Source organism: Myodes glareolus, chromosome 7 (genome assembly GCF_982192425.1).
Source record: "Myodes glareolus chromosome 7, mMyoGla1.1, whole genome shotgun sequence".
NCBI classification, from domain to species: Eukaryota; Metazoa; Chordata; class Mammalia; order Rodentia; family Cricetidae; genus Myodes; species Myodes glareolus.
In genome coordinates this window covers 98,138,437-98,272,747 of record NC_142032.1, presented here as the reverse complement: position 1 = coordinate 98,272,747, position 134,311 = coordinate 98,138,437, and the positions used below count along the sequence as shown (strand labels likewise).

General features: G+C 38.7%; 2 protein-coding genes and 1 non-coding gene across 4 annotated transcripts; 2 read left to right on the top strand and 1 right to left on the bottom strand.

The window, feature by feature from the left end:
• The first annotated feature begins 28,765 nt into the window (after nucleotides 1-28,765).
• LOC148121531 (uncharacterized) lies at nucleotides 28,766-90,290 on the top strand. Of its 2 annotated transcripts, none has more exons than XM_087908590.1 (17): nucleotides 28,766-28,849; nucleotides 31,246-31,360; nucleotides 31,512-31,685; nucleotides 37,668-37,774; nucleotides 38,222-38,359; nucleotides 40,298-40,359; nucleotides 48,934-48,964; nucleotides 51,393-51,465; nucleotides 58,403-58,493; nucleotides 61,165-61,193; nucleotides 61,284-61,344; nucleotides 62,611-62,639; nucleotides 62,730-62,790; nucleotides 64,541-64,635; nucleotides 75,763-76,030; nucleotides 81,440-81,569; nucleotides 82,353-90,290. In XM_087908590.1, the coding sequence occupies exons 1-16, from the start codon at nucleotides 28,845-28,847 to the stop codon at nucleotides 81,442-81,444; spliced, it is 1,344 nt and encodes a 447-aa protein (XP_087764716.1). In that variant the 5' UTR covers nucleotides 28,766-28,844; the 3' UTR covers nucleotides 81,445-81,569; nucleotides 82,353-90,290. The 2 variants fall into 2 exon arrangements, with proteins under 2 accessions (XP_087764716.1, XP_087764715.1); XM_087908589.1 differs by having other exon boundaries at nucleotides 28,804-29,164.
• A 32,086-nt stretch (nucleotides 90,291-122,376) lies between these two features.
• On the bottom strand, nucleotides 122,377-122,483 carry LOC125395277 (U6 spliceosomal RNA). Its single transcript, XR_007230514.2, has one exon. It is a non-coding gene; the product is annotated as a U6 spliceosomal RNA (small nuclear RNA).
• Nucleotides 122,484-124,332: 1,849 nt separating this feature from the next.
• Nucleotides 124,333-131,783, top strand: LOC148121530 (uncharacterized). Its single transcript, XM_087908706.1, is given in 6 exon segments — nucleotides 124,333-124,401; nucleotides 126,106-126,321; nucleotides 126,430-128,317; nucleotides 128,320-128,667; nucleotides 128,670-131,293; nucleotides 131,598-131,783. Coding segments are annotated over 6 exon segments (5,331 nt in total).
• Nucleotides 131,784-134,311: the final 2,528 nt, after the last annotated feature.

Below are 134,311 nucleotides of genomic sequence, written 5' to 3'. Positions count from 1 at the left end.
TTGAAGAGGTATGCAGAGAGTGGACAGCCTTGTCGTGTTCCTGATTTTAGTGGAATGGCTTTGAGTTTCTCTCCGTTCAATTTGATGTTAGCTGTCGGCTTGCTATATATTGCTTTTATTATATTTAGGTATGATACTTGTATACCCAATCTCTCCAACACCTTTATCATAAAGAGGTGTTGACTTTTGTCAAATGCTTTTTCAGCATCCAATGAAATGATCATATGGTTTTTTGCTTTCAGTTTATTTATATGATGGATTACATTGATGGATTTGTGTATGTTGAACCAGCCCTGCATCTCTGGGATGAAGCCAACTTGATCATAATGGATAATTTTTCTAATATATTCTTGGATTCGGTTTGCCAGTATTTTATTGAGTATTTTTGCATCAATGTTCATGAGTGAGACTGGTCTGTAATTCTGTTTCTTGGTTGTGTCTTTGTGTGGTTTTGGTATTAGGGTAACTGTACCTTCATAAAAAGAGTTTAGCAATGATTCTTCTGTTTCTATATTGTGAAATACATTAAGAAGTATAGGTATTAGCTCTTCCTGGAAGTTCTGGTAGAATTCTGCATTGAAACCATCTGGTCCTGGACTTTTTTGGTAGAGAGATTTTTGATAACAGCTTCTAATTATTCATGACAGACAGGTCTAATTAGATTGTTCACCTGGTCTTGGTTCAACTTTGGTATATGGTACTTATCTAAAAAATGTCCATTTCTTTTACATTTTCCAACTTTGTGGCATATAAATTTTCGTAGTAAGATCTAATGATTCTCTGAATTTCCTGTGTCTGTGGTTATATCCCCCTTTTCATTTCTGATCTTATTGAGTGTTCTCTCTCTGCCGTTTGATTAATTTGGATAGGGGTTTGTCAATCTTGTTGATTTTCTCCAAGAACCAGCTTTTTGATACATTGATTCTTTGGATTGTTTTCTGTGTTTCTATTTTGTTGATTTCAGCCCTCAGTTTGATTATTTCCAGTCTTCTAGACCTCCTGGGTGAATCAGCTTCTTTTTTTCCAGAGCTTTCAAGTGTGCTGTTAAGTCTCCAATGTGTGCTTTCTCTGTTTTCTTTAACTGGGCACTTAGTGCTATGAACTTTCCTCTTAGCACTGCTTTCATAGTGTCCCATAGGTTTGAGTATGTTGTGTCTTTATTTTCATTAAATTCAAGGAAGACTTTAATTTCTTTCTTTATTTCTTCCTTGATCCAGGGGTGATTCAGTAGTTGACTGTTCAACTTCCATGAGTTTGTTGGCTTCCTGGGGGTAGCACTGTTGTTGAATTCTAACTTTAATCCATGGTGGCCTGACAAGACACAGGTGGTTACTAATGCTTTTTGGATCTGTGGAAGTTTGCTTTGTTACTGAGTATGTGGTCAATTTTTGAGAAGGTTACATGAGCTGCAGAGAAGAAGGTATATTCTTTCCTTCTTGGGTGGAATGTTCTATAGATGTCTGTTATATCTATTTGATTCAATACCTCCAATAATTCTCTTATTTCTCTGCTAGGTTTCTGTCTGATTGACCTGTCCAATGATGAGAGAGGTGTGTTGAAGTCTCCTACTCTATTAGTGTCTGTGGATTGATGACTGCCTTGAGTTCTAGAAGTGTTTCTTTTACATAAGTGAGTGCTTTTATATTAGGGGCATAGATATTCAGGATTGAGACTTCCTCCTGATGAATTGTTCCTGTTATGAGTATAAAATGTCCGTCTCCATCTCTTCTGATTGATTTTAGTTTGAAGTCAATTTCGTTGGAAATTAGAATGGCCACACCTGCTTGTTTCTTAGGTCCGTTTGCATGAAAAACCCTTTCCCAACCCTTTACTCTGAGTAGATGTCTCTCTTTGTGGTTGAGGTGTGTTTCTTGTAAACAGCAGAATGTTGGATGCTGTTTTCGTATCCAGTCTCTTAGTCTGTGCCTTTTTATAGGTGAATTGAGTCCATTAATATTGAGTGATATTAATGACCAGTGGTTGTTGACTCCTGTTATTATTATTTTTTGTTTGTTTGTTTAAAAGAGTTTGTATGTGTCTCTTCTTTGAGTTAAGCTCGTGAAGGGTCGCTAGATGTCTGAGTTATTGTAGGCAGTGTTGGCAATGTTGGATTCCTTGGGTTGCGATTTTCCTTCTATTACTTTCTGTACGGCTGGGTTTGTGGCTACGAATTGTTTAAATTTGTTCTTACCCTGGAATATTTTGTTTTCTCCATTGATAGTGAATGATATCTTGCCTGGGTATAGTAGTCTGGGTTTGCATCCATGGTCTCTTAGTTTCTGCAGTACCTCTATCCAGGACCTTCTGACTTTCATGGTTTCCATAGAGAAGTCCGGTGTAAGCCTGATAGGTTTACCTTTATAAGTTACTTGCCCTTTTTCCTTTGCAGCTCTTAATATTCTTTCTTTAATCTGTATGTTTTAAGTTTTGATTATTATATGGCGAGGGGATGTTTTCTTTTGATCAAGCCTATTCGGTGTTCTGTGTGCTTTTTGAACCTTCGTAGGAATATCATTCTTTAGGTTGGGAAAGTTTTCTTCTATAATTTTGTTGAATATATTTTCTGGGCCTTTGATCTGCAGTTCTTCTCCTTCTTCAATCCCTATTATTCTTAGATTTGGTTTTTTTTATTTTGTCCCAGATTTCTTGAAGGTTTTGTGATGAGAATTTGTTGGATTTGCTGTTTTCTTTGAAAAGAGCATTTATTTTCTCTATGGTATCTTCAGACTCTGAAATTCATTCTTCCATCTCTTGTATCCTATTGGTTATGCTTGATTCTGTAGTCTCCATTTGTTTACCTAGATTTTCCATATCCAGCCGGCCCTTGTTTTGTGTTTTCTTCATTGCCTCCATTTCAGTTTTCAATTCTTGAACTGTTTCCATTACTTTTTTGATTGTTTATTCTTGGTTTCCCAGTGTATCATTCACGGATTTACTCATTTCTTTGAACTTTTTGTTATACTTCTCATCCATTTCTTTATTTATTTCTTCAATCTTTTTGTTGTACTTCTCATTCAGTTCTTTAAGTTAGTTATTCATATCTTGTTTAAGGGACTCTATTGCTTTCATAATGGCACTTTTTTCCACTTCTTCTGAATTAAGAGTTTCAAGTCCTTCTATTGTAGGGTCGTTGGGATCTGGTGATTTCATGTTGTTTTTTAGATTGTTGGAGGAGTTCTTGCTTGGCGTCTGCCCATCTCTTCCTTCAAATGCTCTATATTCGATCTTCTGGTTCCAGGTCAGGTTCCCTTGTTGGGCAGGGACTTCACTGACAGAAGGTCTACCTTTCCTCAGGTAGTCTATTGTAACACAGGCCCTCTCTCCTCCCGGGTTGCTCTCTCAGCCCCGGCCCAGCACGCAAGGGAGCTGCTCTGGGGAGATCTTGTGGCCCCAGGGAGAAGGGGGGAAGAGAGGAAGGTGTACCTGGATGAAGGCTGGGATGGGATTAGGGAGAGCTCCGCAGGGTGGAGCCACCTCTGCAGGGTGACCAGAAAGTCGAGGGGGCAGGGAAAGTCTGAATTCCTCCTAGCCAAAGCCCTCGGGCCAGGAGCAAACTCACCCCTCCTCCAATGGATGTCTGCTAGAAGTTCACTATCTCTTGCTGGCCAGGAATGTGGCTGAGCTGACACAGGGCTTGCCTGTCCTCAGGCAGGCTATCAAAGCACAGGAACTGCCCCTGCCGGACTGAGCCCACAGCCCAAGCCCAGCGTGCAAGGGAGCAGCTCTGGGGAGATCTTGTGGCCACAGGGGGAAGGAGGGAAGAGAGGAAGGTGTACCTGGATGAAGGCTGGGATGGGATTCGGGGGAGCTCCACAGGGTGGAGCCACCACTGCAGTGTGACCAGAAAGTCGAGGGGGGGCGGAGAAAGTCTGAATTCCTCCTAGTCAAAGCCTTTGGGCCAGGAGCAAACTCACCCCTACTCCAATTTTTGTCTGCTAGAAGTTCACTGTCTCTTGCTGGCCAGGAATTTGGCTGAGCTGACACAGGGCTTGCCTGTCCTCAGGCAGGCTATCAAAGCACAGGAACTGCCCCTGCTGGGCTGAGCCCACAGCCCAGGCCCAGCGTGCAAGGGAGCAGCTCTTGGGAGATCTTGTGGCCCCAGGGGGAAGGGGGGAAGAGAGGAAGGTGTACCTGGATGCAGGCTGGGATGGGATTCGGGAGAGCTCCCAAAATATCTTGCATGAAACTTTGATGACTATTGTAATTGTTAACAAAAAAAATATGATTCTGAAGAAACGAATATTTTAAACATTGAAGAATAAAACATGGGGGCTTTCTGAGAAGCCATTGATAATTGCACTGGGACTTGTTTCGTCAGCATGGACTGGCTTTTTGGGATCCAGTCTGTTTGGATGCTCACCTTCCTAGACCTGGAGGGAGGGGGGAAGGAACTTGAACTTCCCACAGGGCAGGAAACCCTGACAGCTCTTAGGACTGGAGAGGGAGGAGGAGAGGGAGTGGGGGAGTGGGAGGTTATTGGGAGGAGGGAAGGAAATGGAAATTTTTATAAATTAATAATAATAATAATAATAAAAGAAAAGAAGAAGGAGAAGAAGAAGAAGAAGAAGAAGAAAAAGAAGAAGAAGAAAAAGAAGAAGAAGAAGAAGAAGAAGAAGAAGAAGAAGAAGAAGAAGAAGAAGAAGAAGAAGAAAGGAATGATAGACAGCTAACAACTATTGAAAGAGAAAATATTAGGTCATGCAACAGAAAGTAATCACACGTTCGGCACAGACAGACATCCCTCCTCCTTCTGAAGGCTCTGTCTCATTCAGTTTCCCATGACCTTCCCTTACATACCTTCCCTCATCCATGCCTTCTCAATCATGTTCATTCCTGCTCTTCACACAATAGCTAGAAAATGGAAACAACCATAAAGTAGTTCAACTGATGAATGGATGATGAAAATGTGGTACATACATAGAAATGCAATATGAAATGGCCTCAGGAGGTTTCATTAATCTCTGTATGTCTCACTCACTCCTCTCTCTGCATATAACAGTAATACTTTCAAAAAGAGGCAATCACTTTAAGAGGTAATGGAAAAGCGTAATTGTGATGGTGGAAACATTGGTCGATATCATGTAAAGAAAGAAAGGGGTAAAGTGATGTAATTTATATGTTAATTAAAATATAAAATGGAATTTTAAAAATCTCTATTTTGAGAACTGGGGATATTTTGCTACGGTTAGAGTGTTACTTACTATTGATCAGAACTAAAGTTTAGTTCCCAGAATGCAGTTCAAGTCAGTCAGAGCTGCCTATTATTTCAACTCCAGGGAACACAACCCCTTGTTCTAGTCACCCCAAGCACCTTTAGACCCTAACATATAGAAACATACACCGAGAGAGAAATTTAAATTTTGTCAGAATAACTGTAACAAAAATAAATTTTAAAATAATTAGAAATAAAACATCCATTGTTTCAATGAAGACACACAAAAAAGCTGAATATATAAGGAAAAGGACCCAGAATTTGGATGTGAAATACAGGAGAACTAATGTGAAAACTTGCTGTAATTTTTCCAATATAATATTTTTATGGATAATCTTGGAATCTCATACAATGCATCCCAATCACACTAACTTCCCACGGCTCCTAGGTTCACTCTCCCACACTTGTCCCAACCCTCCAAATACACCAAGGATAATTTGTGTTGTTATATACTTGTTCAGGTGGCTGACCATTGGGAGTTTGAGTTTTGCAGTTTTTAATATGGAAATCTATCTCTATATATAAAGCAAAGAAATTCTGTCAAAAGCATCAGCAATAGAAAGAATCCAGTAGACAGGGTTGGATACTAAGGTACATGTATTATTACATTAAGGCACTAATAACTTAAAAGTAATAACTGCATCTTTCAAGATCTCTGGGATGCTGGTATTCAAAGACTGTATTTGTCAATTTTCTGTTTCTGTGATAAAACGTAATTGCCAGAAGCAACTTGTAGAAGAAAGTGTATTTGGGCTTCCAATTCTAGAAACACAGGTGTTGTCATGTTGGGGAGACTCAGCAACAAATGGCATACACGGAGCCAAGAAAAGTAAACATAGAGATTCCGTCTCAACCACATTCAGGAAGCAGAGAGAAAACAGTGGGCAGAGATTGTGAACATTCAAGACCTGTCTGCATGGATAGTTGTCATTTTTTCAAAACTCCATTTCCCAGATGTTCCACAATCTTCCCAAATAGCACCACAACCTGGAACCAAGTGTTCAAATATCAGAATCTGTAGGGGAAATTCTCATTAAAATACCTCAGATACCAAATATAAATATCTGAGTTGCAAAGAGTGTGGAGATACTCAGTACATAGGAAGCATGTTCTTTGAAATAAGAATAAAAATCTCCCCATATCTAGAGAAATATATCAACTTAGCTGTATAGAAAATATTCAAAATCATAGCAGTCATGGCTGGACAATAATTTCTCCACATAGAGTTATAATAATGTTAAATTTAAGTTTTTATATCTATTTTAGAGGACATTATTACTATGCAACTCTGGCTCAGAAGACCAGGCTTATCTCAAGCTTACAGAAATCTATATGTCTCTGCCACCTAAAGGTGTGTACCATCACTCATGAGCTCAGAAAAGTTTCACTATGTTGAAAATTCCAAGAGCACAGAACCAAAACACCAGAGAGAAATGTCAAGAGAGAAGTTCCATTTCAGTACTAAGAAATCCCCACCTGTGACCTCTTCATGAAAATGCAAACAAAAACAAACAAGCAAAAATTAACAACAGCAACAAACTCAAGAAAAGGATGTTATAATGAATAATTGCACACCTCCATCCCAGAGAAGCATTAAGCAAGATATTGTGTGGAAAAACAGGACTCTACCAACCCTGAGGGATCAGTGGAGACTTTGCAGGATATGCACATATTAAACCTAAGGAAGACCACAACACTTATCACACACACACATGCACAGTGAGCATGATTTGCTCAATGAACCATCAGTTATGCGTGAGGAAGAACAAGCATGCTTTTCTTTACCAATGTTACTTAGCAATGGCGGTTCCATAACTGAATTCTTCTGTTTGACTGGTCAAATAACAGCCTCGCATTTGTGGGAGTCGTGGAGTTTGACTCAGGTTGTTAGGCGGTCAATAGTTAAAAGTTCATTTTGTAAAATTATTTCATGTTGAACTGATGGGAGGGTGGCCACAGCAATGTTCTCCACTCTGAGGAAGCTCTTCTGCTTTAAGAAGGAGCCGAAAATCCACTTGGGGTATTGTGACGGCCCAGGTAGTGAAAGAGACCTTGTTCTGCTGTAAGTGTAGAACTAACGAATGCCAACAGTCATATGAGGCAGAGAATAAATTTCATGAAGCAGTGTGCACAGGAAAATTCAAAGTGGTGCTGCGTCTCCATCGAAGGAGGATTTTCAAGTAAATGATGAGGACCCAAGGAAATGGTGAGAACATATGGGCTAAAGATGAGGGGCTGATGAAATCGGGTGATGGGAGAACCCCAGCTTTCCCACTCTGTGGCCAACAGGAGTGAGGCGAGCTCAGCTATGCTTTCTGTGCTCTCAGCTTCTTGACACTTGTGCTCACACAGATGTCCATGTCCAGATCTTCTGGAGCAGGAGGAATGTAAGACCAAAGCTTCAGCAAGTTTATTGTCAACCCATAATTGCTTCATCAGGCATTTTCTTAAGGAACATTAAATATGGAACAGAATAAAAAAACAAAATATAAAGAAATGGGATTTAATTTCTATATATATAACACAATGTTACATAAACGATAGAAAGTGCAGAACTCAAATAATATTCCTCATAATTTTTCTTCCACCAAAAATATCCAAAAAACATTTGATATGTATTTTTTATCATTGGGGGGTGAGTTTGCTTCTGGCCTGTGGCAGGAACCAAACAAGGAAGAGTTCAGACTTTCCCCGACCCCCTAGACTCCCAACTCACCTTGCACTGGTGGCTCCACCCTGCTAAGCTCTCCTGCCTGCCATCCCACCTTCCATCCAGGTAAACCTTCCTTTATTTCTCCCTTCCCCCTGGGGCCATAAAATTTCCCCAGCTCATCTGCATTGCACGCTGGGCCTGGGCTTTAGGCGCATACCGGCAGGAGGCAGTTCCTGTGTTTTAAAAGCCTGCCTGAGGACAGGTGGGCCCTGTGTCAGCTCAGCAACATTCCTGACCAGCAAGGGGCACTGACTTCAAGCAGACAGCCATAAGAGGGGGGGCATAAAATTTCCCCAGCTCAGCTACTATGCACACTGGGCCTCGGCTGTAGGCCAACCCAGAAAGAGGGACTGCCTCTGTTTCAATAGACTTCCTGAGGACAGGTAGTCCTTCTGTCAGTGAGGTACCGGCCCAACAAGGGAACTTGACCCGGTACTAGAAGATCCAATAGAGAGCATTTGAAGGAAGAGATGGGCAGACGCCAAGGCAAGACCTCCTCCAACAATCTGAAAAATAACATGAAAACACCAGATCCCAATGACCCTACAATAGAAGGACTTGAACACCTTAATCCAGAAGAAGTGGAAAAAAGTGCCATTATGAAACCAATAGAGTCCCTTAAACAGGGTATGAATAACTCCCTTAAAGAATTGGAGGAGAAGTAAAACAAAAAGTTTGAAGAAATGAGTAAAGATATGGATGAGAAGTATAACAAAAAGATTGAAGAAATGAGGAAATCTGTGAATGATACCCTGGGAAACCAAGAAAAAAAATCAAACAGGTAAAAGAAACAGTTCAAGAATTGAAAACTGAAATAGAGGCAATGAAGAAAACACAAAACGAGAACCGGCTGGATATGGAAAACCTAGGTAAATGAATGGAGACTACAGAATCAAGCATAAGCAGTAGAATACAAGAGATAGAAGAACAAATCTCAGATTATGAAGATACCATAGAGAAAATAAATGCTCTGGTCAAAGAAAATGGCAAATCCACCAAATTCTCTTCACAAAACATTCAAGAAATCTGGGACACAATAAAAAAAACCAAATCTAAAAATAATAGGGATTGAAGAAGGAGAAGAATTGCAGATCAAAGGCCCAGAAAATATATTCAACAAAATTATAGAAGAAAACTTTCCCAACCTAAAGAATGATATTCCTACGAAGGTTCAAAAAGCACACAGAACACCAAATAGGCTTGATCAAAAGAAAACATCCCCTCGCCATATAATAATCAAAACTTAAAACATGCAGATTAAAGAAAGAATATTAAGAGCTGCAAAGGAAAAAGGGCAAGTAACTTATAAAGGTAAACCTATCAGGCTTACACCGAACTTCTCTATGAAAACCATGAATGTCAGAAGGTCCTGGATAGAGGTACTGCAGAAACTAAGAGACCATAGATGCAAGCGCAGACTACTATACCCAGCCAAGCTATCATTCACTATCAACGAAGAAAAAAAATATTCATGGATAAAAATGAATTTAAACAATTCGTAACCACAAATCCAGCCTTACAGAAAGTAATAGAAGGAAAATCGCAACCCAAGGAATCCAACATTGCCAACACTGCCTACAATAACCCAGACATCTAGCGACCCTTCACAACCCCAACTCAAAGAAGAGAAACACACAAACTCTACTACACACACACACACACACACACACACACAGAAATAATAACCAGAATTAACAACCACTGGTCATTAATATCACTTAATATTAATGGACTCAATTCACCTATAAAAAGGCACAGACTAAGAGACTGGATACGAAAACAGCATCCAACATTCTGCTGTTTACAAGAAACACACCTCAACCACAAATATAGACATCTGCTCAGAGTAAAGGGTTGGGAAAATGTTTTCCAAACAAACAGACCTAAGAAACAAGCGGGTGTGGCCATTCTAATATCTAACAAAATTGACTTCAAACTAAAATGAATCAGAAGAGATGGAGATGGACATTTCATACTCATAACAGGAATAATTCATCAGGAGGAAGCCTCAATCCTGAATATCTATGCCCCTAATGTAAAAGCACCCACTTATGTAAAATAAAAACTTTTAGAACTAAAGGCAGTCATCAAACCACACACACTAATAGTAGGAGACTTCAGCACACCTCTCTCACCAATGGACAGGTCAATCAGACAGAAACTCAACAGAGAAATAAGAGGATTACTAGAAGTAATGAATCAAATGGACTTAACAGATATCTATAGAACTTCCCACCCAATAAGGAAAGAATATACCTTCTTCTCTGCAGCTCATGTAACCTTCTCAAAAATTGACCACATACTCAGTAACAAAGCAAACTTCCACAGATACAAAAAAATATTAGTAACCACCTGTGTCTTGTCGGATCACCATGGAATAAAGTTAGAATTCAATAACAATTCGAACACCAGAAAGCCTAAAAACACGTGGAAGTTGAACAGTCAACTACTGAATCATCCCAGGGTCAAGGAAGAAATAAAGAAAGAAATTAAAGCCTTCCTTGAATTTAATGAAAACAAAGACAAAACATACTCAAACCTATGGGACACAATGAAAGCAGTGCTCAAAGGAAAGTTCAAAGCACTAAGTGCCCAATTAAAGAAAACGGAGAAAGCACACATTGGAGACTTAACAGCACAGCTGAAAGCTCTGGAAAAAAAGAAGCAGACTCACCCAGGAGGAGTAGAAGACTGGAAAAAATCAAACTTAGGGCTGAAATCAACAAAATAGAAACACAGAAAACAATCCAAAGAATCAATGAAACAAAAAGTTGGTTCTTGGAGAAAATCAACAAGATTGACAAACCCCTAGCCAAACTAATCGAACGACAGAGAGAGAACACTCAAATTAATAAGATCAGAAATGAAAAGGGGAACATAACAACAGACACAGAGGAAATTCAGACAATCATTAGATCTTACTACGAAAGTATATATGCCTCAAAGTTGGAAAATGTACAAGAAATGGATTGGATTTAGATAAATACCATTTACCAAAGTTGAACCAAGACCAAGTGAACAATCTAAATAGACCTGTTAGTCGTGAAGAATTAGAAGCTGTTATCAAAAAACTCCCGACCTAAAAAAGGCCAGGGAAGGATGGTTTCAATGCAGAATTCTACCAGAACTTACAAGAAGAGCTGATACCTATACTCCTTAAGGTATTTCACAAAATAGAAGCAGAAGAGTCATTGCCAAACTCTATTTATGAAGCGACAGTTACCCTGATACCAAAACCACACAAAGACACAACCAAGAAACAGAATTACAGGCCAATCTCACTCATGAACATTGATGCAAAAATTCTCAACAAAATCCTGGCAAACCGAATCCAAGAATATATTAGAAAACTTATCCATTATGATCAAGTGGGCTTCATCCCAGAGATGCAGGGCTGGTTCAACCTTTGCAAATCTACCAATGCAATCCATCACATAAATAAACTGAAAGAAAAAAGCCATATGATCATTTCATTAGATGCTGAAAAAGCATTTGACAAAATTCAACATCCCTTTATGATAAAGGTGTTGAAGAGATTGGGGATACAAGGATAATACCTAAATATAATAAAAGATATTTAAAGCAAGCCGACAGCTAACATCAAATTGAATGGAGAGAAACTCAAAGCCATTCCATTGAAATCAGGAACAAGAGAAGGGTGTTCATTCTCCCCATACCTCTTCAATATAGTGCTTGAAGTTCTAGCAATAGCAATACAACAACATAAGGGGATCAAGGGGATTCAAATTGGAAAGGAAGAAGTTAAACTCTCGTTATTTGCCGACGATAAGATAGTATACATGAGCGATCCCAAAAACTCTACCAAAGAACTCCTACAGCTGATAAACACCTTTAATATTGTGGCAGGATACAAGATCAACTCCAAAAAGTCAGTTGCCCTCCTATACACAAGGATAAAGAAGCAGAGAGTGAAATCAGAGAAACTTCACCTTTGACTATAGCCACAAATAGAATAAAATATCTTGGCATAACTCTAACCAAGCCAATGAAAGACCTATTTGACAAGAACTTTAAGTCTTTGATGAAAGAAATTGAGGAGGATACCAGAAAATGGAAAGATCTCCCTTGCTCTTGGATTGGGAGGATCAATATAGTAAAAATGGCAATTCTACCAAAAGCAATCTATAGATTCAATGCAACACCCATCAAAATCCCATCAAACTTCTTCACAGATCTTGAGAGAATAATAATCAAGTTTATATGGAAAAACAAAAAACCCAGGATAGCCAAAACAATCTTATATAATAAAGGAACTTCTGGAGGTATAACCATCCCTGACTTCAAACTCTATTACACAGCTACAGTATTGAAAACACTTTGGTACTGGCATAAGAACAGAGAAGTCGCCTATGGAATCAAATAGAAGACCCAGATATTAACCCACAAACCTATGAACACCTGATTTTCGGCAAGGGAGCTAAAGGTATGTAATGGAAGAAGGAAAGCTTCTTTAAAAAATGGTGCTGGCATAACTGGATGTCAACCTGTAGAAGAAAGAATGTAGATCCATATCTATCACCATGCACAAAACTCAAGTCCAAATGGATTAAAGACATCAACATTAATCTGACCACTTTGAACCAGATAGAAGAGAAAGTGGGAAGTAGTCTACAAGACATAGGCACAGGAGACCACTTCCTAGGAAAAACCCCAGTAGCACAGACAATAAGAGAATCAATGAATAAATGGGACCTCCTGAAACTGAGAAACTTCTGTAAATCAAAGGACACCATTAGTAAGACAAAAAGGCTACCTTTGGACTGGGAGAAGTTCTTCACCAACCCCTCATCAGACAAAGGCATGATCTCCAAAATATATAAAGAACTCAAGAAACTAGGCACTAAAACTCTAATTAACCCAATTAAAAAATGGGGTGCTGATCTGAACAGAGAATTTTCAACAGAAGAACCTCGAATGGCCAAAAGACACTTAAGGTCATGCTCAACATCCTTAGCGATCAGGAAATGCAAATCGAGACAACTTTGAGATAACATTTTACACCGGTCAGATTAGCTAATGTCAAAAACACCAATGATAGCTTATGCTGGAGAGGATGTGGAGTGAGGGGAACTCTCATCCATTGTTGGTGGGAATGCAAACTTGTGCAGCCACTGTGGAAATCAGTGTGGTGGTTTCTCAGGAAACTGGGAGTCAACCTCCCTCAAGACCCAGCAATTCCACTCTTGGAAATATACCCAAGAGATGCCCTATCATACCACAATAGCATTTGTTCAACTATGTTCATAGCAGCATTATTTGTAAAAGCCAGAACCTGGAAACAACCTAGGTGCCCCTCAATAGGAGACTGGTTAAAAAAGGTGTGAAACATATATACATTAGAGTTTTACTCAGCGGTAAAAAGCAATGATATCTTGAATTTTGCATGCAAATGGATGGACATAGAAAACGCTTTACTGAGTGAGGTAACCCAGAAGCAAAAAGAGGAATATGGTATGTATTCACTCATATGTGGTTTCTAGCCATAATTAAAGGTCTTTGAGCCTTTTATTCGTGATCCTAGAGAAGCTAAATAACAAGGTGAACATGAAGATAATCATGTAGTTATCCTCCTGGAGATTGGAAGTAGACAAGAGTGCCAGGCAACCTTGGGTGCATGGGCGGGTGGGGGGTTGTTGGAAGGCGAGAGGGTTAGAGAGAAGGGAGTAGGGGAGGAATGGGGAAAGCTCAGGGGATTGGGATGGGGGGAGGGAGGAAGGATGGATATTGGATCAGGGAACTATATATATCACATAAGGGAGTCATTTTAGGCTTTACAAGAGACTTGATTATAAATGGGATCCCAGGACCAAGGAGAGATCCCCAGATTGTTCTCTGGACAGAGGAGAGGGTGCCTGAACTAGCCTTGGTCCATAACCATACTGATGAATATTTTGTATATCACCATAGAACTTTCATCTGGCGATAGATGGAGATTGAGACAGAGACCCACATTGGAGCACTGGACTGAGCCCCCAAGGTCTAAATGAGGAGCAGAAGGAGGGAGAACATGAACAAGAAAGGCAGGACCATGAGGAGTGTGTTCACCCACTGATACAAGTACTTGTAACAACTGATACAAGGCCAGTTGGACTGATTCTGAAGGAGCATGTGATCCAACAGATTCTCTGAATGTGGCCAGATTCTCTGAATGTGGCTGGCATGGAGTCTTTCTGAAAAGCCATTGACAATGACAGTGGGACTTGTTTCCTCTGCATATACTGGATTCTTGGGATCCAGTCTGTTTGGAGGCTCACCTTCCTGGACCTGGAGGGAGGGGGGAGGAACTTCCCACAGGGTAGGAAACCCTGACTGCTCTTAGGGATGGAGAGGGAGGAGAAGAGGGAGTGGGGGGAGTGGGAGGGTGTTGGGAGGAGGGGCGAAAATGGAAACTTTTATAAATTAATAAACTTTAAAAAAATTATTCCACAAAATTGAAACAGAGAGAACATTGTGAAATTACCTCTATGAGGCCAGAGTTACCCGGATTACTGAACGACTCAAAGACTTACCAAAGAAAGAGAATTACAGACTAATTTCACACAAGAATAATGATGCAAAAGTACTCAGTAAAACACTAACAATCTGAATCCATGAATGCATCAAAAAGATCATCCAATAGATTTCATCAAAGGCATGCAGGGATGCTTCAACATAAACAGTCTGTCAATGTAATCCACCATAGCAACAACTGAATGGAAAAAGCCACATGATCATCTCTTTGGATACTGAAAAAAACCTTTGAAAATATCTAACACATTTTCCTGACAATTGTCTTGTAGAGATCAGAGATCCAAGGGAAATCCCTAAACATAAAAAAAGAAACTATAGAACGCCAAATACCAACTTCAAAATAAACAAGGGAAATTCAGAGGAATTCCATCAAAATCAGAAAAAAGACAAGACTGTTCACTCTCCCCATGCCTATTCAATATATTACTTGAAATTCTAGCTAGATAAATATGACAATTAAAGGAAAATAAGGGGATACAAATTAGAATGGAAGAAGTCAAAGTATCACCATTACCAGATGACATGATAGTATACCTAAGCTAGACCAAAACTGCCAGAGAACTCCTACGGTTGAGAAACACCTTTAGTCAAGTGGCTGGATATAAAATTAACTTGAAAAAACTCAGTAATCCTCCTAGAAACAAATAATAAAAGGACTGAGATAGAAATCAGGGAATCAACAACCTTTAAAATAGTCTCAAATGATTAAAAAAACCCACTGGTTATAATCTAACTAAGGAATGAAAGACATGTATGACAAGAACTTCAAGCCTTTGATGAAAGGAGATGGAGAAGATATCAGAAGATGGTAAATTCTCCCATACTAAGGGATTGGTGAGATTAACAAAGTAAAAATGGCCATTTTACCCAAAGTAATCTACAGATTCAATGCAATCACCAATAAAATTTCAAAATAATTCTTTGTAGACCTTGAAAGAACAATATTCAACTTCATATGAAAAATTCCACAGATAGCTAAAACAACCCTGTACAATAAAAGAACTTTCAGAGGTATCACCATCCCCTGATTTCAAGCTCTACTACAGTGCTATAGTAATAAAAAATCACATGGTTTTGGCATAAAAACAGACTGGTAGACTGAGGGAATTGAATCAAAGGCTCTGTCATAAATCCACAAACCTATGGACATCTGATAATGACAAAGAAGCTAAAATTATAAATAGAAAAAAGAAACCATCTTCAATAAACAGTGATGGAATAATTGGATTGTTGGCATACTGAAGAGCACAAATAGGTCCGTATCTATCATGAGACACAAATATCAAGTCCAAGTGGGTTAAAGATCTCAACATAAATGCAGACATCCTGAACCAGAGATAATAAAAAGTGGGAAGTAGCTATAGTGCAACAGGCCCGTCTGTGCTCTACGTGCTACCATACAGTTTGTGAGCTGGGCAGGGGGCTGGAGATTGAAACACACAAAGACACAAAGAATGAGACATGGGTCATCCTTGAAACAGAAATGCCCCCTTTATTGTATCCTGGGGTAGCTTATATAGGGATCCTTAACTGATAGCCACTCCCCAGCCAAACCACCAGAAACCATTTCCCTGACATCAGGAAATCCTGAGGGTCTCATGCTCAGAGCATCTTCAAGCATTACAAGTTGTTTACTAGAAATTCAACATCTGGGGGTTTCACAGCTCCCAACAAGTAGCCTTGAACACATTGACACAGGAGACAACCTCCAGAACAAGACACCAATAGCGTAGAATCTAAGATCAACACTTAATAAGTGGGACCCCATGAAACTGAAAAGGTTTGTAAAGCAAAGGACGCTGTCAATAGGAAAAACAGCAACCTGCAGAATGGAAAAAGACATTCACCAACTCCACATAAGACAGTGAACTAATTTTCAAAGTATATAAAAACTCAAGAATCTAGATAACAACAAATCAAATAATCTGATTAAAAATGGGGTATATATCTAAACAGAATTCTCAACAGAAGAATCACAGGTGCATGAGAAACACTTAAGGAGAATTTCAACATTCTTATCTATCAGGGAAGCGCAAATCAGAATGACACTGAGATTCCAGCCTATGCCTGTCAGAAGGACTAAGATAAAAAACACAAGTGACAGCTCATGCTGGAGAGGGTATGAGCAAGCATAACACTCCTCCATTGCTGATGGGAGTGTAAACTTGTATAGTCACTTTGGAAATCAGTGTGGCAGTTTCTCAGAAAACTGGGAATCAATCTACCAGAACACAGAGCAGTAAACTCTTGGGCATATACTTTATTCATATCACAAGGACACTTGCTCAACTATGTTCATAGGACCTTTTTTTGCAGCTTTATTTGTAATAACCAAAACCTGAAACAACCTTGATATCCCTTAAGTGAGGCATGAATAAAGAAAATGTAATATATTTACAAAATGGAGTCCAATTGAGTTTTAAAACCAAGAACACCAGCAAATTTGAAGCAAAAAGGTTGAAAATGGAGAAATATTGTCCTGATTGATGTAACTCAGGCTAAGAAAGACACATTGTATATACTCACTCCTAAATCATGATATAAACTATAAAATAAAGGATAACTATGCTATAATCCACTAACCAGAGAGGCTGAGTAATAAGGAGGGCTCATAACAGGATGCCTAGATGTCCCTGAGAAGGGGAAATAGAGGAGATTTCATGAGTAGACCAAGGGCAGAATGGCATGGGAACATGAGTGAGCAGGTTGTGCGGAACAAAATCTGAGAGTACTGAAAGAGACTACAGAATAGGGGGTATTTGGGAGCCAGTTAATTATCTGGCACAAGGGAATCTCCCAGGTAACTACAGGGATGGCCACAGCTAACACTGCTAACAATAGAGATATGTAGCCTGAGCTGGTTCTCTTCTGTAACCAGGCAAGACTTCAAGTGGAGGAAGTGGGAAACCAACCCAGTCACATAACTTTCCTGTCCTGCCTATAAAATATGTTGGAATAAGGGTGGCTTAGAGATTGAGGAAGTGGCCAATCTGTTATACACAGATTATTGCCTAGATGAACTGTCATCAGAGAGGTTTGACCCAACAACTAATCAAAACAGAGGCAGACCCATGGCCAAGCATTAGGCAGAATTTAGGGAAACCTGCAGAGGAGGATAAAAGATTGTAGAAGCCAGAGGGGTGAAGACAAAGCAAGGATACTCACAGAATCAACTAAACTAAACTAATAGGGGCTCACAGAGACTGAACCAACAACCAGGGAGTCTGCAAGGGACTGACTTAGACATTCTGCATACATGTTACAGTTGTATAGCTTGGTCCTCTAGTGGCACCCGCAATTTGTCTAAACTCATGTCGTTTCTAACTGTATTCTAAGTACTTATCTTAGATACACAATCGTACCCACAGACAGGTGGGTGATATCATCAGAGAAGTTTTTTTGGCAGTAGACAGAGAGTCACAACTGTTAAAATAAAAGAGTAAGTAACTACTGCATGTTCACCATCAACTGCTTCAGCACTCCTACACAATACATTGAGAAAAGTGCAGTTGTGGAGAACATATATTGCAAGAGCCAGAGTACAAGAATGCCTGCTGCTCTATAGTATCTTCTAGGCAAGATAAGAATGTAGTCCCATAAAAATTCCAACAATATCTATACAGGACCTACATAAAGACATTTGCACAAGTTGACATACCTAAGTTTGGGTGGCACAGTCTCTAGTTAAAGAGCTGCTAGCATAGTGCAGTGCACTTCATCCAAATGCACTCCATAAGAAGTGAGCCATGCCTTGTTTCAATAGAAGTTCAACAACACCTTTAGAATCCCATTTATCTCCACATGTAGTGTTGTTCTGGAATGACAGACCAATGGAATAACTGATTAAAATGTTCATTGAACATATTTTACCACTCACATGACTTGTCTGTTTGTGTATAATTGATCAGTTCTTAACATACTTAAGTATCTTGAGGGCATGAGTGCAATTTAATGTGGGAATTTGTGTGCTTATGATATCATTTATTAGATTTATTCAAAGATTTACATAAGAAACATTCCATTCCTTTCTGTCTAGTAAGAAATAGCCATTTGTATGATTAAAGCAATGCTAGTGATTTTATAAAAACAATACTCTTTGTTTAAAAGAATCCATAGAGATTTTAAATATTGACACTAATAAGCACAATGCTGACACTCATTCAGCATTGAACTGTGTGCTATATAAGTAAATTTGCCACTTTTCTTCTCCACACATTCAAAAGCACATGTGGTGATTAAATCATGTTCAGGGCTTGCACACCTAGAATGTGGGGAAATAGGAACGAACACCACTGTGTCACTCCAAAACTTCTCTACCACTTGTAGTGAGGGGCTGAGGGCAGGCCTGCTTTTCATCCTGCCCAGCTCCCGCACAGCTAGCTTAGTCCCAGAAATAACAACACACAAATTGTATTCATTTAAATATTGCCTGGCCCATTATCTCTAGAGAGTTAGTTACTGACTAACTCTCATATCTTGATATTAACCCATTTCTAATAATCTGTAGCACCACGGTGTGGTGGCTTACCGGAAAAGATTCAGCATGTCTGACCTGGTGGCTGGCTCCATGGCTTCTGGCTCATAGCCCTCTTCCCAGCATTTTGTTTTGTTTATTCCGCCTACCTAATTTTCTGTCCTATCAAGGGGCCAAGACAGTCTCTTTATTGACCAATGAAAATAACACAATAGACAGATAACCCTCCTCCATCATTCACCTAGTTTCATCTTCAGTAAAGTTTATGTAGTTAAAGATGACTTGCTGTCCTTAGCAGAAGTGAGACTTAAAAAAGAATTATTGGGTAACAACCTGAGCAGTATCTGGTAAAGAGTAATAGTCACTCAGGAAAACATGACATCAGGTTTTTGTGTTCAAAGAAGGCAATTTAAAATAAAGAGTCACACAATAGCCTACAACTTTAAGTTCTATCCATGCTTAACATACTTAAATATGAGGAATATATTATTTAGTGATTAAGAATTTCATGATAAGTCAGTAAATAAAAAGTTCATAATTTTCAAAATGCTAATCTGATATCTATCAGCTCCTGGAAGATCATATGACAGACAAAATAATATTCTAAATAAGAAAGTCCTCTCAATATTATTAGGAACATTAATCTAATTATGTATCATTCTTTCCTATATTCATTTCATATAAAATATATATTTTTTTGTTTTTGACATAGGGCTCCTCTGGTAACAGCTCTGGTAACAGCTCTGTCTACCTTTGTAGACATGACTGGTATCAAACTCACAGAGATATGCCTTCCTTTGCCTTCCAAGTGTTGGAATAACAGGTTTGTGCCACCACCCCAGGCATAATAGATACTTTTAAAGAAACTGATACTTTGCTAATATTTTCTAGTATATTCCTATGATATTTTTATTTGAGTGACTCCTACTGTTCTAGACCACAATTAGTGGTTAGAAAGTACATTACCTCAGATAATCTTGAGAGGCATGCCTATTCACAGAATGATTTGTTCTGCCATGAGGCACTTCCTTTCTCATCGTGCAAGAAACTGAGGTGCAAAAACATCCTGCAGTGCTATCAATTATTAATACACAATACTGTCTATTCCACAACCAAACTGAAAACCACATAGCTAGTCCTGTGAATAGAATTTTTACCGTAGTCCAAAGAGCAGTAGAATTTTACTTCTCAGCTGACTGCACATTGTCATGCTTCTAAGCATTGCAATGTTTCGATCCTGTCTCCAGTTGTCACAAGACTTCTCATTTTAAACTGATTCTATACTTCACTGGCCATCTTATCAAAGCAATCTACAGATTCAATGCAATCCCCATCAAAATTCCAACACAATTCCTGTTTTTATTTTATTTTATTTTATTTTCCTCTCATACACTACAACCATAGCCTGGGATAGCCAAGATAAGTGTCTCACTACTGAGCTAGGTAGACAAAGAGAAAGAATGTGACTATTGCGTTGAACTCCTAATAAATCTGCATCCTGTTCTAGGATCCATTCTTAGCTATTGACTTCTCACTCAGCCTTTCTGTGTTGTGGTGTCTTTGTCCATAAGTTGGGAGTAAAAGGGATTATTTCTCTGCTGCCAAATTAGGATGCATTAATAAGAACCTTTGCAATGACTGGAAAAATATTCTTGAACAACAGCTGAACATCTTTTAGATATTTAAGTTATTGGTGGTAACACTGCAATAAACACAATTAAAGTCAATATTAGTCCCATTGTTTCTAATTCAGCAGTATATTAAGGAATGTATATTTCACAAAGTCTACGAGAATCATTTTAATTTTGGAGAAACAGTCTGCTTTAAATTTATGCGCCTCCTTCTTCAGCGTGCAGGTAGTTGAAATTGTGGATATGACACAGTACCTAGCCTGAGGCTGTCTTTTGTCACATTTTAACTCATCTAAAATTGCAATGTCATTTACAACTCATAATGTATTAAATGATTGTCAACACTTAAAATCAATCAATACACAAGGAAGAATGTCATCATGTAACTCATGATGTCTTGCACTAATTGAAATGTGACATATATGCATGGAATTCCTAGTCTTTATTCTGGACTTTGAAAAATGCTAGCTATGCAAGAAGCACTAGGGATAAAAACCGTGAAAACTGTCAACAGCAAAATCTAAATACACATAAAATTTTGGATTGATTTTCAAGGATTTTTAAGTCAAAAAAATCTTGGAGCTGAAACGACCAAGTATGGATCACTTTGACAACAGTTAAAATCATAGAATATATAGAAATCTCTAGTTAAGTGAAATAAGAAAGCAAAATGACTTTATTGATTTGCAAACCATGAAACCCCCAGCAAGCTCTATTTGCTCAATCAGAAAGAAAGATGTCAAAAGCAACTTGCAGAGAATTTGGAACTTGTCAGCAAATTGTTATGAAAATGGTGACTGAACAAGGTGGTGCTGAATTCCTCCTCAGAACAATACGAAGTGGAGAAGCTTAAGTGACACACGGGAATCTGCTGAGATGAGAATGATTTCCCCAGAGCACCACTGAGAAATGAGAACATGAAAGAGGACGAGGGCGAGGAGCACACAGACATCTTTTCAAATTAGGGATTTTTTTATTACTCTTCAGTAAGGGATGGAAATGTTAGTACACATTAATGTAAAATTTATATTGAATTATATTTGTATAGTTTTAAGTGAGAAGAGGACACATTATAAGGAACGGGCCTTGCATTCTGCTCTTTTTAATTTTTACACCCTGTATTTATTATGAACATTTAAATTAAACTTCATTGTTTTATATTTGTTGTATTATTCTATTGCATATTTAATGCTCTCAATAAGAAAATACTCCATATGGGGATTAGGGGGTGACAGCTAGCCTGCTGGAGGTTTGGTCTTACAGTACTCCTGCTCCAGAAAATGATCCAGACACTGGAACTCTGTGATCACATGTGCCAAGCAGACTGTAATACAGAAAGCATAGCTGGGCTCGCCTCACCTCTGTGGCCCTCAATGGGGCTAGGAGAGGTACGCTTCTCCCATCACCTGATTTCCTCAAGGCCCCACACCCTTAGCTTCCAAGTTTCTCACCGTTTCTCTTCGTCCTCATTATTTACATGAAACTTCTTGTTATGGATTAGACAAAGCGTCACTTCAATGTTTCCCATGCACAGTGCTTATGAAATTCATTTTCTGGGTCATAAGAGTTAGTGTTAGAGGGTTTTTCAGCTCTTTCAAAAAGCAGAATTTCCTCAGGATGGAGAACATCGCTGTGGTCAGGTTCCTCTCAGCTCAACATTAAATATCTTTTTAAAAGCAATGTGAACTTTAAACCACAAACAAAATCCTTCCAAAATGTACACCCTATCTCTGCAGGGTCCAGAAGTAACGAGTCCTCCTTTGCTCAGTTTGACCAGTACAAACGGATGGGGCTGGTTATGGAACAGCCATTGCTAAGCAACACGAGCTCATGAAAGCATGCTCACTGCGCATGTGCAGTGTTACCTCTTGGTCTTCCTTGGCTTTAGTTTATGTTTATCCTGCAATGTCTCTGTATTGCTTCTTCAAGGTTGATGGATTCCGTTATTCTGTACAGGAATCTTGCTTGACGTTTGTTCTGTTTGACAGCTACAATACTTCATTCTAAAATTCTGTCTCTCTCTCCCCCCGTCTGTCTGTCTATGTGTCTGACTATCTATCTATCCTTACTAAGTGGTCATGAATGGGCTTGCCTTTGTAGGAAAACTAATTCTCTCTTGAAGCTTCTATCTGGGAGATTTTTTTCTGTGTTCTTGGATTTCCAGTGTAATACAAAGGCTTGATGTATTTTTTGTGAGGCAAGGAGTAGTAGCAATGCCTTTAAGTCCAGCACCAGGAAGGTGTACATCTCTGGAAGCTTGAGGTCAGTCTGGTGTTCACAGTGAGGCAGAGGTACATAGTGTCCCAAGAATAATAATGTGAAATAGTTTTAAATTTTTAACACAACTACAATGTTATGCAGAGAGATTATTATTCAACTGTGACTGTTGTGGTCTATAGATGAGTTCACTAATTTCCCTTGATATGAGGAAATTTCTGCTATTATTTCATAAAAAAATGTTTCCTGTGTATCTCCAGACTATGTCAGACCTTTATATTGGTCTCTGTGGTGCTTTTAGTGAGACTGTCTCCCACAGGTTCAGATATTTGAAAAGTTAATTCCAGGTGGTGGTGCTTACTGGGGAGGATGTGGAACATCTGGGAGATGGGGCTATGATAGATGACATCTGTCCCTGGAGGCAGGCCTTGAGTGGTCATAGTCTCTGCCCACTGTGTTTTCTCTCTGCTTCCAGTCTGTGCTAGAGATGGAATCTCTATGAATCCTTGTCTTGCCACTAGTGCTGAGTCTCCCCACCATGATAGACCCTTTTGCCTCTGGAATTGGAAGCCCAAAGACACTATTTTGTAAGAAGCTTCTGGTCATTATATATTATCACAGACATAAAAAGCAAAAACCCTAGTTACAGACAACCCCAAAGCTTAATTTGCTATGGTAACAGGTTGAGTATGATAATTTCAAGGAAATTAATAATTTGATCTCACGTATCAAGAAAAATAAATCCACCAGTTAAAACCATCAGACAAATGTATTAGCAGATATATATATGGGAATCATAGAAATCACACATTTAACATCATATTTTGAAAAAAATTGTTTTTTATTAATCGTGTTTGTCCCAATTCTTTCTTACAATATTCATTCGTGATAGAAGTTTGAACTTAACAAGCAAACAAACAGCCTAACTAGGGAACAGTAGGCATAGAAAAATATTAAAGTGTATGACCTTGTGTTTGCATCTAGGAAAACTAGTGCATTCTGGACCTTGTAATGCTTTTCCAGATTCCAAGATATAGGACATATAGAAATGTTACAATATACATTACTTATATATTCCTATTTGTATTTCCAATTCCTTACATAAAGCACATATTATAAGACACCCTCTCAAAACATTTATATGCGAGGAAGGGAAGGGGAGAAGGGGAGAGTTGGGGAGAGATTGAGGGAATGGGATAGTTGAGATGGAGGAAGCACAGATATGAGAGCAAGGAAAGAGATATCTTGATTGAGGGAGCCATTTTGGGATTAGCAAGAAATCTGGCTTAGAAAATTTCCCAAGAATCCACAAGGATGACCCCAGCTAAGACCCTAAGCAATAGAGGAGAGGGTGCCTGATCTGGCCTTGCCCTGTAGTCAGATTGATGATTATTTTAAATATCACCATAGAACCTTCGTCCAACAACAGGTGGAAACAGAGGCAGAGACCCACATTAGAGCACGGGACTGAGTTTTCAAAGTCGAGTTAAAGAGTAGAATGAGGGAGAGTATGAGCAAGGAAGTCAAGACCATGAGGGGTTCACCCACTGAGACAATGTGTCTGAGCTAATGGGAGCTCACCAACTCCAACTGGGCTGAGAATTAAAGAGCATGGGATCAAAAGAGTCCCTCTGAATGTGGTTCACAGTTGGGGCAGACTAAGGGGCCAATGACACTGGCACTGAGATTTAACTCTAATGCATGTACTGGCTTTGGGGGCTCATATTCTCTTTGTATGTATACCTTGCTCAACCTTGATATAGTAGGGAGGACCTTGGACTTTCCACAGGGCAGGGTGACTTGCTCTTTTTCAAGATTGGAGAGAGTTGGGGGAGGGTGTGTGGAGGGAGTGGGTGGAGGGGAGGAAGAGGGAATTTGGATTGGTATTTTTTAAAGTAATAAAATAAAAAAAACATTTATATGCCTATAATTTATATATCCTATATTTGAATTTTAACATCAAAGAGAAAAGTAACAATCTGGAATATTTTATCTTAAAAGTATTAATCTAGAAAAAAAGAAAAAAATGTATTAATCTAGGTTTTTCTGTTGGCACAGCTTCTGGAAAATTTATGGATAAGGCACTGAGAAACCGTTACTTTACAGTGGTTAGGAATCCGGGTCTGTCATCTCCTAATCCTGTGCAGACATAGCCGAAGTTGCCATGCTGAAGCAAGTATCACCAGGAGTCAGCCACCTGTTGTAAAGTCTGTCAACAGAGGAAAAGGCACCTACCAGGACAGTAACAAGCTGCCACAGACCCAGTTCATAAACATTTCTACGGCCAAAGTGGTTGCTGATGCCAACACAGCAAACCTTGATCCCAAAAGGATGGACCAAATGGTTCAAACTAGAAAAGACAATGTGACCATTACAGTTTTTTAATAGCTTGCAAACCTAAAGCTCAAAGTCTTACTAAAGTATGGTTGCTCCTGATCTTGAAGATGCTACAAAGTTGAACTTCAAATGTTATTGTGCTGACAGCCATGTTTGCAAATTCCCAGAATTAGATAAGGTTTTGTTTGCTAAAGAAAATACCCTGAAAAAAAATGAAAGTTGAAGAGTAAAGGGTATGTTTGACTTACACTTCCATATTGATGCTTATCCTTGAAGGAAGTCAGGACAGGAACTCAAACTGGGCAGGAACCTGGAGTCAAGGAACTGATTCAGAGGACATTGATTGGTGCTCCATACTGGCTTTTTCTCCATGGCTTGCTCAGTCTGCTCTCTTACAGAACCCAGGAACACCCAGAATCAACACCCACAATGGGCTGGCTCCTTGCCATCTGTCACTATTTAAGAAAATGACAATACCTATATTCTTCAAAGTGTTCCACATAGTAGAAACAGAAGGAACATTGCCAAACTCTTTTTTATGAGGCTACAGTTATCCTGATAACGAAACCACACAAAGACTCAGAATTACAGACCAATTTTACTCATGAATATAAATGCCTAAATACTCAATAAAATACTGACAAACTGAATCCAAGAATACATCAAAGACTCAGAATTTCAGACCAATCTTACTCATGAATATAGTTGCAAAAATACTCAATAAAATGCTGACAAACTAAATCCAAGAATACATCAAAAAAATCATTCACCATGATCAAGTCAGCTTCATTCCAGAGATGTAGGGGTGCTTCAACATATGAAAATCTATCAATGTAATCTATCTTAGAAATAAACTGAAAGAAAAAAAACATATGATCATCTTATTTGCTGAGAAATCATTCAAAAATTCCAACACCCCTTCATGATAAAGGTCTTGGGGAGATCACGGATGCAAGGAATATATCTAAACATAATACAAACAATATATAGCAAACCAATAGCCAGCATCAAATTAAATGGAGAGAGACTCAAAGTGATTCCAATGAAATCAGAAACAAAAAAAGGCTGTCCACTTTCTCTATATATCTATTCAACATAGTTCTTGAAGTTCTGGCTAGAGCAATAAGACAACAAAAGGAGATCAAGGAGATTCAAATTGGAAAGAAAAAAGTAAACTTTCATATTTGCAGTTGATATGATAGTATACAAAGTGACCAAACCCCTCTACTAGGGAGCTCCTACAGCTGATAAATACCTTTAGTAAAGTGTCAGGATACAAGATCAACTCAAAAAAAATCAGTAGCCCTCCTATATACAAATAAGAAAGAAACTGAGAAAGAAATCAGAGAAACCTCATCCATCACAATAGCCACAAATAACATAAAATATCCTCGGATAATACTAACTGAAGAAGTGAACAACCTTTTGGACAAGAGCTTTAAGTCTTTGATGAAAGAAATTGAAGAATATGCCAGAAAATGGAAAGGTCTCCCATACTCTTGGATAGGTAGGATCAACATAGTAAAAATAATCAATTTCATATGGAAAAACAGAAAACCCAGGATACTCAAAACAATCCTGTACAATAAAGGCATCACCATCCCTGACATCAAGCTCTGTGATAGAGCTACAGTAATGAAAACAGCTTGGTGTTGGCATAAAAAGAGAGGTTGACCAAATCAAATCCAAGACCTGGATATTAATCCCCACACATATGAGCACCTGATTTTTTCTGAAAACTAAAATTATACAATGAAAAAAGAAAGCATCTCCAAAAATGTTAGGATATAGCTGAATGTCAACTCGTAGAAGAATGAAAGTAGATCCATATCTCTCCCCATTCACAAAATCAAGTTCAAATGGATTAAAAAACCTCAATACAAAGTTCTCCACATGGAACCTGATAGAAGAGAAAGTGGGAAGTAGTCTTCAATGCATGGCTATAGGAGACCAATTCCTACATAAAACCCAAGTAGAACAGACACTGAGAGCAACAATGAATAAATGGTACCTCCTGAAACTGAGAAGCTTCTGTAAAGCAAAAGACACAGTCGATAAGACAAAAGCAGCCTACTGAATGGGAAAAGGTCCTTACTCACTCCATGCTGCACAAAGGCCTGATCTCCAAAATATATAAAGAACTCAAGAAATTGGACATCAAAAGTACAAATAATCCAATTAAAAATGGGGTATAGAAGTAAATAGAGAAATCTCAACAGAAGAATCGCAAATGGCCAAAAGACGCTTAAGGAAATGTTCAACACCCTTAGCCTTCAGAGAAATGAAAATCAAAACAACTCTGAGATACAATATTACAATAGTCAGAATGGCTAAGATCAAAAACACTAATAATAACTCATGCTGGAGAGGATGTGGAGTAAGGGAAGCACTCCTACATTGCTGGTGGGAATGCAAATTTGCATACCACTTTGGAAATCAGTATGGCAGTTTCTCAGAAAATTTGGAATCAACCTCTGCCCCAGGACCCAGCAATACCACTCTTAAGCATATCCCCAAAAGATGCTCAATCAAACCAAAAGGACACTTGCTCAGTTCTGTTTATAGCACCATTATTTGTAATAGCCAGAAACTGGAAACAACCTAGATGCCCCTCAACCACAGAACAAATATAGAAAATGTGGCATATTTGCACCTTAGAGTACTACTCAGCAGTAAAAAACAATGGCATCTTGAAATTTGCATGTAAATGTATGCAACTAGAAAAAAAAAACATCCTGAGTGAGGTAGCCCAGACCCAGAAAAATGAGCATGGTGTGTGCTTACTCATAACTAGATACTAGTTGTAAAGCAAAGGACATTGAGTCTATATATAGTTCATGATCCTAGAGAAGCTAAGTAACAAGGTGAACCCTAAGAAATACATAGATTCACCTGGATGGGGGAAATAGATAGACCACCTGACAAAATTGAAAGGTTGGGGTGGGAGAAATAAGGAGGATGGAAGAGGAAACTGATGGAAACAGACACAGAGACCTACATCGGAGCACTGAACTGAGCTCCAAAATCCAACTGAATAGTGGGAGGAGTGAGAATATGAGCAAAGAGGTCAGGACCATGATGGGTACACCCACTTAAACAGTTTACATGAGCTAATGGAAGCTCACCAACTCCAGTCAGAAGGGGAAGGAAACCACATAGTTCCAAACTAGTCCCTCTGAATGTGGGTGACAGTTGTATGGTGGGGCAGACTGAGGGGCCACTGGCAGTAGCCCCAGGATTTATCCCTACTGCTCGTACTGGCTTTTTGGGAACCTGTTCTTTTTAGATGGATACCTTGCTCAGCCTAAATATAGTAGGGGGGGCTTGGACCTTCCCCAAAGCAATGTGCCTTATTCTCTCTGAGGAGTGGATGGCGGGTGGGGTGAAGGAGTAGATGGAGGGAATGGAAGGAGGGGACGGAGTGAGGGAGGTGGGGAGGAGGAGGGAAAAGGGGGCGAGGAAGAGGTGGAAATTTTTAAGAAATAATAATAATAATGAAAGAAATATGTCAAAAAAATAAACCTAAGGAAGACCACAACACTTATCGCACACGTGCGCAGTGAGCATGATTTGCTCAATGAACCGTCAGTTATGCCTGAGGAGGAACGAGCATGCTTTTGTTTACCAATGTTACTTAGCAACGGCGGTTCCATAACTGAATGCTTCTGTTTGACCGGTCAAACCAGAGCCTAGCAGTTGGGAGAGTCGTGGAGTTTGACTCTGGTTGTTATGCGGTTAGTGCTTAAAAGTTAATTTTGTAAAATTATTTCACGTTGAGTTGACGGGAGGGTGGTCACAGCGATGTTCTCCACTCTGAGGAAGCTCTTTTGCTTTAAGAAGGAGCCAAAAACCCCCTTGGGGTTTTGTGACGGCCCAAGTAGTGAGAGAGAGACCTTGTTCTGCTGCAAGTGCAGAACTAAAGAATACCAAGAGACATATGAGGCAGAGAATGAATTTCACCAAGCAGTGTGCGCAGGAAAACTCGAAGTGGCACTGCGTCTCCTTGCGAAGGAGGGTTTTCAAATAAATGATGAGGACCCAAGGAAACGGTGAGAACATATGGGCTAAAGATGAGGGGTCTGATGAAATCGGGTGATGGGAGAACCCCAGCTTTCCCAGCTCTATGGCCAACAGGAGTGAGGCGAGCTCAGCTATGCTTTCTGTGCTCTCGGCCCCTTGGCACCTGTGCTCACACAGATGTCCATGTCCGGATCTTCTGGAACAGGAGGAATGTAAGACCAAAGCTTCAGCAAGTTTATTGTCAACCCATAATTGCTTCATCAGGCATTTTCTTAAGGAACATTTAATATGGAATTGAATAAAAAAACAAAATATAAAGAAATGGGATTTAATTTCTATATACATAACACAATGTTACATAAACGGTAGAAAGTACAGAACTCAAATAATCTTCCTCATAATTTTTCTTCCACCTAAAATAGCCAAAAAACATTTGATATGTATTTTTGTCAGTTTGCACTAACGTTTATATTCTTTACTGAAGAATAAAAAAATTCAAAATTTGAAAGTTGGCTATATGCTCTCCCTTCCCCTCCTGCTCTCTGATGTTCTTGTTTTTTTCTCACTAATTACCTGGGATCTCACTCTCCCATCTCACTAGATTTTACAGATTTCTCTTAAGTTTTTTCCCTCTTCACTTCATGTTTTCCTGAAGGCTAATTCAGCTTTGTTCTGATCAGTCACTATTTTTCATAATGTGATGATGAGCTCCAAGTTCTCGGAGAGTTACTTCTGACATCTTTGTATATTTCTGATAGAGGTGACTAGAGCTTGCTGAGAATTTCATGATTTACAAATCAACAAACTTTCTTGTTTTCCAGTTTTTGCTTAACTAGGAAGACCACAGTGTCCTAAATCTCCCTTGTGAAATTCATATTAGATAATGACATTAGGCAGAGAAACATTGAATTTCTATATATTCAATGAATTTAACTATTGTCAAACATGAACCATACTTACTTATTTGACTTGAAGCTCCATACTTAGTTCCTTTGACTTGAAGTTTCTTATAAATCAAAGCAAATTTGCTAGGCATTTAGATTTTGCTGTTGATACTTTTCAGTTTTAAGCAATAGTACTTTACATAACCATCTTTAAAACACAATATAAAGACTAGGATGTACATATGTGTATATATATGATATGTATACAGTATAAAGACTGGGAATGTATATAACAAATATAATAAATTGTATTTAATTTATTATAATAAATATATAATATATAAATTATAATAAATATAAATATATATAAATATTTGTATATATATAAAACCACTTTTCACTTAGAATAGATACCATGGATGGCATGATGACTTTATGTACCAAGAATTGCTTCTAAGTGTTGGCAATATTTTTTGTACATTATGAATTGCAAATGACATTTTAATTTTAGGTAAATTAAAATGTGAGTATCACAAAATCTCAATCTTAGTAATGTGCCATATATACAGTCCAGGCTACCTGGACACTGAGGCAGCAGGAGCTTAAATTTAAAGCAGAATATGTCTCAAGTTTTAAAGATTGTCTTAAAATTTGTGAAGTACATACACCATAATATAATTACAAAATAGATATAACACTGACTTGAAATGCATTTATTTGGGTGTTACTGTTAATAACAAATTTCTAAAAGATGTTCAGTTGTTGTCTCAGAATATTTTCTGAATAATTGCAAAGTGTTCTAACTGATGCATCTTAATTTAACAAAAGTGTTCTTCACACTCATTTTATGGAGAAGAAATCACAACACAGTAAGACTGAGAAGTAGTTGTAGTAGAGTCTAGAATAGGATACAAAATCAAAAGGAGTACAACCCAACAGTCATATTCCTTTTCTTCAAATAGTCTCCTCTTGACTACATAGCTCAGTGATGGAACATTTATTGAGGCTGCAATGGTTGTGGGTTTTATTCAAACTGCAATAATAGCTCTGTATAATACATTTTTAATATAGCAAATTATAAGAAAAAATACAAGTTTAGAATGAAGTTAAATATTTGTTTATGGGTCAGTGGACTTAAATGTTACAAGTTATTTATAATTACAAGTGAGATTATGTATGTTGACATAGCGCCCTAGAGTTTTCATTAAAACACCTCATTCTCACAGAACTGCGCTCCACTTTGCCTGCTTTCATGGTCATCTGCATTTGGTTTATTTTCTCCTATTCAATGAATGTGAGATAAACGTCCTGGATGATGAAAACTCCACACCACTAATGAAGGTAGGTCAAAGATTCAATTTCAGTAATTAAGTTGATATAAGCAGTTAGAATGAAAGTAAATTCAATATCTCTTAAATATACATCATGGTGAAGGAGGAAGTTTACATTGATCTCTGAATTTACAATGTTTTCCTTGTTACAACATCCACAGGCTGTGCAGAGCTTGCAGACAGAGATTGTTTCTGTCCTGCTTGATAATGAAGCAGATCCCAATATTAAGGACTGCAATGGACAAACTGCAATACATCTAGCAGTATATGGAGGCAGCCTAGAAATTGCCAGCATTCTTCTTGAATTTGGGGGAAATATTGAAGAAACTACACAGGTAAAGAGTTTTCAAAGTGAATTCCCAAGTATTTGACAACTGTGCTTTCACAATGTCATGTCCAGGGACAGTTTCCATGCTTAGAAGTTCAAGTATTCCTTGACTGATGGTTTGAAGTAACCTGAGTGATGTTCACTTAAATATTGATAATTTGGTATTGTTTATTCCATTTTTAACCCTTTCAGTCATATTTATGCTGCCCATATACTCTTGGGTGTAGATGATCCAGGGGAACTTGTTCAGTCCACTCAGGTCACACCTTTAAATGAAAATGATCACCCCCTCCCAGCAGCTATCAGCTGTCACTAAGACCTCAGCTAAGAGAGGAACTTCATGATAAATTCCTGTTTGCATAATAAAATCTTGTATCACTTGAGCTTCCATAGGTCTTGTGAATACTTTCACAGTGACTATGACGTCATATGAATGTCTACTATCTTGTACCCAGGAAACACTGTTTCTTCTTTGTCATGCAGTTTTCCTGACGCTTACAGACTTTACCCTGATCTTCCAGAGTGACCCCAGAGACCTGAGAGGAGGGTTATAGAAACAAGGAAGGAAGATGTGTGGGTACAGAAGTGGAGTACATTTGAAAAGTAGTTGAGGGAAATGGGCAAACATGTTCCAATAATACTAAATGGAGCTCTCAAAAATGGTTTCACATGGCGGGAGAATTAAATGTTGATTTATTGAAAGAAGTATTAGAGAAATTAGCTTTCTTGTATAAAGCCATGACAAATATTTGTAAAAATATCTAAGGGACTGAAAGTTTTATTTGACTTACAATTCCAGGTTACTTTATATTGCTGGGAAAAGCACAGATGCAGGATCTTGAGAGAGCTATTCACCATTGTCTATCCTCAAGAGAGGGAAAAACGTATGAGCCTAGGCTGCTAGTTTTCTAAGTACTCAACCATCTTCCTAAAACCTTACAGTCATCTTCCCAAACCAGGCTATGGTACCACCCACCAGGTCCTGGGCTCTGTTCATCACTTAGCCATCAAGGTAACTTCCCACAGGCATTTCCATGGATTAAACAGAGGTAGACACTTCTTCAAAAGAAAATCTCTTTCTAGGTCACACTGGTTGCTGTCTCTGGCCATTAAAAATAATCACCATGGTAGTTTTATTACAGTTGGGAAATTATGGTAGTCACTTTTTTCATTAATTTTCAAAAAGGAATGTAGAAGTAGCATAAGTCAGAAAGGATTTGCTCTGGTTCAGAGCATAGAGTCTTTTCTTGGCTGTGAAACACAGCAGCTGGATATAGCTTTACCCATGATATCAAGAACTTGTAACCCTTCCTCTTTATCTCTTCATAGAATGAGAATCAGTAGCCTTTTGAGAAACTCAAAACAGGTGCACCCCAAAACTGCCTACACACCAATATTTCACCCAGCAAGTATCTATATTCACAGGTTGAATAACTATCAAAAACTGTTACTAGTTGTTCGAGGATATAAATGGCTTGAGACTGTGGGTGATATTTCACCTTCAAAGTGCTATCATGACTGCTATCATGGGCTGAATTTGTGCAACTAAAGCATGGAAGATTCCCCTACCAGCGCTTGATTTACACACGTCCCTTGGGAAGCATGCAGCAAAGGCTAACTTTTAATGAATTAACCAAAGGCCCATGGAAAAGCACAGTCCATTCATATGTTGAAGGAAGAGGGCCCCTTTGTTTTGGCTGCCCGGCTAGCTTACACCCAAAATAATCACACAGAAACTGTATTCATTTAAACACTGCCTGATCCATTAGCTCTAGTTTCTTATTGGCTAATTCTTACATCTTAATTTAACCCATTTATATTCATCTGTATATCACCACGAGGCCATGTCTTACCGGGAAAGATTCAACATGTCGGACCTGGCATCTCCATGGCGGCTCTTTGTCTGCCCTTTTTTCCAGCATTCAGTTCTGTCTACGCCTCCTACCTAAGCTCTGCCCTATCAAAAGGCCAAGGAGGTTTCTTTACTCAACCGATGAAAGCAACACATAAAGTGATGATGGAGATTTTGGATGATGGAGTAGGCAAGTAGTTGCTAACTATACACCTTCCCGCAGCATTCATACCCTAAGTTTCTTTCACAAATCCAGTGCATACAAAATCTCCAGGAGAATTTAAAATCCCTGGCTTCATCCTGATTCTAAGTAATCAAATCCTTTCTCTATTGAGCTCCTCTGATGGAATTGTTCCCTGTAGGAGGCACTTTCATGATCCAACATCCAAGTGCTTTCTGTTTACTAACAAACAAGAGCAGTGTTTTCCCACTTCACCTGCTTTGGCTATACAAGTGTTTCAGTGTACTTGACACAGACCCTGGAGACCAGTCCCCAGATCTGCATGAGGGTAGTAAAAAGAAGACCTCAGAGTAGCAAGGGCTTAGAAAAATTCTTGCCTACCTCAAAAGGCCTTTAGGAAAAAACAGGCTCACATGATCTGAAGATTACATTCATTATAACTGTTTCTTGAAAAATTCTGATATATCTGAGTTTGAGGCTTTTACTATTTGAGGAGAAAAGTAACAAAACACACACTTTCCTGGTGGCAATCTTTTCTTTTACTTCAATTTAATCTCTCTTGACAATCTCTCTACACAGTTCTATCTCTTTACATACAGCTACATATTTCTATTTTATGCATACACTACTCCTGCACAGTTAAATATTTCTATATTCAGATACATCTTTTTCACATGACGACACATCTTTCTTTTACACACATTCCTCTTCTACATCTCTTTTTGATATAGGTTTCTTTTTCTTGTTTCCACACAGTTACAAATCTCCCCAGAGCCATAGGTATACATCTCATTTACATAGCTCTCTCACCATACAGCACTTTACACAGTTCCTAGACACAGCTCCACCACATAGCAACAGGTCTTTCACACTACTCTCTCTGTGTCACACTCACTCACTCACTCTCTCACACTCCTCTTTTACACTTCTTTCTCTCCACACTCACCCTCTTCATAACTCTACACACTACTCCTCTACAGTGACGCTGCTCCTCTCCCAGCCAAACTCTGGACAATAGAAATTACATTTTCAGGGCCTGACCCATTCTCATAACACAGGATAAGTCACGTAACTTCTCTTAGGCTGGGAATGTCAATATGTCCATGCCTGGACATGCCATAGCTCAAATGGTAATGGTTCCCAGACAGAAAATGACATTGGAATTCAAGACTTAACAATAACAGTTAGTTATCTGGATTGCGAGTGGTAAGAAGTACATGCAGACTAAAGTTGCTTCAAACTCTGACCTTGAATCAGCAACAAACAACACCTGGGAAAATTACTTCATGTATTTGTCTCTATGGGAAACCAGATATTCGTCTCCACAGGCAACCAGCCTGCTTGGAATTTGTTTGAGAGTCTAAAATTAGCTGTCTATGTAAAAGGCTGTCTTTGTGCCTGAGAATCTTATGTCAGTCTGAGTAATGCAAAATATCCTAGTATTATTATTTCTATTCATCAAAATTTACAGCTTTGGCAGAAATCATATTGCTGTCCATACACAGCTATATTTGTGCCCAAAAGATGGAATATTTTCATGTTAAACACACAATCAGTGGCCAATACCCAAAACTGCTTTTATGGAAGAAATGAAATGGCTCATGAGAGAAATTACAGACAGCCAGTAACCCCATGGCCTCTCCAGGTGTGGCTCCCCAACAGGAAACCACTCATCTGTTGCAGTGATGTGCATTCCATGGCTCTTTTCATCTAATAGTCTTGTTTCTTAGTGCTTTTGATAGAAATTTAGGAATTTTGAAGATCCCTTTTCTCTCTTAACAATTTTTAGTACACCCTCCGATGCTTTGGGAGGTAGTCGTTGGTAAGAATTCTTGGTTTGGTTCCAGTTTTATTCTTTCCAATCCTTTCTACAAATTATTTGCTGTATTAGTAACAAGATCTTACACTTAGGTGCTTGGAAGAAACCAAAAGCAGTGTTAATACCTTATATTGTTTGAGGAATCTCTGGAACTCCCAATAATTCCAAGGAAGTTTTCCCTTTTCTTGCTCTAGGTACTTTGTTAATTGTGGAGTTGTGGAAGGTTTGAAAACCCTTGTGTCAAACTCCATGTAAACTACAGAATATTGTTTTAATTTCACAGATAATGATTATCCTAAAATCACGATAGATAACCAAAATTATTTTTTCAGCTATGGTCTCAGTATATAGCCAAGACTTACATAGAAATCATGAGTCTCTTTAAAAACCTTCATCTTTTTAATGGAACTGCAATTGTGCCTTCATTCTGAATCATCTAACATTTGAAATACTTTTACATTATTGTTCCATTTTAATTTAAAGTTGTTTTCTAAGAAAAATACAAATCAGGAATAAAGCAATGCCTTGCTTATTTCTAAAACCTCAATTACATTGATCTCTATGCACTAGCTATAGTACAGTATAGTCAGTAGCATGGGTTTAGATGCAATGCTGATTAAAATTTGGCAAGTACAGAATATAACAGAAATCTACAACTGTAGAAAAAGCAGAAAGCAAAGCCCCATGGGTGCCTGACCATAAGAGGTTCATCTAGAATATAACATCCAAAGTTAAGTTTCAGGTGCCATTAAGAAAGAAGGCTCTACATAACTCTCAGATCTAGTGGCCAGGATGATTTTGCAATTTAGTGCCTTCTGATATGAAACAAATATTGCATCTATGAAATCTCAGTAATATGCGAGTTTAAACAAGATCTGCACAATGAAAACACCAGTTGACATGCAAACACTAATGGGGGAAACTTCAAAACTCTACTTCTAAGTCTATTCTTTGTCTATTATCAATGAGGGATGAAAGAAGTCAGTTTTCTTCAGGGTTAAATTCTAAACTCCCCAGTAAGTTATCCAACCATAAGGACCAGCCATACACACACACACACACACATACTCAAACACACACACATGAAAACACACAGAGAGAGAGACAGATGGGAGAGGCAAAGAAACAAAGAGAAACAGGTACTTATAGAAATATACAGGTAGATTAGCAAAAAAAATTTGTTCATTGACATGTATGTGTGTTACAGTAATGAAGATGTTCTGAATTTGAGAGGGAATTGGGTCACATGGAATAGTTGAAAGAGTGAGGGGTTAGATTATGTCTTATCTAGGAAATTAATCCAACAAATAATTTAAATAAAAATATTTAGTAAATGATGTATTTGATTTTCTAAATGCTAAGACGGTTTTCTACCGTCTTAAAAGGAGAGAGTCCATTTCAAGTAAATAGTCAAACTTTGTTTGAGGTCTTGCCATTTTAAGTTTGTTACATTGGTAACCTGTTCTGATCAAGAGGCTGACATTGTTACTCTGGTCCCTTCTTCAGTGCAGAATCAAGAGAGCTTCCTCTGTGTCCTCAGCAAATTCCATGCCATTACAATGCTCTGAGATTTACGTCTCTTCAACAACTTCTGCCATTGCTAATCTTTGCCCCACAGAAGATTTGACAAAAACTCCTTCAGAAACAAGTTTTGAAATACTGGACAATTCCATTTTTATGATAATTCTGAATCAAATTTTTCTGTTGGGAAATGGTACATCTGCCGCATAAGTGTCTGGAAATGTAGGAGAACTTCTGAATTAGAGAAAAATGTTTTCCTCATTTATGCTACTAAGGTTTGAAATCTTTGCTACTGTGTGTTGGTTTAGGTCTCTTCAGATCAATTCTCTGGGGACATTGATATGACCCCAAAATACCATGATAAATTCCATGACAAAAACCAAAACTTCATGGGTTTCACATGAGCTTTGGAATGGGCTGGAGGACATGTGACATCTGTAGGCAGGGCTGGAGTATTCCGATCTTGAGTAACATGAGAATGTGCATAAAACTGAGGAGGAAAAGACGATTGCTATCAAGTCTGTGGTAAACATTATGTTCCCAGGGTTATGTACATGATTTTTAGTTCAGATATGGAATATGAAATATTGTGAATGATGAGTTGATATCATTACAGGATGGGCTTACCCCTCTGATGCTAGCACTCCAAGAAAGGAAACTCCTCATTGCAGAATTCCTAATCACACACGGGGCAAATATTCATGTACGTGATGGTCATCAAAGGTACTGTATTTTGAATTTTTAAAACACTATCTGTGTTTTAAAATAGTCTAGAATAGTAAAAATCATTGTCTTCAAAAGTGTTATAAGAATATACCAGAAAATGTCAACAAAAAATCAGTTGCTTATCTGAATTAGACTAAGAAAGGAAATGACATTCGTCATATAAATCCTTCTATTTTTCTGAGAAATGGTCTCCACACAGTTATTCACCACAAACAACTTAAAATAGGAATCCTGCTGTATAAATTACCAGAAGGGGGCCAACAAACTTTCATGCTTATTTTCTCCTTTTAGCTTTGGAAATACTTTATGAATCTTAACTCTGTGCTTTCATGGTGCTTAAATATACTTAGTTAATGGTCGGTTATACACATGAAGGTCTTATAGAGATTTGGTAAAATATATAAAGTCACTGTTTAAATAATTTAATCATCTTTGTCATTCTAGAACAACACTCATGTATGGAGTTAAGTGGGATTGTCAAGACATTGTTGAGCTTTTATTGAAGAGAGGTGTTGACCACACCTTAAGGGATGAATACAGATGGAGTGCAATGCAGTATGCTGTTGTGGGGAAACGCAAAGTGTAAGTAAGAAAGTTAAAGTGCTAATTGAAGCTATATGTAGGCATGAAATATATACCAATGTCATATTTTAACCAGGTGTGAGTTCATTATTTTAATACTTTTGGAATGGAAGCATTTTAGTCAACTCGACTTCCCATGGGACGGGCAAAGGGATGGATTGATCAGAAAAAGCAATGGATGCAGGAGACTATCTCAAGGCTGATCTGTGATGGTGATCATAGTGCCCAATAACCCAACATGGTCCCTCAGTACAAGAAAGTAAAAACTCCTACATATATCAGTTGGGTGTGGCAGACATGAGGAAAACTTAGAAAGCACCTATTCATGGGAATTAGGTGATTATGCCTGTGCTTCAGTATGTTGTTTATGAAACTTCACTATCAGGTTTCACCTACTGATTATGATCTCTGTGTCTCTATCATAATAATCATGGAGCCGTGAGAACTGTGTAGTCCTCATGCTTATGTGTTTGTAAATTCAGGCTTTCTCCTAATATAACATAGTGTGCTCTGGCAGGTGGGATTCTTAAGATTCCCCAAAGCCATTGCTAGTTATCTGAACCTTGTCATGTATCCAAAACATTCCAGTATCTCCAGCATGGTACTTTGGAGAAGTCTTTCTTTGAAGCCATCAAACAGGTTTATGGATATACTAATTATCACACGAGTTCAAACACTTGCAGAAGAAGACAGAGTCTTTCTCTCTCTTTTTAGTACTCTGTATGCAAGGGCGCCCTCACATCAGCCTCTATCCACAATCTGTGTGTGTGACAGAGCTCTAGCTCCCTCCTTAGGGAATGTGAAAGAGAGTGATTGGTTCCAAGTGCTTCTTCCCTATCAAGGAACATTTTAAAACCCTTGAGTTTGTACCTCAAGAGTTCAGGATATACCACAACTCTTCCTCAGAAGATAGACACTGAGTACAACTCTCTGAATCTAAATTGTATTAACTCTATTTAATAACTAAATCTCATCACAGCTCATGAGTATACTTAATGCATTTATTAAAGATTATTTTTTATTCTCTTCTGTATATAATTTGTGAAAATGTGATTTGAATGAGCTTGTACTCAACATAGCATTAAATCATTTTATGCCTTCCTTTCCTAAGTATGTCATTTAAGGAAATGTTTGCTTTTATGCATTTTTCATAAGTATAATTAGATCATTTCCCCACCTCCCCGTCTTCCTTCCTGCACTCCCCATGCTCAAGCATCTTTCAGGTTCCCTTAAATCTCAAATTGATAAAATTGATAGTCTCTTTTTCCCATGTTCTGTAAGCATGGAGATTCAGGATCATTATGACAAAACTCAACTCCGTGTTTCTCTTCTTGGCTAAAGGAAGACCAGCAAAAGACCTGCATCTTGGACTTCATTAGTCTTCTCACGTTGGGTCTACTTTTTAGTTCATTAATACCAATTTCTGAATTCAGCAGCATTTGATAATAGGGCCATTCATGAATTATATAATGGTTATCATTTAGGATTCTAATGAGTTCAAGATTGAGAAGTAAATAGAATACTACTTTACTAGTTCCATGTATGTTTTTATTTGGTGAAATTTTCATAGTTACCTGGTAAACTAAAGTAGTAAAATCCTGAGTTTTGGAAGCCCAAGTTGAAGCATAAGTAAACACTGTCCCTGAACAAGCCGACTTAGGACTTTTTCCAATATCAGGGTACTTTTCAGCCTTTCGAGATAATCTAGATAGTTTGAACTATAATGCTCTTGACTCAACACCATTTCACTTTGTACTTTCCCTCAAGAATGTGAAACTTTATAGAAACCTTTTAGAACTCAAATATTTGAAGTATATGTCCAAATGAACTGACACAATCGCTCATAATTTATAAAATATTCTTGAGTATTCACTATTGTGATTAATAGCTTCCTATCCATATTTACCTTTTTTCTACACCCATTTCTGTATGTGGCAGAAAGAGGCTGATTTTCAACCATGTGGACTCACTCCTCTCAAGGACACACAACACCTTCATAGGTAAGTATTCTTGTAGTTTTCTTCTCTGCAGTCATTTCTTAGATTAAAAGTGTTGGATTCAGAATTTTTGATTCTCTGTAAATTTTTAATTTACAGAATTTAATTTAGAGAATTTTTAATTCTCTGTAAATTTTGGGCATTGTTTGTATATGCCCAATAGTGGTTTAATTGGACCTTGAGGTAGATCTTTAAACAGCTTCCTGAATAACAGCCATATAGTTTTCCATAATGGCTCTATATAAATTTATATTTCCAGCACCAGTGGATGAGTGATCCCCTTACCCTATATCTTCAAAGAGCAGATTTTATTTATCAAATGCATTTTAATTATGATATAATTATTTCATGGTCTCCTTTCCTTTCTTCTTTCCAGCTATTCCTAGGCATTTTTAAAAACCAGTGTCTATTGAAGTCTGAATTATTTAGGAAATAGTTATATGAAAATGTGTTTTATAATACATTTATCAGTTTTGCACTGGAATTATATACTCCTGTGTAGAAATATTTTTAAATTACCATTTTTTGATGAGAAGCCTGCCTCTATCCAACACCAGCACATTTTAGTATACATTATACATTTTTATTATAAAAATATTAACATATTTCATCCTTTCCAATTCGAATCCCCTTGATCCCCTTATGTTGTCTTATTGCTATTGCTAGAACTTCAAGCACTATATTGAAGAGGTATGGAGAGAGTGGACAGCCTTGTCGTGTTCCTGATTTTAGTGGAAAGGCTTTGAGTTTCTCTCCATTCAATTTGATGTTAGCTGTCGGCTTGCTGTATATTGCTTTTATTATATTTAGGTATGATCCTTGTATCCCCAGTCTCTCCAACACCTTTATCATAAATGGGTGTTGAATTTTGTCAAACGCTTTTTCATCATCCAATGAAATGATCATATGGTTTTTTTCTTTCAGTTTATTTATATGATGGATTACATTGATAGATTTGCGTATGTTGAACCATCCCTGCATCTCTGGGATGAAGCCTACTTGATCATAATGGATAATTTTTCTAATGTGTTCTTGGATTCGGTTTGCCAGTATTTTATTGAGAATTTTCGCATCGATGTTCATGAGTGAGATTGGCCTGTAATTCTCTTTCTTGGTTGTGTCTTTGTGTGGTTTTGGTATTAGGGTGACTGTAGCTTCATAAAAGGAGTTTGGCAGTGACTCTTCTTTTTCTATATTGTGGAATACATTAAGGAGTATAGGTATTACCTCTTCCTGGAAGTTCCGGTAGAATTCTGCATTGAAACCATCTGGTCCTGGGCTTTTTTTGGCAGGGAGATTTTTGATAACAGCTTCTAGTTCTTCACGACTAACAGGTCTAATTAGATTATTCACCTGGTCTTGGTTCAACTTTGGTATATGGTACTTATCTAAAAAAATGTCCATTTCTTTTACATTTTCCAAATTTGTGGCATATAAACTTTCGTAGTAAGATCTAATGATTCTCTGAATTTCCTCTGTGTCTGTGGTTATGTCCCCCTTTTCATTTCTGATCCTATTAATTTGCATGTGCTCTCTCTGCCGTTTGATTAGTTTGGATAGGGGTTTGTCAATCTTGTTGATTTTCTCCAAGAACCAGCTTTTTGATTCATTGATTCTTTGGATTGTTTTCTGTGTTTCTATTTTGTTGATTTCAGCCCTCAGTTTGATTATTTCCAGTCTTCTACTCCTCCTGGGTGAATCAGCTTCTTTTTTTTCTAGAGCTTTCAAGTGTGCTGTTAGGTCTCCAATGTGTGCTTTCTCCGTTTTCTTTAGTTGGGCACCTATTGCTATGAACTTTCCTCTTAGCACTGCTTTCATAGTGTCCCATAGGTTTGAGTATGTTGTGTCTTTGTTTTCATTAAATTCAAGGAAGACTTTAATTTCTTTCTTAATTTCTTCCTTGACCCAGGGGTGATATAGTAGTTGACTGTTCAACTTCCATGAGTTTGTTGGCTTCCTGGGGGTACCATTGTTGTTGAATTCTAATTTTAATCCATGGTGATCTGACAAGACACAGGTGGTTACTAATATTTTTTTGTATCTGTGGAAGTTTGCTTTGTTACCAAGTATGTGGTCAATCTTCGCGAAGGTTCCATGAACTGCAGAGAAGAAGGTATACTCTTTCCTATTTGGGTGGAGTGTTCTATAGATGTCTGTTAAGTCCATTTGATTCAGTACCTCCAATAAATCTCTTATTTCTCTGTTAGGTTTCTGTCTGATTGACCTGTCCATTGGTGAGAGAGGAGTGTTGAAGTCTCCTACTATTAGTGTGTGTGGTTCGATGACTGCCTTGAGTTCTAGAAGAGTTTCTTTTACATATGTGGGTGCCTTTACATTAGGGGCATAGATATTCAAGATTGAGACTTCTTCCTGATGAATTGTTCCTGTTATGAGTATGAAATGTCCATCTCCATTTCTTCTGAATGATTTTAGTTTGAAGTCGATTTTGTTAGATATTAGAATGGCCACGCCCGCTTGTTTCTTAGGTCCATTTGCTTGGAAAACCTTTTCCCAACCCTTTACTCTGAGTAGGTGTCTGTCTTTGTGGTTGAGGTGTGTTTCTTGTAGACAGCAGAATGTTGGATCCTGTTTTCGTATCCAATCTCTAAGTCTGTGCCTCTTTATAGGTGAGTTGAGACCATTGATATTAAGTGATATTAATGACCAGTGATCGATGACTCCGGTCATTTTTTTGGGTAGTAGAGTGTATGTGTTTTCCTTCTTTGAGTTGTGCTTGTGAAGGGTCGCTAGATGTCTGAGTTAATGTAGGCAGTGTTGGGAATGTTGGATTCCTTGGGTTGTGATTTTCCTTCTAGTATTCTCTGTAAGGCTGGATTAGTAGCTACATATTTTTTAAAATTGTTTTTATCCTGGAATATTTTGTTTTCTCCGTTGATAGTGAACAATAGCTTGGCTGGGTAAAGTAGTCTGGGCTTGCATCCATTGTCTCTTAGTTTCTGTAGTACCTCTATCCAGGACCTTCTGGCTTTCTTGGTTTCCATCGAGAAGTCTGGTGTAAGTCTGATAGGTTTACCTTTATAAGTTACTTGACCTTTTTCCTTTGCAGCTCTCAATATCCTTTCTTTAGTCTGAATGCTTTGTGTTTTGATTATTATATGACGAGGGGATGTTTTTTTCTGATCCAGTCTCTTATTCCCTTGTTATTGGGAAGTGTACACACACAAACACACACACACACACACACACACACACACACACACACACACACACACACTTGGTCTCTGTTGAACTCTGTTTTATATCCATTTGTACATTCTGGTGATGGTCTGTTTGCTATAAAGAAGAGAAGATTCTTGTGAGTGAGTCTGTGGATCATCTTTATCTTCTTAGAAAACCAGCTCGTGGTTCTTTGCCTTGTTTTCTTTGTTTTTATTTACTTTTTTCTGCTTTATTTTTTATTGTTCTTTGCCATCTTCTGTGTAAGGGCTTGTTTGTTCTTGTTTTTCCAAATTCTTGAGTTGCATCACTAGGCCATTTACTTGTATAAATGCATACTAGGGTTTCATTTGTTGTCAATTTTAACTTTTATTATCCAATGATCATAAGGGATACATAGCATTTTTCAATTTTCTGCACTTTTTAAGGTTTCCTTTGTCTCTAGACATATGCTGTATTTAAAACATCCCTCTATGAGCTGCTGGGTGAATTAAATATTATTTGATGTTTAGGTGGAATATTATTTTAATTATCTGTTAGGTTCTTGAATGAGGATATCATTTAGTTCTGAGGTTTCTTCATTTATATTTTCTCTTCATACCCATTTATTGAAAAAATGATATTTGAAATAATCTGCTATTATTGAATCTGTATTGATCTGTACCTTTCATTCCATTAGATTTTTCTTATGAAATTGGGTGCACCCAAATTTGATGAGTGTATATATGTTAAGTCTTCTAATTTTTCTTAATTGGCACTTTAATGAGTATGAAGTACTCATTTGTCTTTCCTGATTCATTTTAGTATGATAACTATCTGGATAATAATATTCCAGATATTAGGACAGCAATACCTGTTTGTTTCCTGATATTATTTACTTATGAAACTTTTTCTGTACATTCATTATAAGATATACCTGACTATAAAACTAAGATGAGCTTTTGTGTAGACAATAGATATTTGGATTTTGTTTCTTAATTTGTTTAGGTAAACTTTGTCTTTTGATAGGAGTGATTGGAGTGTTGAGGCCATTAATATATGAAAGCTGTGACTCAACTGGAATATTTTCTTTCCTCTCTGTTTTGTAATGCTCAGTGTCCTTTGTATTTCCTTAAATTATCCCTTCGTTTGTTTCCTTTCTGAAAGTCTCCTCTTACACTTCTTCCTCTCTTCAGTTAGAAGTGTTGACTCGGTAGTCTGTTTAGAATTTTTTATTTGATATGTGTATTTTAGGTTGCTGGTATCATGCAAAATTTTTGTTTCTCCTTCAGCTAAGGCAGACAGTTTCACTGGGCACATGAGTACTGGTTGCCATACATGGTCCTTTAATAAATAATGTTCATTACTTCAAGCTCTTCTGGTTTTCCAAGGTCCATTTGATAAATCAGAGGTTGCTCAGGCCACTTTTCATTTCTCAATGATTTGCATGCTCTCTTTACTTGTATCTTTCAATATTTTTACTAGTCCCGCATTTTGGAGGTTTTACTACTATATGTTTTGTAGTCTTCTTTTCTGATCTTGTCTGATTGGGATTTTGTTTAATTCTCATTTCAGTATGTGTATATCTTGCCTTACCTGGGTGAAAAAGCCCTCTATGATATTTTCATAAATCAGGTCTATGATATTGATATAGAATTCTTTTTCCTCTTTTATGCATATATAATTCAAAGATTTGATCCTTTAAAGATATCTCAAATTTTGTGCCTGATCCTTTAGTGTGCCTTTTTTTCATATTTTTTGATAATTTTGTCTAAATTTTCTACTTTTTGCTCCCATCCTCATATTCTGTCTTTTGTTTGATTCATTAGATTGGTAAGATTTTCCTCTGATCTTTCTAATTGGGATATTGAAGTTTTCAGTAATATCTTTATTTCAGCCATTGTTCTGGATCTAGTTCTTTGTGTATGATGATGGACTCTAAGGGAAAGTGTAAGGGATCAGAAAGGGGAATAAGTGACTTAGCCATCCAAGATCATGATCAAATAGAGGGTCACAGCATTGATTCTGGAACAAGCTTGTTGGCTTCTAGAGAAAATGAAGTAACAATCTAGTCAGCAAAGGTTTATGGGAAAAAAATGGTAACCATGCCTTTTGAATGTCTAAAGCAAGACATGTGGGGTCAAAGACAGAAGTAAGGCATAGTGGAGTGGGACAAGGAAGAAGAGACTTACCCAGCAATGGAGACTCACAAACCCAGAGGGTTGTAAGCTGGGATCTGGCTTTATAGATGGCGTTGGTTGGGGCAAAGGTGTAGAGAGACTTAATCAAGAAAGGTGGCAAACAAACCTATAACTATCGCAATTTTGTATTTAGACAAACATATCATTTATTATTACTAAAATGTTTAAAAACATGGTAATTACCCCTTGCTCTTCTATATGGTAGTGATAGGGTTCCTAAATGTATAACTAAAAAATTAATATTTCTATCTGTGAGGCATTGAACCCAAGGTTTCATTTTTAAGAGGAAGGGGTTCTATGCATCTGCTATTCCAATGACACTATTTTCCTTTTTCTTTTTGCTTATCATCAAAAATAAAATGAACTTTTCCATGATACAAAATTCTTAGTTCTTTAGATATCTCATTCATAAGAAGGGTGAACAAAAGTGGTTACATGTTTTTGCAACATACCACTAACTAGATCTTCCTGCTCTGTGTTGCCATATAGACTCTTGAGCCCTGAAAGTCAATCTAAAGTGATCATAGTTTCCTAAACTGTAGTCAAGTCTCTCACATGAGTTTTCCATGTGTAATAACTTTTAGAATGTGAATACTATAGGTGATGCAAAAATGAACCTCTGCTTTTTATGAAAAAGAAAAGTTGAAGTCAGTCTAACCATGCCATATTTAAATTCTCTTTTTGTTGTGAGTGGTATCTGTAGTGTATATCTTTATTCAATCCATTTTTATAAGACAGGGGCTCTATCACTTGGGAACATTTTCAATCTTCATTTTTCCATAGGAATGGTAATGTCGATAGTATCCCATGGGTTTTCTTTCTTGTTTTATATGAAAGGAGAACTAGTTTCTTTTTCTTTCTTTTTTGATGGTTTTATATATATATTCATTTTTCTCTTTTCTTTTTTATTTAAATTTTCTCTTTTTATGGTTTTTATTGAGCTACACATTTTTCTCCTCTTCCCAGTCTTTACCACCTACCTCCTCCTAACCTCTCCCATGACCACCACATTCTCAATTTACTCAGGAGACCTTGTCTTTTTCTCCTTTCTATTTAAATCCATGTATGTCTCTCATTGGGTACTTTTTGTTGTTTAGGTTCTCTGAAGCTGTGTTTTTTTTTTTTTGCTTCATCTCTAAAAGTCACTTATGAGTGAATACATATTATATATATCTTTCTGGGTTAACTCACTCAATTTGCTTTTTTTTCCTAGGTCCATCCAGTTGCCTGCAAATTTCAAGATGTCATTAATTTTTACCACTGTGTAGTACTCCTTTGCTTAAATGTTCCACATTTTCTTTATCCATTCTTCAGTTTGTTTCCAGGTTCTAGCCATTATGAATAATGGTGCAATGAACATAGTTGACATTTTCTTGTGGCTTGATTGAGCATCCTTTGGTTATATACCCAACAGTGGTATTGACATGTCTTGAAGTAGATTGTTTCTAATTTTCTAAGAAATTGCCATACTGATTTCCAAAGCGGTTGTACAAATTTTCACACCCACAAGCAATGGAGGTGCATTCCTCTTGCCCCATATCATATCCAGTACAGTCTGTAATCAGTGTTTTTCAACTTGCCCATTCTGACAGGTATGAGGTGTAATTTTAGTTTTTTAGCTTTGCATTTCTCTGAGGGCTAAGTATGTTGAGCATTTCCTTAAGTGTCTTTTAGCCTTTTGTGATTCATATGTTGAGAGTTCTCTATTTAGTTCTGTACCCCATATTTTATTGAATTATTTGTTCTTTTGATGTCAAGTTTCTTGAGTTTTTTGTATATTTTGGAGATCAGTCCTCTGTCTGATGTGGGGTTGGTGAAGATCTTTTCCCAATCTGTAGGCTACCATTTTGTCTTGTTGGCAATGTCTTTTGCTTTAAAGAAGCTTCTTGGTTTCAGGAGTTCCCATTTACTTATTGTTGCTCTCAATGTCTGTGTTATTTGGATTATATTTAGAAAGTGGTCTCCCATGCCAAAACATTCAAGTGGACTTGCCACTTTCTCTTCTATAAGATTCACTGTGGTTTGTTTTATATAGCGGTCTTTGATCCATTTGGACTTGAGCTTTCTGCATGGCAATAGACATGGTTCTATTTGCATTCTTTGATATCTTGACGTCCACATTATGCTAGAACCATTTCCTGAATATGCTTTCTTTTTTCCATTTTATATTTTTAGCTTCTCTGTCAAAAATTAGGTGTTCGTAGGTGTGTGGATTGATATCCGAGTCTTCAGTTCAATTTCATTGGTCCTCCTGTCTATTTTTATGCCAATAGCAGGCTGTTTTTAGTACTGTAGCTCATTAGTAGAGCTTGAAGTCAGAAATTGTGATGCTTCAAGAAGTGGAAAAGTAGTTTTCTGTCCCAATAGAAAGACATTGAGCGAGTTATTAAGTGATATATGTGCATATCTACACATGTAGTTATAACTTTATAACAAACCAAACTCCATAGCGACTTTATCAGGCCTAGCTTTCCCAGTACTGTATATGAGCGATGTGCAGAGTAGATAGTTTATTCAGGAGATGATTTAACTAGTGGTTATGTCCACAGGTGATGACAATAGCAATTGAGGTTTTACCTCATTGCATCATAGGTAAGAATGGGAATTGCTGTCAGATCTAAAAATAGCTCATCACGACCTAACCTCAGAGGCAAGCAGAGAGGGCAGGCAGCATTGATTTCACCTCTCTTTTTACCTCTGACCTTTCTTTTATGATACATTGCAAGTCTTTAGGAGAAACATTGTCCTGGTAGATTTCCATCATTTTAGAGAAGATTGAAAGTTATGATGATCATTGATTCAAGTTCTCTCTGATATACTGTTCAAACCCTACCTGAAGAAGTGCACCCTTTTATCTGGAAAAGACTTGTTGTGTCATAACAAAATACTTATATTATATTCAGATTAATTATACTATCATTATTCCAAAAAATTAGTCTCTTTGCTACTCATTTATGACAGGCACTGATCTGAGTAATGGCCCGCTTTGTCATTGTACATGTCACTGTACATGGCCACATACTTTACGGTATCAAATACTAATTTCTTTTATTATTTTACTCAAAGTAAAAGAGTACAATAGAGATAAAGATTTCTTGATGCATTTGGTATATTTCAGTACTATAGATATTAATTTACCCAAGAAGATTCTATATTTATAAATACTATATTTTATAGACTAATTTACTGATTTATGTTTTTACTATTGATTCAATCATAGGAGATCAACCTAATGACATCTTTTCAACACGGTAAGATTTTAAGGTCTTTGAATATGAATATTAAATTGTAATTAGAACCAGGGGAAAGAAAGTTAGTGTTTATTGAATGTTATTCACTAGATTCCATCTGACTCAATTAATGTACATGATGGATTAATATAATCACATGTTTAATGGATTTACATCCTTATGACTAAGTGTCTTACTACTGTAGCAGAGGACATCTAGAGAGTTTTATTAATTCCATGATCCCTTAGTTAACAAATTTCCAACTCATGACTGAACTGTCAAACTATTCATTCTCTTCTTCCTCTGACTATGTTGAGTTGGTCACACATAGAAAGCCAGTTTTCTTATGACTCAAATCTGGGTTAGAGTTTTCCTGAGAAACATACCCATAACTCCATAGTTTGTGTTAATCTTTTGAAAGTTGCTGGTAGACACTACATGAGTACATTGTACTGCTGTCAAAGATTAGAGGGGAAAACCTCTCATAACTATGTCCATTGTGCCATAGTTTTGAAATGAGCAAGAAGAGAGAAGGCTTATAAGAATGGTAGTGCATGTCCACCTTCACCAAGTTCTGTTTATCACATTGAGCATCTTTTTAAAGGACATTTTTAAAGTATGTATTTTTTTCATCAAATTACTGGACCTTTTGAGTGAGGAACGTTTGTTCTTTTTGTCAAGTCTTTGTTTCTCTGTGACTTTATGCACCTTGAAATTTTTACTGTACATTTATTTTTCTTCATGTTTCTGGATGTGTAGTTTAGAATTTTTAACTGCCAGATGTTGCTTATTGTTTTACTAAAGAATCCCAGATCTCAAATAAAAAAAAATCTGAGCACAGCAACCTAGATTCACCATTGTATGAAAATAGATATTTTTATGGAGTATCCAAAGTTAAAAAACAAATTCTGTGATGGTGGATATACAAATGTCCCAATTTAGATCCACATGCGTTCCTTCACTAAAAGACCTGTCCTCGCTGATCAGTATTTGGCTGATATTTCAGTAGGAAAATATGGGAGTGGGTCAAGTGTTCCCAGTGAAAAAGAACAAGAATGGCATTAAAAAGTGACCCCAATGGTAGATGATTTAAATGCCTTTTCAGTGGAAGGACAATTTCAAAATGAACATCATGGAGATCAATATTACTAAGAGTTTGAACTCATGATGATCTTTTTACCACAAAATCATTTACATAGGACAAAGAATGATGAAAATCATCTAGGACTGGATAGGCATGAAAGCAATTTGAAAACTATGAAACCTTCTGTGCTTAATTGATAGAAAGGCCACTATCCAGGTTCTCCTAGTGAACCTTACTTGGGCAACATGAGTCTTTATGGAAAAGAGGAATGTGGTGTCACAGAAGGCATGCTAGAGAAAGATCAGTACCAAGGGCTTCAAAGAGCTGAATAAAAATTCTCTGCCACTTCTTTTTGTTATCTTTGAAGTCTTATGTATATTTTCCAGATTGGAATGTGGAGCAATGTAATTTTAGAAATTAGTAACATGTATAGACTTGTGATATATGTTGCTGATCCTTTGGCTTATTTGCTGGAACCAGGGAACTTGCTGCCTTTCAGTTTCTTTGAGCCTATACTTTCAGAAATCTGTGCCTTCCTGGGATGAATATGTAATAGCTGGAGAGCATCACTGAAGACTGCAGAAGAGGGAACAAGGAAGTGGTATTGTATGGAAGGAAGCTGTTTAGAGAATATAGAGGGAAACAGAGGCAAAAGTCCAAGGCATCTGCTTTTCTAGGAGTCTCTGCCATCAACCAAGCACATATGAAGGTTTTTAAGTGCTTGGTAGTTTTGGAATAAGCCTACACCATGGAGGAATCACAACTGAATTATTTATATTGCAATCTTCTCACACTCCTATAAAAACATCCCTAACCTCGATGTGTACATTTGTTTGCTTGCTTATAACTTCAGTGGTCAAGGATTTTACATGTTTTTCATGACTTCATTAGCTGTTTTGCAATGAACAGATGTGATGGTTTCCTTTTAATGATTATTTTCCATGCTGAGTAATGAAGGCTTCCATTTATTAGTTACATAGATTGGTGCTTTGTTAATAGAGTAGAATGAGGGCATTTTGTTATTTTGTTTTATTTGGGGCTATTAGTTTTACTTAAATTAATGATGAAAGAGTATGTGAACAATTGATTGTAATTTGTGTGAAAGTATCAGGGCAGATAGTTTTCAAAACAAATGATTTTGAGGTTCCAGAAATAGGTTGACTGACACTATTTGATGTAGAGGAATCTTTCTTAACAAGTACAGAGATTAGGGGAAGTGGAGGCACAAAGTAGCAACTGAACAAATTTTATAAACCAGATGTGTAATAACAGTAGAAATACCATTTACTATTGAAATAACTAAACAATTGGGGCAAAGTGCTTGACCACTACTCACATATTTTGCTGTGTGCCTTTGTTTTGAAGACATCACTTCAATTTGGAGTCACCGATTTCTATGTGTTCAAGAACTGAGGACAGAGTTAATTTGGAAACTCAGGTAATCACACCTTTTTGTGATAAATTCTTGTGCTGAATTTCTCTTTTGTGGAGTTTGACAAGTTAGAACGTAGCAGCTGTCAAAATTTAGATGGACAATTGACTAGAATTTTAATAAATTTGTGACAGTAATAATGTATTGACTGTTAAAAAGGCCAAAACTTAATAAACACCTTAAGATAATGAAGCCAAAATGAGATAAGTATCCACAGAAAAATTATACTTGTATAGTATAACTACAGTGATGGGAATTTAAACTTTCAGGATATTTGGACAAATAAACAATAGTGGTTTGATTTTTATTTCTCATAGCATGACTTTCATAATTTTTAGACTCCTCTAAATACACAGAATAGTCTGCTTTGTTACTTAACATATCTCATCAATAGCTCATATTTTAAAACCATGTATCAAAGAGGACAGAAATTAACATTACTTAAAGTTCTTTGTAAAAAAATCTTTTGCTTATGATACTAACTTTTAAAGAGTTTTCTGTGTCTTGATACATCATTTAGAAAAAAATACTAAAGTCTGCAAAATTTAGAAATTCAGTATCTTTCTCTCAAAGTTAGCATAATGATAGCTTTTCGTTATTTGCTTTCATGATATGTGAGAGTCAGACATCATGGCACACACTCTTTATCCTTGAATTCAGATAACAGAGGCAGGTTTAACATTCCATGAGTTCCAGTACTTTCTGGACATAATGAGTTCCATCTCAGGTTTGCAGTGGATATATAATGAGGTACAAAAGAGAATGCTTTACAGTTCTTCATATACTTGCAAAAGTTTGCATGTCCTTCAGCAAGGAACAAGTGTTTCCCTTTCCTTACATCAGCCCCAAATGAACTGTCATTTGTTTTATTGATCTTAGCCATTGTGACTTAGGTAAAATGAAATTCAAAGTGGCTTAGATTTACATTTATTTGATGACTAAGTATGTTGAAGATTTCCTGAAGAATTTTTCAGCCCTTTGTGTTCCATATTTTGAGAACTCTGCTTAGATCTGCACCCTGTTTTTAAAATGTGCAATTACTTAGTTCTTGGTGGTTTAGATGCTAATTTCCCTATCAGATGTATAATTGGCGATGGTCTATTCATTCTCATTCTACTTTGTTTGCATGATGCTGTCCTTTACTTTCAGAAGCTTTTCAGCTTCACAAGGTTCCATTTGCTTGTTTTGGGTCTTAATAACCGTGCTATTGCTATTGTACCAGAGAACAGAGCTTATTGCCTGAAACAGAAAAGTTTTTTCCAGACATTTTATTCCTTCTCAATCAGAGTTTATGGTCTTATGTTAAAGCCCTTGATCCATTTGCAATTGAAATGCATGCAAGGTGATATATATGGATCATTTTAGATCTTCTGTGAGCAGCCATCCAGTTTGACCTGAACCATTTGTTGAAGATGCTGTAGCCACATAGAATTCTTCAGACATAACAGGCTATGGACAAGGCCATTGGTCACAGTTCACAAACTAATAGGGAGAGTCTATTGCTTAATAAACCACATAATAATTCATTTTACATAGAAAAGATGGATTGGTGCTCATCTAGAATCCCCACACCTGCCAACAAATGTTCATTAGCTGGAAGGTGCACTTCATTCTTCCAGAGGAGAAATATAATCATCATTATCACCAGCTACAACTCTGTGACACACAACAGTAACCTTCCAGCAGCATATGCTGGTACCATAGCAACACAAATGTTATGGGTGTAATGAATCACATTTTGGTTGGATATAAGGACTGCATGAGATGGAATACAAACCTGCTACTCTTAAAGAGGCCATGAACTTGTAACTAGAAGGGGTATGGCCCTACATTCAAACTTAATACTACCATTCTGCTAAAGGAATATAACATGAAACCAAGTCATATCACTAAACCCATATTCATTGCTTTGCACAATCCTTTTCAGAGAAGTTTTCTCTTGTAGTAATGGGAAATCAGCACAGAGACCAACAACTGGTCAGAATGCAGAGAGTGAGAGACTTTAGAGTACCTAGTGATAAATTGGATGTTTTAATCAAACCTGAAGCTTCAAAGCTCAGCTTTTGTGTAATAAAGGAAGTGGGATGATTCTAAGAGGCAGTGGTATATTGAAGGTCAAAGAAACAGTGTCATCCATGAAAGACATGACCAAGACCAGTGAACATATGAGCTCAGAGACTGTGTCAGTACACAGTTGACCTGCACAGGTTCTGACCAAGCAAGGTCCCAGCATGGAGAGGTGGTAGATGGTACAGGTTGCTACACATTACCAGGATACTCTTTGCAATTGATACTTGTTGGCAAAAGGAAATTCAGCCTTCTACTGGGAGTATCACTGGGTAATGTGTGACTCCCCTCATTATGTTGTGAATACCATTGATTAATGGAAAAAAGAAGCTGGTTTAACCTGTGATAGGGCAAAATAGAGCTAGGCAAGGAAACTAAACTGAATGCTGGGAGAAAGAATGCAGAGTCAAAGACACCACGTAGCCGCCAGAGGAGACGGGTGCCACGTGGCAAAACACAGATTTATAAAAATAGGTTAATTTAAGATTTAAGAGCTATCTTGATATTGGCCAAGCAGTGATTTAATTAATATAGTTTCTGTGATTATTTCGGGTCTGGGCAGCTAGGAACGAACAAGCAGGATCCACCAGCAAATTGGTGCCAACATGGGTAACTACATCCACACAAAAACCAAAGAGAGCTTGAAAAGGAATTCTACACACACACACACAAATGCATACATGTATACACACACACACACACACACACGCAGAGATTTTAGCACAGTTTCTTGGTAGACACAATTATTTCCTGTGGTCTCTCGGTGAGTAAGGGTGCTGCGGCTCCATTAAGAGACATGTAATAAAACTGCTTGGCTTCTTTGAAAACAATGTCTTCCTGGTTCACCAGCACAAATGGCTCTGACAATTTCAGGAGGCCTGACTATGGAGCATTTAAATGGGGTTTGTGAGCAGAGTGTTACAACTTGCTTAACTGCAACATAGACCCACTATGCCTGAAAATGGGACAATGGGCCTGGCATCTGCCATGTTTGACTGGACAGAGACAATAGGCAACATTACTTAGCATAAAAAAAGATGCTCCTGGTCAGAAAATAATTACAGATATGCAAGTAAACAGATATACACAGAAATAAACCTCTAAAGGGGTAAGAGTGTATTTCATAAAAATGTGTGTAGGCTTAAGAGAGAGAAGAAAAAGAGTATAGAATTATAAATGGAAAGAAATAGTTTTAAAAATAAAACAAATTTTTTAAGAGACAGAGTACAGAGAATCATAGATTAAAGGAGTAAAGAAAAGTAAGCCATGTAAAGATGGAAATACAGAGAGTATGAGTATGTATATTATTGTGTTTTCTTTAAATTTTTGACTGTGAATGAGCTAAATACCATGAGACATTTCATTGTACAGACTACTCAGCTAGACCAACATATATATTTTAAAGGTATCTTGACTTCAAAATTTCAGTCTAAAAATATTTTGCTTTGAAAATGAGGTTCTGCTTCTGTTTCCACTGAGGATGAGAACCTGTGGATTCCTTCCAGGGTAATGTGATTAGATGGACTACGAACCCCAAAAGATCTCTGTAAACACCTAAAATTAATTCTTCCAACAAAAATCAGGAAGCAGTTTGGAGAGAACTACACACAAATTTCCTAAATTATATATATTGTTTATATAAATAATATATTTTATTATATAATTTATTATACAATTTATTATATAATTATATATATATATATATGTTACATTTAAAGGGAGATATGCTATAGAGATGAATACTTTGCCTTGGTATGGATCTTGGTTTATTGATACAAATTTAAGGTCAATTTTGTTGTATGTATATTTCTGCTCTCTATTAAGGCATTTTGTTTGTACAGCTCATTTAAAATGTAATGTGTAATAAACACTTGTTGAAAGACACACACACACACACACACACACATATATATATATGTGTGTGTGTGTGTGTGTGTGTATATACAGAGATGTATTTCAGATGACCAGATATTCTTCAAACCTTTCAAAGACTAATAGAATATGGCATTTAAAATGTTTTAAGAACTTAAGACTTTTCATGACATGAGAAACATCTGCTCCTGGCAACATTAATCTACTTCAAAAAGATAATGAGCATCAGAAAAGCTCCTTACAGACTTTGTTAGCCATTTGGACAAGAAACTGCCTTTGCCTGTACTGATTGATGTTATGCTGTATGACCTGAACATGAGTATTCATAGAAAAATGACTGATGAACTTGAGTAAAGAGGGTAAGATAGTTCTTCAGGGTTCCTGCTTCATGAAACAATATGTCAGACATTCTGCAGGAGAAAGAAAGAAGCAACTGATGGACTTTGCCATTACAAGGCAGAACAGATCTTCAAATTTCCTGCTTCATGGAAAAGTTTGCCAGATACACTTGCCTGTAGTTTAAAAATGGATGCCACAAGATTACAGAAGAACCTTGGGTGACTGTCCCAAAATGACTCTATCAATTCTAGAGTTTTGGAAGTTGTTTACAAAACACTTCCTGTTAATTTAGGTAATTTTATATCTTTCTGGAGTCTTTGATGGAATTGAAGAGTAGATAGTTACAATTATAATTTTCCTTAGTTATGATAAAAAATAAAATCTATAAACAAGGTAATTATAATCTTGCTTGATACCTGTTTTATATGTAATTTTACTATGCTAAAGTTAAAACCTTCCTCTTTATTTAGAAAGAAAAGGAAAGGTGATTTGTGATTCCTGTCAGTATGCTGTGAATAGTTTTAGTTAATGAATGAAGAAGCCACTTTGTCCTGTGATAGAGCAGAATAGAACTAGACAGGAAAAGTTAACTGAATGCTGGGAGAAAGAAGGCAGAGTCAGAGAGATGCCATGTAATTGCTGGAAAAGACAGATGCTAGAACCTTGCCAGTAGGCCATGACCTCATGGTGATGCACAGATTCATAGAAATGGGTTAATTCAAGATGTAAGAAATAGTCAATAAGAAACCTAAGCTAATAGGCCAAGCAGTGCTGTGGTTATAGATTCTGTGTAATTATTTTGGGTCTGGGTGGCCAGGAAATGCAGGAGCAGCTAACAACTGATTAAGTCAAAGACACTCAAGAACAGACACTATGACCAGCAGTAGTAGAACAACACAAAGCAAACACTGTTGGATTTTGTGATTGTGGTATCATTGAGGGCTGTTGTTTTTGCTTGTAGCATTTTTGTCTATTGGTTATAAGTTTGTACTTTCAATTTGGGTATAGATTTAAAAGAGAAAGATTATGAACTTGGATGTGTAGGAATATAGGGAACAATCTAGAAGATATTGGATTGGAAAATATCAAAATATATTGTACATGTAAAATTTTTAAAGCACAACTGGAGGAAAACTACTCAGATATTTGAAGAATACATGGTTTGCACCAATTATACCCAGTTATAGAAACAGGCCCCTGGTACCTAATTTCATTTTCATCTTATTTTGTACTTAGAATCTTTATCCTCAAATTCTTTGCATCATATTTAACATTTCAAGTTTTAAAAAATGTATACAAAGAAGTTTCAGTGCTCATTTAAATCTCAAGCATCACTGTGAGATCCAGGAATTTAGGTATCCTGATTCTGGGTGTACTAGGTCACCTATTATTATAGTGTGCAGGTTTCTTCCTTTTTGTTTTGTTAATTATTGAGTCAGCTTGGGAATTAGTGAATTCAATCAAATTCTCTACCATTCAACCATACATGCTGTCCTTCTAGGCTTATTGTGAATAGCTATCCATAAATTCTTTAAGGTTGATTTCAGGATACAATCAATATAGACTTTATTATTGATTTCTTTATCTATTTGATGAATGTTAGGGGCAGACTGATATGTATTTCAACAGTATTTGAAGACTTACAAGTCCTCCACTGTCATAATGACACTGATGTTTCATCACAAAATCTTTCTGTTTAAGGCTACCAGTTCATGTGATTTAAATATAATATGATAACAATCAATGTTATGTTATTTCATTGTTATGATATTTAAAGACTAGGGAGTCTGCTTGAATTTTAAATTGTCTTTCCAACCTCATATTGATGCATTAAAAGGGTCAATGTATAATCGCAAAAGGATATCTCCTCTCCTATTGTCAGGTATAAATAAGTACCTGGATGATTCCAGACATCAAGTAAATATTCTGATGCTTTCCTTCATATTGATGCTTGTTATGCTCTAATGATACCCTCTCTTCACTGTGGAAGAATTTATGATTTTATTGAATGTTTTATAGAAATATGACTTATAGAAACAAAAAAGATTCACTGATTTCTTTAAAATTTTGTGAAACTATTTTCTCTATCTCTATTTTTTTTAAAAACAGTATGTTTGCTTTTTAATTTTCTAAATCTATTTTCTCTCTCTAAAATTTGACAAAACTATTTTTCCTTTGTATATCCTACTTTTTGTAAACAAAAGTGATTCTAAAATAATTCAGTTTTTCTCCCCATGACATAGTATTTATTTTATCACTCTAAGCATCTTATACACATACTAAATTTATTTTATCAAAGAATGGTTCTTAAAATAAAGTGCTTTAGTATAGGAAGGACACATCATGATTATTTAAATATGTTTTGTAAAAGTTTGTTTCAGTTTTGGTTAGGAATATAAGTTCGATTTCATGAGTTTAGTTCCTTGTTGAATTCTATAGATAAGCATTTTCTATTTCTGCTTCCACCCTTGGTTTTTAGCATATGTGATTATATGAAAGAAACAGGCAGGTTGATCAAAAGAACATGATAAGCTTAGCTATGAAAATATTCTGATTTTGAAACATTATCTTATTTCTAACTTTAATTGAATTCACAAAAAATTTAATTTAATTGAAATTCAGCTATGTTCTCATTATTATGTTCCATTATTGTTATGAATTTTAGCAAGACATTCCTGAGAATATGCTGCAAAATGGTACAGATGACTTCCAAACAATGACTTCCAAACAGTATGAAAATACAGAAGCACAAGAAGGTAATGCACACACTTATCTTGTAAGATCATTGATCAGGGGCTTAAAACATGGAGACAGATACTTTAGCCAAATAGAATAACATAGTATGTTTCCATATGGTTTTGCAAGTACTTTTAGTAAATTCTACATCCCCATACTCCCACTATGTCCCCCTCTCTTCCATTGCCCTTCCTATTTTATCCTCATACTGTTTCTCTATTCCTATAATTTCTATTTCCTATTACTTGAGTGATCCTCTCCAGAAGTCCTTTACTTGATGTAGAATCATAGTTGTAGTATAGATTTTAGGGTATATGTTGAAGGCTTAAATGCTAACACCCACATAAAAGGGAATACATGCAATATTTGATGTATTCTCTACACTCACAATATTTTTTCTAACTTTGTACATTTATATGTAAATTTCATACTTTACTTTTTTGATAGAAGCAAAATAATGTAAATGTATGACATTTTCATTATATACTCAAAAGTCAAAGGACCAATGATGTGGGAGAATTGTCTGTATTCTGTCAATCATATTTTAACAAAACGCTGATTGGCCAGGCAAGCAGTATAGGCGGGTCAACCAGACAGGAAGTAGAGGCGGGGCAATGAGAATAGGAAAAGGCTACAGAGGAGGAAAGTCGCTCCGCCACTCCTGCGCAGACCACTGAAGAGGCAGCATGTAACTTGCCCAGCTGAGAAAGGTACGGAGCCATTATGGCTAACATAGATCAGAATAATGGGTTAAGATAAGTCATAAAAACTAATAAGTAGCCTGACCAAATGGTAGTTGGGGTTTCTGTCCTGCCCAGTACCCCATAGCAGGCAAGCAACAAAGAAAATCACACATAGGACTCCATAAGGTTATAAACTGATTGGCCCATTTGGCCAACTGGGACATGGCATGTAACTTGCCCAGCTGAGAAAGGTACGGAGCCATTATGGCTAACATAGATCAGAATAATGGGTTAAGATAAGTCATAAAAACTAATAAGTAGCCTGACCAAATGGGCCAATCAGTTTATAACCTTATGGAGTCCTGTGTGTGATTTTCTTTGTTGCTTGCCTGCTGTGGGGTACTGGGCAGGACAGAAACCCCAACAAGCCAGCCCCTCATACTACATATGGCTGCCTCTTCAGTGGTCTGCGCAGGAGTGGCGGAGCGACTTTCCTCCTCTGTAGCCTTTTCCTATTCTCATTGCCCCGCCTCTACTTCCTGTCTGGTTGACCCGCCTATACTGCTTGCCTGGCCAATCAGCGTTTTATTAAAATATGATTGACAGAATACAGACAATTCTCCCACATCAGACCTCTAGGCTGTTTCCTAAATGTGACTATTGTAACTAGACCAATTATGCACATGTATGAGCAGGTATTTATGTAGTAGAATATAGAGTCCTTTGATAATATGCCAGAGAGATGTATAGTTGGACGTTGAGAGGGTATCAATATTCAGCTTCCGAAGAAAATCCTCTAGTGATTTCCATAAAAAATGTACTGATTTGCATTCTTGCAATAATGATTAAGTGTTCCACTTTTGCCATTTTCTCACAAGCATGAATTGACATTTTCTTAATTGATCTTAATTGCCTTTCAGACAAGAGTCAAATGAAATCCCAAAGTAGTTTGGTTTGCATTCTCCTGATGAATAATGAAATTGATCGTTTATTTAATAGTTCCTCAGTCATTTTTGTTTCATCTTTTAAAAATTCCCTTTGTATTCATGCACACCATGTATATTGAGTTATTTATTTTCTGAGAGTCCAGCTTTTTCTTCTTTATATATTTTAGATATGGTGTGTTAGATATTTCAATGTTAATATTCTTTTCCCATTCTGTAACCTGATGCTTTTCCCAACTGATGATTTCCTTTGCCATAAAGAATGTTTGTTTCATGTGATTCCACTTATTAAATGTGGGTCTTAGAGCTGTGCTACAGGCCTCTTTAGAAAGTCTTTTCCTGTGCCAGTGAGTTTAAGCCTGTTCCATACTTTCTTTTCTGTCATATTTAGGGTCTGTGATCTTATTTGAAATCTTTGATCCATTTGGAATTGAGTTTTGTCAGGGTAAGAAATATTGGTCTATGTACATTTTTCTTCATCTAGTCATATAATATGGTCACCATCATGAATTGGAGATATTTTTTATCCAGTATATATTTCTGTATTCTGTATCAACATTTAGGTGTCCATTTGGTGACTACATTTAGTTTGGACATCAGTTTGATTTCACAGATTAACAGGCCTATTTTGATGTTAAACCATGCTGTTTTTATTACTCTAGCTCTGTAATAAAACATGCAATCTGGGACAGTGTTTTCTGAAACTTCATGCAGTACCAAAGATCATTTTAACTCTTCACAATTCCTTTTGTTTGTTTAATTGCTTGATTTTGTCTTTCTGTATGAAGCTGAAAGATTTTTTATGTGTAGTGGCTGTTATTTTCTAATTTCTCTGTCAAATTATGTTGGAATTTTGAAGGGGTTTACATTGACTACATAGATTGCAATGAATATATAGATGTACATTTTGGTATATTTTTGTTACCTGCTGTCCTAAACAGTAAATAATAGGTGTTCATTTTGAAAAAAAGAAATGAGAACTCATTGTCATTCCCAGCCTTCATAAAGGTAGCTTTGGAGTTGTCATTTTACTTGAGATTGACTATATATTCTTTTTGTTACAGTTTGGGCTGAAAAATGTCTGCATCCAGAGGTAAATGCCTTTTAATATTTATGCTGAAAAGTTACATGCAGAGTGAAGTCTAAAACATTAAATAAATATGTCATTTCAAAATTCATTCAGCTGAGGGATTATAGTCATCAAATCTCCAAACCTGAAACTGAACCACAGCAATCTCAACCAGGTAAGTTTTGAAAGTCACATTCTCTTGATCTTTGTATTTTAGTATATTTCCAATGCATATAGTCATCCTGATAACAATTAGATCTTGATGTTAATGATGGTAGGGTTTCTCATAGGCAATGCCATTACACTAGTGGCATTCATGCTTCAACTATTCACAATGTCTTATAAAATATTTATAAATGTTTAAATGCCTTCACCTTCCCAGTGTACAACCTCTCTGTTTATTAGTGACTTATACAAGTCAATCAGAAGAATAATGATACTTCTCTAATATTTGAACATGACTTCTTGATATCTACTTCTCAGAATGCAAACCTATATCCAAAGTTTCCAAAGGACACATATTTGAGCAAGTGATTTTATTTAATCCTAACCATCCTACAATATACCACATCTTCAGAAAAGAAAATCAGTTTTTTTCTAGTTCTAGAACTCAGAATGCCCTCCTTAGCTTCATCTATAGTGCATTGCAATTTTTACAAGGAGTAGGAAACATATTTATAAATCATATATCAAATCTATGTAATTTAACACAGCCTACACTATCATTTGATCCCTGAAAGTATAGTTCAGCAGTTAAGAGCACTTTCTGGTCTTCCAAAGGTCCTGAGTTCAAATACCAGCAATCACGTGGAGGCTCACAACCATCTGCAATGAAATCTTAGGTCCTTTTGAGGAAGAGACTTGGTCAGTCATCCTCATCAACTTAGACCATAAAACCCCAAAAGACAAGTTAAACAGAACCACCATATACGAACTGCCCATGCATGCTTCATTATTGCTAACACATTAAAAAAAGCACTATCATATGGTGGAGCAGCCACTGAGAATCCTATTCCTTGTATACATATCCTGCCTTAAAGAAGGCTTCAGTTTCATGGAGTTCCACTTAATAAATGTGGGTCTTTGCTACAGGTGGTCTCTTCTAAAGTCTTTTCCTGTACAAGTGACTTCAAGCCTATTCCACGCTTTCCCTTCTGGCATATTCAGGGTATCTTGTCTTATTCTGAGACCTTTGATTCATTTGCAGTTGAATAAGAAAGAAAGGTCTATGTGCATTCTTCCTCATGCAGCCATCATGTTTGGTCAGCACCCTGTATGAGAGCTGTGTTTAATTCCTGTCAACAGCTGTCATAAACAGTAAAATAATAGGTGTTATTTTTAAAAGAAAGGAATGAGAACTCATTACCTTCAAATCCTTCATAAAGACAGTTTTGGAGTTCCCATTAAATATGATATTGATTAGATATTCTTTTCCTTTCAGTGTGGGCCTACAAATGTCTGCATCCAGAGGTAAATTTCATTTAATATTTATATTGAATAATTATATGTTGATTGAAGTCCAAAATATTGATTAAATATCTCATTTCAAAATTCTTTTAGCTGCGAGATTATGTTCATCAAATCTCCATACCCAAGACTGAACCACAGCAATTGCAAGGAGGTAAATTTCATGAGTCACATTCTTCTGAGCAACGCATTTTAATACATCTCAAGTGCACATAGTCTTAATAAAACCAACTATATCTTGATGATAGTGACAGTTGGATTTGACATAAGCAATGTAATTTCACTGGTAGCATATGTGCTTCAAAATATTCACAAGGACAGTATGAATTATTTGTAAATGTAAGCATGTCTTTGAAGTGGGTATCCCTTCTGTATATGTCTTGCTTTTATTGGTTAATGAATAAAGCAGCTTCTTTGAACTTTGTGATGGGGAGAACAGAGCTAGGCAGCAAAACTAAATGAATACTTGGAGAAAGTAGTCAGACTCAGAGAGATGCCATACAGTCGCCACAGGAGACAGATGCCGGACACTGGCCGGAACCCTTCCAGTAGAGCACAATCACGTGGCAATAACAGATTAATAGAAATGAGTTACGTTAAGATGTAAGGGTTAACTAGAAACATGCGAAAGTTAAAAAGCCAAGCAGTGATTTAATTAATATAATTTCTGTATAATTATTTTGGGTCTGAGTGACTGGGAAAAAATGAGCAGCCTCCGACAATATGGTATCAATGTTTAATAATCAGGTTCAATCACTTAAATTTTCAAGTATGTATTCTCTTTGTTTTAGTGACTTACAGAAGTCAATCATGAGACTAATAAGTCTTCCCCAGTGTTTGAATATGATTTCTGGATACATGGGTCTCAGAATTCACACTTAAAATAAACTACCTGGCCAGGAAAAGCATAATATATAACACAGCTGTAGTGCATTGTAATTGATTGACAGGCAAAATTACCAATATTTTTAAATCATATCTATAATCTATTCCAATAAATTAAGGCACACTATCATATGACAGAGCAGTCATTGAACAATCCCGTAACTTATATGCATATCTTGTTTGTTTTTTCATTCTTTTCATTTCTCTGTACTCTGTTGTCTGAACTCAATCTATCTGCATCAGAACAGGCATTATATCTGTAAAGAAACCATGTCTGGAGTATCTGACTTTCAAAAACTAATGTCAAAGCCTGTCAGGATCACACTAAGAAATTAAAGGGAAATAAAAAAAAATCAAATGAAATCTTTTGATCTAAGGATAATCTTAAATATAATTCCTGCATGTCAAGGAGAAAAATGGATACACCTGTAATAAAATGGGTTTTAGCTGAAGTGACAAAGAAGGGTTTAAGCATTATCTTGAATTAAGTTAGCCAAAAAGATAGCAATGCTCATTTTTCTTGGAAAAATAAGGTGTATAGTACAGAATGACTCCATATGCTAAAATGTGTCATAAAAGAGCAAGTTTTCAGAGTAGACCGTAAGTATGTAATCCTGTTCACAGAAAAATGTTTGGAAAACTAAGTATAATTTTGATGAAGTGATCACTGAGTTATTTAAAGTTACTCTTACAAGGCAAGAAAAGTGTACATGATGAGCGTGTTATTTTCCGCCATTATATTCATAGTGGATGTAAGCATATATGTCATTTATGAGTTCTCTAACAAATCATATAAAGCAGGTATGACGCAAAACTAGCCAATATATAGTACCTATAAAATGTTAATATTTCTACAATTACAAGATTTCCTGAGGATATAAATATAACCATAATCTATGTGATTAATGGGAATAACATATAAAAAATAAAATAGTTAACTTTAAATAATTCCTTTTTTAAAACTATTTCTTTTTATTGAGTATTATTTTGCCTAATTGTTTCATATTTTTATGTAAAAGATACAGATTTCTCAGGAGAACTATTTGAAGAAATACAGGAATATAAAATGGAAAAAGAAGAAAGTCTTGATAAGATTGAAGAAAATCAAGAATTTGTATGTAAAATTTCAATTTCAATTTCTCATTTCCTATTATTTACTTCAATAATATTGCCACAGGCCTACATGATATATTTTAAACCACCTCATACAATCAACATATCAATAATTTAGTATTAAAATGACAGTATTTAATCACTTACTAATTATAAAATATTCTTAGAATCCCATGACATATTTTTCCTTGGTGTATAGTAAGCAAATGTCTGATAAGTGTAATTGCTTCATTTTTAATGTACTTAAACACATGAGTTTCTTCAATTTTCTTTCATCAAGTATTTAAAGTTCTTGTCATAATTACTCCGAGATATTTTATGCTATTTGAGGCTATTGTGTAGCCTCAAATTTCTCCCCAGCCCCTTTATCATCTATGTACAGGAGGACTTCTGAATTTTTTTACTTAATCTTGTATCCTGCTACATTACTTAAAGTGTTTCTGAGTTGTAGAAGTTCCTTGGTAGAGTTTTTGGGATTGCTTACATAAACTATCATATCATCAGCAAACAGTGAGAGTTTAACTTCTTCTTTTCTGATTACTAGTCCCTTGATCACCTTTTATTGTCTTATTGCTTTATCTAAAACCTCAAGAACTATATTTCATAGATATGGAAAGAATGGACAACCTTGTCTTGTTCCTGATTTCAGTGGAAGCGCTCAGAGTTTCTCTCCATTCATTTTGATGCTGGCTGTTGGCTTTCTGTATATTGCCTTTATTCTGTTTAGGTATGTTCCTTGTATCGCTGCACTCTCCAAGACCTTTATCAGGAAGGGATGTTGTATTTTGTTGAAAGTTTTTCAGCATCTAATGAGATGATCATGTGGTTTTTATTTTTCAGTTTGTTTATATGGTGAATTATGTTGACAGATTTTTGTATGTTAAACCATCCCTGCATCTCTAAGATGAATCCGACTTGATCATGGTGGATGATGGTTCTGATGTGTTCTTGGATTCGATTTGGCAGTATTTTATGTAGTATTTTTGCATCAATGTTCATGAGTGAGATTGGTCTGTAATTCTCTTTCTTAGTAAAGTCTTTCTGTGGTTTGGGATTCAGGGTAATTGTAGCCTCATTAAAAGAATTTAGCATTGTTCCTTCTGTTACTATTGTGTGAAATAATTTGAGGAGTGTTAGTATTAGTTCTTTGGAGGTCTTGTAGAATTCTGAGCTGAAACCATCTGGTCCAAGGCTTTTTTGGTTGGGAGGCTTTTGATGACTCTTTCTATTTCTTCATCAGTTATAGATCTGTTTAATTTTCTTATCTGGTCTTGATTTAATTTTGGCAAGTGATATTTATCCAGAAAGTTGTCCATTTTCTTTAAGTTTTCCAATTTTGTGGAGTACAGGTTTTCAAAATACGATCTGATGATCCTCTGTATTTCCTCCGTGTCTGTTGTTATATCCCCTTTTTTCATTTCTGGTTTTGTTCATTTAGATATTCTTTCTCTTCCTTTTGGTTAGTTTGGATAAAGGTTTGTCTATTTTGTTGATTTTCTCAAAGAACCAACTCATTGTCTCATTGATTCTTTGTATTGTTTTCTTTGTTTCTATTTTGTTGATTTCAGCTCTCAATTTGATTATTTCCTGCCATCTAGTTCTCTTAGGTGAGTTTTCTTCTTTTTGTTCTAAAGCTTTCAAATGTTCTCTTAATTGACTAGTGTGGGATTTTTCCAGTTTCTTTATGTAGGCATTTAGTGCTATGAACTTTTCTCTTAAGACTGTTTTGTGTCCCATAAATTTGGGTATGTTGTGTTGTCATTTTCATTGAATTTTAGGAAGTCTTTAATCTCTGCCTTTATTTCTTCCTTGACCCATTGATGATGCAGGTGAACATTGTTTATTTTTCATGTGTATGTGGGCCTTCTGGAATTAGTGTTGCTGTTGAATTCTAGTTTTAAGCCATTGGTGATGTGATAAGATACAAGGGGTTATTCCAATTTTTTTTTGTATATGTTGAATTTTTTGTTTCCAAATATGTGATCAATTTAAAAGAAGGTTCCATAAGGTGCTGATAAGAAACTTTATTCTTTTATGTTTTATGGAATAGTCTATAGATGTCTGTTAAGTCCTTATGAGTCATAGCATCTGTTAAATCTCTCATTTCTCTGTTCATTTTTTGTCTGACTGACCTGTCCAGTAGTGAGAGGGGAGTGTTGAAGTCTCATACTATTAGTGTGTGTGGTTTAATGTATGATTTAAGCTTTAGATGTGCTTCTTTTACATATGAGGGTGCCATTGTATTTGGGGTATAGATGTTCAGTATTGTGATTTCCTCTTGATGGATTGTTCCTGTAACTATTATGAAATGGCCTACTTTATCTCTTTTGATGGATTTTAGCTTGAAGTTTATTTTGTTAGATATTTGGATAGCTACACCTGCTTGTTTCTTAGGTTCATTTGATTGGTATATTTGTCCCAACCCTTTACTCTGAGACAATGTTTGTCTTTGAGGTGGAGATGTGTTTCTTGTATGCAGAAGAAGGATGAATTCTGCTTTTGTATCCAATCTGTTACACTGTGCCTTTTTATAGGTGAGTTGAGTCCATTTATACTAAGGGATATTAATGACCAGTGATTGCTATCTCCTGTTAATTTACTTTTCATTGTTAGTGATGTTAATTTGTGAATTTCCCTTCTTTGGGATTTGCTGCTATGAGACCATCTATTGTCTGTGTTTTTGTTGATGTAGCCAACTTCCTTGGATTGGAGTTTTCCTTCTAGTATTTTGTGTAGACCTGGGTTTGAAGAATGCAATGATTATGGTATCCACCACAACTCTATTTATCTCCTCTATTTCTGTCTATAGATGGGTGGATTTTAAAGAACAAAGGCTGCTTACCACAAATTTAATCAAGTAGTGACACCAATTGCAACTCCAATACCACATGTGGTTTCTTTACTTGGATAAACTACCACATCCCTTATACCTGGTATGCAGCTATTGCTCTTATAAATATTTCCACTGTACTTACTCATAAAGGTCATGAAAAATAATTGGTTTTAAGTTAGTATGACCATCAATATGTTTTGACTATTTTACATCATAAATATGTTAATTCTATGAACCCATGTCTTACGTGAGTTGTAAAGTACTCGATCACTTATTTCTCCCACAAAATACCACAGTGATCCATTATATTGATGCCACTATGCTCAGTGGTTCAACTGATCATGATAAGTAAGCCACATTATACTTATTAATAAAATATATGTGTATTAGAAGATGAGGAATAAATTCCCAAAATCCAAGAAAAAATAAGTGATATAAAAAAGTTGTAATTCCCATAGTAAATCAAAGAAAGAAACCAAAAACTGTAGTTTCCTATTTGCAGTCAATCACAGCAAGATTGAAAGTTCACAGTTTTCATTGGGTCATAGGATGTTTTCAAGGTCTTTGCTTGAAGAGGGAATTTGATCATATAATCCAATTAATAGACTAATAGACTATAAGAGAATGTTCACTTCTACAATTCTGGCATTGTCATGAATATACAACCAAAATATTCTTTTGCTTATTTCAAAGAAAAATAATTATTTTCTTTTAATCATCCACTTACATATTAGACACATTTTAAGAAGTGACTAAGGAAAAGAGTTCACACATTGCAATGCACAATATGTTTCCAATTTATACAATCTGTTCACAAAAACAGCATAAAGTATTATGTTCATTGTAGTGTTGGTACATTGTGAAGGTATTTTAAAATGTTTTGAAGTCATAGAGTTTCCTTTAGTGAATACTGGCATGATGCTGATATAGTAAGCTCTGGATATTATATGTGAGGAAAGGAGTCAATATCTTCACAATAGCCTTTGAACAAAGATTCAAAATTACTCAATAAAATAACTTGCAAAGTGAAAACAGATGCATATCAAAAAGATGATACATCATAATCAAATTTTTTCTATCTTAGAGATGCAGGGATGCTTTGAAATATGTACATCAATATATTTAATAAAACACAAAAATGGACCTACAGACAAAAATCACCTTATCTTCTCAATAGATACAGATCAGGCCTTTGCCAAAATCCAGTGTATCTTCCTGATAACAGTGCCAAAGAGAGGAGGACAAGAAGGAGCATACCTCAACAGAATTAAAGTTATATAATGAGAAACTCACAGTCAACATCATCCTAAATGGTAGAAAATATGATGTTACCCATTTAGGTCATGAAAAGACAGGGTTGTCAATCAGCCTCACTCATTTTCAATATTGTGCTCAAAGTATTATCTGGAGCAATAAATCAGAAGAAGAAAATAAAAGGGAAACAAATTGGAAAAATATAAGTCAATACTGTTTGTGTTAGTCAGAACATCTATTGCTGAGAAAAAATACCACAATATGGACATTTTTATAAAGAAAAACTTTTAATTGGGATTGATTCCAGATTCATAATTTTTTAATTTTAATTTTTAACACAGTATTATTTTACATACCAATTCCAGTTCCTTCTGTTCCCATTCTCTGACTTCTTCTAGCTTTTCCCCCACCTCACTCCCATCTACTTTTCAGAGAGGGTGAGGCCTTCCATGATGAGTCAACAAAGTCTGTCACATCATTGAGGCAGGACCAAGGTCATTTCCCCTGTATCTAGGCTGAGCAAGGTATCTTTCCATAGAGGGAATAGGCTCCAAAGAGCCAGATCATGGAACATGACAGCATGGGGAGACAGGGTTGTGTATTAGGAACTGAGAGTTCTACATCTTTATCAACAGGTAGGAAAAAGCCTGTTGTGTGTCTGCTCTGGGCATAGCTTGAGCACAGAAGACTTCAAAGCTGTAAAAAGAGATGGCCTTAGTTTCCTGGTCCCGCAGACCTGAATAATCACACAGAAACTATATTAATTATAACACTTTGGCCTACGAGGTCAAGTTTCTTATTAACTAATTCTTACATCTTAAATTAGCCCATTTCTATTAATTTGTATTTTACCACAAGGCTCATGGTTTACCAGTAAGGTTCTGGCACCTTTCTCCTGAGCAGCTACACGGCATCTGCCTGGGTTCAACTTCTTTCTCTCTGCCTTCAGTTTAGTTTTCCTGCCTAGCTTTCACTATTCCACCCTGCCATAGGCCAAAGTAGCTTCTTTATTAACCAATAGTACTAAAACATATTCACAGCATAAAGAGGGGAATCCCACATCATCTTCCCTTTTCTGTCTAAATAAAAAGGAAGATATTAACTTTAACATAGTAAAATTACATATAACAATAAAGTTATCAAGCAAAAATTATAGTTAAAATATTTAGTCTATTTGTATCTAGCAAAGTTAAAGAAAACATTTCATTATCTATTTTACCTTTGTGAGTCTAAAGTTTTATCTAATTTACCCTTTATTGTAACTAAGAAAAACTATAACTATCTAGTCTTCAGCTCCATTAAAGACACCAGAAGGATATAAAATTAGCTAAGTAAACAAGAAACACATTGTAAGTAACATTCAGAGCTTTAGAATTGACAGAGACTCTGCTAACAAACCCCTAGTGCTTTGTAGAAGGACCTCTAAAAAGAACCAGAGGCATTAACACTGCCAGTACAAACCAGGAAGCCATTTCTTAAAGGAGCTATATCTCTGCTTGTAGCCTTCAAATAGCCTATCTGAAAAAAAGGCTACCTTGGCTCCCATTTTTGTGAATCTATATCCCTCTTTTTTAAAAGTATTTTTTAGGTTGTATGTGGATCCATACCAGATGATGGGCATCATTTTGTAATTAGAGATTGCACATTGATTTCTTAGCTGCCCAGACTCAAATAATCTCACAGAAGCTATATTTATTACAACAATGTTTGGCCCATAAGCTTGGGTTTCTTATTAAAAATCTTTTATATCTCAAATTAAGCCATTTCTATTAATTTGTATTTTATCATGGGGGTCATGGTTTACCAGTAAGGTTCTGTGATCTTTTTCCTTGGGAATGGCATCTTTCTGACTCTGTCTTCTTTTTCCCTGCATTCAGTTCAGTTTTTGAGATTGTTGTTAATTATATCTGATTTATTTACTTTGAAAAATCAGATTTAAAATTAAATTTTTCTTTTCCTTCAATTTTACAATGTTAACATTAAAAATGATCTTGATCTGTGATTTTTTTGGTTCTTGTTAAAATTTATTAAATTTAAAAAAACAATACCAATCAAAGAATTTGTTGGATTTGCCATTTTCTTTGATCAGAGCGCTTATTTTCTCTATGGTATCTTCAGAATCTGAGATTCATTCTTCTATTTCTTGTATTCTATTGGTTATGATTGATTCTGTAGTCTCCGTTCGTTTACCTAGGTTTTCCATATCCAGCCCGTTCTCGGTTTGTGTTTTCTTCATTGCCTCCATTTCAGTTTTCAATTCTTGAACTGTTTCTTTTACCTGTTTGATTGTTTTTTCTTGGTTTCCCAGAGTATCATTTATGGATTTACTCATTTCTTCAAACTTTTTGTTATACTTCTCATCCAATTCTTTAAGGGAGTTATTCATATCCTGTTTAAGGGACTCTATTGCTTTCATAATGGCACTTTTTTCCACTTCTTCTGGATTAAGGTGTTCAAGTCCTTCTATTGTAGGGTCGTTGGTATCTTGTGTTTTTATGTTGTTTTTCAGATTGTTAGAGGAGGTCTTGCCTTGGCGTCTGCCCATCTCTTCCTTCAAATGCTCTATATTGGATCTTCTGGTACCAGGTCAGGTTACCTTGTTGCGCAGGGACTTCACTGACAGAAGGCCTACCTTTCCTCAGGCAGGCTACTGAAACTCAGGCAGTCCCTCCTTCCGGGTTGTGCCTACAGCCCGGGCCCAATGCACAAGGCAGCTGAGCTGGGGAAATTTTATGGCCCCAGGGGGAAGGGAGAAATATAAAAAAGGTGTACCTGGATGGAAGCTGGGATGGGAGGCGGGAGAGCTTAGCAGGGTGGAGCCACCACTACAGGGTGACCTGGCAGTCAAGGGGGTTGGGGAAAGTCTGAAGTCTTCCTCGCCGGGCTTCTGCCATGGGCCAGAAGCAAACTCATCCCTCCGATGGATGCCTGCTAGAAGTCAGTGCCAGTTGCTGGTCAGGAATATCGCTAAGCTGACACAGTGGATGTGTCTCTGGGATAAAGTCGACTTGTTGATGATGGATGATATTTTTGATGTGTTCTTGGATTCAGTTTGTCTGTGTTTTATTGAGTATTTTTGCATCCATATTCATGAGTGAAATTGGTCTGTACTTCTCTTTCTTGGTTGAGTTTTTGCCTGGTTTTGGTATCAGAGTAACTGTAGTCTCATAAAAAGAGTTGGGCAATGTCCCTTCTGTTTCTATTATGTGGAACACTTTGAGGAGTGTAGGTGTTAGCTCTTGGAAGTTCTGTTAGAATTCTGCACTAAAACCATCTGGCCCTGGTCTTTTTTTGGTTGGAAGGTTTTTGATGACAGCTTCTATTTCCTAACAGTTTATAGCTCTATTTATATTGCTCACCTCGTCTTGACTTAATTTTGGTATATGGTATCTATATAAAAAATTGTCCATTTCTTTTACATTTTTCAATTTTGTGGAGTACAGGTTTTTTGTCGTATGACCTTATGATTTTCTGAATTTCTTCAGTGTCTGTTGTTATGTCCCCTTTTTCATTTTTGATTTTGTTAATTTGGACGATCTCTCTCTGCCTTTTGATTAGTTTGGATAAGGGTTTGTCCATCTTGTTGATTTTCTCATTGAACTAGCTCTTTGTTTTTAATTGATTCTTTATATTGTTTTCAGCCCTCTATTTGATTATTTCCTGTCTTTTACTCCTCTTGGGTGAGTCTGCTTCTTTTTATCCTTTATCTTTCAGGTGTGCTGTTAAGTCAGTAATGTGAGCTTTCTACATTTTCTTTATATGGGCACTTAGTGCTATGAACTTTTCTCTTAGCACTGCTTTTATGGTGTCCCCCTGATTTGGATATGCTGTGCCTTCATTTTCATTGAATTCAAAGAAATCTTTAATTTCTTTCTTTATTTCATCCTTGACCCAAGGTAGTTCAGTAGTTCACTGTTCAATTTCCATGAGTTTGTAGGCTTTATGAGAGTAGTATTTTTGTTAAATTCTAATTTTAATGCATGGTGATCCGATAAGACACAGGGGGTTATTCCAATTTTTTTGCATCTTTGGAGGTTTGCTTTGTTACTAAGTATGTGATCAATTTTAGAGAAGGTTCCATGAGGTGCTGCGAAAGTATATTCTTTTGTGCTTGGGTGGAATGTTCTATAGATGTCAGTTAAGTCCATTTAATACATAACAGCTGTTAGTTCTTTTATTTCTCTGTTAAGTTTCTGTCTGATTGACCTGTCCATTGGCAAAAATGTTGTGTTGAAGTCTCCTACTATTAATTTGTGGGGCTTCTTGTGTGATTTGAGTTTTAGTAATATTTCTTTTACACATGTAGGTGCTCTTGTATTGGGAGCATAGATGATGTTCATGATTGAGACTGCATCTTGATGAAATGTTCCTGTTATAAGTATAAAATGTCCTTCTCCATCTCTTCTGACTGATTTTAGTTTGAAATGAATTTTGTTTTAGATATTAGGATAGCTACACCTGCTTGTTTCTTTGGTCCATTTGATTGGAAAACCATTTCCCAACCATTTACTCTGAGGTAGTATCTATCTTTGAGGTTGAGGTGTTTTTCTTGTAAACAGCAGAAAGCTGGATCCCGCTTTCCTATCCAATTTCTTAGCCTGTGTCTTTTTGTAGATGAATTGAGTCCATTGATATTAAGTGATATTACTGACCAGTGGTTGTTAATTCTGGTTGTTTTTCAGTAGTAGGTTTTGTATGTTTCACTTCCTTTGGGTTATGCTTGTGGTGGGTTATCAGATATCTATGTTTTTGTGAGTTTAGTTGGCTTCCTTGGGTTGGGGTTTTCCTTCTAATACTTTCTGTAAGACTGGGTTTGGGGATACATATGTTAAAATTTGCTTTTGTCATGGAATATCTTGTTTTCTCCATCAATGGTGAATGAATGCTTTGCTGGGTATAGTAGTCTGGGATTGCATCTATGGTCTCTCAGTGTCTGAAGCACATCTATCCAAGACCTGGCTTTCATGTTTTCCATTGAGAAGTTGGGTGTAATTCTGATAGGTCTACATTTATATGTCACTTGACTTTTTCCTTTGCAGCTCTTAATATTTTTTTCTCTATTCTGTATGTTTTGTGTTTTGATTACTGTATGGCGAGGAGATTTTTTTTTGATACAGTCTATTTGTTGTTCTGTAAGCTTCTTGTACCTTCATAGGGATCTCCTTCTTTAGGTTGGGAATGCTTTCTTCTATGAATTTTCTTGAATATGTTTTCTGTGCCTTTCAGTTGGAGTCCTTCTTTCTCTTCTACTCCTGTTATTCTTAGGTTTGATCTCTTCATGGTGTCCCATATTTCCTGGATATTTTGTCTTAAAAATTTGTTGAATGTAATGTTTTCTTTGACCAATGAGTCTATTTCCACTATAGTATCTTCAGTGCCTGAGATTCTTTCTTCCATCTCTGGTATTCTGTTGGTTATACTTGTTTCTGTAGTTCTTGTTTGTTTACCCAGATTTTCCATATCCAGAATTCCCTTGGTTTGTATTTTCTTTATTACCTGAATTTCAGTCTTCATGTCTTGAACTGTTTTCTTCACCTGTTTGAATGTCTTTTCTTGGTTTTTCTTTAAGGGATTTATTAATTTCTTCCATTTTTGTTTGTCTTCTCCTCCATGTATTTAAGAGAGTTTTCCATTTTCTCTTTAAATGTCTCCATAATTTTCCTAAGGTTACATTTAAAGTCATTTTCTTCTATTTCTTCTGGGTCAGGATGATCAAGTCTTCCTTTTGTGTGACCTCTGGGTTCTGGTGTTACCATGTTGCTTTTTAGATTGTTGGAGGAATTCTTGCCTTGGTTCTGCCCATCTCTTCCTTCAAATGAGGCTAGCAGTGTCTTTGTGTCTTGGTCCAATCCTTATAGTGGCTGTCTGAGTGTTTGGGAGTTTTCCTTGGTCTGCTCTCTACAGTCAATGTAGGTCTCAGAAAGTCTCCGAGGTCTCTATAAGCTCTCTCTCTCTTGGTCTTCTCTCCTGGTTTGCTCTCTTGGTGCTCTCTCTTAATCCCTTCGGTGTTGTAGCAAACTCTTAGTCCCCTCAGCATTTGAGCAAGCTGTGTTTCAGAGATCCACCGAGGTTTCAGGAGGATATGCAGGTTTGGGGTCATCATGTGGCTAGTAGTTTGAATGACAGCTGGATGAGTTTGGATTTGTGGGAATGCTTAGCCACAGGAAAGTCCAAATGGCTGGCTAGAAAGGCCAAGGGAGTTGGAAGAGGGATCAGGGGTTTTGTCTCACAGGGGAGGTCCTAGAGAGTGGGGTGTCCCACTGTGTGGCTGTTCACTCACCTCTTATGTCCCCTCAGTATTGGAGCAAGCTTTGTCTCAGAGTTCCACTGAGGTTGCAGGAGGATAGTTGTTTTTGGAGGCAGGGTATGGCTGGTAGTTCGGATGGCAGCTGGATGAGTTTGGGCTTGGGGGATCCTTGCCCTCGGTTTAGCTTTTACAGCCAGCTCTATTCTGCACTGTCATAAGGCAAAGAAACCTCTTTATTAATCAATGGTAATAAAACATATTCACAGCATACAGACGGGAGCCCCATATCACAAAGCCATCTCCCACAGTGGCATACTTCCTTCAACAAGGTCCCACCTACTCTAGCAAGGCCATACCTCCTCATAGTGATACTTCCTATGAGGTTATGGGGCCAATTTCATTCAAATTAGCACAGTGTTTGAAGAAATTTTCCTGATAATATTATAAGCTTTTTTTTTTTAATTTTATAAGTATCATCCAAATTCATTTCCAAGTAAAAATGGTATTAACAAAATGTAATCTCAAATAATTACTTTTGTTCATTTTGCATATTAAGTCCTACATTATGAGTGTTTCTTCTCTTCTGTATTTCTCTTACATAATGAAGTATCATGAGAAATGAAATATAGATTTAAACTTTACTTATTTAATAGTTTTGTATTAAAATGCCTTCAATTGTCTCCAATATACACCATATCTTTTCAATTACAATTCTTATAAAATTAGAAATTCAAGTATGTACTTAGAAATCAAATAGACCTTTCTAAAACTTGTTACCAATACTCATTTGACAGAGTGTGTCTGATCCTAATGGACTGCAGGAAGCATCAACAGACAGCCCCCAGTCATCCAATATGGACAGTGATGAACTTCAGGAGGCTTCAACAGACACCCCTCAGTCATCCAATATGGACAATGATGGACTACAGGAAGCTTCAACAGACACCCCCCAATCATCCAATATGGACAATGATGGACTACAGAATGCTTCCACAGACACCCCACAATCATCCAATATGGACATTGGTGAAGAAAAAAATGTACAAAGGCATCTAGAGAAAAGTAAGTAGTACATTTTAAAATATACTTGCTATTTACAATGTGGGTATGCAGAACAGAACCCTATCTGTTATAAGTAAACAAAATATTAACAACTGAATATATAGAAAGCAAAAGAACAAGTATAATGGTGATAATGCACACACACATTATAAATCTGAGCACCAGGTAAAATTTAAATTGTCATTGAAGGAGTCCTTTCTCTCACATCTCTCAATTTCCATATTTAATTAGCTTTATCTCCAGAAATATATGAAATAAACATGAACATTTAAGTAAATAGGTCTCCCACACAGCTAGGCAGACCCCTGATTAGTCAAAACTACTCTCAAATACTTGTTTTCACACTGAGATCCTTTAATTAGCAGGCAAGTAAAGTTAAATATTTCCACTTAATTCAAATTATTGCTTGGTAAATGGAAAATAAGTATTTTATCATTTCTAATTTTGTATTAATTATAACAATGAATAGGTTTTTTTTTTACCTAAATGGTCATTATACTTTCCTTAGTGAAATATGTGCACTTCCTAACTGAGTCTGTCATGGAAGACCAGAAACAGACCTCAGAAGAAGAGCAGCTACAGGATAGTGGTAGAAAAAATAAAAGGACATTCATAAGTAAATGATTAAATTTACATTGGCTAGTTTATGATGTTTCCCCAATAATGTTTCAAAGGACAAATAAGGTTAAATTTAATATATCTTTTAAAAATAATACATCAAAAGTAAATGTTTTTTGAAATAGTATTCTTTTTTATTCTTTGAAACTTACATTCACCACTGATTTTCTCAGTCCGGTACTCATCAAACTTCTTTCTCTTGGCTTAATATCTCTTAAAATAATTATTAATAGCCCACTGAGTCCAACAAGGCTGAGCGTCTGTGAATGTTTGTGAGTACAGCTACTGGATATGAACAACCTGCCAGCAGCCACAAGCCCTTAGATAAATGAGTCTCCTCCTTTCACAACCATCAGTTGATGACTGCTCCTCAGCTAGTGCTGGGGCCTTGGAGACATTTGCTCACTCCTGCTGGAATCTTGATTGGCTTGATTGTCTAGTTTATGTACATATCAGGTATGTCATGCCCCCAAAAAGAGCATTCTTTTGTTTTCTTTTTTAATTTTTTATTTCTTTAAAAAAGAAAACAAACTATCTTTTTTCATTATATACGTAACAATCCAAGTTCCCATTTCCTCTGCTCCTCCCCATCGCTCCATATACCCCTCTATCCCATCCCCATCCACTCCTCAGAGAGGGTAAGGCTCATTGCTTTGGGGAAGGTCCAATGCACTTCCTACTATATCTAGGCTGAGGAAGATATCCTTTCAAAGAAAATGGGTTTCCAAAAATCTAGTACAAGCTATAGGGTAAATCCTGGTGCCACTGCCAGTGGCTCCTCAGTCTGCTCTTGCCATGCAACTATCAACTAATTCAGAGAAACTAGTTTGGTCCTATGTTTATTTCTTGCCTGTTCAGCTAGAGTTGTTGAGCTTCCATTAGCTCATGTAAACTGTTCCAGTGGGTGAACCCATTATGGTCTTGACCTCTTTACTCATATTCTCATTCCTCCCACTCTTCAACTGGAATTTGGGAGCTCAGTCCAGTGTTTTGGTGTGGGTCTCTCCCTCTGTTTCCATCAGTTTCTGGATGAAGGTTCTATGGTGATATTTAAGGTATTTGTCAGTCTGACTACAGGGCATGTCAAGATTGGGCCCCCTCTCCTTTATTGCTTAGGGTCTTAACTGGGGTCATCCTTGTGGATTGCTGGGATTTTCTCTAGAGCCAGGTTTCTTGCTAATCCCATAATTGCTTCCTCAGTCAAGATATCTCCTTCCTTTCACAAAAAAGAGCATTGTAATGTACTTCTCTTTAAATTAAAACTCATTTTTTCTGACCATTCTTTCTCATTGTTTTATGAGCTTTCAGTAGTGGGAGGTTAATACAAATGACCTATCCATAGATGAGCCCTCACAGTAGCTTAATGTTATCATGTGGACTAGTCATGAGTCTCTGCATTAACCACTACCCTTTGTAAAAAGTTGAGAGTAGAGCAAACTACAAAAACAAATAGAAATAATGATACCACTAGTTTATTCTCCTTCTATATCATATGACTATCCCATACATAAGCTTTTGATAAGGTTTACAGCATCAGACATTAAATTCATTCTGTGGAGCAGGTATCACATCTATTCATAAAAAGTTTGGTCATTTAAATAAACACTATGCAACCATTGTGCACAGTTTGCCTGGCTAGTCAGTGTTGTTAAATGAAAGGTTCAGGACTGGACAGAACCTGTGTTTCACCACCAGTATTTCACCTCCAGTGGCCTGAACTACAACTTTTATTGTTATGAAAGTCAGAGTTCCCATGTCAATTAGAGATTGCATTCTAAATGTTTTGTAACTAGACTGTGTGGTGTCTTCAGCAAAGGGAGACTTACTATTTAGCCATGACAACCAAGCATAATGTGTAGTAATAGCTTGTTTTAGTAGAGGTGGAATGGAGGCCTAACTGATCAATAATTCACAAAGAGGTATACTGTCTCTGATTCTTGAAGTATCACCAAAAATCTCATGTCTTCTGGGGGAAGTAAACACTTTCCTGGTACCTTGACTAAACTATTTATTTAATCTTTTAAATTGGTTTGCAAACTTGTAACTTACACAAGACTACATATATCCTTATATTACCCCCATTTACACTTTACTCCCTGCTCTGACTTATTCTTCTACCTTCATTGACACTTAAACTTTAGCCCAGTGTTACTTTCTGTGACCTGCATTCTTCCTCCCCACAAAACATATTTTGTATAGTTTGTATTATCATAAATTTCTATAAAATTTTTCCATAGCCCTTCATGTTTATTAAGCATTCACCCTTCACTCCTTCATCCTCCAACTCCTCCATGATTAAGACTATCAACATTCAGTATCCTCTTCTCTGATTTAATTTTCTATATATTTTACTCTGCCCTTCTCAATGGGTCCATCTACAATCGACCACATCAAATTTCTTGGCTTGCTCATATCATCCAAGTTAAAAATACAAAATTCTAGGATAAAAATGAAAACAACATGTCACATTTGTTTTTCTGATCCTGGCTGTCCTCAGCAGGTAAGACATTTTCTAGATCTATCAATTTACTTGCAGTTTTTGTTATTTCATTTTTCTTTACATTGAGTAATATTCCATTGTGTGTATATACCAATTTGCTTATCCATTCATCTGATGATGGCTATCTAGATTGTTTCTATATCCTATTTTTTGAGTGGGATTCTTTCCTTGATATGTTTTTTATTCAGTTTATCAGCACTGATTTTGGTGCTAAATTTATAGACTGTTAATTTGCTATAGTGCTTATCAGGTGGAAGACTTTCTGTGCAGCCCTAAGCGCTTTTATAGATGAGAAAATCCTACCATGTGTGAGAAGGGACACTAAGAATTCTTTTACAGTTTGTATGCTTTAATAAACTTGTTGTCTTATTGGTCTATCTAGAACTTCAGCTCTTTATTGAAAAAGTATGGAGAGAGTGAACAATGTTTGCCTTGTTCTCATCAGAGTGGTTACATTAAGAGTTTTTCTCCATTTAAGTAGATGTAGGCCATAGACTAATTATAGAATTATAATTCTATAATTGTGCTATTTTCTCTGTTCATACCTTGCTTCTCTATAATTTTTATCATTAAGGTTCAAATGTTCAACTGTGTTAGTGGTCATTAGTTCATATACTGAGATGATCATGTGAATTCTTTCATTATACTTATGTAATATATGATTTTATTGATTTATGTACATTTGTCTTTTCCTGAATTTTTGTTTGATACAAAAATGGTCATAATGAGTAATCTTTCTCTTATGATCTTAAACTGACTTTGCCAGTTTCATTTTTTAATGTCTACATGTATTCTTGTCCACGGCATGTGTGCTTGATTTACTCAGAAGCCAGAAGAGAGTATCTAATTCTTTGGAACTGGAGTTACAGACAGTTGTGAGATGTCAAATGGATGCTGGAAATTAAACCCGAGTCCTTTGAAAGAATAGGCAGTTCTTGTAAATGCTGGGCCATCTCCACAGACCCAGTTTGTCAATATCAGATATATAAGTTTTGTATCTATGTTCAACATGAAAAGAGGTCTGTGGTTTTAATTCTTTGTCTGGAGCCTTTATCTAGTTTGGAATTCAAGGTATTACTGGCTTCAAAAAAAGAATTTAGAAAACCTCTTTTGTTTTTCTACTTCATGAAATTATGTGAGTAGCAATGGTGTTAATTTTTCTTGGCATTCTGTAGAATTCGGCAATTCTTTAGAATTTGATCCTTCTACTAGTTTTTGGTTGAAAGGCGTTTCACTACTTACTCCTTCAATCCCAATAGTATATACTCTATACTATACTATTCTCTGGGACTCTCTAGGCTAGCTCATCCTATGTAGCCTATAGCGAGGAGGAGGGCCAGTTCACCCTCACTCATAGTGCCAGAGTCAGAGGTGACATGTTTTAATTTCTATTTTATTATTTTCAGTCCTGCTTTTGATTATTTCAGGATTGCTTGAATATAGTCACAATTAATCCCTTGAACTCTGTGTCCTGAAGTTCATTGAGATTATTCTCATTATAGGTTTTTATTATGTGATGAGTAATTTTTCAGAAGATGGTTTAGGTTGTTAGTTGGAATTTTCTTCCTCCTTCCCCTTTTTAAAAGACACTCATTTCAGTGGACACATTTAAAATCATCAGGAGAGCCTAATTCTTGATGGGGTTAGAATGATTTTTACTCGATTCCACCAATTTTGAGAGATACAAGTGCTAACCTTGTCCTTATTCTGAGAGTCTGCCTCTTTCTAAGCCTTGAGCATGGTTCCTCTGTCAATACACGTGATGTCTGGCCCGTGAAACCTCATCACCTGCAGGAGTGATCAAAAGCAGTGCAAAATGAGAGTGACTCAATTTTGAGGAGGTTGCCCAATGTCATCAGTGAGCCTAATCTCTATAAGGCAGGGCTCTTTACTTAGTTTGGGAGGTCATGCTGCTGGGGATCCTGAAGGAAAATCCCTGGGTCCTATGATGTTTTAGGAGAACTTTCAGACCAGTCCCCAAGACAAAGTTCACAGGTATCTTATGTGGACCTAAGGAGAAGCCAGGATCTTACATCTGGTTCTGGAGTTTCTGCAAAAGCAGAGGTAGAATTGAGCCTAAAATCCAGACAATCTCCCTTAGTGAAGGAGTTCTAGTAGACTATACACTGGAGCCTAAATACTTAATCCTTACAATATTCTGAGATTGTGAATATACTTAAAATATGCAATCACCACAGTTGTCCATATCAGTTGGATGGGATGATTGATATATTTCATAATGTTGTTTAAATTTTCAGTCTATAAGTTCCTTTATACACAATCTCTTTCAGATTGATGCTCTAAGAGCTTGTTTTTGTTTATGTTTCACCAAAAAATTGAGCTCTTCTCCCCACCACAAGAAATAGAAGAGAAAACACCGAAGAGGGATGGCAAGAGTTATATTCTGTTTTAAAAGGAATGGTAAGAAGGTTTATCTAAAACACATGCTCAATCTTCTAGCTCAGGAATATTAATATTTTAGTACATCATGAAGGAAAAAAAGAGTTAACTATCAATGGAATGTTTATCTCATTAATCAACAATAGAATAAGTCAAGAGTATCATAAATCATACACACAGATTTATAGATGGAATACATATATTATATAGTTATAATTATAGACAATGTGTGTGCTTGTATGTTTTGGCCACATTTTAAGAGTTCAGCAATATTAGGAAAAAATGACAGAAGAGAGAAAGTTGGAAGGTAAAGAATATAGGCAGTTTCAAATGCTGGACATAAAGGAGGAAAATGTGGCGGTGTGTCTGGTAGAGGTGAGAGAATAAATTCTTTAGAAATGGAATAGCAAGGTGTTGTAAATATAATAAGCATATAAATGAGTTTCTAAAACACAGCTTTCATTCTTAAAAGAAAAGGTATTCCTGACCACTCTTCAGGTTTTCCTTTCTGCTTTTACATACTACAGTTAGGATCCTGTTTAGAGTTTAAGGTTAGGTTGAATTTCATGAATAGGCTTCAGTTTATATATTTAGAGAAGATTTAAGGTTAGAATTTGGTGTTAGCATTAAGGTTCACAGTCATCACTGTGTATGTAGGTCTGCGAGGAACGTGAAAGAAACTGATAATTATTAAATAAAACGTTCATTATAGATGTAAGGTAGATCTTACAAAACAAATTTATTGACACACATGCTGTAGAAACAAATTTATGAATGCTCTAACTAGCACTTTGCATGGTATAGTTTATAAAGCAGACAAGATCACTGAGCATTTTGAATGGATTATTCTCATCCTGAACTTGGACAAGCCTGCCACAATTGCCTGACAACTTCTCTGACCATCTTCAACAAGACAATGCAGAAGAAAATCTGTGCCTTCCACAATAATTGATTCAAGAAAAGCCACGTGTTTATGTTTCAGCGTATATTATATTATATAATATATACTATGTAATATATTATATAATATATTATATTACATAATCATCAGTGTTATTTCCAATTGTTTATTTGGTTTTATTATGTTGTTGTTTATTATACTAGTACTTTATCGTCAGTGTTTACTTTCATGTGTTCATTTTATCTTTTATTTATGTTATATTATATTAATATGTTATCTTTGGTGTTTATTTTATGTTTTCCTTCCTTCCCTTGATGTAAACAGTTTATGTACATACGTATATATGTAAATATGTATATAAGTTTATGTGTTTGGTAGTATGACTCTTTTTAGAAGACAACATTTTTATTGTCCAAAGTTATTGAATAAATTTAATTTAGTTATTAGTTCACAGCTGTTTGATTCTCCTTAATTCCTGTAGTTTCCTTTAGCTCTTCTAGTTACTAATGCAGTCATACAGTAATTAGAGGGTCCATGATGGTGTAGTCATAGCTTCTTTACGTAGGTGAGCAGTGCTTCAATTAGACAACTGCATTGGAAAATATTTCTAAGTCATCATTTGCAGTTTGGTGTAAATATACACACAGGATTTTTTTTCTACTACCAATGTCATAAATGAAAACTTATATGTGATATGGCATTATTTGTTTTTAAGATGATTAAGCCTCAGATCCAAGCTATGCTGAGAATTTATTTTAAACAAGTTTTTCAGAGCAGAATTCATTCTTTCATTGGTGGCAAGAACAGAAGGAAAAAAGGAAACTAACTGTGGAAGTTTGTGTATTCTCTGATACTGCATTGGTTCTTTAAGTCATGTGATTAAACACCATTTGACAAGCAAAGGATGGTTTTGGCACATCATTTTAGAGCGTTTGAGTCCATATGAAAGAGAAAGGCATGGTGTAGTAAATCAGTGGAAGTGGTTAGACTGTGAGGTGGCAGATACTTATGTTAGACCTATAAGCTAAGAAATTCTTAAACTAAGGATTGGGAATATTCTTCAAAAGATAGTTTTAGTGATCTTCTGTACAGAGCATTCTTCAGCTTTTAAAGACCTCACACCTTTTCAAAACTGGCCCCTCTATTTTGAGGAAAAATAGTGCTTCATCATCCTCTGGGAGACAGTTCACAAATAAACCAAACATCCCATACATAAGGCTCATGAATTTCTCATGATGTGAACTGCAGATAGTGCAGCTTGAAGGGTCCCCATTTGGTTAATAACTCCAAAAATGTGCAAAAGTTGGAAGTTTTTCTGAGCCTCAAAGCTTTGATTCTTTGCAAAATCAATAAGAATATTGAGTCTTTATACTAAAATGTCACAGATCAAACAGCATTTTTATTGAAAACTTTAGGTAATAGAAAAGAAACTCTTGAAAAAAGCAAGATAAAATACAATTGGGAAAATACAGAAGGTTGTATCTCCAGGTCCTGCAACTGGAGAATATGATTACATGAAGTGAACTCCAAAGGACAGAGGCAGAATTTTTTTTTAGTTATAACTTCCTCAGTACACCTGGTCTTTTCCCCAGACTTGTTCCACTAGTTGCCAGCAAGAATCCTTACACACATTACATCCCTAGCATCTCTAGCTACCTAGCATGTCCATGGCACAATAGACCTCACTCTCATGCATAGTTGCTTAGGTAGGGTTTTTGTTGTTGTAAATAGACACTGTGACTACAGCATTTCTTATAAGGAAAGATTTAATTGAGGGGGCTCATTTACATTTTCAGAGGTTCACTCCATTACATTTTATATCAGGGAGCATAGCAAAGGGCAGGAAGATATGGTGCTAGAGAAATAGCGGAGAGTTCTACATCTTGCAAGCTACAGGAAGGAGCCTGAGACACTCAGTGGTATCCTGAGCAAAACCGACTCCACACAGACACATTTCCTCTAATAAGGTCCTACCTACTATACCTACTCACTCTATCTAAACCACTGCTCCTAAACGTGCCACTCCCTATGAGACTATAGGGAATAATTCCCAATTATTCCCCAAGAATTACATTCAAACAACTACATTCCACACCCTGGCTCCCATAACCTTGTAAAAATATGAGGCAAAATTTAATCTGACTTCAAAAGTACCCATAGTCTCAAAACTCTTTTAAAGTACAAAGTTCATAGTCTCTTCTGAAATTCATACAGTTTCGCAAATGTAATCAGTATAAAATAAAAATAAAAAACATATCACATACTTCCAACATCTAATGGCACAGGATGTACATTAACATCCTAGAATGTAGGCAAGGGATCACAGTAAGGAAATATTGGAACAAAGCAAGCCTGAAAACCAGCCTGGCAAACTCCAAACACTGATATCAAAAAGCTCTTCAGATCTTCCAATCGATTCAGCTTTGTTGAGTGCAACACATTCCTTTCACTTGCACTGCTTCCACTCCTGTTAGCAGCTCTCCTCAGCAGGGATCCCAGGACTCTGGCTTCTCTAACATCGGGTTCTCCAAGTCTAGCCATGTTTCAGCTTCACAGTTTTACACACTTGCCTTTCTACTAGGCCTCAATTCAAGGACACCCCAACACACGTCTGGTCTCAGCAGCTTCCTTAAGGCATGGAGGCAAAATTCAAAACCCATTTCTTCTTTCCTTAATTCTAAAGCCAGAATCACATGACCTAAGCTGCCAAGTTCAGCAGCTTACTGGAGCTGGAACATGATCCACTTGTCCAAGTTACATTTTCACCAGCTTTATTTACTTCATTGCCTAAGCTTGGCTGTCCTGAAACTCAATCTCTAGACCAGGTTGGCTTCAAACTCAGAGATCAGACAACCTCTGCCTTCCCAGTGATGGGATTAAATTGTGGCCCATCCTACCAGTATATAAGCTTTCCTTTAGTTGCTTTTTATAAGTTGGAGTGTTAGCTTTATTAAACTAAGGTTTTATTTTTATTTAATTTCTGTGGTGTCTTGCACTGTTCAACATGTTAAAGGTTTTAAATTAAGATTTTACATGATCTATTAAGATCATGACCACTATGCAGTGTGTTTAAAGTAGATAATACTGTTTTCATTAGCATCACAAGAAGAAACAACACCCAGATATGACAGCTAAAGCAAAACTCTATTCCTTGTAATACTTTTATTAACTTATTTCAATTAATGTCATTGAATTGTCTTAGGATAAAATTTAAATACCTATCCTCTTCAAGATCAACAAAACTGTGACTGTAAAAATATGATTATGAAAATTCTTTTTTCAATTAAATTAGATTTTTTATTATTTATTCTTCTCTCATACATTACATCTGACTGAAGTTTGCCCTCCCTCTATTCCTCCCAGTTACCCCTCCATGTCGTCCCTCCCTCAGATCGACTCCTTTATTTCCCTTCAATAAAAGTGCAGGCCTCCCAGAGATGTCAACAAACATGATAAAACAAGTTACAATAAGACTAAGTGTCTGGGTGGTGGTGGCACACACCTTTAATCCCAGCACTTGGGAGGCAGAGGTAGGAGGATTTCTGTGAGTTTGAGGCCAGCCTGATCTATAGAATGAGTTCCAGGATAACCAGGGTTATGTAGAGAAACCATGTCTTGAAAAAAAAAAACTAGGCTCATACTCTCATATCACAAATCTTCTTAAATGATGAGAACAATAGCTCCTATTTTTAAATGGGGATTATTCTGTTCATTCTGAGGTTGTTCCTAGGGAGTACTGCTAGTAACAGGGCATAATGGAGCCTGAACTATTCATCTTTTGTAACCAGAAAAGGCTTCCAGGTTGGGACTGGAATACCAACCCAGCCACTAAACCTTTGACCTCCAATCTGTCCTACCTGGTGCAATAATAAATAACCAAACAAGGCTGACAAAACTCAATGAAATGATTTCAAATGATGTACTATTGTATTAAAAGTGCTTAGTTCAGTGGTGATCAACCAGACTGCCACTGGAAGCAGATGGGAGAAGATGCAGAGATCTACAGAAAAAAGAAAAGACCCAATTTGGAGGTTTCCATTCAGTCCCTACACTCAGAGATCAGGGAATCCCAGGTAAGAGCAAGAGGAATTGGAGGCAGAGGGGCTGAAGACACCAGGATAGCACAGGTGAGGCATCAGCTAAACAGTGCTCATAGAGGCTCACAGAGATCCTGCATGGGTTTGTGACTGGTCCTCCGCATATCTGATATGTTGTTGGCTTAGTCTTTGGGGGGTACTGCTGACAATGAGCGTGTGGGTGATTCTGTCACTCTGCCTGCTTTGGGGACTCTTTTCTTCCTTGGGTTTGTCCCACAGAGTGACAGTTGTTGCTGGTCTTGTGTCTTGTTGGGATCTCCCAGGGAGGCCTGCTCTTTTCTGGGGAGAGACAGGAAGAAGGAATGCAGAGTGAACGGAGGAGGTGGGGAAAGATTATGGTGGAGTAGAGGAAGGGCAACCTGTGCTCAGGTGTACTGTATCAGAGAACAACAGAGAAATGTTTTATAAAAATTATGATAGTATGCTTATTAAATAAACCATTACACCTAAAATATGCTCTAATGAACCAGTTAACACATATGCTATTACTTAGAAATCTTGACTATATGAGCACATCCTTAGCTGCTTCCTGGTAATGTAATTATAATAGACTATGTCTTATTTCAAATGCAATTATTTGAGCCGATAAGTTAAGAATAGTCAATAGAATTGTGTTTTTAACAAACTGATAAAGACATCAATAGTATCTTGTATCTTGGGAAATTGAAAACAAATTTACAAAACTGAGATTTTTAAGTGGTTACTTTTGTTAAGATAGGATCATAGCCCCTGGCCCCTGGCATCCATCCCAGACTCCCTGGCCTCTAAGTTTTATTGGTCTGGTCCCCAAATCCCAGCATGCCAGGTCCTGACCCCTCTCTGGTTGATTCAGGACCACTCCCACAAAGTATTTAAGTGGGCTCCCTTAGGATAAACACATGGTTTGCAGGTCTGCATTGGCTCCCCACTGTCCTGTCTTCCCACAATGCACTTGGCAACCCGAGAACATCATTCTTAATAAAATGATGGGCGTTTTGATTTGGTTTTATTTGACCTAATTGGATTTCTTGTGCCGGCGGAGCTGCCCTTTTCTTATTATTTTTATTTAACACATGGAATATTCCACCGAGGAGCCTTAGTTTTTCCATGCAGGGTTCAGACCCCAGGGCACTGGGGTCCAGGATCATGCTGGAAAAAGTACCTTTGTGTACATGCACTCCGCCAGGGATGTTCAGCTTCTCTTGGTGAGTTTTCGTTTTAAACGGCATGCGGGTAGGTTTTTGTGGTGACCCGTTCATTTTTTTAGGCCTTTGTTGGAGTCACGGGCATGTCGAAGGTCCGACAGGGGCAGGGCCTCCTGCTGAGATGGGATTTGGGTGCTGGAAGACATTCCCTCCCAATTTCTCATGTACCCCATCTAGATTATATGTCGATTGATTTGGTGCCACCACTCTGGTGGATGCATTTTGACAGGCCCGTGTCAGAGGCATGCATTTAAAGTGGGTTTCTTGTAATTACTAGTCAAATTCAAATGCCCTTAAGTAGGTACTTAAAACCTTTTTTAATTATAACAATCTAACGGGGCAGTAGTGGTGCACACCTTTAATCCCAGCACTAGGGAGGCAGAGGCAGGTGGGTCTCTGTGAGTTTGAGCCCTGCCTGATCTACAAGAGCTAGTTTCAGGATAGGCTCCAAAGCTACAGAGAAACCCTATCTCAAAAAAAATATATAACAATCTAACTCAAAGCAAATTACACTCCATGTCTGCATTGTGCAAGTTTGGTGCTTCTGCCCACTCCTTCCGCCATTTTTTTTCTCTTCTCATTGGCGTCCACATGCTTTGTCCTGACTCTACTTGCATCTCGGTGTGTTCGTTCTCTGTCCACGCGCTTTGTCCCACCCCTACTTCCATCTCTCTCTGTCTTTATTTGCTGACCTCTCTTTATACAGCCTGGACTTCTGCCCCTCTGTGGCCTCCCTCTGCATCTGTACATTACCTGTGTCCGAAGCCATGCACCGCACTGTGCCCCTAAAAGCGGCGAAGTCCAATTAAAATGCTGCATGATCAGTTCCTGGAGCACACTTGCCCATGTGCTGGTGGTTTGTGGAGCAGCTTTTGCCCATCAGCTTCTGGGCCCAGCACAGGCCAGGCGCTTACTCCATAGCTGTTTCCCTGGTCGCCCCTGCCCTTCCCTGCTGACAAATCTGCTTCTCCCCCCTGCCAACCTTCCACTCTAAACTCTACAAAAGTATTTCCTCTTATGTTTCTGTTCTCTCTTTCAATGCCTAGTCAGCTGACACAGGTCTCTAAGTCTGTCCTGTTTCTCTGTTAGACTAATGTGGCCAAAATATGTGTTTATATAAATATATAACTGTGTTTTCATAATGTAAGTTCGAGTTTTGTGTTCATCTGTGCTTCCAGATTACAACAGCTTTAAAATTTTAGTTGATATGCCCAGTTTAAAGTACCAGATAATGGTACCTGGTTCTCAAATGCCTTTACAGACTTGAGATCATGGCATTTCATTTTAAAAGAGCTTTTAACACAGAGACATGCCAGCTTCTGCCATATCTCCTCCTAGAAGATGAACACCTGTGTCTCCATGCTTCATCTGGGTTTGCAAAGCACCCACGCAAAAGCAAAACAGGCCTTTTCTCAGGGAATTGATCAGCTTATGTGCCAAGCCAGGTAAGACATTCTTCCCCTCACAGGCAGAAATCTGTGGGTCTCTCACACTCAACAGCCAATGGAAAATACTGCTTCTAAGCCTGATGTTCTCCATGGACCAGGAGAGGACATGGGATTGCCTACTGGCCAATAGCTGTCTTGTTTTTTGCTTATCTATTCCTCCCAGATCTGTAAAGGCATTTGACAACTCAAGGTAACTGTTCTTTAACAGGCTTCATAGTCCAGGATTAACAGGTTTCAACCTTCAGAGGTTCAAAGTTCCCAATGTCCTCTAATAGCTCTCTACCAGTTCTCTTACAGGTTCCTAAAAAAGTTCCATCGCTACACCAAAGTCAGGTCTGGTAAAATCCAGGGTTTCCAATTCATTCAATTGTTTTACTACTACACTAACCCCAGCCAGTTTTAAGCATATTTTTCAGGTTACTCCTACTGCATAAGCCAAGACCAACCTACAAAATGCTCCCAGGACAACATCAAAAGCACCTTTTTCCTGGGACTTCACCATTGACACCAGCTTTTCTGGATCATGGACACCTGCCAACTAAAATCTGGTTTCATCTGCTAGTATGTCTTATACCATGGCTAGCCCCATTTCATAGAGCCCCTGTACTAACAATATTTTTTCTCCTAGACACCTGCCTTCTTATCTCCCTCAAGAAACAAATGCCTGACGTCTCTGGGAGGACAACTGACAGGATGCCTTTCCAGCCACACCACCCGCTAAAGTGTATCCACCAAGACCCAGCTCTCCCCTCCCCACATCGCCCTATGCCCTCAGGAAGTATCCAGACTTGAGTCTATGCCCTTTTTCAAAGAGAGCCAAAATGTTTGTCATAACCATCACTTCAATTTTCTGTCACCCCTATATCCAAGGACTCTGGAATGTTAAGTTGGCAACATATCCCCCAGCCCCTGACAACCATCCCAGCCCCAGGACTGGGAGTTGTATTGATCTGAACTTCAAATCCCAGCATGGACTCCAAATCCTGACCTTCCCCTGGGTCAGGGTATTTAAGTAAGCCCCCAGAGGAGAAACATGTGGTTTTCGGGTCTGCATGGGCCCCTGCTTTTCTGTTTCCCGCTATGCACTCTTAATAAAACGATGGACATTTTGATTTGGTTTGTTTTGACCTAATTGTATTTCTTGTGGAAGCAGAGCTGCCCTTTTCTTATTATTTTTACTTAACAACTTTAAATTACTCTAGACTGGGGACTTAAGTGTGTTGTCTCTATTTGAATGATTGTAAATAAATGATTTTTCATTGAATTATATTAACTCACTGCTTAAACAAGGGAAATTTCTTCTGATGTCCATATTAAACTAGTCTAGAAGGTGCTATAAATAAATAAATAAAGCAATAAATAAATAAATAATTGAGATTACTTTTAACTCTTTTGGGACCATAAACAACCTTATCAAGCCGCATAAAGTAAAAACAGAACTACGACCAGTTGTGGTAGTGCGCACCTTTAATGACAGCATTTGGGAGACAGAGGCAGGTGGGTCTTAGTGAGTTTGAAGGCAGCCTGGTCTATACAGTAAGCTCCAGGATGGCCAAGACTGTTACACAGAGAAACCCAGTCTCAAAAACCAAAAAAACAAAACTAAGGGTAGACTGTTGTATTTAAATTCTTGCCAAATCTTCTCATTAAGTTTGGCATGATAAATTTAAGGGAAAATTAAGTACTTAAAATAAAAATCCTTTAGAAAAATGTTGTGTGATAGTCTTCCTGGGGAGACAAGACACATATGTATTTGTGTCAATTACCAGGATCAGTAGTAGACAAAATAATGGTTCCATTCGTGTCCAACTTGGGAAGTCAATGAGTTTGTCAGGGTTATTTACAGGAGCTAAAGAAGGAGACCCCAGCACAGGGAAGCTACCTGTGGGTTCCAAGTTTGACAAAAACCACATCCTAAACCTGTTTTGGTTTCAAGGGCCTTCCTTTGTAGAGTCAGGAAGAAAAGTTAGAGTTGCTGCTCTCTGATGCAAGGATAAACAGTCGCAAATGACCTTGCAGGTGTCATTTTTAAAAAGAGAAAAAGGTAAGGTCTGTGTTAGAATGGGCTGAATGTGGTGGTGGTATATTTTGGTGGGGCCTGTTAATTGGGTGAACCAAGGAGGACTTTTGATTGCTGGACTTTGATACTTTGATAGCTAGACCTTTGGAGGACAAAGTGGCCAAGTAAGGGAATAGACCTTGGTGACTAGTTTGAGGAATGTAACCCAACGTTAGCGAGGCAGTGAGAATTGTGGAGAATGGCAAGACCTGCGAGTGCCACATGCTGAAGTGGACTAGTGTCACATCAACTATGATGATTCTAATGTTGCTATATCACCAGAAAGTCAGCCTCAGCATGAATGTTATAGCCTTTGAGCTCTCTGCTAGACATACAGGAAGCTCTTCAGGTTGGAGAATCTCCTCCAGGAAGCTTAGCTGGCCCTTAAAGCTTGAGGAAGGCTTTTGTGACTCCTGATTCAGCACCCCCGGACTTGTAAGGTTGTTTACTTACTGAGCCTCAGCAGCTTCTTCAATAAGACAATGTTTTTATTTAGAGGAACTTTTACATTCCATTCCTTTGATGGCTCTTGTTTTCTCTCCACCCTCTTTCTGTGATATTCTCAGCCTTAGAGTTCGTGATAAGAATTCCTATGTATGGCACAGCCACAGTGACTTGTTCTTAAGGACGATATCAGTGATTGAATGTCACTGAAGCACACCATCTACTGCAAAAATTAAGTTTTCTTTCAGGACAAGCAGCAAATGACAGCAATAGCAAAAGCACAAATATTGAGAAGGCAACTTGATAGGCACATAAAACCATTAATCAAAATGACAAAAGACTCAACACTAGGGTCTATAATCTTTCTAACTACAAATTTTTGTCCTGGATTATATATTACCAGATGTGAATTTCATGCTATAGTGCTTTATAGGACCGACCTGAGATCTCATCAGAAAATGTTGGTGTTATTCGGGAGAGTCGGGCCTCTGTGCAACAATAGGCATGTCTTGCCTGGAATTCTGGTACTGTCGCACACAATGTCAGCAGCCAAACAGAAGGGTTGATGATCATCTCCTCCTGCACATGACATGAGCAGTCCTGACACTGCGAATGCCACTCAGCAAATAGGGAATGTCCAGCACAATCCCACTCAATCTCCAACTACATCTTTCCCTGTCATTAAACCAAACCTTGTGGTAGTTTCAGCAAACGGTGCTGCTGTTACTTGTGGTTTACATCACATAGCAGTGCAAGTAGCCTTTATGGTATTTGGGGTTTTGAGGACCTCCTTGGCTAACAACATGTCTAATGTTGTGTCCAGGGGGGTTGCACACAGATGGGGACAGACCACCAAAGTCTAATAAGCAAGAACCAAAGTTTATTCCCGAGACCAGATTTCAGGAAAAATAAAATAAATCTCCATGAGGCACAGTCAGAGATGAATTCTGTAAGGCTGTGGCGAAGACCAGTTTCTGAACTAACCTTTTTATATTAGGGCACCAGGTATTAGGTCTGAATAAAAGAATTTTTGCAATTTTGAGGTAAATCTCAGATACAGATTGCCTTATTTTACAATCTTCATTAACAGAATTTTCAGTTAAACTAGTGTTTGTACTTAATTTATTGTCTTCCTTGGTACTTCCATATAGTATTTACTGAAGCCTTGTGTTCTCCCCTTTGATGCTGCCAGTTTCACATAGCAGGGGTAATGTGTAACTCAGAAGTCATATACCTTTCTCCTAAAACTTAACTCATATCTGTATTAATCAAGGATGGCTGGGGTTGTTAGGCTCTCAGTTTGCAGACAGATGCTTTGGCCTTGTAAATAGAACTGTGGGTTGTAAACAGAATAACCCTCTGTTGATGGTTAATCCTTAAGTCACTGAGAAAGCTGCTGACAGTATGTTCTAATTTTCCTAGATTTAGAACTATTTATTTATTTATATATTCTTGTTTTTGGAATCTACATTTTTATATTCTCATTCTTGGACCCTTCATCTGCCACTGGGATTGTCAATTGACTATCTGATGGCCTCGGTGAGTTCCCTTTTCACATATGCAGGGTTTCTTCTGACCTTAAAGTATTTGGCTGCTTTTTGAATTTTCTTCTTTTGCATTGTTTTTAATTTCTGATTATATGTATGTGTTTTTTGTGTGTTTGTACACTTGAGAGTGGGGGCTTGTGGAGGGCACTAGGGATTCTGATTATGTGGTGATAGATGAGACTCCTTACATGAGTGCTGGGAACCAAAAGCAATGAGTTCTTCTAGTCTGAATCACTTCTTTAGCCTGTTCAGCTACTTCTATAACAATGCTTTCTTCCTGGCCAACCTTTGGGCTGTAACATTGGTCAAAATATCATTGATCTTGGTTATCATCAGCCCTGTTATGTACATCTGAGTCTGTGAACTGACAGCCCTACCAAATTTTGGACACCAGGAATGGATATTTTATGTTAACTTGACGCAAACTGAAGTTATTTGGGAAGACCTGCACAGTTTGGCCTGAGGGAAAGTCTGAGAAGATGTCTTTGATTGATGATTGGTTTTGAAGGCCCCATCTGACGGTGGACAATGCCAATCCTAGGATGGTGATTAAAGATGTTATAAGAAACAAGCCATGGGGAAGAAGCTAGTAAGAAGCATTCCTCCAAATAAACCCTTTCACCCATGCTTCTTTGTGTCATGGAATTTTATCATAGCAATAGAAACCCCAGGGCAGTGCCTGAATATAACAGTTGGGGGGTGGGTACTGTTGATGGCAACTTATGTGCTAGCAGTGAGTACAAACTTAATTGACCATAGCCTCAGTGTAACTGTGTGCTGATGTGTTTTGCTATAGCCACTGAGATATCCACTTCTGAGTTCTGGTGACTTCTAAGAGGAAGGAACCCTGAGACAATGGGGCACACAGATGTTTAGCTTATCTGTACAGGGTTTCAGTGTGTGCAAATCCTCATAAGGTTCTTTTGTCCTAATCCTACATGTCCACTCCTTATCAAGTTCTACAGAGGACAGACAATTTGAACAAACTAGAAGATGACAATTTTAGAATAGCCATAGGAATACCTGAAGTTTTTTTCCAATTTTAGGTAAAAAGGATTTGTGGCTCCTTTTCAGTAACTTAGGTTATCATGCCTAACTAAAGTATAAACTGCCCAAGAATATTTGGGCTGTGACTTGTCCTTGCACCTTCTGTGGATTGATCTTCCATTCTTGTACTTCTTGATGTAAGGGTATGTCTTTTAGATGGTTTTTAAATAGACTTAAAACATCTGAAATATCAGCATAGCCCATCAATGTATTGAAAACATTTTCCAGGTAGGTTAACAAAGCAAGGTCATAAGCCACTGTTTCAATCACCTTGTTCTTGGAAGGGAGACTGAGTGTATACTGCCCTGCTCACTTCTGGTGCTTCTTTGTAATCATTTCAGTCTTTTGTCTTGTAAAAACTTCACTTCAAGGAGCCATTTTTAGGTACATGTTAGATATTTTACCAGCGATGTCTTTTGTTGGTTAAAGTCTTTAAAAAACTCACTAGGGGGAGGAAATATGGCAAAGGGGGTTTTCCAATGAGGAAAAGTATCAAGTTTGCATGTTGCTGTGGTTTGAAATATGTTGTTCTCCAAACACACATTCAGTCTCCCTAAGACATTCCAGGAGGAACCTTCACTGGAACCATCTTGATTTTGAGCTTCTAACCCCAGAATTGTGGATGAAATGATGAAATTTCCTTCCAAGTCAGAAAGCTGTACATACCTTATTATACTAGTCTCACGCAACACACACAAAGTGACTGGAATAAAGCAATGGAAAGCAGATTCATTTGTTGTAAAAATACCCTTGAGAAACAAGAAAGAGTTTTACATATGTCGGCAAGCTTCACACTAGTATAAAAAAATTTGTTGATGGTAACGGGGAGTGGGGTAACATGTGAATTACTGTCAGAAATTAATAAGAAAGATGTCACAACACTTACTTGGTGATCAGAAGCAGGTCCTAACAAATGCATCCATAAAGTTCCAATCAGTAGAAATCCCTCCATCTCAGCCGGGGTGGGCACCGCGGACCGGGGCAGGCGGCGAGTGCAAAGGGACAGGAGTCCCTTTGTTCTGATAGCCGGCCTGCAGCAAGCTAAGACCGCAGGCAGGGACTCTTCTGACCAGCGAGGGGCTCTGATCCTGTGGAGGGGTGAGTGTGTTGACCGCCATACAAGTCCGGTTAGGTACACACGGTATTCCTGCCATCCTTATCTCCCTGGCTGCTCCAAAGGGGCAGCTTCCCCCAGCTAATCCCTCTCTCCTGCTACGCCATCCCAGCTTTCGGCCTCAAACCCCTCTCCTCCTCTCTCCCTTCTTCGGGGCTTAAATTCCTCCATCTCAGCCGGGGTGGGCACCGCGGCCCAGGGCAGGCGGTGAGTGCAAAGGGACGGGAGTCCCTTTGTTCTAATAGCCTGCCTGCAGCGAGCTAAGACTGCAGGCAAAGTGATTCCTGGATAGCAAGGGATACTAATCCAGTAGAAAAAGACCCAGCGGAGGGAAGAGCCATTGGAGAGCATCTGAAGGAAGTGATGGGCAGGCGCCAAGGCAAGAATTCCTCCAACAATCTGAAAAACAACATGAAAACACCAGATCCCAGCGATCTTACGACAGAAGGAATTGAACGCCTTATTCCGGAAGAAGTGGAAAAGAGTGTCATTATGAAAGCAATAGAGTCTCTTAAACAGGGTATGAATAACTCACTTAAAGAAATAGAAGACAAATATAACAAAAAGATGGAAGAAATGAGTAAAGAAATGGAAGACAAATATAACAAAAAGGTTGAAGAAATGAGAAATTCGTAAATGATACCCTGGGAAACCAAGAAAAAGCAATCAAACAGGTAATGGAATCAGTTCAAGAATTGAAAACTGAAATGGAGGCAGTGAGGAAAACACAATCCGAGGGCCGGCTGGATATGGAAAACCTAGGTAAACGAACGGAGACTACAGAATCAAGCTTAACCAATAGAATACAAGAGATAGAAGAACGAATCTCAGATTATGAAGACACCATAGAGAAAATAAACGCCCTGACCAAAGAAAACAGCAAATCCAACAAATTCTCATCACAAAACATTCAGGAAATATGGGACATAATAAAAAAAACCAAATCTAAGAATAATAGGAGTAGAAGAAGGAGAAGAATTGCAGATCAAAGGTCCAGAAGATATATTCAACAAAATTATAGAAGAAAGCTTTCCCATCCTAAAGAGGGATATTCCTATGAAGGTGCAAGAAGCATACAGAACACCGAATAGATTGGATCAGAAAAAAACATCCCCTCGCCATATAATAATCAAAACACAATGCAGTCAGATTAAAGAAAGGATATTAAGAGCTGCAAAGGAAAAAGGTCAAGTAACCTATAAAGGTAAACCTATCAGACTTACACCAGACTTCTCTATAGAAACCATGAAAGCCAGAAGGTCCTGGATAGAGATACTGCAGAAATGAAGGGACCATGGATGCAAGCCCAGACTACTATACCCAGCCAAGCTTTCGTTCACTATCAACGGAGAAAACAAAATATTCCAGGATAAAAACAAATTTAAACAATACGTAACTACTAATCCAGCCTTACAGAGAATACTAGAAGGAAAATTACATCCCAAGGAATCCAACATTCCCAACACTGACTACAATAATTCAGACATCTAGCGACCCTTCACTAGCACAATTCAAAGAAGGAAAACACATAAATTCTATTACCCCCCCCCCAAAAAAATGACTGGAGTCAACAACCAATGGTCATTAATATCTCTCAATATCAACGGACTCAATTCACCTATAAAGAGGTACAGACATAGAGATTGGTTACGAAAACAGGATCCAACATTCTGCTGTTTACAAGAAACACACCTCAACCACAAAGACAGACACCTACTCAGAGTAAAGGGTTGGGAAAAGTTTTTCCAAGCAAATGGACCTAAGAAACAGGCGGGTGTGGCCATTCTAATATCTAACAAAATCGACTTCAAACTAAAATCAATCAGAAGAGATGGAGATGGACATTTCATACTCATAACAGGAACAACTCATCAGGAAGAAGTCTCAATCCTGAATATCTATGCCCCTAATGTAAAGGCACCCACATATGTAAAAGAAACTTTTCCAGAATTCAAGGCAGTCATCAAACCACACACGCTAACAGTAGGAGACTTCAACACACCTCTCTCACCAATGGACAGGTCAATCAGACAGAAACCAATCAGAGAATTAAGAAATTTATTGGAGGTATTGAATCAAATGGACTTAACAGACATCTATAGAACACTCCACCCAAATAGGAAAGAATATACCTTCTTCTCTGCAGTTCATGGAACCTTCGCGAAGATTGACCACATACTCGGTAACAAAGCAAACTCCCACAGATACAAAAAAATATTAGTAACCACCTGTGTCTTGTCAGATCACCATGGATTAAAATTAGAATTCAACAACAATGCTACCCCCAGGAAGTCAACAAACTCATGGAAGTTGAACAGTCAACTACTAAATCACCCCTGGGTCAGGGACGAAATTAAGAAAGAAATTAAAGTCTTCCTTGAATTTAATGAAAACAAAGACACAACATACTCAAACCTATGGGACACTATGAAAGCAGTGCTAAGAGGAAAGTTCATAGCAATAGGTGCCCAACTAAAGAAAACGGAGAAAGCACACATTGGAGACCTAACAGCACACTTGAAAGCTCTAGAAAAAAAAGAAGCTGATTCACCCAGGAGGAGTAGAAGACTGGAAATAATCAAACTGAGGGCTGAAATCAACAAAATAGAAACACAGAAAACAATCCAAAGAATCAATGAATCAAAAAGCTGGTTCTTGGAGAAAATCAACAAGATTGACAAACCCCTATCCAAACTAATCAAACGGCAGAGAGAGCACATGCAAATTAATAGGATCAGAAATGAAAAGGGAGATATAACTACAGACACAGAGGAAATTCAGAGAATCATTAGATCTTACTACGAAAGTTTATATGCCACTAAGTTGGAAAATGTAAGAGAAATGGACATTTTTTTAGATAAGTACCATATACCAAAGTTGAACCAAGAACAGGTGAACAATGTAAATAGACCTGTTAGTCGTGAAGAATTAGAAGCTGTTATCAGAAATCTCCCTGACAAAAAAAGCCCAGGACCAGATGGTTTCAGTGCAGAATTCTACCAGAACTTCCAGGAAGAGCTAAATCCTATACTCCTTAATGTATTCCATAATATAGAAACAGAAGAGTCATTGCCAAACTCCTTTTATGAAGCTACAGTTACCTTAATACCAAAACCACATAAAGACACAACCAGGAAAGAGAATTACAGGCCAATCTCACTCATGAACATCGACGCAAAAATTCTCAATAAAATACTGGCAAACCGAATCCAGGAACACATTAGAAAAATTATTCACTATGATCAAGTAGGCTTCATCCCAGAGATGCAGGGCTGGTTCAACATACGCAAGTCTATCAATGTAATCCATCATATAAATAAACTGAAAGAAAAAAACCATATGATCATTTCATTGGATGCTGAAAAAGAATTTGACAAAATTCAACACCCATTTATGATAAAGGTGTTGGAGAGACTGGGGATACAAGGATCATACCTAAATATAATAAAAGCAATATACAGCAAGCCGACAGCTAACATCAAATAGAATGGAGAGAAACTCAAAGCCTTTCCACTAAAATCAGGAACACGACAAGGCTGTCCACTCTCTCCATACCTCTTCAATATAGTGCTTGAAGTTCTAGCAATAGCAATAAGACAACATAAGGAGATCAAGGGGATTCGAATTGGAAAGGATGAAGTTAAACTTTCGTTATTTGCTGGCGATATGATAGTGTACATAAGTGACCCCAAAAACTCTACCAAAGAACTCCTACAGCTGATAAACACCTTTAGTAATGTGGCAGTATACAAGATCAACTCCAAAAAAATCAGTGGCCCTCCTATACACAAAGGATAAAGAAGCTGAGAGGGAAATCAGAGAAACATCACCTTTCACGATAGCCACAAATAACATAAAATATCTTGGGGTTACTCTAACCAAGGAAGTGAAAGACCTATTTGACAAGAACTTTAAGTCTTTGAAGAAAGAAATTAAGGAGGATACCAGAAAATGGAAAGATCTCCCTTGTTCTTGGATTGGGAGGATCAACATAGTAAAAATGGCAATTCTACCAAAAGCAATCTATAGATTCAATGCAATCCCCATCAAAATCCCATCAAACTTCTTCACAGACCTTGAGAGAACAATAATCAAGTTTATATGACAAAACAAAAAACCCAGGATAGCCAAAACAATCTTATACAATAAAGGAACTTCAGGAGGCATTACCATCCCTGACTTCAAACTCTATTACACAGCTACAGTATTGAAAACAGCTTGGTATTGGCATAAGAACAGAGAAATCGACCTTTGGAATAGCATAGAAGACCCGAATATTAACCCACAAACCTATGAGCACCTAATTTTTGACAAGGGAGCTAAAGGTATACAATGGAAGAAGGAAAGCTTCTTTAACAAATGGTGCTGGCATAACTGGATGTCAACCTGTAGAAGGATGAAAGTAGATCCATACCTATCACCATGCACAAAACTCAGGTCCAAATGGATTAAAGACATCAACATTAATCCGTCCACTTTGAACCTGATAGAAGAGAAAGTGGGAAGTAGTCTACAAGATATAGGCACAGGAGGCCTCTTCCTAAGCAGGACCCCAGCTGCACAGACAATAAGAGAAACAATGAATAAATGGGATCTACTGAAACTGAGAAGCTTCTGTAAAGCAAAGGACACTGTCAGTAAGACAAAAAGGCTGCCTCCTGACTGGGAGAAGATCTTCACCAACCCCTCATCAGACAAAGGTCTGATCTCCAAAATATACAAAGAACTCAAGAAACTAGACACTAAAACTCTAATTAACCCAATTAAAAAATGGGGTACTGAACTGAACAGAGAATTCACAACAGATGAACTTCGAATGGCCAAAAGACACTTAAGGTCATGCTCAACCTCCTTAGCGATCAGGGAAATGCAAATCAAAACCGCTTTGAGATACCATCTTACACCTGTCAGAATAGCTAAAGTCAAAAACACCAATGATAGCCTATGCTGGAGAGGATGTGGGGTGACGGGAACACTCATCCATTGTTGGTGGGAATGCAAACTTGTGCAGCCACTGTGGAAATCAGTCTGACGGTTTCTCAGGAAACTGGGAGTCAATCTCCCTCAGGACCCAGCAATTCCACTCTTGGGAATATACCCTAGAGATTCCCTAGCATACTACAAAAGCATTTGTTCAACTATGTTCATAGCAGCACTATTTGTAATAGCCAGAACCTGGAAACAGCCTAGGTGCCCCTCAATAGAAGAATGGTTAAAAAAGGTGTGGAACATATACACATTAGAGTTTTACTCAGCGGTAAAAAATAATGACATCTTGAATTTTGCATGCAAATGGATGGACATAGAAAACGCTTTACTGAGTGAGGTAAGCCAGACCCAAAAAGAGGAACACGGTATGTATTCACTCATAAGTGGATTCTAACCATAATTTAAAGGTCTTTGAGCCTATTATTCGTTATCCTAGAGAAGCTAAATAAGAAGACGAACCTGATGAAGATTATTTAGCTATCTGCCAGGAGGTAGGAAATAGTCAAGAGTCCCAGGTAACCTTGGGTGCATGGGGGTTGGGGTGGGAGGGTTGTTGGAAGGGGAGATGGTTAGAGAGAAGGGAGTAGGGGAGCAATGGAGAAAGCTTGGTTGACCGTGATGGGGGGAAGGGAGGAAGGATGAATATGGGATCAGGGAAGAATATATTTCAACTAAGGGAGTATTTTTAGGGCTTATAGGAAACTTGATTATATATGGGATCCTAGGTCCAAGGAGAGATCCCCCAGATTGTTCTCTGGACAGAGGAGAGGGTGCCTGAACCGGCCGTGGCCCATAACCATACTGATGTATATTTTGCTTATCACCATAGATCCTTCATCTGGTGATGGATGGCGATACAGACGGAGACTCACATTGGAGCACCGGGCTGTGCCCCCCAAGGTCCAAATGGGGAGCAGAAGGACAAAGAAAATGACGAAGGACTGCGAGGGATGCTATCACCCACTGATGCAAGGGGTCGGATCTAATGAGAGTTTACCAAGGGCAGTTGGACTGCGACTGAACGAGCACGTGATCCAACCAGATTCTCTGAATGTGGCCGGATTCTCTGAATGTGGCTGCCCCGGAGTCTTTCTGAGAAGCCATTGACAATGACACTGGGACTAGTTTCCTCTTCATATACTGGATTTTTGGGATCCAGTCTGTTTGGATACTCACCTTCCTGGACCTGGAGGGAGGGGGGACGAACTTGAACTTCCCACAGGGCTTGAAACCCTGACTGCCCTTAGGGACAAAGAGGGAGGAGGAGGGGGGGGAGTGGGAGGGTGTTGGAAAGAGGGGCGTAAATGGAAACTTTTATAATTTAATAAAATTACTTTAAAAAAAAGTTCCAATCAGTAGAAAAGTTGAAACCCCTCCTCCTAACAGCCTAGAGGCAGCATGGCTATCACCACTCATTTGCTTGTCATTTCCCATCATTAAAACAGACAGATGATGATTTTGCTGCTCCAGATTAATTTACTCTTTGAAATCTAAAGTGCTATGCTCAAAATAAGTGGCGTCAGCAGGGCCCATTTTGGGAAAAATGGGAAGTGCATTTGACTCTGTAGACCAAGGAAGCAGCATCACTGGTGATAGTTGTGCATCAAAACTCAGCAGCAAGGATGCTCTGGGAAGAAGTCCCAATGTAAACTTTCCATTTCAGAAGGCAGCATTTCCCACCTTCCCCTCTTAGATGTGTGCAAGCTGAGACTGTTGAAAGTTGGCTTATTGTGTGCCTTGGCCATGGGGAGGCTGGCTGTAAGGTGAGAATCTATTTGCCTGAGATGTGTGATGTGAGATCCCCTCTGTATGCTGTAAATGTCATTGGTTAATAAAGAAACTGACTTGGCCTGATAGGGTATAACAGAGCTAGGTGGGGAAAAGTAAACTGAATGCTGTGAGAACGGAGACAGAGTCAGAGAGAAGCCATGTCGCCCTGTGGGCGACAGATGCTGAAACTTTATCCAGTAACCCACAGTCACGTGGTGATGTACAGATTAATGGAGATGGGCTAAATTAAGATGTAAGAGTTAGCCAGTAAGAAGCTAGAGTTAATGGGCCAAGCAGTGTTTTAATTAATACAGTTTCTGTGTGATTATTTGGGGACTGAGAAGCCAGGAACCAACAAGCAGCCTCTCACAACAGATAGGTATAAATCCCAAGTCTCCCAGACCTCTTAAGAAATAGTTAGCACACTCTTCAAATGATAGCCCTGTACAAACTGACATTTGTACTGAAAGAGAAAGGTGGACCAAGATGGTTATAACTGAGAACAAGGCACATGCCTGGCTCTCACGCTGTACCCTTGTACCAGAGAAGCTGTGTTGACCACAGAGAACAGTGGCTCATCAGGATGTTGTAGATCTGCAGTGTTCAAAGGTTCACCAATATGACTCAAGTTTGGTCTTAGTAAATTAGAGGCTCTTTATTTAAAATAGACTGGCAAGGACCCAACCAGAGAGGATTACAAAGTCAAAATTCACAAAGCTATAATTTAGGGGAGCCAATTTAATTCATTTTATGCCTGGGTGTGGGGAAGTCATGGTTATTTAACAGATGTCTCAGCTATCCAAGACAGCATGAAATTAGCAGTTAGCCTGCTTTATCTTGAGGCTCATTCTCTTGTAGGAATAGCAGAGGCAATGAACTATTTTTTTTAATAATCAGTATTTTTTTTTAAGAATAACACAACTTCACTAGGAAATGATCCATGTGGGGCCTGATGACAGAGTACATTGTTTTGTTTTGTGACTTACTCTTTTTATTGGCATCCAACTTTGGGCAAATGCCTCTCATCTGCCCATCCCCTACCCCCGCAAGGCTGCCTGCCGCCTGGGCAGCTTGGCTCAACCCCCCACCCCCAGCTGCCACCTGTGCGTGGAGTCTGTAGTAACCTCTATGCCTCCCAGGATCCATAGGTCAGGACAGTCTCTGTTTGCCTAATTTGATCTATTCTGAGTGGCTTTTATATCCCCCCTTGCAAGATGAGTCACAGAGCTCACGGTGCAAGTACAAGCAGTTGATGGAGCTAAAAACCCCCTGGGGCAAAATCCCCCTTTGAAGTCCCAGCAATGATGTTTGAAATCCTCATGATAACTGATTGGGAACACTGGCCTTAATCCCTGCACAATGACTGTGTCAGTGTCAGTGGCCAGTTTCGCATTGGCTGCCCCTGCCACACCACTTTGTACCCCTGCCGCACACTGCCACCCACCACTCTTTCCCATGTCCCGGCCAAGAACAAGGGGACCTAAAGGCACCAGGTTGAGCAGAGTGGCAGGGCAGGCATGCCAGGACTGGGGTGGGCCAGGCCGCCTTTTTTATTGGCCTCTAGAAGCTCTCTGACTTTGTGCTCTGTGCCTGGCCTCTGGATTTTTATTCTGTGTACATCTAACCTCGCAAGTGACTCATTTTCCCCAGTTTTTAAACAAAGAACAGAGCATATTTTAAAACAGGATTTGTCATGACGCCTAAGGTTCAAGTCGTGACTCGGAAACAGCGCCATCTTCTGGTTAACAGGTAAAATGGCAGGTTTCATTTTTAAAGGGACTCTTGCTGTGGTTTTGGCTTCCTCTTTGGAAGAAATCACAAGAGTCTTCTTTGCCTATGGATATACTTCAATTTTCTGGTTACTAGGTTTCAGTTTCCTTCTTCATATTATATCAATATGGAAGTATATGACATTAATTGTTACGATTAATAACATAGTGAAATCACTAGGCAACTTTGCAGGTCGGGAGATTTAGGCCTTACATGAGACAACGATTAAGAGATTTGAAATGATTGAAGAAATTATTGGAGGTGAGCCAGGTGAGAAGATACAAGAGCAGGATACTATGTCACCACCAGCTATCAGAACTGGCTTATCTTGGGTTTTAATAACATACCCTGTGATTTACTTTGACAAAGCGTCAGCTTCTAAAGGCTTAAAAGGAGCCAAAGAAGCTAAATGGAGGCCAGTAGGAATAAATGACCTAAAGGAAATTAAGCAAGCCATTGATAATTATGGCGCGCACTCTACATTTGTTAAGGAAATGAATAGAACTTTGGCTTCTAATGTCAGGGCGATCCTCCACGATTTCTCACAGTTAGCTTCTGTAGTGCTTTAAAATGGACCTTTCTTGATGTTTGGAGTTTATTCAGAGAAGAATCCAAACATATGGAACAACAAGGAAGAGCAAAATGTATAGAGGTTTTGCAGGATCAAATTCTTGGTATAGGATACACTGATGCACAGGTCCAAGTTCTTTATGATGATGAAGTATTGTCCCTATATCATATAGCAGCCCTGAATGCCTGGGATAGGAGACCAGAGCCAGAGAGAAAGGTTGAGTAACATACCAGGGTTAGACAGGGTCAGGGAGAACCCTATACTGACTTCTTGCAAAGATTAATTAAGGCTCTGAACACAGGAATAACAGACCTAGAAGCTAGATGACTATTTCTTGAATCAATGGCTTTTGATAATGCAAAATTAGAATACAAAATGATAATTAGGCTTTTAAGGTCTAGATCAGCACCTATGTATGAATGGATCCAGCATACCATGAATTTTCAGACATTTAATTATGATGACAAATCTTGGGTAGGAGAAATGATTTCCAAAGCAATGATGGGTCATCATCCTGCCAAATGTTTTACTTTTGGTAAATTAGGACACCTAAAAAGAAATTGCAGGCAAGAAATTTCTAGGAATAGCTCTTCATCTGGCAGGAATAGGAAACCTTGGCCTTCAGGTATATGTAGAAGGTGTGGTAAAAGATTTCATAGGACCAATGAATGCAGATCAACAACAGACAGACAAGGCAACCTGAAACCATTGGGAAACTCCTTGAGGGGCCTCTAACAGGCCCCCAAGCCCAAAGTGGTCCAGTCTTTCCTAGTAACCATGAAGTACATGTCGCACCAGGAAAATTCAAAACTCTAGAAGCTTCTGTACAAGATCATTAGGTTCTAAATGATAGCTCAAATTTGGAGGGTAAGTCAGAAATTCAAATAGGGAATAGGAAACGTATATTTTGGCAAACCTCTATAAATGATCAGAGAGCAAAGCTGAGAGTATGTATACATGGAATTGTGATTGTTGGCTTGATAGACACAGGAGCAGATGTGAGTATCATCACTCCAGAATCTTGGCATCAAAATTGGCCTCTTCAAGAGGCAGATGTTCAATTACTAGGAATTGGAATCATATCTCAAGTTAAACAAAGCATGAAATGACTGTATTGGGTCAGAAGGACAAAGGGGAAAGCTAAGGCCATATGTAGCTGATATTGCAATAAATTGATGGGGCCATGGCCTGCTACAGCAATGGAATACTCAGATTAACATTCCTGCAGTCCCAGGAACTCATAATTCTGGGAAATGTGTAATAAGGTACTATGTATGAAGGTCACCAGCCATTCAGGCTGTACAAGAAAATAAAGCAACTAAAAAAACCTTTAGAGGTACCAACAGCCTACCTTTAAAATGGTTAACTGAGAAGCCAATATGGATTAAGCAGTGCCCTCTAGCTGAAGATAAATTGCAGGCTTTGGAAAAATTGGTACAGGAACAATTAAATGCTCAACATATTGAGGACTCAACTAGCCCTTGAAATTCTCCTGTGTTTGTTGTAAAAAAAGAAATCTGGCAGAATGGTGACAGATCTAAGGGCTGTCGACAAGGTAATACAACCTATGGGCCCTCTACAGTCGGGGATTCCTCTGCCTTCTCTGTTGCCAAAAGAATGACCTCTTATAGTTATTGACTTGAAGGATTGCTTCTTCACTATACCTCTACAATAAAAAGATAGAGAAAAAATTGCCTTTACAGTGCCTACTTATAATAACTCTCAGCCTACTAGGAGATACCAGTGGACTATCTTCCAACAGGGAATGCTCAATAGCCCCAGCCTGTGTCAATACTTTGTAAGTCAGCCATTGAAAATGATACATAAGCAGTTCCCTATGTCTATAATTTACCATTACATGAATGACATTTTGCTATCTGATTCAAACATAGACACTTTAGAAAGAAAGTTTGAGGAAGTAAGATAATTTTGACTAAATGGGGATTACAAATTGCTCCTGAAAAGATTCAAAGGGGAGATTCTGTTAATTACCTAGGTTACAGAATAGGTTTACAGAAAATTAGAACACAAAAGGCACAAATTAGGAGAGACCAGTTACGGACTCTTAATGACTTTCAAAGATTGTTGGGAGACATTTCCAGTCTATGACTGGCTGATGGGATAACACCTGATCCAATAACTCATTTAAATAAAACCTTAAATGGTGACAAAGATTTGAATAGTCCCAGAGAATTAACAGCTGAAACAGAAAAGGAACTGATGATGATTTAGGAAAAATTACAGGAGGCACATGTGGATAGGGTGGAACCAAATCTTAGTTGTATTCTAGTCATATTGCCTTCCAGAATTTCTCCTACAGGAATTTATATATGAAGGGAAGGTACAATTTTAGAATGGATCCTTTTACCACACAAACCAAGTAAAAAATTAAAAACTTATGTAGAAAAGGCCTCTGAATTAACTAGCAGATACAGGCCCAGCAGAAATTATAGTGTCTTTCACTACTGATGAAATAAAAAAGTTATGGGAAGACAATGAACCATGGCAAAGGGCTTGTGCTAATTTTGGGGGAGAAATTAATAGCAACTATCCCCAAAGTGGTAGACTTAACCTTATAAAGAGAACTTCTTGGATTCTTCCTCGAATTGTATGTGATGCTCCAAAAACGGGAGCTTGTACATTTTATACTGATGCTAATAAATCAGGAAAGGCTGATTACAAATCAGATGAACTGAGTAAGGTAGAAGAAAGCCCTTGTAATTCTGTCCAGAAGGCAGAATTATATGCCATTTTCATGGTGCTAAAGGATTTTAAAGAACCTCTTAATATAGTTACAGAGTCACAATATGCAGAAAGAATTATCTTGCATATTGAAACCACTGAATTTATACGAAATGACACAGAGTTGACTTTATTGTTTATCCAGGTACAAGACATAATCAGGAATAGGCTTTGTCCTATGTAAATAACACACATTCGATCCCATACAGGTCTGCCAGGTCCTCTAACACAAGGTAATGCAAAAATTGATCAATTATTGATTGGAAACGTGTTGCAGGCCTCAGAATTTCATTAAAAAAATCACGTCAATAGCAAAGTTTTGAAGAAAGAGTTTTTCATTACATGGCAACAAGCTAAGGAGATTATAAAGAGATGCCCTACTTCCTCTTTATATAACCAAACACCGTTACCTGCAGGGACTAACCCAAAGGGTACTCAAAGAAATCTTGTTGACTTTTTCATAGAACCATGTAACATGAAGGGGCCTGCTTGTTGGGTTATCTCTCCCACCCAGTACCGCACAGCCAGCAAGCCCCAAAGAAAATCATACAGAGGACTCCATAAGGTTATAAACTGATTGGCCCATTAGCTCAGGCTACTTATTAGCTCTTATAACTTATGTTAGCCCATTATTTTTATCTATGTTAGTCACATGGCTCAGTACCTTTCTTAGCAGGGTAGCTTACATCTTGCCTCTCTGGTGGTCTGGACAGAACGGTGAAGGGAGCTTCCTGTTTCCCAGAATACTCCCATTCTCTTTAATGTACCTCTACTTCCTGTCTGGTTTTCCTGCCTATACTTCCTGCCTGGCCAATCAGCATTTATTCAAAATAAACAGATTGACAGAATAAAGACATTTTTCCCACACCAGAACCAGCTCTGTGTTTCACTGAATCTTTGGATTATTTTCTGTATTTCTATTTTGTTGATTTCAGCCCTCAGTTTGATTATTTCCCATTTTCTACTCCCCGTGGGTGAGTTTGCTTTTTTTTTCTAGAGCTTTCAGGTGTGCTGTCAAGTCTCTAATGTGAGCTTTCTCCGTTTTTTTTTTAATTTGGGCACTTAGTGCTATGATCTTTCCATTTAATTCATTACCTCCATTAGTTCTCTTAATTCTCTGTTAGGTTTCTGTCTGATTGACCTGTCCATTGGTGAGAGAAGAGTGTTGAAGTCTCCTACTATTAAGTGTATGGGGCATGATGTGTGCCTTGAGTTCTAGTAATGTTTCTTTTACATATGTAGGTGCTTTTATATTAGGGGCATAGATATTCAGGATTGAGACTTTATCCTGATGAGTTGTTCCTGTTATGAGTATAAAGTGTCCATTTCCATCTCTTCTGATGTAGGTGGGCCTTCTGTCTATGTGTTATTTTCATTGGTTAATAAAGAGACTGCCTTGGCCCTTTGATAGGACAGAAAATTAGGTATGCAGAGTAAACAGAACAGAATGCTGGGAAGAGGGGAATGAGGCAGATGCCTTGGAGCCAGCTACCTGGTCAGACATGCTGAATCTTTCCCGGTAAGCCACCACCTCATGGTGCTACAGAGAGGATTAGAAATGGGGTAATCAAGATGTGAGAGTTAGCCAGTAACTAACTCTCTAGAGATAATGGGCCAGGCAGTGTTTAAAAGAATACAGTTTCCGTGTAATTATTTCGGGTGTAAAGCTAGCCAGGTGGTTGGTGGGAAGTGACCTGCTGTTCCTTCTACACTCTTCTGATTGATTTTAGTTTGAAGTCAATTTCGTTAGATATTAGCATAGCCACACCCACTTGTTTCTTAGGTCCATTTGATTGAAAACCCTTTACTCTGAGTAGATGTCTGCCTTTGCGATTGAGGTATATTTCTTGTAAACAGCAGAATGTTGGATCCTGTTTTCTTAGCCTGTGCCTTTTTATAGGTGAATTGAGACCATTGATATTAAGTAATATTAATGACCAGTGATTGTTAACTTTGGTTACTTATTGATTGACTGATTGATTGATTGATTGATCTGGTGGTAGAATTTGTGTGTTTCCCTTTTTTGAGTTGTGCTGTTGAAGGGTTGCTGGATGTCTGAGTTATTGTCTGTGTTGTTGGGTTCTTTGGGTTGTGATTTTCCTTCTATTACTTTCTGTAAGGCTGGATTTGTGGCTGTGTATTGTTTAAATTTGTTTTTATCCTGAAATACCTTGTTTTCTCCATTGATGGTGAATGAAAGCATGGCTGGGAATAGTAGTTTGGTCTTGCATCCATGGTCTCTTAGTTTCTGCAGCATATCTATCCTAGGCCATCTGGTTTCCATAGAGAAGTCAGGTGTAATTCTGATAGGTTTACCTTTATAAGTTACTTGACCTTTTTCCTTTGCAGCTCTTAATATTCTTTCTTTATTCTGTATGTTTTGTGTTTTGATAATTATATTGTGAGGGGATTTTTTTGATCGAGTCTATTCAGTGTTCTGTATGCTTCTTTTACCTTCATAGGAATATCATTCTTTAGGTTGGGAAAGTTTTCTTCTATAATTTTGTTGAATATATTTTCTGGGCCTTTGAGCTGTAATTCTTCTCCTTCTTCGACCCCTATTATTCTTATGTTTGGATTTTTTATGGTGTCTCAGATATCCTGTATGTTTTGTGATGTGAATTTGTTGGATTTGCTGTTTTCTTTGATCATTTCGTTTATTTTCTTTATGTGTCTTCAGCAACTGAGACTCTTTCTTCTATTTTTTGCATTCCGTTGGTTACACTTGTCTCTGTAGTCCCTGTTTGTTTACACAGATTTTCCCTATCCAGTCAGCCCTCAGTTTGTTTTCTTTATTGCCTCCATTTCAGTTTTCAATTCTTGAACTGTTTCTATTATCTGTTTGATTGTTTTTTTTTCTTGTTTCCTAGGGTAACTTTTAGGGATTTATTCATTTCTTCAAACTTTTTTTATTCTTCTCATCCATTTCTTTAAGGGAGCTTTTCTCTTCATGTTTAAGGGACTCTATCACTTTCATAACGCCTATCTTTTCTACTTCTTCTGGATTAGGGTGTTCAAGTCTTCCTGTTGTATGTTCACTGGGTTCTGGTGAACATGTTGTTTTTCAGATTGTTGGAGGAATTCTTGCATTGGTGCCTGCCCATCTCTTCCTTCAAATGCTCCCCGATGGATGTTGTGGTACAGGATCAGGGTCATTTGCTGACCAGGAACCTCTCCATCTCTTTGATGCCTCTTCTGGTACGGGATTGGGCCACTTGCTGGCCAGGGCCCACTTTGACCCCAGAGTCTCAGCCTCAAAACAGTCTGAGTTAGGGGATCTTATTACCCTACAGAAGGGTAGGGGTGCCTGGGAGCACACTATGAGATAGAAATAGTGAGGCTGTAGCTAGGGAGAAAAGACCCTGCTGGATGGCCAGAAAGTTTCGAGGGTTGAAGGGTGTCTGTGTTCCCTTTCCAGGGCATCTGCTGGTCAGCAGGGAACAAACTCACCTCTCTGATGGATCTTCTGGTACCACTCTTTGTTCTTACATACTATTTGGGTCTGTAGGTTTTCTTGGACCCTACAATTGGTCATAGTAACCCTCTTCTCTTCTGAAAACTGCTTTCTTCCTTACCCATTCTACTGTATGCTGTTATTAAATCCCATTTAGGGAAGAGGCTGGGTAGAGAAGAGTTAAGAGGAGTCACAGATACATTGTGAATCTAGAGGCCAGCATGTGATTTGTTATGCTAATAGCTACTACATTTAGCTACTTGTCCTGTTTATTTTGAAACTGATATTTGAGCCTCTTTGTTGTTGATGACAGTCAACAAAATTTCTTCTGAAACTGCTTCTTAGCTCCTATTAGAATGTCATGGTCTGGACCCAGAAAGGCTTGAGTGTCAGTCAAAAACCAGAAGTGGGGAGAGGATTCTGGCTAGAGAATATCTGTTTCAATTGATAACCAGGTTCTGTGGGACCAACTTGGCCTAACAAAATGCAGGCCACATCAGAGAAGTCTGGAACGATGATTTGAAAGGACTACCTGGGACTGGCATGTTGCAGGCAGTTCTGAAGCCATTTGCAGTTAATTAGAAATCAGTTGGGGCAAATGGAGACTAGAGCAGTGGTTTTCAGCCTTTCTGATTCTGTGGCCCTATAATATGGTTCTTCATGTTGTGGTGACCTCCAACAATAAAATTATGTCATTGCTACTTTATAACTGTAATTTCTCTACTGTTATGAATCATAATGTAAATGAGATATGCTACTCACAAAAGGGTCACAACTCATAGGTTGAGAACTTCTGAACTGGATACAGAATGTAAAGCTAATGAGCTTAGAGGAAAATCTTTACAGTGGATCTACCACAGAAAGTTCTAGGACCACTAGGTAGTTGATAGTGTGAAAGTAGTTGCAAGACTAGAGGAAGCACAGACACACACACACACACACACAGAGAGAGAGAGAGAGAGAGAGAGAGAGAGAGAGAGAGAGAGAGAGAGAAACAGACAGAGAGACAGAGAGACAGAGACAAGACAGAGAGCCCACCCTCAGGAATAGGTAGAAGGCAGGAAAGTTTAGCTTGTTGATTTACAGGAGTACTGATCTGGAGTAACCTTGACCTGTGACAGATTCGTCTAAGTTACAACTCTCTGAAGCTTACATGACTTTTTTAAGTTAGAAAAACAGATGAAAGTTTTAGATATTTTAGGATTACCACTGTTTGAAATCTGTACTCAATATCCTCATTAAAAAAGCATTTAACAAGCATCTATAAAATAGCTGGAGGAGACTCACATATCTGAGTCATAGCAAAAGATAAGGTTTTGAATTAAATGCTTCAACACTCTTTATTCTGTCCAGAGGACTGGGTACACACACACACACACACACACACACACACACGCACACACACACACACACACAGTATGTATATGTATATCACAATGAGAATCACTTTTATATATTTTATTTAAAAAATTACTTTTTATTTTACATAACAACTCCAGTTTTCTCTCCTTCCCCTTACCCCATCCCCACCTCCCATCTTCCTACCCCACTATCCACTCCTCAGAGGAGGTAAGGACTTCCTTGGGGAGTCAACAAAGTCAGGGATATCAACATGAAGCAAGACCAAGCCCCATCACCACCATAAATCAAGTCTAAGCAAGGTATCCAACCATAGGGAAGGGACTCCAAAAAGGCAGTTCATGGACCTGGGATTGCTCCTGGTGCCACTGAAAGGGACCCCAAACAGATCTAGCCACATAACTGTCACCCACATTCAGATGGTCTTGTTTCATCCCATACAGGTTTCCCAGCTTTCAGTCTGTAGTCCATAATCTTCCCCTAGCTCTGTTCAGCTGTCTCTGTGGTTTGCTCCATCATCCTCTTGATGGTCCCCGTTAATATGATTTCTCCTCCTTCTCTTCATTTGAGCTCCAGGAGTTCAGCCCAGTGCTTGGGTCGCATCATCTGCTTTGAAAATCACTTTTAAGTGTATATTTAGAAAACAAAGGAAATTAGGATTTTTGAACTTGTGACAAGGAGTATTTAAATAGAGTTTCCAATAAAAGTGTGGGAGATAGATTAACAAATCTCTACCCTGAGCTGAGAAGCATCCTTGTTTTGGATGATCACACTATCACACATGGTCAAAACATAGTCTTCTATGCTGAGGAAAAGTCTGGGTGAGGTGTCTGCCCAGAGGACCAGCTTTCATTAGGTCAAAAGGTCAAAGAAACTAAAGAGGACGAATGGAGTTGGCAAACTACTGGACTTACTGACACACTTGGGGACTTTGTGTGAGGGACGAAGCTTAATTCTTCATTTTGTTTTTTCTTTCTGCTCCTACTACTCTGTTCTCTGTATTGTTCTTCTATCTGGTTTTATTCATCCTTCTCCATCTTCCCTGTTGTTCTCCTTCTCTTATTTCTTTCTTATAACTTGTATACCTCCTAAGACAGAAATTTCTACATAAGGAAAGATTCCCTAAGAAACATAAGTTACGTGTTTTACAAAAAGAAAATCTTTACATAGGAAGAAATGATATGATCACACGTTACATGTTTTCCTTAAAAGCACACAAGTAGTTGATATTTTTCCTTTGTATTAATTTTCACACCATAATATCTTCAACCCAAAACAATGATTCTTTTATAGTTGACTAACAAAATTTTAAGCAAGCCAACTCCATTTCGGTCAGTTCTTTTTGTACTGGAAGGTAGTTCTTTGTGGTTTCCACATTGCAGATTCCTAGTCTATCTCAACTCTACAAAACCAAACAAGTGGTTTAGCTAGCCATCTATTTTTCCCACAAATGGGTCACTTAATTTTCTTTGACAACTTTGTTTTTTCAAGGTGCATATGGAAATCTGTCATTAATTCTGGCAGCTACATAACCATGGAACTCAGGTCTAACATTGGGTGTGTGACAAAATTAGTTTCTTTGATCATCAGCCTGTTTTCTACTAACAGAATTGATGGGTCTCTAAGTCTTGAAACTTCCTTATTTTTTATTATTATTTTTTATTTGTTTATTTATAAAAATTTACACTTCTTCCCCTCCTCCCCATATCCTCCCATTCACCCCACTCCCTCTCCCCCCCCACTCCCTCTCCTGACCCCCCCCACTCCCTCTCCTGCCCCCCCCACTCCCTCTCCTCCTCCCTCTCCAGTCCAAAGAGAAGTCAGGGTTTTCTGCCCTGTGGGAAGTTCAAGTTCCTCCCCCCTCCCTCCAGGACTAGAAAGATGAGCATACAAACAAAGATCCCAAACAGCCAGTACATGCAGACGAAACAAGACCCAGTGCCATTGTCAATGGCTTCACAGTCAGGCCCCATGTCAGCCACATTCAGAGAATCTGGTTTGATCACATACTCATTCAGTCCCAGTCCAGCTGGCCTTGGTGAGCTCTCATTCAATCAGTCCCCTTGTATCAGTGGGTGAACGCACCCCTCGCGGTCCTGATTTCCTTTTTCATGGTCTCCCTCCTTCTGCTCCTCTTTTGGACCTTGGGGGGCTCAGTCCGGTGCTCCAATGTGGGTCTCCGTCTGTATTGCCATCCATCGTCAGATGAAGGTTCCCTCTGGTCCTGCCTATCTTGCTCATGTTTTCCCTCCTTCTGCTTCTCATTTGGATCTAGGGAATTAAGTCCAGTGTTCCAATATGTGTCTCTGTCTCTATCTCCATCCATCGCCAGATGAAGGTTCTATGGTGATATGCAAAATATTCATCAGTATGGTTATGGGCCAAGGCCAGATCAGGCACCCTCTCTTCTGCTGCCCAAGGAACAATCTGGGGACCTCTCCTTGGGCCTGAGAACCCCTCCAGAAACAAGTCTCTTGCCAACCCTAAAATGGCTCCCTTAGTTGAGATATATATTTGCCTGCTCCCATATCCATCCTTCCTCCCCCCATCTCATTCCCCATGCCATCACCAATCGTCCCCCTATCCCTTCTGTCTACCCATATCCCCTTACTTACACCCCCCCACACACACACCCGTGCACCCAAGTTTGCCTGGCAATCTTGACGACTTCCTATATCCAGGAGGATAACTATATGATTTTCTTAAGGTTCACCTTCTTATTTAGCTTCTCTAGGATCACGAATTATAGGCTCAAAGACCTTTAACTATGGCTAGAATCCACTTATGAGTGAGTACATATCATATTCTGATTTTTGGGTCTGGGTTACCTCACTCAGTAAAGCGTTTTCTATTTCCATCCATTTGCATGCAAAATTCAAGATGTCATTATTTTTTACCGCTGAGTAAAATTCTAATGTGTATATGTTCCACACCTTCTTTCACCATTCTTCTATTGAGGGGCACCTAGGTTGTTTCCATGTTCTGGCTATTACAAATAGTGCTGCTATGAACATAGCTGAACAAATGCTTTGTAGTATGATAGGGCATCTCTTGGGTATATTCCCAAGAGTGGAATTGCTGGGTCCTGAGTGAGGTTGACTCCCAGTTTCCTGAGAACCTGCCACACTGATTTCCACAGTGGCTGCACACCTTTGCATTCCCACCAACAATGGATGATTGTTCCCCTCATTCCACATCCTCTCCAGCATAGGCTATCATTGGTGTTTTAAAATTTAGCTATTCTGACAGGTGTAAGATGGTATCTCAAAGTGGTTTTTTTTTTGCCATTCTTTTTATTTAAACAGAAAAGGGGAGGTGATGTGGAATTCCCTTCTGTATGCTATGAATACCATCAGTTAATAAAGATACTGTTTTGGGCATGTGCGGGTAATAGAGGTAGGTGGGGAAAACTAAACTGGATACTGGGAGAAGGAAGGAGGAGGTAGAGAAAAGCCACATAGTCAACCAGAGATAGATGCTGAAACTTTTCCTAGTAGGCCACAGCTTCATGGCGATACACAGATTAATAGAAATGAGTTATATTAATTTGTAAGAGTTAGCCAATACGAAGCTAGAGCTAATAGAACAAGCAATGATTTAATTAATTTAGTTCCTGTGTGGTTATTTTGGAGCTGAGCTGATAAGCAACTGGGAACTAAGCTACCTTCTCCAACATGTTCTAAAATGTAGAAATTCAATTCATACTCATCCATCTCTGTATGGGGCTCCTACTCTATAATTTTCCCCACAATTTTCTTTGCTTGTTGAGTTTATTCAACACCTGTTGGCATATTTTTTCTCAAAGCTTCAGCTACCCAGTGACCCACAGAATTCAGAAGTTGCTCTGTTTAAGAAGGCTGGAAACTTCAGAAAACAGATTTGAGCCCCTCCAGAGGAAATAACAGAAAGTGAATCAAAGGAGAGAAACCATGGTTATGTGTAGAACAATGTACATCCTAGAAGTTTTGATTTCATCTCTGTGTTTGTATATATATATATATATATATATATATATATATATATATATAAACATTTACCTTCCTCTACCTTGCCATTTAAACTGAAGAGTATCATACTTTTGCAAGGTGCTTAAGGAAAACTAATATATATATATATATATATATATATATATATATATATATCTGAAAATATTCATTAGCATTTGTTTTCTTTCTTGCATAATCTTTCTTTTTCAAAATGATTAAATTACTTTATACATATGACAGAAATGTCACAAAATAAAACTTTGGTAAAATTGCAGTGGGCTAAAATCATTTTTTTATCAAAGTTTATTAAAATACGAAAGTCTCCATTTCTGCCACTCTGCCCAACACCCTCCCACTCCCCCCACTCCCTCCCCTCCTCCCTCTCCATCCCCAATAGCAGTCAGGGTCTCCTGCCCTGTGGGTAGTTCAAGATCCTCCCTGCTCCCTCCAGGTCCAGGAAGGTGAGCATCCAAACAGTCTGGATCCCAAAAATCCAGTATATGCAGAGGAAACAAGTCTCAGTGTTATTGTAAATGGCTTTTCAGAAAGACTCCGGGCCAGTCACATTCAAGAATCCGACCTCATTAAGAGAATCTGGCTGGATTACTTGCTCGCTCAATCCCAGACAACTGGCCTTGGTGAACTCTCATTAGATCAGTCCCCTTGTATCAGTGGGTGATCGCACCCCTAGCAGTCCTGATTTCCTTTTTCATGTTCTTTCTCCTTCTGCTCCTCGTTTGGACCTTTGGGGACTCAGTCCGGTGCTCCAATGTGGGTCTCCGTCTGTATTGCCATCCCTCATCGAATGAAGATTCCCTCTGATTTTACCTTCCTTGATCACATTCTCTTTCCTTCTGCTTCTCGTTTGGACCTAGAGAGTTAAGTCCAGTGTTCCAATGTGGGTCTCTGTCTCCATCTCCATCCATCACCAGATGAAGGATCTATGGTGATAAGCAAAATATTCATCAGTATGGTTGTGGGTCAAGGTCATTTCAGGCAGCACCCTCTCCTCTGTCCAGAGAACAATCTGGGGATCTCTCCTTGGACCTGGGATCCCATTTATAATCAAGTCTCTTGTAAACCCTAAAATGACTCCCTTAGTTGAGATATATTCTTCCCTGATCCCATATCTATCCTTCCTCCCTTCCCCCTCCCAGTCCACCGAGCATTCCCCATTCCTCCCCTGCTCCCTTCTCTCTAACCCTCTCCCCTTCCAGCAACCCTCCCACCCCCCCAAGCACCCGAGGTTACCTGGGACTCTTGTCTATTTCCAATCTCCAGGAGGAAAACTACCTGAATTTTCTTCAGGTTCACCCTGCTATCCAGCTTCTCTAGGATGACGAATAATAGGCTCAAAGACCTTTAATTATGGCAAGAATCCAGTTATGAGTGAATACGTACCATATTCCTCTTTTTGGGTCTGGCTTAACTGACTCAGTAAAGTGCCTTCTTTTTTTATTTTTTTTTATTTTTTTTAAATTTTTTTATTATTTTTTATTTTTTTATTTAATTTTTACTGGGAACCCCTCCAGAACCAAGTCTCTTGCAAACCCTAAAATGGCTCCCTTAGCTGAGATATAAACCTCACTGCTCCCACAGCCATCCTTCCTCCCTCCCCCCTACCATTCCCCCAAGCCATCCCCAATCCTCCCCCTCTCCGGTCTCCCTAACTATCTTCCCCTACTTCCACTCCCCACCCCCATGAACCCGAGGTAACCTGGCAATCTTGCCTAGTTCTAATATCCCAGAGGATAACTATAGGATTTTCTTCAGGTTCACCTTCTTATTTAGCTTCTCTAGGATCACAAATTATAGACGAACAGGCCTTTAACTATGGCTAGAATCAATTTATGAGTGAGTACATACCATATTTCTTTTTTTGGGTCTGGGTTACCTCATTCAGTAAAGCGTTTTCTATTTCCATCCATTTGCATGCAAAATTCAAGATGTCATTGTTTTTTACCGCTGAGTAAAACTCTAATGTATATATGTTCCACACCGTCTTTAACCATTCTTCTATTGAGGGACACCTAGGTTGTTTCCAGGTTCTGGCTATTACAGATAGTGCAGCTATGAACATAGTTGATCAAATACTTTTGTAGTATGATAGGGCATCTCTTGGGTATATTCCCAAGAGTGGAATTGCTGAGTCCTGAGGGAGGTTGACTCCCAGTTTCCTGAGAAACCGCCACACTGATTTCCACAGTGGCTGCACACCTTTGCATTCCCACCAACAATGGATGATTGTTCCCCTCACTCCACATCCTCTCCAGCATAGGCTATCATTGGTGTTTTTAAATTTAGCTATACTGACAGGTGTAAGATGGTATCTCAAAGTGGTTTTGATTTGCATTTCCCTGATTGCTAAGGAGGTTGAGCATGACCTTAAGTGTCTTCTGGCCATTCGAAGTTCATCTGTTGTAAATTCTCTGTTCAGTTCAGTACCCCATTTTTTAATTGGGTTAATTAGAGTTTTAGTGTCTAGTTTCTTGAGTTCTTTGTATACTTTGGAGACCAGACCTTTGTCTAATGAGGGGTTGGTGAAGATCTTTTCCCAGTCAGGAGGCAGCCTTTTTGTCTTATTGACAGTATCCTTTGCTTTACAGAAGCTTCTCAGTTTCAGGAGGTCCCATTTATTCATTGTTTCTCTTATTGTCTGTGCTACTGGGGTTCTACTTAGGAAGTGGCCTCCTGTGCCTATAATTGTAGACTACTTCCGACTTTCTCTTCTATCTGGTTCAAAGTGGACAGATTAATGTTGATGTCTTTAATCCATTTGGACTTGAGTTTTGTGCATGGTGATAGATATGGATCTACTTTCATTCTTCTACAGGTTGACATCCAGTTATGCCAGCACCATTTGTTAAAGATGCTTTCCTTCTTTCATTGTATACCTTTAGCTCCCTTGTCAAAAATTAGGTGTTCATAGGTTTATGGGTTAATATCCGGGTCTTCTATTCGATTCCATAGGTCGACTTCTCTGTAATTATGCCAATACCAAGCTGTTTTCAATACTGTAGCTGTGTAATAGAGTTTGAAGTCAGGAATGGTAATGCCTCCAGAAGTTCCTTTATTATATAAGATTGTTTTGGCTATCCTGGGTTTTTTTGTTTTTCCATATAAACTTGATTATTGTTCTCTCAAGGTCTATGAAGAAGTTGACGGGATTTTGGTGGGGATTGCATTGAATCTATAGATTGCTTTTTGTAGAATTGCCATTTTTACTATGTTGGTTCACCCAATCCAAGAGCAGGGGAGGTCTTTCCATTTTCTGGTATCCTCCTCAATTTCTTTCTTCAAAGACTTAATGTTCTTGTCAAATAGGTCTTTCACTTCCTTGGTTAGAATAATCCCAAGATATATTATGCTATTTGTGGCTATTGTGAAAGGTGATGTTTCTCTGATTTCACTCTCTGCTTCTTTATCCTTTGTGTATAGGAGGGCAACTGATTTTTTGGAGTTGATCTTGTATCCTGCCCCATTACTAAAGGGGTTATCAGCTGTAGGAGTTCTTTGATAGAGTTTTTGGGGTGGCGTATGTACACTATCATATCGTCAGCAAATAACGAAAGTTTAACTTCATCCTTTCAAATTCGAAAGGAAATATCCTCTTGATCTCCTTATGTTGTCTTATTGCTATTTCTAGAAATTCAATCACTATATTGAAGAGTTACGGAGAGAGTAGACAGCCTTGTCATGTTCCTGATTTTAGTGGAAAGGCTTTGAGTTTCTCTCCATTCAATTTGATGTTAGCTGTCGACTTGTTGTATATTGCTTTTATTATATTTAAATATGATCCTTGTATCCCCAGTCTCTCCAACACCTTTATCATAAATTCGTGTTAAATTTTGTCAAATGCTTTTTCAGCATCCAATGAAATGATCATATGGTTTTTTTCTTTCAGTTTATTTATATTATGGATTACATTGATAGGTTTGCGTATGTTGAACCAGCCATGCATCTCTGGGATGAAGCCTACTTGATCATAATGGATAATTTTTCTAATGTGTTCTTGGATTCGGTTTGCCAGTATTTTTTTGAGAATTTTCGCGTCGATGTTCATGAGTGAGATTGGCCTGTAATTCTCTTTCTTGGTTGTGTCTTTGTGTGGTTTTGGTATTAGGGTAACTGTAGCTTCATAAAAGGAGTTTGGCAATGACTCTTCTGTTTCTATATTACGGAATACGTTAAGGAGTATAGGTATTAGCTCTTCCTGGAAGTTCTGGTAGAATTCTGCATTGAAACCATCTGGTCCTGGGCTTTTTTTGGTAGGGAGATTTTTGATAACAGCTTCTAATTCTTCACGACTAACAGGTCTATTTAGATTGTTCACCTGTTCTTGGTTCAACTTTGGTATATGGTACTTATCTAAAAAAATGTCCATTTCTTTTACATTTTCCAACTTTGTGGCATATAAACTTTCGTAGTAAGATCTAATGATTCTCTGAATTTCCTCTGTGTCTGTGGTTATGTCCCCCTTTTCATTTCTGATCTTATTAATTTGCATGTTCTCTCTCTGCTGTTTGATTAGTTTGGATAGGGGTTTGTCGATCTTGTTGATTTTCTCCAAGAACCAGCTTTTTGTTTCATTGATTCTTTGGATTGTTTTCTGTGTTTCTATTTTATTGATTTCAGCCCTCAGTTTGATTATTTCCAGTCTTCTACTCCCCCTGGGTGAATCAGCTTCTTTTTTTTCTAGTGCTTTCAAGTGTGCTGTTCAGTCTCCAATGTGTGCTTTCTCCGTTTTCTTCAATTGGGCACTTAGTGCTATGAACTTTCCTCTTAGCACTGTTTTCATAGTGTCCCATAGATTTGAGTATGTTGTGTTTTTATTTTCATTAAATTCAAGGAAGACTTTAATTTCTTTCTTTATTTCTTCCTTGACTGAGTGGTGATTGAATAGTTGACAGTTCAACTTCCATGAGTTTGTTGGCTTCCTGGGGGTAGCATTGTTGTTGAATTCTAACTTTAATCCATGGTGATCTGACAAGACACAGGTGGTTACTAATTTTTTTTTATATCTGTGGATGTTTGTTTTGTTACAGAGTATGTGGTCAATTTTTGAGAAGGTTCCATGGGCTGCAGAGAAAATGGTATATTCTTTATTTGGGTGGAATATTTTATACATATATTTTAAGTCCATTTGATTCAATACCTCCAATAATTCTCTTATTTCTCTGTTGGGTTTCTGTCTGATTGTTCTGTCCATTGGTGAGAGAGGTGTGTTGAAGTCTCCTACTATTAGTGTGTGTGGTTTGATGACTGCCTTGAGTTCTAGAAGAGTTTCTTTTACATACATGGGTGCCTTTATATTAGGGGAATAGATATTCAGGATTGAGACTTCCTCCTGATGAATTGTTCCTGTTATGAGTATGAAATGTCCATCTCTATCTCTTCTGATAGATTTTAGTTTGAAGTCAATTTTGTTGGAAATTAGAATGGCCACACCCGCTTGTTTCTTAGGTCCGTTTGCTTGGAAAACATTTTCCCAGTCCTTTACTCTGAGTAGATATCTGTCTTTTAGGTTGAGGTGTTTTTTTTTGTAAATAGAAGAATGTTGGATCCTGTCTTATTATCCAATCTCTAAGTCTGTGCCTTTTTATAGGTGAATTGAGTCCATTGATATTAAGTGATATTGATGACCAGTGGTTGTTGACTCCAGTTATTATTTTTTTGGGGGGGGAGGTAGTGGAGTGTATGTTTTTCCCTTCTTTGAGTTCTGCTTGTGAAGGGTCGCTAGATGACTGAGTTATTGTAGGTGGTGTTAGGAATGTTGGATTCCTTGGGTTGTGATTTGCCTTCTAATACTTTCTGTAAGTCTGGATTTGTAGCTACATATTGTTTAAATTTGTTTTTATCCTGGAATATTTTGTTTTCTCCATTGATAGTGAACGATTGCTTGGCTGGGTAAAGTAGTCTGGGCTTGCATCCATGGTCTCTTAGTTTCTGCAGTACCTCCATCCAGGACCTTTTGCCTTTCGTGGTTTCCATAGAGAAGTCTGGTATATTTCTGATAGATTTATCTTTATAAGTTCCTTGATCTTTTTCCTTTGCAGCTCTTAATATTCTCTCTTTAATCTGAATGTTTTGTATTTTGATTATTATATGGCGAGGGGATTTTTTTTTTTTTGATCAAGCCTATTCGGTGTTCTGTATTCTTCTTGAACCTTCATAGGGATATCATTCTTTTGGTTGGAGAAGTTTTCTTTTATACTTTTGTTGAATATGTTTTCTGGACCTTTGATTTGCAATTCTTCTCCTTCTTCTACCCCTATTATTCTAAGATTTGGTTTTTTTATTGTGTCCCACATTTCCTGGATGTTTTGTGATGAGAATTTGTTGGATTAAAAATATGGAACGCTATACGAATTTGCATGTCATCCTTGTGCAGGGGCCATGCTAATCTTATCTGTATCGTTCTTATTTTAGTATATGTGCTGCCGAAGCGAGCACCATTGATTCAATTTTTACGAGTTATTTTTTGAAGACTTTGACCAAAACTCTGAAAGTGTCCTGAGACAAAAGAATCACATATCTGACTTGTTAAATCTTTTTTTTAGTGATGTCTCATTCTTCTTTTTTTTAAATGAATGTATATTAATTAATAAAAGTTTGCATTTCCGCCCCTCCTCCCAACACCCTCCCAATCTCCCCACTCCCTTCCTCCTCCCTCTCTATCCCCCAGGGCAGTCAGGGTTTCCTGCCCTGTGGGAAGTTCAAGTTCCTTCCTCCTCCCTCCAGATCCAGGAAGATGAGTATCCAAACAGACTGGACCCAAAACTCCAGTATATGCAGAGGAAACAAGTCCCAGTGTCATTGTCAATGGCTTTTCAGAAAGACCCCATGCCAGCCACATTCAGAGAATCTGGCCACATTCAGAGAATCTGGTTGGATCAAGTGCTCATTCAGTCCAAGTCCAACTGGCCTTGGTGAACTCTCATTAGATCAGTCCCCTTGTATCAGGGGGTGAACGCACTCCTCCTCACGGTCCTGCCTTTCTTGTTCATGTTCTCCCTCCTTCTGCTCCTCATTTAGACCTTGGGGACTCAATCCAGTGCTCTAATGTGGGTCTCTGTCTCAATCTCCATCCATCAACAAGTGAAGGTTCCCTCTGGTCTTGCCTTCTTTGCTCATGTTCTCTTTCCTTCTGCTTATCGTTTGGACCTAGGGAGTTAAGTCCAGTGTTCCAATGTAGGTCTCTGTCTCAATCTCCATCCATCGTCAGATTAAGGTTCTATGGTGATATGCAAAATATTCATCAGTATGGTTACGTGCCAAGGCCAGTTCAGGCACCCTCTCCTCTGTCCAGAGAACAATCTGGGGATCTCTCCTTGGACCTGGGATCCCCTTTATAATCAAGTTTTTTGTGAACCCTAAAATGGCTCCCTTAGTTGAGATATATACTTCCCTGATCCCATATCCATCTTTCCTCCCTCCTCCCCATCCCAATCCCTGAGCTTTCCCTAGGTACATCTTCCTATATTTCTCCCTTCCCCCTGGGGTCATAAAATTACCCCAGCTCAGCTGCCTTGTGTGCTGGGCCTGGGATGTAGGCGCATCCCGGCAGGAGGCAGTTCCTGTGTTTTAAAAGCCTGCCTGAGGAAAGGTAGGCCTTCTGTCAGTGAAGTCCCTGCCCAACAAGGGAACCTGACCTGGTACCAGAAGATCCAATATAGAGCATTTGAAGGAAGAGATGGGCAGACGCCAAGGCAAGACCTCCTCCAACAATCTGAAAAACAACATGAAAACACCAGATCCCTATGACCCTACAATAGAAGGACTTGAACACCTTAATCCAGAAGAAGTGGGAAAAAGTGCCATTATGAAAGCAATAGAGTCCCTTAAACAGGATATGAATAACTCCCTTAAAGAATTGGATGAGAAGTGTAACAAAAAGTTTAAAGAAATGAGTAAATCCGTGAATGATACCCTGGGAAACCAAGAAAAAACAATCAAACAGGTAAAGGTAAATTTTATTTAATCAAACAAATGAAACATGTGTATGCATTGTAAGCAAAAACAGTAGGAAAAAGTGAAATACACCTAAAAATAATATTCCACAGCATGGTTAGTGTCCTCCACACTGACCACTACTGCTTGGACAGGTACATAAGGTGTATCAGAGGATGAAACAGAGCAAGGTATTAGCCTGACATTTCCTATGGTTTGTGGGATGCAAGAGAAAGACAATGAAAGTTAAATCTATGCTAAAGAACCTTTCCTGGGCTCTAAAACCTTACAACCTATGGTCAGTGTCAAATAGTAGAGAAAAAAAATGGAGTGGAAAAGCAATAATAAGAGAATGGAGGCTGAGGGCTTTAAGTGCATGATCCCCAATTCACCAGAAAAGAGGACAATGTTCACTAGAGAGGTAGGTCCCCATTCAGCAGGTACCTACTTTTCTAATTTTCGAGGTGGAACATGATATTTACAAGATAGCACAAGCTTTGGCAGTCATGACACAACTATTCTGAGTACCCCTAACTACAGCTTTCTGATTAAAGACCACTCCTATTGAGTTCTACAGTAGGACCTCATCTGTTGATATAATCCAGGACAATGTTTTGTGGCTAGAAGGATTATTGACCCTAGTGGTGGGTCTTTTGTCATCTTGATAAATGGTTTTGGCATGCTACCTTCTAAATATTTGCACTTATGCTATTGCTGTCATTTGCTACTTGTCCTGGAAGAAAACTTAAATTTACAGTACATGATGGGCTTCAGAGACTTCTAATCACTCATAGTCCTTAAGAAGAAGTCACTGTGACTGTGCCATACATAGGAATTCTTACCACTGACTCTAAGGCTGAGACTATCACAGAAAGAGGGTGGAGGGAAAGCAAAAGTCATCAAAGGAGTGGAGTGTAGCAGTTCCTCTGAATAGAAACATTGTTTCATTGAAGGAGTTCCTGAGACTCAGTGAGTAAACAACCCTACAAATCCTGAACTGTTGAATCAATATTCACAAAGGCCCTCCTCGAGCTTATGATGGCAGTAAACAGCTTCTGATGAGAGCATTGTCTGACCACTTTAATGTCCTGGAGGAGATTCTCCGACTTGAAACGCTGTGTATAAATCTCTCAGAGAACTCCCAGGCTACAGCATTCATGAGTCTTTATTCATGCTAAGATGGTTTTTCTGGGGATACAACAACATTTGAATCATCCCAGCTACTGAACCCTGACGAGTTTCTTGGTTCCCCAAGTTGGACTCTCATGTAACCAATATTTTATGTATTGTTGGTCTCAGTACTTGACATAAAAAGATATGTGTACTGTCTCCCCAGGAAAACTCTCACACAATGTAACACATATATTTTTTCAGTTTAAGAGCTTAGTTTTCCCCTTAAGTTTTCCTGCTAAAGTAAATGAGGAGGAAAGACTAGTAAAGAATTTGAATATATCTTGTTTGTTTCAAGTTTCCAGGAGGATCTATATATGTTTTTCTTTGGGTTCACCTTGTTATTTGGCTTCTCTAGGCTTGCGAACTATAGGCTTAACTCCTTTGTTTATGGCTAGAGTCCACTAATGAGTGAGTAATATACCATTTTCATCTTTTTTGGGTCTGGGTTAACTCATTCAGGATAGTGTTTTCTATTTCCATCTATTTGCATTCAAAATTCAAAACATTATTTTTTACCACTGAGTAGTCCTCTAATGTGTATATATTTCACACTTTCTTTATCCATTCTTCCATTGAGGGGCATCTAGGTTTGAAAGACCCCAACCCAAATTGCTCAAATTGCTGCCGCAGCTAAAAATAACGCCATTTTATGCAAGGCTTGTACTTTTGGGGAATTCAGACAGAGGACAGTCATACATTGCAAAACAGGATTACAGACTGTCGGTAGCAAAACAGGATATCTGTGGTCAGCCGTGGAGGCAAGGCAAGAATGGGAAGTGCCAGCTATGAAAGGGCCAACTCAGCCCTAACTGGGGTCCATGTATCAAGGGGGAATTTCTCCCCAATTTAACCTGGCTAAATTAAGCTGTCCAATGAAATCCCTGTAACCAAGGCATCTGCTTCTGTAACCGCACTTTTTGCTCTCTGCCCTTATAAAAATCCCTTACCACAGCCTGAGGGCGCGCAAGTCTTCCGAGAGACTCTGCCGCCCCAGGTGCCTGTGTATCTGAAAATAAACCTCTTGCTGTTTGCATCCGCAACGGTGTTCTTCCTGATCCTTGGGAAGGGTCTCTCCAGAAGGAAGACTCTCTTCGGGGGTCTTTCATTTGGTGGCCCGTACGGGGAACTGGAGACCCCCACCCAGGGACCACCGACCCACCTTCAGGAGGTAAGCTGGCCAGCCTGTTATTTTTGTCACGTCTGATTGTCTGTTTGTCGACTGTGCTTCGTTCTGTATACCTCAGCTGGGTGTCTTGTATTTGGCGGGATAGAGAAGGAGTTGACAAACTCGGACTTCTCCCCCGCAACCCTGGAAGACGTTCCAAGGGTGTCTGGGGCCCGATATTCCAGGGCCCATCTGTCGGAATCCGTACCCCGGATCGGACTCTTCGGAGCCCCACCTTTGTCTGAGGGGTACGTGATCCTTCTGGGAGGCAAGGGATCCGGACCCTCATCTACGTCTCCATCTGAGTTTTTGCTTTTGGTTTTGCGCCGGAGCCGCGCTGCGAAAATTGTCTGTGTTTGTCTCTGCGTCCTTTTTGTCTGTTTCACGTCTACGGCAATTTCATTGGAAATTATGGGGCAATCCATAACTACCCCCTTGAGTCTCACCTTACAGCACTGGAGAGATGTTCAGGACACGGCTAATAACCAGTCCGTGGAGGTCCATAAAAAGAAATGGGTCATTTTCTGTTCCTCTGAATGGCCAACTTTCAACGTCGGCTGGCCACGAGATGGAACCTTTAACCTTGATGTTATTTTACAGGTAAAAGCCAAGGTGATGAACCCAGGCCCACACGGGCACCCCGATCAGGTGGCCTACATTGTGACCTGGGAAACCTTGGCCTACGACCCACCTCCTTGGGTCAAACCTTTTGTTCTCCCTAAGCCATTCTTGAAAGAACCTTCTGCCCCTACCCTTCCTCCTCCCCTCCTCCCGACCCCGGCTAAACCACATACTCAATCTTCTCTTTACCCGGTTCACACCAAGCCTTTGCAGCCTGGAGGGAAAAACAAAAGGACCCCAATGGCAAGGACGGTCCTGCCTCCTGGAGATGAATTATTAATGGACCTATTGGACGAACAACCCCCGCCATACCAAGGACCCGCTCCACCAGAGGAAGCCGCCCCGACTGCGGCGGCCCTGGACCCCGCACCCCCAGCCACATCCCCAATGGCTGGACGACTGCGCGGACGCCGGGAACCTCCCCCAGATTCCACCTCACAGGCTTTCCCCCTCCGGTTAGGGCCAAATGGCCAACCTCAATACTGGCCATTCTCAGCCTCCGATCTTTATAACTGGAAACATAATAACCCTCCCTTTTCCAAGGACCCCACCATGCTAACCTCTCTTATTGAATCTATTTTGGTCACTCACCAGCCCACCTGGGATGATTGCCAACAATTATTACAGGCTTTATTAACCAGCGAGGAAAAGCAGCGAGTCTTTCTGGAGGCTCGTAAGAGGGTACCGGGTGACAATGGCTGTCCCACGCAGCTGCCGAATGAAATCGATGCTGCTTTCCCCTTGGAACGCCCAAATTGGGATTTCACCACAATTGAAGGTAGGAACCACCTACGTCTCTATCGCCAGTTGCTCATAGCGGGTCTCCATGGGGCTGCCAGACGACCCACCAATTTGGCTCAGGTAAAGCAGGTCATGCAGGGTTTTGAGGAGTCCCCCTCCACCTTCCTAGAGCGACTCAAGGAAGCTTACCGTATATATACTCCCTATGATCCCGAGGATCCTGGATGTAACCTTGCCATGTCTTTTATTTGGCAATCAGCACCAGATATTAGAAAGAAATTAGAAAGGATGGACAACCTCAAGGAAAGCACCTTGCAGAATTTACTTAAGGAAGCAGAGCGGATATTTAACAAGAGGGAGACTCAAGAAGAGAGAGACGAGAGACTTAGAAAGGAAGCAGAGAAAAGAGAAGATATTAGGGACTGTAAGAGGAATAAGGAAATGAGCAGGTTGCTAGCCACCGTAGTCTCAGGACAGCGGCAGGATAGACAGGAGGGAGACAAAAAGGGGCCCAGATTGGACCGCGATCAATGCGCATATTGCAAAGAAAAAGGCCATTGGGCCAGAGATTGCCCAAAGCGCCCTAAAGGACCCCGCAAACCCCGGCCTCAGGCCTCCCTCTTGTCCCTGGAAGAAGACTAGGGAAGTCGGGGTCAGGAGCCCCCCCCGAACCCAGGATAACCCTTGATGTTGGGGGGCATCCGGTCACCTTCCTCGTGGACACCGGCGCTCAACACTCAGTGTTGACCCAGCCTACGGGGCCACTGAGTGACCGGTCAGCTTGGGTCCAGGGAGCCACCGGAGGAAAACGTTACCGATGGACTACGGACCGGAAAGTGCTACTGGCTACTGGTAAGGTGACTCATTCCTTTTTGCATGTGCCTGATTGCCCCTACCCACTATTGGGCAGAGCTCTTCTCACTAAATTGAGAGCACAAATACATTTTGAGGAAGCAGGGGCTCACGTTACAGGCCCCCAAGGGGAGCCCCCCATGTCCTAACCCTCAATTTGGAAGATGAATACAAGCTTTATGAGCCAGGAGAACATGAGGAACCCCAAAAATTGACCACCACGTTTTGGCTAAAAGAATTTCCCCAGGCTTGGGCCGAAACCGGGGGCATGGGCTTGGCAATTTGGCAACCCCCTTTGATCATCGCTTTAAAGACCACGGCTACCCCCGTGTCAATTAAGCAATATCCCATGTCCCAAGAAGCCTACCAAGGAATTAGGCCACACATTAAAAGACTCCTGGATCAAGGGGTTCTGATTCCTTGCCGGTCACCATGGAACACTCCTCTCCTCCCTGTCAAGAAACCCGGCACGGGCGATTATAGGCCGGTGCAGGACTTGAGGGAGGTCAATAGGTGGGTGGAAGACATTCACCCCACGGTCCCCAACCCCTACAATCTACTGAGTGGACTTCCACCCTCCCATAGCTGGTACACGGTACTGGATCTCAAGGATGCTTTCTTTTGCTTAAGATTACACCCAGGTAGCCAGCCCATCTTTGCCTTCGAATGGAAGGACCCAGAAATGGGGCTTTCTGGGCAATTGACATGGACCAGGCTCCCACAGGGGTTTAAAAACAGCCCCACCCTCTTTGATGAGGCCCTACACAGGGATCTGGCTGACTTCAGAATTCAGCACCCAGACTTGATCCTGCTACAATATGTTGATGACTTATTGTTGGCAGCAAAAACAGAAGCTGAATGCAGGGAGGGGACCTCTGCTTTACTAAGAACCTTAGGAACTCTTGGTTATCGGGCCTCTGCAAAGAAAGCCCAGATTTGTCAACAACAAGTCATATACCTAGGGTATCGACTCCAGGAGGGACAGAGATGGCTGACTGAGGCACGTAAGCAGGCCATCCTGAACATCCCCGTCCCCAAGGGACCCAGTCAGCTGCGGGAATTCCTGGGGACCACTGGATACTGTCGCCTTTGGATCCCCGGGTTCGCAGAATTAGCAGCCCCCCTTTACCCGCTTACCAAACAAGGGACACTCTTTACCTGGGGGGAGGCCCAACAAGAAGCCTATATGAACATTAAGAAAACTTTGTTGGCCTCACCGGCTTTGGGCCTCCCAGACCTGACCAAACCGTTCAAATTGTTTGTGGATGAGAGTCGGGGCTACGCCAAAGGAGTCCTAGTCCAAAGACTGGGACCCTGGAGACGGCCTATAGCATACCTCTCCAAAAAGTTGGACCCTGTGGCCTCAGGATGGCCCCCTTGTCTCCGCATGGTGGCAGCCATAGCGATCCTAACAAAGGACGCTGGTAAACTGACCTTGGGACAGCCACTGACTATCCTGGCACCCCATGCGGTAGAGGCTCTGATTAAACAGCCTCCGGACCACTGGCTGTCCAACGCACGCATGACCCACTATCAGGCAATGCTCCTAGACACTGACCGAGTGCGGTTCGGCCCAACATTGGCACTCAACCCCGCCACCCTGCTTCCACTGCCGGAAGGACCAGACCAACACGACTGTCTGCAGATCCTGGCGGAAGCGCATGGAACCAGGCCAGACCTCATGGACCAGTCCCTCTCAGATGCGGACTTCACCTGGTACACAGACGGGAGCAGCTTCATGGAGGATGGAGCCAGAAAGGTGGGGGCGGCGGTGACCACCAAAACCGAGGTAATTTGGGCAGAGGCCCTCCCACCAGGGACCTCAGCTCAAAGGGCTGAACTTATTGCTTTGACCCAGGCACTCCAGATGGCGAAAGACAAGAGACTAAATGTCTATACAGACAGCCGATATGCTTTCACCACTGCCCATATTCATGGGGAAATCTATCGGAGAAGAGGACTGCTCACCTCAGAGGGGAGGGAAATTAAAAACAAAGCTGAGATTTTGGCCTTACTTAAGGCCTTATTTTTGCCCCGAAAACTGAGCATCATTCATTGCCCGGGGCATCAAAAAGGAGATGCCCCAGAGGCAAGCGGAAATAGACTAGCGAATACAGCGGCCTGGGAGGCTGCAAAAGGCCTGACCTCGATAGCCTCCCAAGCCTTTCCCCTCCAACCAGAGGCAGAAGCCTCCCCTGAAACTCTAAGCCATGGCTTGTTCCGATACACTAAGGAGGACACTGATTTACTAAAAACCTTGGGGGCATCCTTTGACTCCACAAAAGGACGCTGGGTCTATGCAGGAAAGCCAGTAATGCCCATCGGACAAACTTTTGAATTAATATCCTACCTGCATAAATTGACCCACCTCAGTCGCCGAAAAATGAAAGCTCTCTTGGATAGGGAAGAAAACATTTACCACCTGCTCGGAAAGGATGTCATCTTACAACAAGTAACCGATTCTTGCAAGGCCTGTGCACAGGTAAATGCCGGAAGGGCAAAGGTTGAAATCGGAGTCCGCATGCGGGGATACCGACCAGGTATTCACTGGGAAATTGACTTTACAGAAATAAAGCCAGGACTATATGGCTATAAATACTTGCAAGTATTCATAGATACCTTTTCCGGATGGGTGGAAGCTTTCCCTACCAAACATGAGACAGCCAAAATAGTCACCAAGAAATTGCTGGAAGAGATCTTCCCCAGATATGGGATGCCCCAAGTCTTGGGGTCAGATAATGGGCCTGCTTTCGTCTCCCAGGTAAGTCAGCTGGTGGCTAAGCTATTGGGGATTGATTGGAAATTTCATTGTGCTTACAGACCCCAGAGCTCAGGTCAAGTAGAACATACAAATAGAACAATAAAGGAGACTTTGTCCAAATTGACGCTCGCAACTGGCTCTAGAGACTGGCTACTCCTACTGCCCCTGGCCTTATACAGGGTCTGGAACACTCCGGGCCCCCATGGATTAACCCCATTTGAAATAATCTATGGGGCACCACCACCAATGATTAATTTCTTTGATGACACCATTGCTGATTATGCTAACAGCCCTTCTCTTGAAGCCCACTTACAGGCACTCCAGCTTGTCCAGAAGGAGATTTGGAAACCACTGGCCGCTGCCTACCAAGAACAGCTGGACAGACCTGCGATCCCCCACCCGTTCCAGATCGGGGACTCTGTCTGGGTTCGCAGACACCAAACCAAGAACCTCGAGCCCCGCTGGAAGGGACCCTATACCGTACTATTGACCACCCCTACGGTGCTTAAAGTCGATGGGATAGCAACCTGGATACATGCTTCACATGTAAAAGCCGCCAGCCCGGGACAGCAGACACCAGATCAGGAAAAGAAATGGAAGGTCCAGCGTACCCAAAATCCCCTAAAGATAAGACTGGTTTGCAACTAATGTTTAAGATGATCGGGTTTTTCCTATTAATCCTAGGACCTATGGGGACACAGGGAGAGGGCCCCCACACTGTCTACTTATTAACCTGGCGGGTCATCTCCCAGACCGGCGAGACGGTCTGGAAGAAAACTGGCCAATATGCCCCCAATACCCGGTGGCCGCCCCTGACCCCAGATTTTTGTCAATTAGCAGCTGGTTTAGACACCTGGGATGTCCCCATCGAGGACCCTACCAACTCTGAGGACAACCTGCCACACGCTAAGCGTGCGGCCACAGAGGTCAGCTCATCAGGAGGGCCTATGCAAACTTCCCCCGGATGCAGGGACAATTGGGCTAAAGACAGGCTAGCTTCATTAGATTTCTATGTATGTCCAAAGGATGATAGAAGCAGAGACAAAGCATATGCTTGTGGCGGGTATGAACAATATTTTTGTGCTCAGTGGACATGCGAAACCACTGGGGATGCCTACTGGAATCCCTCCTCCTCCTGAGACAAAATTATTGTCAAGAGAGGCTGGGTTAAAAATAGGGCAGGAACCACTTCGCTGCCCCTTAACATTACATTTACTGACAAGGGTAAACAAGCCCTGGAATGGCAAAAAGGCTATACCTGGGGGCTCCGCTGGCATATGTCAGGGACAGATAAAGGGGTGATATTCAAAATACAACTTAAGGTAAAGACAGCGGCCATACCTATCGGCCCTAATCAAGTTTTGACAAATCAGCGGCTCCCATCTGTACAGGAAAATAAGGAACTGTCAATTGATCACAATGCACCACTTGTTATGCCCAGTCCACCTAGGACTCATGGCTCAACTCCCATCCCCACAGCTGCCTTAATTCAGGAAGGGACGGGAGACCGCCTATTAAATCTAATGGAGGGAACCTACTTAGCCCTCAATTACACTAATCCTGACAAGACACAAGATTGCTGGCTTTGTTTGGTCTCAGGGCCCCCATATTATGAAGGGATAGCTATCATGGGCAACTATACCAACCACACCAAGGCCCCCTCCCAATGTACCTCTATACCCCGGCATAGACTGACCTTATCAGAAGTTTCAGGGGAAGGATATTGTATAGGGGCTGTTCCCCCCAGCCATCAAAGGTTATGCAGAAAAATAGATAAATTAACCTCCACAGGATTTTATTATTTGGTAGCCCCTACTGGGACATATTGGGCATGTAGCACCAGGCTAACACCATGTATTTCAGCCGCAGTACTTGACAAATTTAATGATTACTGTGTCTTGATAGAATTATGGCCTAAGGTAATTTATCATAAATCTGAAGACTTTTACAGCCACTACGAAAGGAGGCCCAGATATCGTAGGGAACCGGTGTCCATAACTGTGGCCCTTTTACTAGGAGGAATTACTGTAGGGGGAATGGCTGCTGGAATAGGGACGGGGGCAATAGCTTTAACTGAGACCAGACAATTCAGACAACTACAACTAGCCATGAATACGGACATCCAGGCCTTGGAAGAGTCCATAAGTGCCCTTGAAAAATCCTTAACGTCCCTCTTGGAGGTTGTCTTACAAAACAGAAGGGGGCTGGATCTCCTATTCTTAAAAGAAGGAGGGTTATGTGCGGCCCTTAAAGAGGAATGTTGCTTTTATGCAGACCATACTGGATTAGTAAGAGACAGTATGACCAAGCTAAGAGAAAGACTCAAAAATAGACAGCAAATAGTTGAATCCCAACAGGGATGGTACGAGGGATGGTACAACAGGTCTCCGTGGTTCACCACCCTGATCTCCACAATTATGGGCCCCATGATTATCATTCTTTTAATTTTCTTGTTTGGCCCTTGCATTTTAAACCGGCTGGTACAGTTTGTAAAAGACAGACTGGCAGTGATGCAGGCATTCATATTGACCCTGCAATATCAGCCAACTGAACCAATATATTCAGACTTCTGACTGCAACCCCTCCAAAGGAATGAAAGATTCCATTCCAATTAACAAGAGATATGGGGGAATGAAAGACCCCAACCCAAATTGCTCAAATTGCTGCCGCAGCTAAAAATAACGCCATTTTATGCAAGGCTTGTACTTTTGGGGAATTCAGACAGAGGACAGTCATACATTGCAAAACAGGATTACAGACTGTCGGTAGCAAAACAGGATATCTGTGGTCAGCCGTGGAGGCAAGGCAGGAATGGGAAGTGCCAGCTATGAAAGGGCCAACTCAGCCCTAACCGGGGTCCATGTATCAAGGGGGAATTTCTCCCCAATTTAACCTGGCTAAATTAAGCTGTCCAATGAAATCCCTGTAACCAAGGCATCTGCTTCTGTAACCGCGCTTTTTGCTCTCTGCCCTTATAAAAATCCCTTACCACAGCCTGAGGGCGCGCAAGTCTTCCGA

Excerpts from the sequence above, each read along its gene's own strand:
- LOC148121531 (XM_087908589.1), top strand. The coding sequence starts at position 28,917 with ATGTTCTCCACTCTGAGGAAGCTCTTTTGCTTTAAGAAGGAGCCAAAA. Across the intron at positions 38,360-40,297 it reads GTTGTGGGGAAACGCAAAGT|AAAGAGGCTGATTTTCAACC; the intron begins GTAAGTAAGAAA and ends TGTATGTGGCAG. Across the intron at positions 61,345-62,610 it reads ACCACAGCAATCTCAACCAG|TGTGGGCCTACAAATGTCTG; the intron begins GTAAGTTTTGAA and ends TTTTCCTTTCAG.